Here is a 128,601-nt window from a genome sequence, read left to right on the forward strand (position 1 = left end):
TTTCCTCGTGGCGTGGACTGCCGATTAGTCCTGCCACGTATCAATCATAAAACGCACCTACCGCTCACCTGCAGCCACGTGCGGCTCGTCCCACATTTCCGCGTCTCTAAGCGCATTGATCTATCATAATATAGTTCCCTCAGTGTACGGGACAAAATGAAGACGGAGAAAGACAGTTCGAGCTGACTCAGAAGAAGACGTAAATCTACGGAGATGCGATCCGTCGCGCTAATAAACAAACGCACCTGTGTGTTGTATCAGTCCGCACGGGGGAGTGCGCATGCGCACTTCCACCTGCGTTCTCAAATCGCCCAAAAATCGTCCATTGCGCCTTTAATATAGTGATTCTTGGAATATTATATACGTAATAAAATTCACTTCATTCACATTGTGGTTATATTGTTTAAAACTTGTTTAGCTAATTTAAAACAGATGTTAATTAATAAGTAACATTGAATTTGAACAGGGATGCCTTGTTGGTGATCCAGTGGAACATCCGTGCCTTCATGGGAGTCAAGAATTGGCCCTGGATGAAGCTCTACTTTAAGATCAAACCTCTTCTGAGATCGGCAGAAGCTGAAAAAGAGATGGCAAATATGAAAGAAGAATTTTTGAAGCTCAAAGAGGCTTATGCAAAGTCAGAAGCTCGCAGAAAGGAACTAGAGGAGAAAATGGTTTCATTTCTCCAAGAGAAGAACGATCTGCAACTTCAAGTACAAGCGGTATGTAAAGTAACAGAAAAAACTAAATTTAAAAAATAAACACATCAACAACAACAACAACAACAACAACAACACACTGTAACTGTAAACTAATTTAGGAGCAAGACAATCTTGCTGATGCAGAAGAGAGGTGTGAGGGACTGATAAAACACAAAATCCAAATGGAGGCAAAAGCCAAAGAACTGTCTGAGAGGTTGGAAGATGAAGAGGAGATGAATGCAGAGCTCACAGCAAAGAAAAGGAAGCTGGAGGATGAGTGCTCTGAGCTGAAGAAAGACATCGATGACCTAGAGCTAACTCTGGCTAAAGTGGAGAAAGAAAAACACGCCACTGAGAACAAGGTGCTTTTTTAATTTATTCGCTTGGATTCATTCTACATTAATAACATTCATTATTTTGTACATTGTATAATGTGTAGGTCAAAAACCTGGTTGAAGAAATGGCTGCACTGGATGAAATCATAGCCAAACTGACTAAAGAGAAGAAAGCCTTACAGGAAGCTCATCAGCAAACACTGGATGACCTGCAGAGTGAGGAAGACAAAGTCAACACTCTGACCAAAGCTAAGGCAAAGCTGGAGCAACAAGTGGATGATGTAAGTGGTGACACATGCAGAGGTGGGCAAAATGTAAAGTAAAGAAAACCAATGTGATCAAAATAATCTCAAGAAGCTATTGTCATCATTAGACCGTTATTCATAGAGGTTAGAGCAGCTAAAAACATGACTGGTAATCATATCATATTTTTAGCAAATAATAATACTTTAATGTGATTAATAACCATTAAAAAATATAATGGAACGTACATTTATCAATAGTACCCACCTCTGCACATATCAACAGTTAATTTACTCTTTAAATGTCTGCGGAAAATAAATGCGCCCATCTGTTCTGTACATTCTAGCTTGAAGGATCACTGGAACAAGAGAAAAAAATTCGTATGGATCTAGAAAGAGCCAAGAGAAAGCTGGAAGGAGACTTAAAAATGACTCAGGAAAGTCTAATGGACTTAGAAAATGACAAACAACAACTGGAAGAACATCTGAAAAAGTAAGCGACAAAATTATATAGAAGCACACTGGTTTTGAGTAAAGATTGTATGTTTTAATTTGTGTCTTTTCAGGAAAGACTTTGAAGTTAGTCAGCTCAACAGTAAAATTGAAGATGAGCAGGCAATTGGTATTCAACTTCAAAAGAAACTAAAAGAGCTACAGGTATAGAATGAATAATGGCCAATATTTACTGATCTTGATATGGAAACAAAGACATCAAAATATTAACATGTCTGTCACTTTAGGCCCGCATTGAAGAGCTGGAAGAGGAGCTTGAAGCAGAGCGAGCTGCTCGAGCCAAAGTGGAGAAGCAGAGAGCGGATCTAGCCAGAGAACTGGAGGAGATCAGTGAGAGACTGGAGGAGGCTGGTGGAGCAACATCTGTCCAAATTGAGATGAACAAGAAAAGGGAGGCTGAGTTTCAGAAACTGCGGAGGGACCTGGAAGAGGCCACTCTGCAGCATGAAGCCACTGCTGCCACTCTCAGGAAGAAACAAGCTGACAGTGTGTCTGACCTGGGAGAGCAGATCGATAACCTCCAGAGAGTCAAGCAGAAACTAGAGAAGGAGAAGAGTGAACTTCGACTGGAACTTGATGATGTGGTCTCCAATATGGAACATTTTGCAAAGACAAAAGTGGGTAACTTAAACAAAACGTCAATAAAAATATGTTCACATTTTAGCCGGATACAGTTTAATTTATGCAAATATAACTTTTCAGACCAATCTGGAAAAAACTTGCCGGTCTCTGGAAGACCAAATGAATGAGTACAAGGCAAAATATGAAGAATCTCAACGCTACATCAATGACTTTAACATGCAAAAGGCAAAGCTTCAAACTGAGAATGGTAATGGACTTTTGTCAAGCTGTGTGTGAAATGTACACTAGTTTATAAACAAACATTATACATTCTATACATTCTTTTCTAAAAGGTGAGTTTTCAAGGCAACTAGAGGAAAAGGAATCCCTTGTGTCTCAACTGACCAGAGGAAAAATATCATACACACAGCAGGTTGAGGATCTAAAACGTCAGCTGGAAGAGGAGAGCAAAGTGAGAACTAGAGGATAGTAGCAGTGATGAGTAAGTGTTGAAAGGTGGTATTGACATTTATGTAATGTTTAGGCAAAGAATGCATTAGCTCATGCAGTGCAGTCTTCTCGCCATGACTGTGACCTGCTCAGAGAGCAGTATGAAGAGGAGCAGGAGGCCAAGGCTGAGCTGCAGCGAAGTATGTCCAAAGCAAACTCAGAAGTGGCACAGTGGAGAACAAAGTACGAAACTGATGCCATCCAGAGGACTGAGGAACTGGAGGAGGCTAAGTAAGTCAGCATTGAAAATGCTGTGTGTTCATAATAGTATTTTCTATGAATATTGAGCATCTGTCAGATCAGCTTTTTGTTTGTGTTATGTTCCTTTTAAAATTTAAGACGAACACAAAGTTTGTCTGTTTGATGACTGGGCAGCTAGTGATCTTATGAATACTATTATAATTGAAATCAGAACACCAATAGGACATGAAATATTGTCCATTGTTTACAAAGGAAGAAGTTGGCTCAGCGTCTCCAAGATGCCGAGGAGGCTGTGGAAGCAGTTAATGCCAAGTGCTCCTCTCTGGAGAAGACCAAACACAGACTCCAGAATGAGATTGAAGATCTCATGGTGGACGTGGAGAGGTCTAATGCGGCTGCAGCAGCTCTGGACAAGAAACAAAGAAACTTTGATAAAGTAAGCATTGTTTAGTTGGTTACCATAATCAAATTCATTAAAAATAAATATCCTTATTTACCTGAATATTGTTGTACTTTGTATTATTAGATCTTGTCAGAGTGGAAACAAAAGTATGAGGAGTCTCAGGCAGAGCTGGAGAGCTCTCAGAAAGAGGCAAGAGCTTTGAGCACTGAGCTTTTCAAACTAAAGAACTCCTATGAAGAAGCTTTGGATCATCTCGAGACCATGAAGAGAGAGAACAAGAACTTGCAAGGTAACTCAATAGCCATTTGGACATTGCTTTGGACTAGTTTTGCAGGAATATATTGCTATGCTTCTCTTTCACAGAGGAGATTTCTGACCTGACGGAACAGCTTGGTGAGTCAGGAAAGAGCATTCATGAACTGGAGAAATTGCGAAAACAACTAGATCAAGAAAAGGGTGAGATCCAGTCAGCTTTAGAAGAAGCTGAGGTAAGATTTAACTTTCACAAGTAATCTCTATTGTCTCCAAGCTTTACACATCTATCAACTGTTATCTCTCAGGCATCTCTGGAGCACGAGGAGGGAAAGATTCTAAGGGCCCAGCTTGAGTTCAATCAGATAAAAGCTGAAATTGAGCGTAAACTGGCTGAGAAGGATGAAGAAATGGAGCAAACCAAGAGAAACCTCCAAAGGATGATTGATACACTTCAGAGTTCTCTTGAAGCTGAGTCTCGTAGCAGAAATGAAGCTCTTCGTCTGAAGAAGAAAATGGAGGGAGACCTCAATGAGATGGAGATCCAGCTCAGCCAAGCCAACAGACAGGCAGCTGAAGCCCAGAAACAACTCAAATCAGTTCATGCTCACCTTAAGGTATATAATAGCTTTTTATGTGTTTAAATTAATAAGTAAATGTTATGTTATTTTGATTTATTTTTTTCTTCACATGCAGGATTGCCAAATCCAGCTGGATGACTCAGTTCGTGCTAATGATGATCTTAAGGAAAACTATGCCATTGTGGAAAGACGCAACAATTTGCTACTGGCCGAACTTGAGGAACTAAGAGCTGCTCTGGATCAAACTGAGCGCAGTCGGAAACTTGCTGAACAAGAACTGCTGGATGTCAGTGAGAGGGTCCAACTACTCCACTCACAGGTAAAATGAAATGAGAAAGTGGGATGAATGCCTATATTTAACTGATGAAGCTGCATAATGAACTGCATCATTCATGTGAAGTCAGAGAACTTAAGTAGTTTGGCTTTACTTATTCTCTTACTATCTCCTATCTCATAGGCAGACAACAAATAGATACAATACAAAATGTTTAAGACAATTTAATTTGTGCTTGATTCATAGAATACAGGCCTGATTAACCAAAAGAAGAAGCTGGAGGCTGATACATCCCAGCTTCAGACTGAAGTGGAGGAGGCAGTGCAGGAGTGCAGAAACGCGGAGGAGAAGGCCAAGAAAGCGATCACGGATGCAGCCATGATGGCAGAGGAGCTGAAGAAAGAGCAGGACACCAGTGCTCACCTGGAGCGCATGAAGAAGAACATGGAGCAGACCATCAAAGACCTGCAGCACCGTCTGGATGAGGCAGAGCAGATCGCACTGAAGGGAGGCAAGAAGCAAGTGCAGAAACTGGAAGCCAGAGTATGTAGTACATCATATACATTTTTAATAACTTGTAGTCATTTAAAAGTCACTATGGCAACAGAAGAAATGTATTAATTGTTTGTGATAAAATGTTACTAAGATTACAATTCCTTGTCACTTTTAAGGTGAGGGAGCTTGAAAATGAGATTGAGTCAGAGCAGAAGAAAAGTGTTGAAACTGTGAAGGGCATTCGTAAATATGAACGCCGCATCAAAGAACTTACCTATCAGGTAATTTTAACAAATCTATTTACTTAACTCTTATTAACTAATTTACCAATAAACAATTTCACTGTTGTACCAGACTGAAGAAGACCGCAAGAACGTTGCACGTCTGCAAGACTTGGTTGACAAACTGCAGCTGAAAGTTAAAGCCTACAAGAGAGCTGCTGAGGAGGCTGTACGTAAAATATAATACAACAAATACAAACAAAACCCCCAAAAGACATTTTTTAATGATACATGTTCATGAGATACAGCTGTGCAGTGAGTTGTTCCTGCTTGTTTCATTTCTAGGAAGAGCAGGCTAACACACATCTGAGCAAGTTCCGTAAGATCCAACATGAGCTGGACGAGGCAGAGGAGCGAGCTGACATCGCAGAGTCTCAGGTCAACAAGCTGCGCGCCAAGAGCCGTGACGTTGGATCAAAGGTACTCACACAGCTTTCACTTCGACATAACTCAAGATAACTCTTTCAAAACGTTGTTTAAAGAAATCAAACCAGAGTTTTGTGTAGGATTATTTTATTCTGATATAGGGGGTTATTTTGTTTTTTTGTTATTTTTGCTGGTTAAATAAAATGATGCAAAGTGTTAATTCAATAATTTAAAAAGTAAAACAAATGTGTTAGTATCTGATATTAATCTTGAATAAAAATATGTAAATCTATATTTACATATTTAGATGAAAACATAGATTGTATTTAAGATAAGATAAGATATTCCTTTATTGTCCCACATGGGGAAATTTCATTGGTGCAACGCAGATAGCTACAGAGGTAGATACAGAAGAACAGATCACTTATAGGAAGTCTGAAAAACACTTTCAGTAGAAGATCTCCTATAAATAAATAAATAAAAACTCCCATAGACAAATAAATAAATAAATACCATTGCATGTGATCCCGACAGTAATTGCACATGAATATGTGTCACGACAGCACATAGATTGCACATGAATTTCACAGTAATTGCACATGAATTGCACATGAATTCCAACAGCAATTGCACATATGACAGAATTGCACATCAGTATTAGGTTAGGTCAGAATTGCGACGGGATAACGTGACGATCTCCGGGTAAGACGACTGTTCTCTGCAGTTTCATGAGTTCCTCCTTTGTGGAAACGCGGTACGGCGCAGGCCGGGGGGCGGGGCCGGAGCCGGGGGGCGGGGCCGGAGCCAAGACACATCGCAACGACACGACGAAAACACTCAATCCAGCCGAATAAAGTCAAAACAAGTTAATTTAAAGCGATTCCAGTGCGTGTCCCGATCATTCGTGAAGTTCCTCTTTCATATAAACGTGTATATAAACGTGTACCGACGACACGCCGTACTTTAGCGCGGCCGGAGGGCGCGGGGGGGGGGGCTGGTGGGCTCGCTCGGAGCTAGCTCACGTCACAACAACACAACGAACGCAACGAAAAACGCTCAAATCCAGCCGAAAAAAGTCCAAAACAGTTGAATTAAAAAACTATTCCAGCGCGTGTCCCTATCGTACAGTAAAATAGAAAAAATATACTAACTATATTTACAAAATATAGTAGATAAAGCACAATAAGTGTGAGAAAGAAGAGAGAGCGTTTACACCGAGCTGCCAGCTGTACCAGCGCCTTATGACGTCCATTACAAACATTTGTTCATTGATCAGAAGAGTTCCTGCAAATGAAAATAAATCAACACCACCACACTGAGTTAGTACCGCCCGCTTCGGTCGATGTCCCATCCAGTACTGACCAAACCCAATCACTTCCAAGATCTGATGTTAGGCTCAAGACAAACTGATTATATTATAAAGTTTGATCAAATTGTTACTATGATTCAATGTTATCACAATAATTGGACATTCTTAATGAATGAGAACAGATTACTCTTATTACTTATACAGGCAATAATAATTGTTGTTTTATATTCAATGCACAAAACATTTTCTTTAAGTATAGTTAACATTAAAGCACACCTCAGCATCCACTGTATCTGGAGTCTCTCTGGAGTCATGTCTCTTTTTCCATTTTCTGTGTTACAGAAAGGACTGGATGAGGAGTGAAACTCTGCCATGCATCTTCAAGTTATGTGTGACTTGGTCATGGACTTGGTTACATCTCCAATGTAGTTCTGTAGAATAAAGCAAATCATTTTAAAATGTGCAACCTTGTTTTTCATTTATTGAAAAGGATGTACCGCATTCTCTATTTATCATTTTACCTATGTTTATTTTTCCTCATGAAAAAAAATAAAGTAAAACTGTTCTATTAACTATATCATAAGTACAGTAAAACACACTTGGGTAAAATCTCATTTGTAGAACCTGTGATTAGGACATGAAAATGATCTGTTAAATCTTCAGTCTGTGGCAAGGAAGTCTCTACTGCCCCCTAGTGTCAACACTGGACCTGTAAACACCACATTATGCAGTGACTGGAGCAAACCAATAAGTCGTATATTTCCTGAAAACTGCTGCATGTCATGTCAGTGAGGGTTCAAAACATTGTAGTTAACAACATTATGATGAACTAATAAAGCAATAAAAGGCAACATAAAACATTACATTTATGTGTAAAAACACAGAATGTAAAGACCACAAGTTGACAAGGTTTTCAATGTTTCTCTGAAATAGACAATTAATTCACACATATGTGTTTTAATGTCTGCAGTCCAACCTAATAAAAACAAGTTTTGCCAGCCCTCAAAACTAGTATTTGTGTGAACTAATGTAGTTTATTATACTGTATATTTATATTTGTGAAGCGATATTGGTTGCTTGTGAATAAATTGTGCTTTATTTCTAAATTTGCCTCGCCTCTAGTGTTGGCTAATATATAGAATTTGAAATAATGTTGTGAATATTGTTTAAGATATGCAACTTTTTAAAGGAGAACATGCTACAAGAAAAAGAGCTGTTTAAAAATAAAATGTTTCAACTTTCAAATAAGGGTATAAGGAGATATTTCTGAAATTTCCCATTTGACTGAGAATTAACGTTCAACTATTTTGCTTTAAGATATGTTTTAACACATTTCTGTGATAGCAAAAAAATACATTGAGACATCTTTGTCAATTACCCACCCCTACTAGTATGTGAAATTCTTCTCACTAATACACAATAAATAGTGTGAAGTGGAAACTAGCTGGTGGAAAGCATAAACAAACACATTAATGTTCACAGACACCACACTGGCTCTCACACAGACAATAGAAAGCTGAAGAACACCTTTGCACAAACAAGCTATGTTTACATGCACAAAACAATTTGATCATTATCTGATTCCTGCAGTTATCAGATTGTTATCCGAATTGTTGTGTTGTGTTATGTGAGTAAGCAGATTTTTTCACATCTGTGCAGGTTTTGACATGGATAATTGTGCAAAAAGGACCAACTAATATCGCAAATGAAAGAATGATTAAAAGAGTTATTTCAAAATTCATTGTACTTTGTCTTCAATGTTACTCTAAAAGCCACTAATTAATTGACGTTTTTGATGATCCTTTTCTTTTGTGCATGCAAACACATCAATAATCAGGTATTATTATTGGGTTATTTGCTTATTCTAGTCATCTGATTTGCTCTGACCATGTACATATACCTGTCTTCTTATTATGTCTTATTGTTATTCTGCTAAACAGCCTAGTGTAGTCTACAGTGCAGTGTTACAAAACAAGTGACAAATTATCACACCATAAGGACAATGTTTTTTGTGTTTTCTATTAACATGAATAGAACTAAAAGAACACTAGAATGTATTTGGAACTAATTCATCAAATTCATCTATGGAAACAGTACTTTCAATATTTTGCACCTGTTATGCTACATCATGATGTCCCAGCCAAGGAGAAAAAACCCAGACAAGAATTTCACAGGGCTATCTTTGTCCCCAAGGCCAAAGGAAAGGAAACAATGCCATGACAGCCGAGTGGGACAAAAGCGGTAGACCTCAGTGGGCTGAGCGGTGCTGAGTGATAATTCAAAGTCCCTGACCTTAATACTCCATCGACAGCTGCATCATTTTACCGACTCTTTGGAAAAGACAACTGCCGCTGTTTGAACTTGTGAACTTGAAAATTGTAACTGCTTTAAAGGAATCTCTATCCAGACTTAGTGTAGGAATGACTAGAATATCCATGTAATGTAGATCTGTAGAGACAAAAAATAGTATTAAATGTCTACAAAGCGTGTTTCCTGTTACAACTTCATGATAACTAACACAAAAAAGAGTGAAATAAATTAAATGTTAAATAGTGTAGCACTAATACAGCCAGGACATAGTGACTGCAAATAAGTGTCACTTGATATCGGGCTTGTCCCTGATACACGTGTTGCCCTCCCCTTTCTTTGAATCATGTGAAGTCCTCGCCTTGTTTGTCACAAGATGAAAGCAACAAACAGAAGCTTAAGGAGACTACAAACTCTACTAAATTTTGTCTCGGCAAAACCTGAACTTCTCGGAAAGGTAAATAAATGCATATTAGAAACTGTAATAAAAATCTTTAAACTACACACCGGTAATATAACTATTAAAAAAATATCTTTTTATAAATGTTGCTGATCACCAATAATCACTCTGACTATACTCTATACTATACCGGTAACTGTAGCTTCCATTAATGACTTTGAAGAGCTAATGGCAACTGATTAGCTTTTACTGTGCATAGTCCGTGTCCTAATTAGGAAGCGTTTGATGTACTTGGCTTCATAAAAGCATACTCAAACTGACAAGGATCATTATGCAACATGGCAACATGAAATTAAGTCACTGGATGCTGTAGGACTGTCTTAGCTGACACGTCTCTGCAACATCGCATAGTGTTAGGGGATAGAGCCTCTGGACTGGCAGACCGGGGTGGTGGTCCCTCTGTTCAAGAAGGAGGACTGGAGGGTGTGTTCCTTCTACAGAGGGATCACACACCTCAGCCTCCCGGGTAAGGTTAATTCAAGGGAACTGAGGGGAGAATCCGACCGATTGTCGAACCTCGTATTCAGGAGGAACAGAGTGGTTTTCGTCCCGGTCGTGGAACACTGGACCAGCTCTATACCCTCCATCGGGTGCTCGAGGGCTCATGGGAGTTTGCCCAACCAGTCCACATGTGCTTTGTGGATCTGGAGAAGGCTTTCGACCGTGTCCCTCGGGGTGTCCTTTGGGGGGTGCTCCGGGAGTACGGGGTCCGGGGCCCTTTGCTCAGGGCTGTCCGGTCCCTGTATGACCGGAGCAGGAGCTGTGTTCGCATTGCCGGCAGTAAGTCAGACCTGTTCCCAGTGCATGTTGGACTTTGTCACCGGTTCTGTTCATTATTTTTATGGACAGAATTTCTAGGCGCAGTCAAGGGTCGGAGGGTGTCCGGTTTGGGGACCACAGGATCTCATCTCTGCTGTTTGCAGACGATGTTGTCCTGATGGCTCCATCAAACCCGGACATGCAACATGCACTGGGACGGTTTGCAGCCGAGTGTGAAGCGGCTGGGATGAGAATCAGCACCTCCAAATCCGAGGCCATGGTTCTCGACCGGAAAAATGTGGCTTGCCCTCTTCAGGTGGGTGGGGTGTCCTTGCCCCAAGTGGAGGAGTTCAAGTATCTCGGGGTCTTGTTCACGAGTGAGGGAAGGATGGAGCGTGAGATCGACAGGTGGATCGGTGCAGCGGCTGCAGTGATGCAGTCGCTGCATCGGACTGTTTTGGTGAGGAAGGAGCTGAGTCGAAAGGCAAAGCTCTTGATTTATCGGTCAATCTACGTTCCTACCCTCACCCATGGTCATGAGCTTTGGGTAATGACCAAAAAGACAAGATTGCAGAGACAAGCGGTCGAAATGAGTTTCCCCCACAGGGTGGCTGGGCACTCCCTTAGAGATAGGGTGAGGAGCTCGGAGTAGAGCCGCTGCTCCTCCGCGTTGAGAGGAGCCAGCTGAGGTGGCTCGGGGCATGTCCTACCGGGAAGACCCAGAACACGCTGGAGGGACTATGAGTCTTAGACTGCTTAGACTGCTGCCCCCCGCGATCCAGCCCCGCATAAGTGGAAGAGATGGATGGATGGCAACATGAAATTTAAGCAGAAGCAACAAGAAGAACAAGCTGAAGCTGATGAAGACATAATGTTCACTGGCTTATGGGCTTCCATAAGAGCATGTAGTAAGGAACAAAAAGAAAAATGAGGACACTTCTCCAAGAGGCAACTCTGCAGCATGAGACCACCGCTGCCCCTCTCAGGAAGAAACAAGGTGTCTGACCTGGGAGAGCAGATCGATAACCTCCAGAGAGCAGTAGCGTGACTTTTATGGATGAGCAAGCAGACCTGGGGTTTTAATTAATATTTAGAGGATAAATGAAAAGTGAAAAAAAAAATCAAGATAAAAATGGGATGGAGTGCTTTAAACCCGGATCTCCCACATAAAGGGCTAACGTCCATCCTACTGAGCCAAACTCTCATAACTTTGATAAAGTGCTAAATAGAGTGTGCTGTGACTCAAAGGGTTAGGGTTAGGTAAGGTTGACAGAAACGGATTCAGGTTAACAGAGACAATAAAGTCTATATTCCATGGGCTTATAGTCTTCAGTTTATTGTAGTGGTTTAGTGGGCTAGACACCTAACTATTCTCTCAATCCACTCTCATTCTAAATTTACTCTCATTCAGAAGTAAACTCATTTTATATCTAAAAAGATGCTAGATAATTTGCTTGACTCTTATAGATCATATTGGTGAGGCAGAGAGCTGAAAGCCACTGTAATATCCTACGGCTTTGTATTTCAGCGGTCCTAAAACAACAACAAATCACAACTTTTACAGCTCAATCTACATTAAGGCTCCACCAAGACACATTTTGTGACTCTAATTAAGTGAGAAAGAGGAGTTAAATCAGCGCAAGGCTTTAGTTGGTCCTTTCTTTAAAAATTCTTGCGAGAAAGAGTTGCCCTTAAACAGATTGTTAAGAACAAAGTAAAACTAAAATTGAATAATCAAATAATTAAAATATTATTTGGACATTTATCAATTTAAAATTGGAGATTTAATTTAGTCTATTTTCAGGATGATGTGGAGAAAACCGCCTTACACTGAACAGATTGAAGACCTCAAATGACAACTGGAAGAAGAAATCACGGTAGAGTAAAAAAAAGTCAGAATTATACATTTTTTTTAGGCAAAGAATGCATTAGCTCATGCAGTGCAGTCTTCTCGCCATGACCTGCTCAGAGAGCAGTATGAAGAGGAGCAGGAGGCCAAGGCTGAGCTGCAGCGAAGTATGTCCAAAGCAAACTCAGAAGTGGCACAGTGGAGAACAAAGTACGAAACTGAGGAGGCTAAGTAAGTGTCCAGAACATACTAAACACAGCAACTTTGATCAAACCTAAAGAACGCTGAGGAAGCTGTGGAAGCAGTTAATTCCAAGTGCTTTTCTCTGCAGAAATCCAAACGACAGTAACTTTTTAAAAACTTACTGCTAATGCGAGTTTTGTATTTACCAGGGAGAGAGAGCAGGCTAATTAGGCAAACTTTAACATGAACTTAAATGATAAGAAAGCGGACATTAGCAAGTCCCACGATAAGTCCAAATTAAATGTCATAATACGGGAACAACGTCGTTTTTCCAATAAATAAAAACAAGTTAGAAGTTGATTTTTTGTGTGTTTTGAGACACATCAAAATATGCTGGTGTCTCCCTCAGCATGCGCAAGTAGAGTAGCTAAAATGCAGTGCAATGTTATCGTAGGTAACATTTTATGCATGTTACACTTATATTATCATTGGGGATTAGCAGCAACAACAAAATACCATAGCAATTCTGCTGTGATATTTATTTATTTGACAGGGAAATTATGCAATAAAGATATTGCACAGAGATAGCTACAAGCTAATTTTCATTAGTAGGGATGTAGTGATCTCTGAGTACTTCCAATCTACAGAGTATTCTTATCAATTTATAATTTTTAATATTTCAAAATGTTTGAATCTTCATTCATAGAGCAACTACCTTGAATCAGCAGAGGGAGTTTTTGCAGTAGTAGCTGTTCCAGTGCCGTATTCTACAGCTGCAATTATGGTTTATTTATTTTTGTTTGCAATATTAGTCTTTTTCATCTGTGCTTTGCTATTCACCTGGGCAGAGGCACCACCAGCCAACATAATCCTCCTTCCGCTTGTATTAGCTGCAGACTAAAAAGTCGTTTTCAGGCAGCCCAGAGAATTGGCGCATTGTTGACTTATTAGTGCACATCACCATAGGATATTTTACACAAATGAATCTACTTTATTGCATATTTGAGCGGCAAAACGTTTCCCTTAAACTGAAAAAACAAAAGAACAAAAACAAGAGTAACAGGTGTTAACTTAAGTTTACTTAGATGGTCTAAAATTAAATGGTAAGAATCATAAACACTGAAATTAAATTAAAAAAAAAAACAGTATTTTGCTGGTACAGACCTGTTTACATACTTTGGTGAAGTTGCGTTGATATCCCATGATGAATACTAGAACACACACCAAACAGATACAAAGACCAAAGTAAAAACTGTGAACAATCAACTGGACTAACAAGCAGTTTGCAAAAATGACATGTACCTGTTTATGTTCTGTCCAACTCTAACCTCCTTAGTCCCCATTCACAAAGTGTAATGACATTCTACTGTCAACAGAGGGAGCCAAGACTCAGCTGGAGTACATGTTTCAATCAAAACACCATTGACTTTTGCTGATTAATTTGTTATTGTAAGGCAGCAGTAGTATTATGTATTTATTGTATTTTTAGGTAATTGCCATACAAACAATCTTCAAACGATTTTTTTTCTTTCTTATTATCATTTAAGCAGTAAGCCTTACATTAAATAACCACTGTGGGCTTGTTGAACAAATAGGTTAAACAGTGTTATTATATAATGTCCTATAAGCTTCTGATTCAAACCTGGATATAGATGGTGAAGTTAAGCTTTCTGCTGTCACAAGTTGCTTATTTTCAGAGCCATAAAACGATGGTGTATGAGCAGGATTACTATTGCAACACATCATCAGTAGGGTAAAACTAACCTGTATCACTCAGAAGATGATGCCACAGATACTGAAGCCTACACAAAAAATAATAAAGAACTGACTGAAAAAAAATAAGCACACATTTTAAAACAAGTAGAATTCTGAATCTATAGATAATATAAATAAAGAAGGAACAAAAAAAATGACCTGAATACCGGTACTTTCCACGTAATTGGTTTAAACAAACACATTCAATGTCCATTCTCTGCCCATAGACAGAGTATGAATAAGAGTAAGACGAGGCAAGAGAGAGTTCTAAAAGAACTCACCCCCCCAGAGTCCCTTAAAAGTGACCTTATACAACAAAAAATAACCATCACTAACAATAGAAACACAGGATCTTGTTTCAGACTTAAGTGAGGCAAAGTATCCAACACTTTCCCTTGTGAGCTAATGAGATCATACGAGTCAAAGACAAGGTCTGTGGACAGCTGAGAATGAAAGCAGGGCCAAGAATAGACATAACAAAAGAAAAAGAAATCTAGACAAGGACATGTATCGAAACAATATAATAACACAGCAGTTAATTTAAATGCACAAATGTGACTTCAATGTTCTCAAAAGTGTGAAGGTTTTGCCATGAAATTGCCTTTTATAGCTAACCACACACTTTTATAGCTAACAGGTCTTATGACCTGTTGTTCCTGAAGTTGTCATCACTACCTGCGTCACAAGCTGTCCTCAAGCAATCCCAGAGATCCCAGAGATCCCAAAGGCCACCAGCCGGGTATTTCACAAGTTATCTTTGTCCTCAAGGCTAAATGGAAGAAGATACTTTACCTTTTGATCCTTTTGGACAGACAACAAAAAGGAAAGGTCAGGATTATAATGAAATGTAAAAGGAAATTTAAAATATGTTAAGATTTTATTCTTCAAAGTAAAACTAAAATATCAATCAAAGTAAAACTAAAATATCAATACATACAATACACAAAATATTATCAATACACTATCAAAATAGCCAATTTGTAAGTGAAAGTATCAGCTTAGTAATCAATCACACATTTTTAAATCAATTCCTGCACAAAATTGCACAATTTGTTGTCTTGACATTTTGTATAAAAATAATTTAATTAAAGCAAAAGTAGAAAAGAAAAGGAAAAGTAGATTCTTAAAGGCAGTGCACCGACCTAAACTGAGGTTAAACATAGGTATAGCACCCACCGTAAAACAGTGCTGAGTGATAACAAAGGATTTCACAGCTGTGACCTTGGTCTTGCCTTGTCTCATTGTAGACGACAGCTGTTCTTTATTCTATCTCTTAAAGGTGATCTGAAGGAGTGCCTTTTAGTCACTGGAACTAAAAGATATTCAACAAATCATTAAACAGCTGCTACATTTATCAAAGGTGAAGATTTGTATGGCAGAGGAATAATTGGCATTAATGTGACTGGAGTGGCAATGTGTAAGCGTGTAAGCACCAACAACAGTATCAGATGAGATTCAAATATATTATCCTCTCTTCAGAAGGCTCAACTGATTATTAACCACTGTTTTATATGTTGTTTAAAACACACAACTGTATAAATAACAAAATAAATATATTGTATATGTATATTTTTGTTAGATTTATAAATTCAATTGTTGCCTTGGATAGTAAAATCCTATCCTCACACTACCTAATTTATCTTGCACCATTGTATCACCAGTGACCCTGCCTCCTTTTGTCAGAGTCTATTGTATTAGATGTTGTCCAAAAGGTGGGAGCAACAACAGTAGCAAGGCTCTACCAAATTTGGAAGATGTGATATGCCAACCTGGATGCCATTTCTCCATATTTGGTTGACTAACACCCTTTATTAATACAAAGGAAGCCTGGTGCCAGTCACTGGATCCGTCTACACTTGACAAAGGTTGACGTCAAAGGTAAGACCAACACAAACTCAAAACTCAAAGTCATCTTCTATGAACAGCTACATTAATGTGTTTTATGTAAGCAAATTAATCTGTCTTATAGCAAATATTATTTTAAAAGACATCTGTTTCTGTTACATTTTAGAGACAAATTCTGCACCGATTTGAGTTTACTTTGGTGTGCACCACAGGTAATTTTATCTAACAATATGTTTTCTTTCTTATATACCAAGGTATGGTAAACTTTTTGTATTTATTTTAAAAACACGTTAATCTTGATGCTATATTTTTAGTTTAAAACATGGGGGATGCAGCCATGAGAGAGTTTGGGGCTGCAGCTTCTTTTCTGAGAAAATCCGATAAGGAGCGTCTTGAAGCTCAAACTCGACTGTTTGACATGAAAAAGGAATGTTTTGTTCCGGATCCTGAGGTTGAGTTTGTGAAGGCTTCTGTAACTTCAAGAGAGGGTGACAAAGTCACAGTTAAAACTGAAACGGGGAAGGTGCGTAGCCTGTAGCAACTGTACACATTTCATTCTAGCTTTTAACCATATTTTGGGATATTTTTGCAGACCGTAACAGTGAAGGACTGTGACGTACACCCCCAGAACCCGCCAAAGTTTGATAAAATTGAAGACATGGCAATGTTCACCTTCCTCCATGAACCTGCTGTGCTGTTTAACCTCAAAGAGCGTTATGCTGCATGGATGATCTATGTGAGAATATTTCCAGTGTGCTGAGATGCTAGTAAGAGTACAGTCTTCACTACAGTATTTCTCTAAATTTGACAGACCTATTCTGGATTGTTCTGTGTGACTATCAACCCCTACAAGTGGCTGCCAGTTTACAACCAAGAAGTGGTTGGTGCCTACAGAGGAAAGAAGAGGAGTGAAGCTCCTCCTCATATCTTCTCCATCTCTGACAACGCATACCAGTACATGCTGTCAGGTACAGCCATTTCCTTTAAGACATACAAATGTAATCCTTTAAATGTGATAATTTGTATACTATTTCTAACAGACAGAGAAAATCAGTCCATCTTAATCACGTAAGTGCTATTTATAAAAATAAACTATAATAACAAAAGCTAACTTAAAGCTAACTTGTGTTTCCATAGTGGAGAATCTGGTGCTGGAAAGACTGTCAATACAAAACGTGTCATTCAGTATTTTGCCAGCATCGCTGCAGTGCCAAGTGGAAAGAAAGATGCTGCAGCTGAGAAGAAAGTATGTATCGGTAGATTAGATTATTGTGTATTGATTAAGAGTGTAAAATCAACAGAATGTCATGTAGGGAACCCTGGAAGATCAAATCATCCAGGCTAACCCTGCTCTGGAAGCCTTTGGAAATGCCAAGACCATCAGAAACGACAATTCCTCCAGATTTGTGAGTGATGTTCAAAAGGAAGAAACAAAAACTAACTAACTACAAACATATATTTCCAATAGGGCAAATTTATCAGAATTCACTTTGATAATCGCGGGAAGCTGGCTTCTGCCGACATTGAGACTTGTAAGTACAAGCTCTAAAGATAACACACACATAAATTATGAATTCACTTTTTAATGTACAGATCTAATATTACTGTGCTTCACCTTTCTTACAGATCTCCTAGAAAAGTCTCGTGTAACTTATCAACTTAAAGCTGAGAGAGACTACCATATTTTCTACCAGATCCTCTCTCAAGCTAAACCTGAGCTGTTAGGTGTGAACAAATAATATACTTTTGTGAAAGTCCATGTAACATACATACTGTTGTATTTACTTATTTGTTAATAAATACACTGTCGTTATATTTTATTTTTTAGAAATGCTGCTGATCACCAATAATCCCTATGACTACGCCTTCATCTCGCAAGGAGAGACGACTGTAACCTCCATCAATGATGCTGAGGAGCTAATGGCAACTGATGTAAGCAGCACATATACCTTTACATTAATACATTAGCGTATGAGCTAAATTGATTCAACACAGTGATATTTGTTTCTCATTGATTTTGCTCAGGACGCTTTTGACGTGTTAGGCTTCAATCAAGAGGAGAAGAACAGTATCTACAAGTTGACAGGGGCCATTATGCACCATGGAAACATGAAGTTCAAACAGAAGCAACGCGAGGAGCAAGCAGAGGCAGATGGAACTGAAGGTTTTTGTTAATATTTGCAAGAATAGTCTAGGCCTAAGATGCACACTGTAAAAACAAGTTGTGATTTCTTAGTTGCTGACAAAGTTGCATATTTGATGGGCCTAAACTCTGCTGACCTGATCAAAGGGCTGTGTCACCCAAGAGTTAAAGTTGGGAATGAGTGGGTCACCAAAGGACAGAATGTCGCTCAGGTTTGTGGAAATCTCCACCAAATAGAATATTGTAATATAGAGGATGATGTAATAATAGTATATGTTGTGTGTCTAGGTGTCCTATTCTGTTGGAGCACTATCAAAGTCAGTGTACGAAAAGATGTTTTTGTGGATGGTGGTGAGGATTAATCAATCCTTGGACACCAAGCAGCCTCGTCAGTACTTTATTGGTGTACTGGACATTGCTGGGTTTGAAATTTTTGATGTATGTAGAAAACATTTCTATTTTGTAACAGTGAATTAAAGAGGAACAGTTCAAAAAAAGTCCCTATTATTTTATAGTTCAACACCTTTGAGCAGATGTGCATCAACTTCACAAATGAAAAACTGCAACAGTTTTTCAACCACCACATGTTTGTACTGGAGCAGGAAGAGTACAAGAAAGAGGGCATAGAATGGACCTTCATAGACTTTGGCATGGATTTACAGGCCTGTATTGACCTGATTGAAAAGGTAAGTTAGCTAGATTTCTTGTTTACTTTTCAATTTAACTTAAACATATCTATTCTCCCCAGCCCATGGGTATCATGTCCATCCTTGAAGAGGAGTGCATGTTTCCAAAAGCCAGTGATGCCACATTTAAAGCAAAGCTTTATGACAATCACCTGGGAAAATCTGCCAATTTTCAGAAGCCCAGGATCATCAAAGGGAGACCAGAGGCACATTTCTCACTGGTTCATTATGCTGGGACAGTGGATTATAATATCAACAACTGGCTGGTGAAGAACAAGGACCCTCTGAATGAGACTGTTGTGGGACTTTACCAAAAGTCAAACCTTAAGTTGTTGTCAATACTTTTCGTGGGGTATGCGGGAGCTGATTCAGGTACTTCAGTAATATTACTTGCAATTGTATATTCAGGAAAAGGTAATAATCATAAGGCATTAATTGACTGTTCATTTCACCTCAAGAGGTTGGAAAGAAGAAGAAAGGGTCTTCCTTTCAAACTGTTTCTGCCCTGCACAGGGTAGGGCAATGTTAATGTAATTTTACACTTTATTTAACATTTTATGTAAATTCACAGATACGTTTTATAGTTGAACGTTAATCTTATTGGTCTTGTCAAAATACTTAGACAAAGAATTACCAAAACCTTTATTAATTTTCTTAAATGAGTATTTGGGGATTTTTTATTTTTTTTTAAATCAACAGGAGAATCTGAACAAGTTGATGACCAACCTGAGGTCCACTCACCCTCACTTTGTGCGCTGCATCATCCCCAATGAGACCAAGACTCCTGGGGCCATGGAGAACCCTCTGGTGATGCACCAGCTGCGCTGTAATGGTGTGCTGGAGGGCATCAGGATCTGCAGGAAAGGATTCCCCAACAGGGTTCTCTATGGAGACTTTAAGCAAAGGTAGAATTAGAAAAATGTGTAAAATACTATTATTTACAAAAAGGAAAATCATATTTCTGTTGTATTCAGATACCGTATACTGAACCCAAATGCCATTCCTGAGGGTCAATTTATTGATAACAAGAAGGCAGCAGAGAAACTTCTAGGCTCATTGGAAATTGATCACACCCAGTACAAACTGGGTCACACTAAGGTCAGTCTTCTGGGATAACAAGAATTTTGATTGGTATCTTTTGAGTAGAGTCTGATTAAATCCTTTTATGCAGGTGTTTTTCAAAGCTGGACTCCTTGGACAGCTTGAGGAGATGCGCGATGATCGCTTAGCACTTATCATCACAGGGATTCAATCACGATCCAGAGGCCTTCTGGCAAGGATTGAATACCAGAAAATTGTTGAAAGAAGGTATAGGTTGTGGCAAAAGTGGAAAAAAACAAATCCTAATGTTTAATGACTTCTGGACAGGAGTCAAAATGTCTTGACTGTCAAGATGGCTACTGTTAAAGTCACTGTAACTGTACTTTTTACCCACAGAGATGCCCTCCTTGTGATCCAGTGGAACATCCGCGCTTTCATGGGGGTCAAAAATTGGCCTTGGATGAAATTGTACTTTAAAATTAAGCCATTGTTAAAATCTGCAGAAACAGAGAAAGAAATGGCTACTATGAAGGAAGAGTTTATAAAATTAAAGGAGGCTTATCAAAAGTCTGAAACACGCAGGAAGGAACTAGAAGAAAAAATGGTGACCCTTCTCCAAGAGAAGAATGATCTGCGACTTCAAGTTCAATCAGTATGTAAATCATTCTTAAACACAATTTAGGACTTATTTTGACAACACATTGTACCTGTTCTGTAACAGGAGCTAGATAATCTAGGTGATGCTGAGGAAAGATGTGAAGGTCTAATCAAGAGTAAAATCCAACTTGAATCTAAAATAAAAGAACTGTCTGAGAGGTTGGAAGATGAAGAGGAGATGAATGCAGAGCTCACAGCAAAGAAAAGGAAGCTGGAGGATGAGTGCTCTGAGCTGAAGAAAGACATCGATGACCTAGAGCTAACTCTGGCTAAAGTGGAGAAAGAGAAACACGCCACTGAGAACAAGGTGCTTTTTGAATTTATTCGCTTGGATTCATTCTAGTTATTATGAATAATAATAATAATAATAATAATACATTAATACAATTAATTATTCTCTATATTACAAAATATGTAGGTCAAAAACCTGGTTGAAGAAATGGCTGCACTGGATGAAATCATAGCCAAACTGACTAAAGAGAAGAAAGCCTTACAGGAAGCTCATCAGCAAACACTGGATGACCTGCAGAGTGAGGAAGACAAAGTCAACATTCTGACCAAAGCTAAGGCAAAGCTGGAGCAACAAGTGGATGATGTAAGCATTTAAATAGATTTTTTTTTGCTGGACTCAAATAAAAAGCATAGAACTAACAGACAGAATTACAATGTTTTGCAGCTTGAAGGATCCCTTGAACAAGAGAAAAAGGTTCGCATGGATCTTGAAAGAGCAAAACGGAAGCTTGAGGGAGACCTGAAGTTGGCACAAGAAAGTGTCATGGATCTGGAAAATGACAAGCAGCAACTTGAAGAACGTCTGAAAAAGTAACACTTACTAGACTGTATTCAAAGCATAAAGCATATTTCAGACATGGCACTGCAATCACCAAAACATTTTCTTGATTGTAGAAAAGACTTTGAATTGAGCCAGCTTAATGGTAAGATAGAAGATGAACAGGCAATTAATGCCCAACTCCAGAAAAAATTAAAGGAGTTGCAGGTAAAAGCGTGTCCATGTGTTTAAAATATAAGCGTAAATGTCATTCATGTAAGAATGTCTGTCACTTTAGGCCCGCATTGAAGAGCTGGAAGAGGAGCTTGAAGCAGAGCGAGCTGCTCGAGCCAAAGTGGAGAAGCAGAGAGCGGATCTAGCCAGAGAACTGGAGGAGATCAGTGAGAGACTGGAGGAGGCTGGTGGAGCAACATCTGTCCAAATTGAGATGAACAAGAGGAGGGAGGCTGAGTTTCAGAAACTGCGGAGGGACCTGGAAGAGGCCACTCTGCAGCATGAAGCCACTGCTGCCACTCTCAGGAAGAAACAAGCTGACAGTGTGTCTGACCTGGGAGAGCAGATCGATAACCTCCAGAGAGTCAAGCAGAAACTAGAGAAGGAGAAGAGTGAACTTCGACTGGAACTTGATGATGTGGTCTCCAATATGGAACAGATTGTTAAGAACAAAGTAAAAATAAATGGAACAAATTACTAAAATACCTTCATCATTTGAACATTAATTAATTGGAAATTTAATTTACTCTGTTTTCAGAATAATTTTGAGAAAATGTGCAGGTCGCTGGAGGATCAGATGAATGAATATAAATCTAAGGCTGAAGAGGGACAGAGAGTCATCATTGACTTCACCATGCAGAAAGCAAAGCTTCAAACTGAGAACGGTATGGACTAATGTCTGACAAGACTTCAATTACTCACCAGTGATGACCTTTTTTTTTAAAAGGTGAACTCACCAGGCAGCTTGAAGAAAAGGAATCGCTGGTTTCTCAACTCACCAGAGGAAAACAGTCTTACACTCAACAGATTGAAGACCTCAAACGACAATTGGAAGAAGAAATCAAGGTAGATTATGAAAAAGTCTGATTTAGTAAAAAAAATCTGAATCTGAAAAAGTTTATTGCCATTGTCAATGAACAGAATTCATAAACATAGGAACTTGCTTTGCTGATTAGGTGCAACATACAATTATGAACATTGATAAAAACAAGATGCAAAAACTGCAATGAATTCATTGAAAATAAAAAACAAGGTGAGAAGGGTCGGCTGAGATCCGACCTGCTCGTCCAGAATCCTGGAGACGTACAGGTCCTGTAGAGACAGAAGTCCACAGCCGATCACCTTCTCAGTAGAGCGCACAATGTGCTGTAGTCTCTGTTTGTCCCTGGCTGTGGCTCCAGCGTACCACACGGTGATGGAGGAGGTGAGGATGGACTCAATGATGGCCGTGTAGAACTGCACCATCATCTGCGCTGGCAGATTGGCTTTCCTCAGCTGCCGCAGGAAGTACATCCTCTGCTAATGTAGAAGCGTTTTTAGCATTAGCATTAGCTTTGTTAATGTAGAAACTCCTCCGCCTCATGTTTTTCCCTCGGAGAAATCCCTTGTCTGTCGGTGCGTAGCAGCTGGAAGGCCTCCAGCTGTACAGCGCAGTCCGGGACCAACTCGCTGAGCCACGTCTCCGTGATGCCAGTTCATCCAGTTTGTTCAATATTCAGTTCATGTTGGAAAGGAAAATCCCAGGTGAGGGTGTGTACGTTTACACTAGATTCACGCATAAAAAAGACAAAACATAGTCCACCGAAACACCAGGGTATCCGTCTGCGGCGCCATCTTGGTCGGAAGGAAGCTACATAGATGAAAAAGCTACATAGATGACAACAAACAATATTTAGACACATGCTTTATTTATTTTTTTTAGGCAAAGAATGCATTAGCTCATGCAGTGCAGTCTTCTCGCCATGACTGTGACCTGCTCAGAGAGCAGTATGAAGAGGAGCAGGAGGCCAAGGCTGAGCTGCAGCGAAGTATGTCCAAAGCAAACTCAGAAGTGGCACAGTGGAGAACAAAGTACGAAACTGATGCCATCCAGAGGACTGAGGAACTGGAGGAGGCTAAGTAAGTGTCCAGTGCATTCAGCTAAACACATAGCAAAAGTCACCAAAACAAAAGAACTCTGAATATTTTTACTAGAAAGAAGTTGGCTCAGCGTCTCCAAGATGCCGAGGAGGCTGTGGAAGCAGTTAATGCCAAGTGCTCCTCTCTGGAGAAGACCAAACACAGACTCCAGAATGAGATTGAAGATCTCATGGTGGACGTGGAGAGGTCTAATGCGGCTGCAGCAGCTCTGGACAAGAAACAAAGAAACTTTGATAAAGTAAGCATTGTTATGTTAATGGTTTAATGGTAAAACTGTTTTAAATGGATTCACATTGATTTGTGTTGTACCTGGTACAGCTCTTGTCAGAGTGGAAACAAAAGTATGAGGAGTCGCAAGCCGAGCTGGAGAGCTCTCAGAAAGAAGCCAGGTCTCTCAGTACTGAGCTTTTCAAACTGAAGAACTCCTATGAAGAAGCTGTGGAGCATCTGGATACCATGAAGAGGGAAAACAAGAATCTACAAGGTAAGATAAAGGGAACTTCACCGCATGATTTGATGGGTAAATCATTCGAACTTTGATTTGCAGAGGAAATATCTGACCTAATTGAGCAAATCGGTGAGAATGGAAAAAGTATTCATGAGCTTGAAAAGATACGAAAGCAGCTAGAACAAGAAAAGTCAGAGATACAAACGGCACTGGAGGAGGCAGAGGTATGTATTCTGGGAGAAAACACACAGTAGACGAATAGTGCTCAAATGTACTAATATTAGTTCATTATCTTCTCTAGGCCTCTCTCGAGCATGAGGAGGGAAAGATTCTAAGAATACAGCTTGAGTTCAATCAAGTGAAGGCTGAAATTGAACGCAAGTTGACTGAGAAAGATGAAGAGTTGGAGCAGGCCAAGAGAAACCAACAACGAATTGTAGATAGTCTTCAGAGTTCTCTTGAAGCTGAGACTCGCAGCAGAAACGAAGCTCTTCGTCTGAAGAAGAAAATGGAGGGAGACCTCAATGAGATGGAGATCCAGCTCAGCCAAGCCAACAGACAGGCAGCTGAAGCCCAGAAACAACTCAAATCTACTCATGCCCATCTGAAGGTACCAACACAACCTGACCTTTTTGGTCATGTGCTTATTTATTGTCGAAACACACAAATTCAGAAGCAGTTTGAAGCAGATTGTGTGGCAAATATATACCTAATGTATACTCAAAAAATAAAATGCATACATTCTCGCCTAATCAGCAAAAAAAAAAGTTATGCTAGTGTACTACACTGTATGAATGAATTCCATCTGATTTTACTCTGAAGGATGCTCAGCTGCAGCTGGATGACTCGCTTCGTGCTAATGATGATCTTAAGGAGAACATTGCCATTGTTGAGAGACGCAATATTTTGCTTCAAGCAGAAGTTGAAGAACTAAGAGCTGCTCTGGAGCAAACTGAGAGAAGCCGTAAACTTGCTGAACAAGAGTTGCTGGATGTAACTGAGAGAGTGCAGTTACTGCACTCACAGGTGAGCATTGTTTTACATTTGAACAAGCTTTTAATAAAACCCCAATACTCATAGTAACTTTTTTATCAATTCAGAACACCAGTCTGCTTAATCAAAAGAAGAAGCTGGAGGCTGATACATCCCAGCTTCAGACTGAAGTGGAGGAGGCAGTGCAGGAGTGCAGAAACGCGGAGGAGAAGGCCAAGAAAGCGATCACGGATGCAGCCATGATGGCAGAGGAGCTGAAGAAAGAGCAGGACACCAGTGCTCACCTGGAGCGCATGAAGAAGAACATGGAGCAGACCATCAAAGACCTGCAGCACCGTCTGGATGAGGCAGAGCAGATCGCACTGAAGGGAGGCAAGAAGCAGCTACAGAAGCTAGAGGCCAGGGTATGTGAAAGAAAACCTCCTCAACTTTAAAAAAAGATACATATAGGTGTTGAAAATATTTCTGAATTATACATTATAGATTAAAGAATTGGAGACCGAATTAGAGGCTGAACAGAGGAAGTCCAGTGATTTAGTGAAGGGAATAAGAAAATATGAGAGACGAATCAAAGAGTTGACCTATCAGGTAAAATACAATTGCTTAAGAAGAAAGATATACACAATTAATTACATTTTTATTATAGATAAACATTTTTATTATAGACTGAGGAGGACCGCAAGAACATAGCTCGTCTTCAAGACCTGGTTGACAAGTTGCAGCTTAAAGTTAAGGTCTACAAGAGAACTACCGAGGATGTAGTAAGTGCACCATTGTTTTAAAGGGGCAATGGACGATTTTTCGGCGATTTGAGAACGCAGGCGGAAGTGCGCATGCGCACTCTCCCGTGCGGACTGATACAACACACACGTGCGTTTGTTTATTAGCGCAACGGAGCACATCACATCTCTCGTCTCCCGTAGATTTCTGTCCACTTCTGCGTCAGCTCGAACTGTCTTTCTCCGTCTTCATTTTGCCCCGTACACTGAGGGAACTATATTATGATAGATCCATGCGCTTAGGCACGCGGAAACGTGGGCACGAGCCCGACGCGGCTGCAGGTGAGCGATAGGTGCGTTTTATGATTGATACGTGGCAGGACAAATGATTTATCCACGCCACGAGGAAATATGATAAAAAAAAAATTGCTGAAAAAAATCGTCCATTCCACCTTTAAGCATGTAAGTCATATTGAGACATTGAGTCATCATCAAATTATTTCACTTTCCAAGGAGGAACAATCCAACAGTAATCTGACAAAGTTCCGCAAGCTTCAACATGAGCTTGATGAAGCTGAAGAAAGAGCTGACATTGCAGAGTCTCAGGTCAATAAGTTGCGTGCTAAAAGCCGCGATGTGGGTTCAAAGGTTGGTTTTTTTCAACATTGATATGAATCATTAATTAAACGTGTATTAATGTTTTATATTTCTGTTCTTATTTACAGAAAGGCCATGATGAGTAATGAAGTTTAAGTTCAACCTTTTTTTTTTGAGACACTATAGAATATGGTGTCTCCTTAAGCATGCCAGTTGTAGAATAAAGAATAAATACTATCAGCATCCCAAGAGGAGTCTGCAATGTTTATTATAATATACAAAACATATTTTTTGCACACAAATGTATTGCATACAGAACTATTATTTTGTGGATTATTGGCAAATTGTGTCAAACATCCATAGAGATGCGTTATCAATAACAACCCGATAGTGCTAGGTCACTACTGGTAAATACTTTTATCGCATTATAGTGTCAGAATACTTTTGAAGGTCATTCTATATGGGCACATTTCATGTCCGCTGGCTGTATTTATCATTTGTATTAATAAAATGTCTTTAAGTAATCTAATCTTTAAATAATGTCAGTTTTGCATAAATTAGGTGACCTGATGGCGCAATCTTTTGCAAAAACAATCCATTTATATGATGCGGGTAGCATTTTTGTGTGTCAAATTTACAAATGTTCAGATTTGACTTACTTTACAAGCCACATATTTTTAGTAGAACAAAATGGCACAAAAAACAACCTAAATGTGATTAAAGAGTTTAATTTAGTTTAAAAGAAAATAGTTTATTACTGTATTTGTTGTAAGCCACCTCGTCCATAATAGAAGTATTAAACTGTAAGATTCCTTTACTCCAAATAACATTTCAAGTAATTGATATTTTTGTAATGCCCAAAATCACAACAGGTTGGTGGACATTAGTTAGTAATTAGTAATTAAAGTTAAAAATGAACAAAGAAAATCATACCTTACCTCTCTTCTCCTCCTTTGGAACATGCAGATTGACACACAAATGCAACAGACTCTCACTCAGGTCACTAGATGAAGGCAAGTTGTGGGAGCAAGGCCTAAGAAGGAGTCAGAGGCAGGGTCCAATACCCAGCACCTTCTCAAACAAGAGCTAACAATAGCAGCCTGATTCTAAACCAGTGTTGGCTCGGATGTCGGTCTTAGGAAAAGGTGCCTCACAACTTCTTTTGCTGGGGCTATATGTGATTGTAAAGTCAGAGACACAAGGACTCTGGACAGCTGGGAATGAGGCCTTTAAAAGTGGCTGTACTAGACTTGGGTTTCACAGAGGCTGTACAATATTTACTTAAGTATATGTAGGGGAATGAGAAACAAATTAAGAATTAAAAACAAATTAAACATAAAATACATGATGTGAAGATGTTTGTTTCAACAGATTTCTTTACAATCCCTTCAAGTGAATAAAAATGAAATGTTCACAGTCCATGGTGCTGACGTTTTTATCCGCTGCCTCCTTTTCAGTAGTTCTCCTTACCAAATATTTTTAGTTTAAACCCGTACATTTACTTACCGGTAAGTCAAGAAATCTCATCTTGAAAGACATACTTGGAGCCACTCACCAAAATATGAAATGCACCAAACATTGTGTGAGCAATGAAAAACACCATATTGTAATAATGCTAAAGAAGTTTAAAGTCCATATGACTGTGTTTTTCTAATTATGATGTAAATTGGTGAGTCCCTGTGGTAAACAATTACCGGTATCATAGTTTTACATCAGACAAGTTGCAGTTTGCAAAGAAAATTTGACAAATAATTACAGGAAGTAGTGCAGAGTTCTACAACTGAATACTTCCACCTCTGTGATGTCATTCCATCAAAAATGCTGAGATACTTTGCACGCGACTTACATCTTTTTATGAAAGTTTAAACAATCCTTTAACAAAATAAAGAAGTTGTCAGGTGTAATTATTTGTCAAATCATAACTATTGTATGATTTAAATGGATTTTGACCTTCTGGTTGCTAAGTAACAGTTGTGGAATTACCTCCGTCATATCTGTCATATTCAGAAATGTAGAAAAACAGGTAAAATGTTTGGTAAAATCGTAAAATAATCCCTTTATTTACTGAAAATGTGTCATTTGGACGTTAAATCACCTAAAACCGATTTAATGTTGATAAATTGGGTAGTTTAAATTTACATACAACTAACTTCAAACCAAGATGGCTGCAGGTGGCAAAAACAATTCAGGAGTAAAACAATCGAACATGCATGAATCAATTTAAATGTCTGAGGGCTAAAGATGAGGGAACACGTTATACTATGTTTAAAAGCTCATAAAAGTTGATTTTACATAGTAGGCTGCTGCTGCCGTTTAAAGTTACTCGTTCTGATAAATGAAATTAGAACTAATAAAGAGTGTTATGCCCTAATCCTAACCCTTTACCTTGGTTTTCAGTGCAAGCAGTCTCAGCAGGAAGGCTCATCTTCTGCTGATCTTCTGCTGGAGGCAGGCAACTGGGAGGCAAAAGTGGGGGCAGAGGGACTGAGGGACCGGTGGTGGAATGTCCGGAGCTGGCAGACAATGAGCCCTCTGGGGACACTCTTCTGTGGCTGTGGTGAGAGCCACAAGGCAGGGTGAAAGACCTCTTGTAACACCTGAGAAATCCGCCTTCCTTATTGTAGGTGTCCCTGGATATCCCCTTTTGTAGATGATAAATGGAGGGATAGGGATTGGAATGTAGATCCAAATGCTTCTCAATTGCCCAGAGGAACGGCCTCTACTCCAGATGAACGGCTCCTCATCTGCCTGGATGAGTAGTCTTGCTAGATGAACCACACACTCTCTCCCTGACATGATTCCCTGACTGTCGCCTTTCGAGGCAACTGCGGTTATGATTTTGGGCGTTACAAAAATGAATTATGAATATCCTCTCCAGCCGCATTAAAGCAGGCCAAGGCGGAGATGTGGTGCGACCAAAGTGTGCTTTGTCCTCCGGGGCACGATAACTTTCCTGCAAAGGCTGTCCAGCTGAGACCCTGTCTCATCAGTTGTATGTGTTATGGGGTTTTTCCCTCAGCCCATACTTCTCCATGGTGCTTTTTAGAAGTTTGAAGTAGTCTTCAATTGGCCTTCTCTTTGCAAATCACGCCTCCCACAGTCAATAAGGTCCATGGTCTGAGTTGCGAGGCGTCGGAATTTTATCCACCATGTCTGACCAAGCGCCAACCTTGGAGCCTATAGGTGGTGCTTGTTGTGGATGGCCAGAACATGGGCCAGGACGTGAGACTTCGTCAGTAAAAACCCATAACTGGCAGTACTCCACCATTGTATGCGCATCCTAGCTTGAGAGTAGGATCTTTGGCCCCGTGATGCAAGTTGGGGCCACCTTTCCACTGACTTGGTCACTCAGGCTGGACTTTGGGACACTGAGCAGCTGGGTGCCTGATGCTGAGCCTGCCTGTCTGGGCTCCTGCCATGGTCTCTGGAGGTCTTCCTCTCCTTCCTTTGGAGCCTTCTTATAATTGGCATCTCCAAAAATCCAACAAAACAAGAACAAAAAGATGGTTACATATGATTAGAAAGTAGGACAAATGAAAACAGGCATTTTTTTCCACATGAGAAATAGATAAATAAAAAATAGTACTAGTTGGTAAAGGTCCGCACTCATTTTCTGTACTTCTTAGGACACCTGCAGGAGAAAAAACACAATGTCTGACTCCTGACTGACTCCCGTTTGGCTTTCTATTCTCACTCTCTTACAAACATAAGAACATGAAATTGCTTTTTTAAATTATTCACACATAGGTTAAATATAAGGCAAAAGTACTGTAATTTTACAACATGCTATTTTTTTACAAAACTATATGTAGCTTTGCACATTCATGTGTTAAATTTGATTAAATAAAATATTTTAATGAATATTGAATATTTTACCAATTTACAAAGCTCATTTCTGTAAATGTTTAGAAAGTTTATTTATTCCTATTGTAACAATGTGATGTATTGAACATCAGGGGGCAAGCACAAGCCTCCCCCCGACATTATTCACTTAAAATCCTGAAAAAAAATATCTTCATTACAATGTCTCACAGAGGTTGATAACATGACATGAAGTGAACCAAAAATAAATATGTTATAATATGAAAAATTGTGATAAAATGTGAATATATGAGTATATTTCTGTGATGTATTTTATCTGCATAATAGTGATATTTTTTCTGCATCATTAGTCTAAGAGAAGAACGGGTGTGTGACGAACTGCATTTGTGAAGGGGTCGTAAAGATGGGCCAAAGGATGTTTACCCGAGGGGGGGTGACAGCGGAGAGGAGTTTGGGCCCAGAGGAGTTTGGGTAATGTTTACCCAAGGCTTGATCTCTACAGAAAAATACCAAGTGCCTTGATGTGAGCCTGACCAATGAGAAATGTGACCCGCCTATTCCAGAATATCTAATAAAACCAACCAGCATGGTAAAAAATGAGGTGAGACGCAGGAGGGTCAGCCAGGCTGCTTACAACGGCCTGGCTGACACAGCCCAGCGTTTTCTCCCATGCATGCCACACAAATGTCTGATATTTCTGTGTCGTTTCACATTCTAAGTTGAATTGTGTTCTCAATGTGTTACGGAATAGCATCGGTGTATGTCTAATTCCATGACAAAAAAATAAACAATTGTATTGTAAGGCATACATAAATACTAATAGTTAGGTCAGTTGAATTAAAACAGAAGGTGGGGCATTGAATGTGAAATTTGTTTTGCATAGTAAGATCTTGTCTTGAGAGGAGTAGTAACTTTTGAATTAATTTACAAAATGTCACAAACAGGGTCTCTCCATTATGGTACTTCCTTCAAGGAAAACAATACTCACAATGGCAGATATTGTATTGTATTTTGTGTATGATCAACATCATACACAAAATAAAATATATGATTACCATTTTCATCAGTAGTATTCAGAGACAAGCACTCTCTAATATCACTCTAGAATTTTTGGGACACAGGACATTAAAAAAAAAAAGGTGCTTCATCAGTGAAATCACAAAAGGCTCATCTTGTCTTATCCAAGCTCCGGGGAGGTCAGACCATGTGTCAGACCATGTGTCAGACCCATGGGTCAAACCATGTGTCAGACCATGTGTCAGACCATGTGTCAGACCCATGGGTCGGACCATGGCATGGGTCAGACCATGTGTCAGACCATGCGTCAGACCAAGGGTCAGACCATGGCATGGGTCAGACCCATGGGTCAGACCATGTGTCAGACCCATGGGTCGGACCATGGCATGGGTCAGACCATGTGTCAGACCATGTGTCAGACCAAGGGTCTGACCATGGCATGTGTCAGACCCATGGGTCAGACCATGTGTCAGACCATGTGTCAGACCAAGGGTCAGACCATGGCATGGGTCAGACCCATGGGTCAGACCATGTGTCAGACCATGTGTCAGACCAAGGGTCAGACCATGGCATGGGTCAGACCATGTGTCAGACCATGTGTCAGACCATGGCATGGGTCAGACCATACCGGAGCCATCTAACTCGGAGTCATCAGGTCAATTCAGAAAGTGAATCTAGAGGAAAATAAAGGAAAAAAGGAAGTGACTCACAAATCAAAGCAGAGGAGATGTTTTTAGTTGGCATGGCTGCAGTGACTATGCAAGATGGCAGGGGCAAAACAACTTTAGCACACATCCATGGTTACTTCTGAAGTGTTAGCTACTTGGCCAAAGTTACACATTGTCTTCGTACTTCAAATTATAGTTATATGATATGATACTTGAGTCAGTTGAGGGACCAATTCTTCAGATTGTGTATGTGTCAAGGCTATTATTTGGCTTTCAATTCGCATACAACAGATCTGATAATAAATCAACAAGCTGTATGAGCCAAAACTGGCCCAAATGCATTAGACCAAACTATGTGTAGGATAATGTTATATTTTGAGGACTTCAAAAGATATATTTGTTAATTTGCTATGACAATGGTGCTAACTGTCCATCACTCTGAAATCCATCAATTATGGTGGACAGTTTTTTTTTTATTAGATAACAAAAAAGAGAATAAAACATGCCACTGATAATTTCCATCAATGACATGGCCCATCTCAACACAATTTCCACAATGATAAAATATTTTTTATCCGTCCCTCCTGTCCACTAAATATTATTTAGGCCTATGTGTCGATATGTCATCTGAAATACAGCGACTGAAAAATAAGGCAACCCAACACAGGCAATGACACACAAAGAAACCAGCTATTTATTTTCACTTAAAATAGAAAAAATAAATCACAAACCAAATTTTGTTCTTGTTTTATTTCATGATTAATATTCACATCACTGGTTAACAATCACAATGAAGATCTCTTTCATACCAAATAGTCGCATTTGAGAGGGGAGAGAAGTTCTACCTAAAAGGACAATAAACGCCTAGAACAACCAGCCGTTTGTTGTCTTCAGCATGCTCTTGCTATCATGTTGTCATACAGAATTGTAGCACAGAGTAGATCCACTACACAGAACTGAAAGGCACCTTCACTTGTACTCCAGGTAACAAATAGTAGGTCACGCACACCGAATGCCAAAAAAGCTACGTATTTATTGTTCATGAATACCAAACAGATGTTCTGATACATTGTTATATTGGTTATAACAGAAAGCTACATTTCAGTTCCATGTTGCTGACAAGACTCTGTAGGTGAGACAAAGCGAGGGCTCCAGTGCATGTCTACCAACACTGTCAATTGATTAAATATGAAATTATAGTTAGTTTTGATGTTTTTACATATCACTTCTTCCATTTTCAGTCCGTGCTGGTAGGCATGGTTAAGGTGTCAATGAAAAGGAGCTGTCTAATACATAACATTGCTGTCTACCACATGCTTCAAGGCAAAACTTTGGTAACTGTGTAATACAAGGTTGAAGAAAGGGCTAGCCAGTGTAAGTGTAATGTTATTGTTTTAAGACAGTGATTTGTCAATTTCATTTTTCATTCCTCCAAGTCCTAACAGACATTGCCACCCTTCCTTTACATTTCCAACCTAGTTAATTCAAACATATTCTTGGAAAACATTCTTCATTTTTTAACAGCCCTTTTTGAATATACAGACCCCCAAAATGTTTTATTATACCAAATTCAAATAATAGTATATTGTAATTTACCTTATGTCCTCATCCACAACAACTTGTTAAGAATCAATTTTGTGTTTTTATTTTTTAAATTTTTTTATATATTTGGAGTGATATAAAAACATGATATCTATATACATAGGACAGTGAGATACTAGTGGAAAGTGGCATTTAAGCGCTATTTAAGGGAGTATACAGCAGTCAATGGACTGAATATGGTGATTACATTTTGACCAAGCCACAAGATCACAGAGTAACAGACTTTGAAACATAAGAACAATAAATAAAAGAAAAATGAACACATTGTAAATTGACAGCTTGTGTCTATGTGCAAGTTAATCTAGAAAAGAACAGTAAGGTATGACACGGTACTAACAAAACAAATTATCAAGTAAACATTTGTCCATAGTTGTGAAATTATTTAAATAACACACAAAGACATTCGAAAACATTCAAATCCACCATTAATCACCCTGTGTTTATTAAGTTAGTTGCCTGGCTAACCTAACTCACATTCTGACTAATACGGTTGTCTAGCTTGCCAAACAAAATGTCAAATGTAAGGATCAAAATACGTTTTAATTTAAGCAAGAGAATGCAGGTTGGCCAAAATGTGAAAAACAGCACATGAAACAAGATGAGGGCAGACTGGAGAGTTGAGTTTTAAACCATCATAGCACAACACTAATGACCAAAGATCCACTAAAATCCACTAATAAAGCAGTACCAAGGTGTGTCATCCTAAGACCACAGTCCTCCTTAAAAATACTAACATAAACATTAAGACTGCTACTCGTTCCTACTTAAGTCTATATACACTAGCCAATGCCTACCTTTCAAAGTGCTTTCACCCTTTGTTCTTTCATTGCCAAAGAGCAGTTCACATTATACTCTGACATTATGGTTTTGTGGAGTTTTCCTTGCGGGTGGCAAGGGCTCTAAAAACGAATCGTACTTATTGTTGGTGTTGATGGATTGCTTGTTTGATTATCATTACTAGTCTATACCTAACATCTGCTTTACTTCATAGAGTATACATATACAATACATAGCTGACAATGTATTAGAGTAAAGCAACTTCACTTTAGTGCATCAACTTTCAAAGTGCACACGACTTGTAGCAGGGGTAAGTTATTACTTCATATGATTTTATCCAGACTAACTAACTATCTTTAAAGTAATGTAGCAGTAATACAGATTACGGTGTAGGTTTAACACTGTATCAAAGCCAGACTATCAGTGTTTCACAGGCTTAGGGGCGCCCTCTACAGGATGGATGCAGTAGTAAACACTTCACACATCTGACAAGTGTGGCCACGCGCCACAAACACTAATCCTTCACTGTTTCACCAGGGACCACTCCAGTCACAAATGCAAAATGCATAGAGATGCAGTGATTACACAGGGCCATCCTAATGGTACATTAAAGACCAGATCTTACACAACATGCTTGGTGTGTAAATTAAAATCACATCACAGTGCTTTTTTCTTCTGACGTCTATTCATAAAATGCCTTTTATTTTGGTGACATACCTGACCCTTTGAAAAAAGACAATAATATTCTAAAAGTGGTTTATGTTTTTTATCTTTCTGTAAATAATTTGTAATATTTATCACCTGTAATATAGAAATTGTACACCTTTCAACAAAAAAATGACAAATACTACAGCTTTGCAAAAAATCAGATGCCATCACAATTCTGCCTAATATACTGAAATATTGCTGCATTCATGGCATCTCGGAGTTGGCCAGTTCCTGCTGTCCAGTGTAACAAAAACTGTTGCATGTTCATAGTGCTGACATTAGTCATTTTCTCTTTCATGTAAAAAACAATATGAAAAGAATTAACAAAATTGTTACAAGCATATTCAAAGACTATATATACCTTCTATTTACACCAAAACTCAAAAGTCTATTAATAGTAGTAAAGACTGTTTTTTTATGTATCTGCAGAGAATTCCAACTTCCGACCTGCCATGAATGTAACACCATCCACAAATACTGATTCTTTTAGGCCACTCCTTTAACTACCTTCCCCCTGTGCTCTGCCAGTCTGTGAAGTTTGAGTAAAGGGAGGACTTTTCTCTATTGCTGCTTAGAAAGGTGAATGAGCAGGAAATTAAAACGTCTTGCATATGCTATGGCCTAAAATGTGTTTATCAACTTAACGCAGGAGTGCATAAGCATTTTTCTCTGTGCTTCCACCTATTTATATGGATTCTTAAGCTGGAGATATGTAGCCCCACCGTGTCACGAGCACTCTCCTGTTTTGGTGCCTGTCAGTTTACCTCCGCTATTATTCGTGGTTAAAATACATGGAAAGAACTGCAGTGGTATTTGTCACCTTAGTTAGTGAGTTAGTGTTGTGCTCAGACCATGTGATCAGGGCTTCTTAGAGCCCTAGTGGATAATGTGGACCATGGACAATCATAATCTGGAGCATATTAACATTTAGCCATATAAATATAACTGATAGGATTGGATCTATCTTTTTATACTCAAGCTTTTTATATTAACCAAGTTATTGCTCATTTCTACACACAAAAAAATAACATGCAATGAAAAATCCGAATTACTCCTTGTGTGGACATGTGACAATGTGTTTTAGTTTCAAAACATAACAAGTATTAAACGCCATAAAGCAAGATTAGGACATTATGGTCATTTTGAGACCGGCTCATCTAAAAGGTCAAGGTTTAACAAGCTTGTTGATGTCACACTGTCCATACGTTTTGGTGTCATTAATACACTTAATATATAGCTCACATGCTCCATCTGTGATGAATGTGCATTTCTATCTTAATAGATGCAATGGGATTAGTGTTACATTACAAGTGCATTATACAGAGTCTGTAATTAATGCAACAAATGTTATAGTTTGAGGTAATTCATTCTATTCAAGAATACAATAGGCCGAATATGGTTCAAACACAGTCCTAAAACTGCTTGTATTTTTTTTTTTTTTGGGGTTAAACACATTTTCACAACACTTTTACTGCTAACACTGCTTTAAAATGTTTCAGTGAGGTGCGGAAGTGTAAGTAACTACAGTAGATAGAGAAAACTGGAGGTATGGTTAGTATGGAGCAGGGCAGGATGCATGTATGCAAAGCTGAGACATATTTACCCTGTATTAGTGGAGTCTGTAAAGGATTTTTAGAATCAGATTTGGGGATGGTCCCATAATAATGACAACAGGGTTAAAACGTGAGTGCATTGAGGGGTTCTAGTCGGTGGTGTTTGTAGCAGGAGGCTGGCAGGCGGACCCCGGAGAAACACGAAGAGACGACCGGGTGGAACAGTGGGGCGGGATCAGGATGACTGCGCAGTAGTGAGTCGGCTGATTGGTCGTCGGTCGGCAGGTGGGCAAGCGCCATGCGTGGCTCACCGAATGACGTGAGACACCGGGGTTCAGTCTGTGGAGCGGAACAAGACGGTAGTGCAATTATAACATTTGGCCTCATGCTTTGTTTGAATTGGACCTAGAGAATCACATGCATTTCATCTATAAAAACCCTATGTTTATAAATGTGTTACACCTGAATAGGGATGTCACGATATAACATTTTAGTGTTACAATTATTGTGAGAAAAAACATCATCATTTAACATTATTAAACAGGCTTCTACTCTAACAATGTTCAAATCTAAGCTAAAACAGTTTTGTTTAGCTGTGCATATGACTGAAAGGATTTTTCTTTGCACTCTTCTCTTTTATGACTTCAATTGTTTTGTGATTTCATTAGTTTAGACAATCAGTTGGACTGATTTAAAAGGGAGTTGGACTCCGAAAACACGTTATCCTTTGTGGCTAGGTGTTTTTTATTTTTTTATTTTCTTCATTAGTTAATTTTATTGTATTTCTGCTGTGTGAAGCACTTTGAATTGCCTTGTGTATGAAATGTGCTCTACAAATAAACTTGCCTTGCCTTATTTATGTTGAGACTGTGACTACACAACTCTTTAATTTTCTTTCTTTCTCATGGTCTATCATGTTACTATTCTTCCAGTTTGTGATTGGTTTTACGAAATTGAACTTTCTGAAAGACAAAATACAGTTAAATGTGTGTTAAAAACTATTTTGCTTTCAAATTGCCACTATTATAATTTTTTTGTTATAATCATTATTTTGTGACCTGAATAATCACGATTATCGACTAATAATCGAGACATACCTACACCTGAGTTGACATAATAACGCAGGATAACAGAGGACCTACAGTTAGACTGTGAGGCCCGTTTCATTTCATGTCGGATTCATAAAGTCGATCGCTAAAAGGCCATTAGCGTCTGGTGCACGGCCTTATGAGTTATGAGCCAAATTACAAAGCCGCGCTGTGTTTTTATTGTATTAACCCAGAGGCCATTTGTCACTTAGGCTAAATCTGCAAACGGCTTCGAGTGGCCGAGGTCTGGAGTCCCTGTGAACATGAGCCTGCTTCTTGGAAAGAGACGAATACAAAACCAAGACATCTTAAGACAAAAGATCTGCTTATAATTTCATTTAGTGGAAAAATGGCTGCTATTTTCATCCACACTCTAAACCAGAGACAGAGCGAAAGTTAAGCACAACTCTCAGTCTCTCACGTTCACTATTCACCGACCAGATGTAAAACGAGGAGTGAGTGCTGCTCGGTGGTGGAGTGGTTAAGGCGCAGCACACACGCCGGGTTCCAAGTGCAGCCGGCCGCAGTGTCACGAGTTTGAATCCCAAACTCAAACTATTTACTGCATGTCCTCCCTTCTCTCTCATCCTCATTTCACTCTCATCTGTCCTGTCCAATAAAGCCTAAGGGCCAAAAAGTAAAAAGAGGATTGAAAATTGCCCCAAAATGATTATTCATTTCTGTCTCTCTCTGAGTCATGTAGATAATGTTTTACCCACAAGAAATAAAAAGCCAAATTACCCAATGGCTGGTGTGTTTGACAGTCGGGATGGTGGATCGGTTGTCGAATATCGGCGAGGTTTCCCCTGTATTGGTACGATATTGAACATTTTGCCCATATTTGGCATTCATATTATGTCTGCACCGCATCGCGTGTCATCCCCAACTTGTCCCCAGCGTATCAGATTTTACTTAACTTTATTGTAACATAACATTTGTGATCTTATTATCGGTATCGGCTAATATCGGTTGTCAGCCACAACAGTAAGACATATATCGGATTTTTACAGCTCACTGGCTCCAAGCGCTGAAGTAATATCTAATTTGGGTTTAATGTTTGTATTGAGACCAACATATCTAAAATGACAGGTGTTTTCCCGCTACAAAACACAACTTAATATAGTTACATTGGTTTAAATAACAATCAACTCGACACTCATGGTCTAAATCCTGAACTGTGTGCACTTACTTGTCTGAGTAATGTGCTTGTCTAGACTAATAGGGTCTCGCAGTCCGTCTCCCCCAAAAGGAGTTGGTGAGGCTTCCTTCATCCCATTCTCCTTGGTGCCGCTTGGAGGTGAAGACATTTTCTCCTCCACCTTCTCCTCCTGCGCACAAATACAGAGACAGGAAGACACGGTGAAGTCTGTCATCTAGTGGTAAACACAAACATTCAAGGACAAATGAGAATAAGTGATAAATATGATACTAAATAACAAAATACTGTCTGGGAATGTAAGAATACAAATGCGTTTTTTCCAGTATTGGCAATTCTGCTTGTCATTTACACTTTAAACATTTTAGTTGAACAAGAAAATGCAAAACAAATCATTGATCAATCAACATCCGATCAACTTTGCACGTACTGATAACAAACATTGTGAATTAACTATGTTTTGTCATTACTTATGCGATAGTTCACTGATAGAAGTTCATAAGGACCTTTCAAAGTTATAATCTTTATGTTGTCAAGTCAGATATTTCATTTGTTTGTTGTGTGTCGTCTGACCTTGTGTCCATTGGTTTGTCCATTGCCTGGTCCCACATTATCCAGGGATCCAATTTTGGATTTGGCCTTAACATTGATCTTGTGGGACTCGATTTTCACATCACCGCCACCTGAGTTTAAAAATAAACAACAGGATGGTTATACAGTGGATAAAGAGGAGAGGAGTTGTTTAAATTATTTGTAAATGTTGTTGAAGACCTGGTTTGTATTTGATGTTGTCCTTGGAGCCACACTTAGAAGTCACCTTGCTCAGGTCAACCTTCTTATTCAAGATCTGCACCTGGGGATGAGAAAATGTCATAATGTAACCCTCTTCAATCATAAAACATTCCGTTCCGACCTTTTTTCTGAAGAGTCTGACAATCGAGACCAGAATGTGATGGCAGCTGGCATGAGCGTCACTGACAGTATGAAATGAGATCAATCAGATTTGCATTTTTAATGACACACACAGCTGTGAGCATGGCAGCGGGTAATAGTGCACGTACTACTGTTAACACAAGCGGTGACCTTTGGTATATCTTTTCCTTTTAAACATTGCACTAGGACCAGTGGTGGAAAGTACAAAGTACAAAAGTAAAAAAGTAAAAGTACTGTACTTAAGTAAAATTTGTAGGTATCTGTACTTTACTTAAGACTTTTTACTTTTACTTCACTATATTTTGGAGCAGGTAAGTTGACTCCACTACACTGAAAAGTACTTTTCATATGTTTTGTGGGGTTATATTTAGCGCATTCATAGTGACATTCTGCCTAAAGGTTTTGAGTTCATCCAGTTTTGAGAAAACAAAATAAAATTCACAAGAAATATTAGGAAAATTATTGGAATTTGATTGGACCAAAACAATTCAAAATTACTAAATTTAACGCTTTAACAGTTCTTTAAGTACATTTTTTAGAAGTTTACTTCAATACTTAGTAGCACAAACAGTACTACTTTTAATTTTACTTCAGTATTGTTTTGCTTCTGTATCTGTAATTTTACTTACGTAACAAAATTGAGTAAATGCTAAACCTATAAACTGTAATCCTCAGCGGGCATCAATACGTCCAATAAAACAAGACTATTGCTAATCACAAGGTTATTCCTGCAAAAGGAAACGGTTTAATGTCTAATTTCTTGATTTGAAACACACTGATACCACCACCCTCCTCTTGACATATATAAATACCTGCACTTACTGACACATCAAACACATCACAAGACGCCAATGAAAGTGATGGAACCAGACAAGGTGAGAACAAACGAGTGGCTAAGTGGAAAAACACCAGAGAGTTTGCAGCGCGAGCACTGGGAGTCCACTCTTCCCACAGTGTGACTTCAGCATGACCATTTACTTACATTGCCACCTCCAGGGACATGTTTGATATTGTCCTTGGAGCCACAGCGAGACGTGACATGGCTGAAGTCCAGCTTTTTGTGCACTATCTGAACCTACGAACAGACGGGCAGACACACAAAAGGCGCACACAAAGCAAAAGAAAGGGGGAGGGGAAGGAGTGGAGGAAAAATAAAACGGGAGACAGACACAGAAAAAGCAGGCAGTAGAGAAATGTAGATCAGCTAACGGCTTTGGTTAACAAGATACAAAATAGCTCCGCACTGTCAATATGGAAGCTTTTCTGTCATTCAAATCAAATATTTTTACAGCTTGAGGTTCACGAAACGTAAGCAAAATGTCTTCTAAAGTGCACAAATTGTATTTAGTATTGGAAATGTGAATATGTTTGACACCAACAGAGCGCTTCCATACACAGCTTGAAGAGAAATGTCAGAACACAAGTGCCCATGCAACACATATTTTAACACCAAATGTTAAAAGCCAGTTAAAAAAAAAGAGTAGCATGTGTATGTCTTAAAAAATGAAATCTGATTTGTACTTTGCAAATGAAGTGTACAGGCGGACTCGATTTTTAAACAATTTGTAGAAAGTCTGATCGATCCTAAAAAACAGAGGCAAAGGTCAAAGTTCATTTATGCTTCATGAGGGAGAAATGCAAACAAGACACGTGTTACTACTTTAAAAATGGTAGCAGAGTGACAATATCCAAGAGGTTTAATAATGATTATGTGTTCTGAATAATTAAGAGTACATTTAATTATACTAGTGAAAGTTACAGTATATGCAACATGTTAGCAATATAATATAATTAAGTGTGGTATTTATTAACTGTAAGCCTCAATAGAGATCACAATAAATACAAATATAAATTACAAATGAATCTATGCATTAACAATTGTTATCCAACCTCATTTACAATGTTATAATACCACTTAAAGGTGCACTATGTAACTTTTCTGGTGGAGGGTCTGCCCCATGCTTATCTCCATGGAGATGTCATTGCTTTGTTTGACATGTTCCACAGCGTCCCCGGGCCAAATCACAGGTCAGCTCTGCATGTTTATTTTTCTCAGAAATAAAACTCCGGCTGCGTTTAATGCCATACTATGAAACATTCCAGGCAAAGCAATTCCAAGCAGGTATTGTACAAGAAAAGGTACATAGTGGCGGGTACAACACCTCCTTTGAGTGCCTCGAAGGTGAAAAATACACTGTAATAATAATAATAGTAGTGCACTTTTTAATGTCATATCATCTCAAACAAGGTACTCTGACTGATTAAACAGACAACAGGTAAGCATCGGCAATACCCAAATTTAAAGCGTATAGTGCTCGTTAAAAAACATTTCAATAAGGCTCTAAAACATGGCTGCGCCCCCATTCATTTGTGATGTCGGCGCTCAAATGGCCCGCGGAGCCCTTCCCCTTCCACTGCCTCGGCCTCGTTCTCGTTCTCAGGGATGAAAATGGTGCGATGACGCAGGTGGCAGCGAGCAGCACAGGATGACTCACAGAATAGTTAGCACACATACCACTTAATATCTGAACAGCCGCGCACGTGCACAAAACGAGACACACTCTGCGGCTCGTAAACAGTGCCGCAGTCCCATTTTGTTTTTTCCCCGCGTCGTGAGATTGTGAAATCTTCCAGAACGACGGTAGCAGCTGTAAAGCCTATGGTCGATCATATTGTATCATTTAAGTGTGTGCTGCAGTGGAGATATAAGTATGTAGAGTTTATACTATCAGCTGAACTAGATGCAACCCTAGTGCTCTAGTGTCTATTGTTTAATATCTATGAACACATAATATTGAGCAGTATGTGAGCTGGTTATGGCTCTGGTGACTTGTAAAACTAACACAAGACATTTTAACGTGTCTTGAGCAAAACAAGCAAATTCATCTGCTTCTGATTTTTTAAGAGGACTGTTTAGAAGAAGGTTTACAACAAAAAACAGACAGGTTCAGTTTTTTGGATCAGTTTTTTGGCAAACAAGACAAGAAACTGTTCAAAATTGTGCTAAGGAGTTTGAGAATAGTTTATAATACCTGTATAAGGATGATTTTGCTGAAAATGTCATTCTTAGTCTTACTCATTTGGTTTTGTTGTGTTTAATTATTTTCATTTTGGTGAGGTTCTGCATTTACAAAAGTTAATTGTTTTCTCATTGACTGGCTTTTAATTAAAACAAACCAATTATTTTTAACTGTGAAATAAGCTTTGTCCATTTCGTCCCTTGTTTCTGCCTGATCTTGCCTGCGATATTTATTATTAAAACGATTTTAGAACCCACAGCAAGGGCTGCAAATTTTAGTTGAGTTATTAATAAAGATTTAGCTTGTTGCTTTTGTGAAAAATAATAACTACATGTATTACTAATATTGTTGCATGATTGTGCAAACATACAACAGTATTTACTCATGACTTTGATGCACAAAGGACAAACTGGGAAGGACACATGTGCACACAGAGACCGGGGCAGCCTAGAAAAGAATTTGGAGCTTAATATTGGCATGTTTTTGTTTTGTTTTTATCAGGCAAATACAGATACATAATGTTATGCCTAGTAAAAAGCACATTCCTAGTCATAAATGTTCATTGTCTTAAAGTGGGTACAGCGTCCTTCGTCCATTCGTTTACCAAATGATCACACGCATATTGTTGTATCTTAAATGAAGTTTCTTATGTTCACCAAGAGTGTGGAAGTATAAAACTTTAGTGTCCTAGTCTGATTTAAAATGACAGGTGTACAGTATGTATAGAGAGAGCGCACGCGGGAGAGAGAGATGTCGGGCTGGTGTGAGTGCGGCTGATGATAGGACTCACTCTGGGCTTGGCCGCAGGGGTGGAGGGGTCGGAGGTCTTGTTGTTTGGAGAGGAGGAGACCTGGGGAGACAATCAGCCCCTTTGGTCAATAATAACTCCCACCAACCGCACGACAGAGCACAAACAAACCACAGACACTTTATAATGGTGGCTATGCTGGTTAACTTCATGTCTTTATGTTAAGATGATAGATTACCGTATTTTCTGGACTATAAGTCGCACCTTTTTTCATAGTTTTGGCCCGGGGTGCGACTTATACTTATATTTATACTTATATACTAATACTTGTACTCCGGAGCGACTTATATGTGATTTTATTTGTTATTTTCACACTTGCAAATGCAACCGCATTTCATACATAAGTATTATAAGCGAAGGTCATAAAGGACCAAGATAGTTACGTGAATCATATAAACTCTGATTAGTGATATGGAAAACAACAGACGGATTACAGCTCTTTGGACGCCTGTGGTAAAAACAGTCAGTGGTTAATAAGTAAGATCCTCTAAAATGATTACCTCAAAGTCTATAAGATCTGGATGGTATTTGAGGGTTGCACCCCACTTTCTGTATGTCTCTGGATCCTTGATATATTATGCATTTTTTGTCTGATGCGACTTATACTCCAGTGCGACTTATAGTCCGGAAAATACGGTAAATCTGTATTTCAAAATAGTGTGATAAAAAGTCAGTGTTTCCCATTAATATTGGAGATTTTTGTCACCCCCAAATAGTTTAAACTTCTCCGTCGTAAAACAACCTGGACTATACATTGGCATAAGAAAATCACACATTGTTGTTCATTGTATTGGCCGAAACATAAAACGTAGCTAATGTGGAACAAGAAGAACGATTAATATAGGTATTATTAAGTGACATTTATACTCCACAAATTGTAGAGAAAAAAAAACATCAGAAATTTATAGGAAAAACTGGATCATTGTGAGAGAAAAAAAGAAAGAAAGAGAAAGTTCACAATATGATAATCTGAAAATGCTGGAAATGCCTTTAATTCTTTATAATAGCTGTTATTACATATACTTAAGATTGCACTTTATATCAATTAAGTGGCCTTTATTCTCCTCAAATTGTATGAGAAACCTAGAAAAACTGGATTTATCATTGTGAAATAAAGAAAGAGAAAGAAAGAAAGGAAGAAAGGGAAAGCTGAAATACTTGTTGCTTGGGTGAAAACGTCTATTATGCTTTATAGTAAATGTTATTAAATATGCTGAAGATAGCACTTTAAATCCATATTGTTTTATACCCAAAAACATTTGCAAGTTCAAAAATTCCTATGACACCAACCGGGCATTAAGAAATACATTGGATGTTCTTACAATGGGAAAACACATTACACATACAATACACCCATTTGAAAGCAGCGGTTTGTTATTCAGGAATACGGAAGAGAACATGGCATTAACTTAGCTGTAAAACAAATGTTGAGTCAATGAGTCCAATATTAGCACAGAACGAGCATAATCATTAGCCTGAAAAATACCACAGAGGACAGAACAAACTCAAACATGGGCTTTGTAGAGATCAGATCTCACGTCCAGCATTACAATCTGGAGCTCCGGGTGAAAGGAGCCTTTTGTATTAGAATAGATAATGACAGCCATATCGCGGGAAAATGAATGAGTCAGTGGCACTTATTGTGATGCAGAGCAGAACTCCGACACTGACGCTGCAGGAGAGTGACTTTGAAAATGAAAAGGTTGACTAATAACAGGGGCAAACTCGTGCATCAAACGACGGTCCGCAATAACGACGGCAGATTTTCGTGTCACAGCACATGCAACAATATGACAGAGATGTTACAGCCGTGTTGAGACGTGTGAGCGCGTTTCAACGTTAAGGGCTTAAGAAGTGGGACGTTTTATGTTAATGATGAGGTACAATGTAAAAAGGAAGTGCCCAGTACTAGCTTTGAATAGTGAGTGTGAGAGATAGATAGATGCAGATCTTCAGAGCTAAAATGATCGATACAAGTACAGATAATGATGGGGCAAATGAATGAATGGAAAATGGGGGAAATGCAGCAATCTCAACTTGATTTTGATGATAAAGGAAAACGCTCAATTCTTGATATCAATTTTATACACAATGATAATAAAAACAATGGATGCGAGTTCAGTTCTTATATAAATCAGGATCAAACCTAAACTTTTCAGTTCAAATCTTATTTTTTGATACTAGTGTGAGTATCGATTACCATCTGGATATAATTTTGATAATACAGAATTGTGTATATCTACCATAGAATACAAAGGCACACAGGATCATACATGTTAAGACACATATGAAATCAATACTAGATACTTTAAATTATTATTATGCATCTATATTTGGTTTAAAATTGTGGCTGTCACTAATATTGTAAATTTAAACTCATCAGAAGCATTGTTTACATAAGATTAACATTGTAATGATAAAACATTGCAGTTAAGTAATGAAAATGATCTGTTATTGATGTAAATAGTGGCATGAACACGTGGGAGACCGACAGTTTGGAGCTACAGGAAACATCAATCGAGCATTACATTATGACACAGTATAAACAGCCCACTTTGTAAAAAGGTATGGCATCTTTATTATAGAAACATGAACTTATAAACTGGATTCACAGCCTGCACTGTCCTTTGCTGTTTGCTGAGGGAGGCACGCTAATAATATTGATTGTTGTAATCTATTTCCAACAATGTTTGGACTGGGAACAACGGGGTGAAATCTGCTTTTGAGAATCTGTTCATCTGGTTCAACAAATAAACTAAACTAAAATCATTACTACATCATTGGGCTACTTTCTGCTGTAAACTGACTAAGCTTGTGACCCAAGAACATCACTGTGAAGTAAAAGTACAGTACTCGAATACAGTTTTTAGGGATCTATACTTTACTAAGTATAAGTATATTTTACATTGCAAGATTTGAGAGCGATATCTGTACTTTCTACTGCACTACATTTTAAACTGGACAGAAAAGTAAAAAGTACTTTCCGGGTGGTTTGAGTGGTTATATTTTCGCACATTCATGGAGACATCATGCCGTAAGGTTTTGAGTTCAAGTTCCAACTTTGAGCAAACTAAAATAAATAAAAATCTGTATCTTATGATGACTCAAAACCACTAGATTTGACACTTATTACTACATTTTATATATTTTTTTTGTCTAAAAGTATTTTTTTAACTTAAGTAGATGTTTTATGTGATGATTTGAGTAATCTGTAGCTTTACCTTTATTTTTACTTTACAAAATTGAAAAATGCTGCCACTATTGGCCCCAAAATAGTCGCTTTCCCCTCTATAACATGAGGAAAGGAAGACAACATGTCCCCTTGTAACTTAATAGAAGGCGCTGTGTTGACGTGATAATGTGTGTTTTGCACTTCTATCAGGGAACATAATGTCTCGCTTGATCGGCGTATGGACATCAGCAATGAACAGCTATCATCATCAGAAGCCACTCAAGACAGACAGCTGAAGTTGGCTTTCCTTCACATCACAGGGACAGACGTGTGGTTCAAAGTGACACCAACACATTTTTCAAGCTCCTGTTCCCAGAAATGATGAGCGATGATGACGGTGGTCCAGGTGTCGGAGCTGGTCCTGTATATGGACTTTATGAACTTCACGAAATAGCAAGAACATACAGAGACTGTGTAGGGCATGTCATGTGTGATCAAGCGTGAGCCAGTTCTCCAGCAGTAAACGTGCTGTTTTGTTATTGACTGATTGAAAACACAGGGAATTTATTTAAAGGTGCAATATGTAACATTTACGGTGGAGGGTTTATTGCTTGCTTGTCTGTCGGATGTCACAATATAATGGTATAAAGACCTAAAAAAGAATAATCACAAATATCGTAGGCAGCAACGATGAGTCATTTTAGTTCAATCTATTCTCCAAAAAAGTTAAACTACATGTAAAGTGCTTTTTTATCAGGCTGTTTATGTGACAATGTAATTACTTTTTCATTCAGAAAGCGCAAATTAAGGATTTCAGTGTTGTTTGGTCACAGTTTCAATGTGAATTATCGTTAAATTGAGACACTTGAGTCACAGGTGAGCTCTGTGGTGTCACGTGTGATGTGAGTAATCTGATTTCCTACAGTTTGTTCACACGTGTGCAGGTTTATACAAGGACAATTATGCCAAAAAAAGGGCAAACTAATGAGGCAAAAAGAAAACGATTGAGAGAGTAAGTTTGTGCATGTAAACACACACTCAGTGTGTGTTTACATGCACAAACTCAATCAGAACAATTTATTGGGATTTCTTATTATTCAATTTTTTTATTGGCCACATTAAGGTGCGCACTGAGGATGAGTGTCTTTTGAGTTCTTTGTTTTTCTTTGCATATAAAATAACTTGAATTAAACAAATAGAAGCATAGACAAGTTTAATGCCATATTGTTCAACATTCCAAGCAATAACAACTCCATGGAGCAGATGACTAACCCCCACAAAAAGTTACATAAGGCACCTTTTAATGGTAAAACATAAACAAAAACGTGTCCTGAAATATCAAAACTATAAGATGAGAAATGCCGGAAATACATGTAAAAAGTGTTTATTGAGAAAAAGGCACTATAGTAAGTATATTCTAAGTACTATACACTATACAGTAGTTCTCATTAGGGCAAGGTAATATATACTTTATATTTCTTAGAGGGAAACTTCTCTGAGCCCGGATTGGTCAGAACTACCTGTATCTAGAACATGCGCTATATGTTGTTTATGCTCTTATATAATAAAAGAGTATTCTGTATTCATTAAGATATTAAGCATAGATATATTATAATCAATTCCAGAGACGGCAGAAGCAGTAGATGCTCGAAGCACATTCATCAGGGGAAATGATGTCATGTTTTCTGATGTGGACTCATGTGCAGTCGATGTCAGCATATCTAAATATAGAAAGTTCAAAACACTTTATTATCCCTCCTGTCTGTGTGTATGTTATTACCTTCCCTCCGCCGGGCTGGTACTTCATATTGTCAGTGGATCCAATCTTGGAGCGGACATTCTTGAGGTCGGGTGTGGGAGCATTGATGGGGCGGGGCGTCCGGGGGGCGCGGGGAACGGGAGGTTTCTTCTCCAGCGGCGTCTGTTTGGGCACCGGGGGTTTGGTGATGACCCGGCGGCGTTGAGCGGCGTCGCCGTTGGTGGCCGACGCTGGGGCAGGAGCGGTGGTGGAGGCGGGACGTGGGCGAGCTACGAAAGGTTTAGAGGAATTATACTTTGGGTGTTAGTTAAGTCAAAATAGACAATGTTAAAAATGTGGAAAGAGAGAAGGATGGACGATGCAGCATGTGAGAGGGTGAGAAGGTTGTGCCAGAGCAGTTACTGTTTGTGTCTACAACTTTCAAATTTGTGTGTTTTTCATTTTGTAGCTCACTGTTTGGTTTTGGTCTGTTTTTTATAGTAAGAACAAAAACAAAAAAACATAACTAATATTTAATATCTATTATTTATTAATGACTGTATGTATATATAAACAATAGTGGCAATGTCTAAAACAGGGATGTCAACAGCTTTTGTTTAATATATAATTGTTACTATTTAGATCATGCTATAATTGTAAGAAATAAAATAAAAAATATAAATATAAATACATTTATATAATTTTTTTTTTAGATGAATAAAAATATAAATATTTAGATTTTTTTTAAAGCAGTTTCAATTCAATATATAATCAAAAAAATAAACCTAAATGTATATATTTTGTATTCAAACTTCTTTTTTTTTGCTACCCCTTATTTTAGCATAGTCTATGATGTTTTACTACATTTATTATTCATGACAAAGGCTATAAAACATTTACTCTTGGTTGTAAACTATAAAATTCAAATTTAAGACTTTACAATGTGTACCTGCAGTCTTGGGTTTCTTGGCATCGTTTGCCTTGTTCTCAGTTTTCTCATTCTTGTTTCCTGTAAGACAAAAACAAACAGAATAGAATCAGCACAAGATTATAAGTAGCTTTGACCAACGAATCCAATCTGATTTCTCTGAATAAACCCTCGCCAAGTTTCCCTTTCCTTTTCACAGTAGAGCGGTTAAAAATGCATCTTTTTCATTTCACACTTGACATCAAATCCAAAAGGAGGACGAAATTAAATCTGATCTTCGCACATCTTAAGTTATCGCACAGTGAAATTGTGAATGAATCATTTCCTCTCAGGTGTGTTGTGTCTGAGTGACAGAGGCTGAGTGAGTCACTCGGTCACACGTACAAAGAAGACAAAATGTTTGTGTAAATCAAAACGGCAGTCTCCTGCTTTTGAAGAACCAGAAGATAAGCAAAAGAAACATAGCGACATATGGTTTTCTATTTGGGCCTGTTCCCTCGGGCTGCACCAGTTCTGGGGCAGATTTCCTGAAAGTGCCTTGGGTTTATCTTTGAAAGAGGTCATGGAAAGCTGAGTGCATTGTGAACTAAAGCAGCAGTTTTCAACCTCAATATAAAAACGCAACATCTTAGATTGACTGTGCACACTTTCATCTATAGAAAAAATATTTATATATATATGCTATATAACATAAAGTTAAATATATATACGATTTCTCCATTGAGATGTTTTGCCTATTGTTCTTCAGTATGACATCAATCTACGGTACATTTTTCACATGTCATTATGGGGAGATGTTTGCAGAATTTCTTGGCAAATAATGAATGTAATCCATTTTGGAATAAGGCTGTAACAAAACAAAATGCACTGTATCTCCATGGAGACAAGCCGATGGCCCCACCAGGTCAGGTTAAAGGTCAGAGGTGTCGTTTATGAACAGTGCGTACAAATAAAATGGGGTCAAAGTGACTTAATTTAACGTTCCACTTTAAGTTTGGGATTTATAAAAAGACAACTTGACTTGACTCTACACCTTTGGTACAGACTTTGCCATGGCCTGAACTATATGGAGGAAATTACCTGCTGGAGTCAGATAAAACATCGTTTAACGTACGTGAAGTTTGGGTTTTGTGCCTATGACTCTCTTTTACAAATGAAACTCCAGATCTGTGGAGACCTTACCCTGCTCACAGGAAGTTTTACAAGATAAATATATTTTTAAAATTCATCGTACAGTATTATCATTTCATTGCAGATATTTCCATACATATAACCTTTCAATATTATGTAAATTAATGCAAATCAGTTCTCGTGTCCACATACCAGTGTTTGAGGCGTTCTTGTTGGCCGCAGCGCGAGGAGCGGGAGAAGCTTTTGGTGCAGGAGGACGTTTCTCACTCTCTGGAGTCTGTAAAATAATCAAATAAAGATGATGAATGTCTAGACAAACACACAACTATAGACGTTTTTATCAGAAAAGAAAAAAACGAAATTACCCAAAACCTCAACGCTAATTTCTTTTGGAACATTTTTAAGTAAATTAATTATGCATATGAAGAATTCATTTGCAAAAACAGATAAGAAAAGTTGTCAAAATGTTTTTTTTCTTCTTTCTTTTTGATCTTCTGCACAAAATATGAATAGAAGTATAGGAGATTTTCTTAAAACGGGCTGGATTAATATTTTTATGGCACTAAAATAGATTCCGTTGCTAGAGTAAGAGTAACTCATAATCGTTTGACTTTTTTTTTCAAATGGGACTTCTGTTTTTGTTAATGAATATTACAATTCTTAAAATCCAAGTTCAAATGAGTTTTACATGAAAGGTTTTGGACAACGGATCTTCCTTGTCTGCATCGTTCTTGCACTTAGATAATACAACACTCACCTTGGCAGCCTTTGCGGTTGCTGCTGGAGGTCTCTTAGTGGCGGTGGGTGTGGTCGCCTTGGCAACCGGGCTTTTTTTATTGGCCAACGCAGCGGTGGGGGAGGGACGTTTGGCTGCGTTAGCCTCGTTACTGGACGAGAGCGTGGATGGGCGTGGCTTGGCTGAGTTTGGTTTGGTTGAATCCGCATCAGGCTGGTGAAATGCAATTCAAACAAGCCACAGCAACACAAGAAAATAGAAAAAAAAAAGAAGATAAAAGAGCAGTAATGGGGTCAGTGATTGCAATGACAGCATGTTCAATGTGGCAGCGCAGCCTCCCTGAGACGTCTCATTAACTACAACCGAAATAAAATCGGTCAGACGGGCGGGAAACTTATGAAATTCAAAAGCCCGGGATTAAAAGCAGGCAGAGTATGATATGAAAGACAAGCGTCACGAGCAGAATCGCGGACAATTCAGAGAGACATCTGTGCCGAGCAGCTGAAAGAGTGACACAGCAAATAATGAACTTAAAAGTGTGTTTGGCCCAAGGACTGTTCCATTTGTTGTCAGACGCAGCAGCTGTAGAGGTCGAAACCATAACCAGGATATGATAGGACGGGGCTTGAATCCTCTGTGTGTGCAAGGTCACTGGTGAAAGTGAGATGTTTTACATAATATTGCACTTAGATGTGTCCTCATTCCAGGCCAATCACGTCCCATTTAAGAGTCAATATGTAAACGAACCTACAGTGAGTGAACAATTATGTAATTCAAGGTAGAGATGCAGTAAATCTAACTAAAAGGCTTGCACAATATTAGAAATGATTAAGATATATGACTGTTAAGTACTGGGATATTGATATTATTGCAATTTGAATATACTTTTGAATATATTGAAACTAATATTTTCATGTCTTAATGTTTTAGTCAAACTCTTTAACAGAGACAAACCTGACTAAATTAGAGCTAATTTTATTGATTAATACGACACCAATCGGTCTAATTATGACTAATCGACATGTGAAATAATTGTTTGTATAATACTATAATAACTGTTATCTGGGACATAAAAATACAATAACACAGGACCATTATTAAATCATAACTCTCTAGATTTGGTCGGTAGATATGTTTTGCTTTAACTGGTTACATTTTGTTTAAAAATATAAATCATTGTTTGAAAAATTAGTCAAACTAGTCAGTAAGGCAATAATAACAAAAATACTTTTTTGGAGTATCTTTATAATTATATTAACACAATATGAATGTAAAATGTAAAACTACCCACCAAAGTGAAGAAATATCCCTTCCTAAACTTGTTTTCAAAGATGAAAAGGTTTTTGTTTGTTGTTCCTGCCATTTACTCTAAATTATATGCACAATACAAAAGATGTTGCATTACTTCAAAACAACATTCACAATATTATCAATTTTTTTCAATATATTACCCAACTCGACTTGCCTCACTACAGACTTTATGAATGAATAAGTGCCTTTGTGTGTGATTTACCTTGCTCTTGGTGTCAGCTGCAGGTGCAGGTTTGGCCCCAGTGGGAGACTTGGCCGGCCCTTTGCCCTTCTCCTCCTTCTTCTCCACCACAGCTTTCTTCTCCTCCTCTTTCTTCACCTCTTTTTTCTCTTCTTTCTTCTCCTCTTTCTTCTCCTCTTTCTTCTCGTCTTTGTCGGTCTTCTCGGGTTTGTCCACTTTCTCGGCTTTCTCGCTTGACTTGTTGTTTTTGTCTGTGTTCATTTTCTCGTTCTTCTGCTCCTCCTTTAGGATCTTTTGGTTCTTCTCCATGATGTCTTTCTTCTGCTGCTCCTCTTTCTTGTCCACGGCCTCCATCTTGGGCATTAGGTTATCCTGCTTGTCCTTATTGTCACTTTTCACTAAAAAGAAGAAAAATAATAGTTTCAGTTCATAGTTCTATGTCTCTTTTACACCAAACCAAGGACAATATGATGATAAAGAAAAAAATGTTATGTGATTCCTGTGACAGTGAGTGCCAGGCATGATTTGACCAATAACAGAGAGCAGATAACCTGTAATAAGATCGTAATCACCACCACTAACTAATAAAGGTAAATAAAAGCGACTGGCGCGATATATGTAATATGATGCAACAAGTGGACATTTTGTATTTATGTGGAAGAAGCAGAAAAAATGTGTATGGAGTTTAGGACAAAAACACACATGATGTATCAAAACCATAGAACCTTCAGCTGTTACTTATAGCTGATGGTGTGTAAGCATAAGCATAACGAAGCATAACAAATAATCCCTAATGGTTGAGTTTTGAACCAGGACTATCAACTTTAAAGCTAAACAGAGCCTTATTAATAGTGTTGATGCTGGTGCAGGGGAGTTTTTGTAGGGCGCGGCCACAGATGCTGCTGAGTAAACAGGTCATGAGTTACATGGATGGATCACATTGTGCTGTAATAAGAATAATTAAAAAGCAACATCAAATATGCAAAGTTGAGTTTTTAGATTGATTTTCAGGTAACTGTCCTCTAATTAGACTACAGATTACACATAATTATGCATTTATTTTTGTTTATGTACAACAACAGAGCCTGTGTACATCTGTCCTTTGTGTATGTTTTGCTTTTACACTGCATGGCTCAGTGTTTGATGATGTTTTCTATGAGACGACTGCTGTTGGGATAACGGACTATACCAAAATGAACTGTTCCAAACAATCAATATAAAACAAGACATTTCATATATTTAGAACTGAACAAACAAACAAACAAACAAACAAACAAACAAACTGACCACGTAGATGTTTTACAGTGCTGGGAAGTAACTAAATACACGTAAAATTCCGATACAGTTACTCTTTTGTTTCTATGCAGAATACAGGTACGTTTTTAAAATCAGAGGAATACATTGTGGTTTTTGATCATGATATTTAGGCTTCAAATTGGTCTGAATTAGAGCACCACATATGTTCATATGCAACCTTTCCCTCTTTAATTTGTGTTGAAGGTTGTCTTATCTTCTAAATGAATGCAAATAATAATCAGTGAAACAAAAGCTGTTTTAATGCTATGTGGTAGATTTGCCCATAGGCTTTATTGGACAGGACAGCTGAGCGTGAAATGGGGATGAGAGAGAAGGGAGGACATGCAGTAAAATTAGACACTGCAGAATATATATGTATATGCCTGGCATATGTGCTGCCGCCTTACCCACTTGACCACCGGGCCTCTGATAAGGATAATAATGGAATACATTACAAAATAGAGGAATTCAGTATTCTGTAACTAAATGCACTTTCAAAGTCTTCTTCCCGACACTGATGACTTACAATATGTATGAAGAAATGCAAAAGAATAAGAGCCGTCTGGTTACAATGTCAGGGGATCATTGACCTATTATTGACCCATTCTGGAAATTAAATAAAAATCCTGAAATTTGATTATGTCGTTCTAACAAACAGACAAACAGACCTTCTTTGGTGCAGGTCATGATGATCCAACCAATTCTTGTCTTGTTCCTTTTATCATGAGTGACTGTAACCTGGCAACATTATAACTCCATTATTCACCCTCTGAAGCCTTCTCAACACTAAGTCACTGTGGTGAGCATGTGTTTGCCATTGTTGTGACATAATCAAAAGGCCCCAAGAGTATTTTTTGTTTTCTTTTTTCATCATCATTGATTATAGTCACTTTTACTTGATTATAAAAGATCCCAAAAAAAAACCAACAACTACAAAAAATGAAAATGTAAATTAATAAATGTGCACTGGACAGGTCAACCCTATACAAGTGTGTAGATGTTGAATTCACCTACATAAAATAAATAATAGGATATTCAAACTCACCAAACCAAAAACAAAGCTAAAAAAACAGGCATGACATGTGAAAATAGGTGCCTGAACATAAGTTACATAACAGTCATTAGGAAGTAATGCCACTGATGTAACAGAACTACTAGAGCACAATCAAAAAAAGCATTAGTTTTTCATCAGAATCATTACAGAGTCTTACATAATATTATGAAAATGAATAATTGTGATTTATATATTTTTGTTAGTCCTATTTTACTGTAACGTATTCACATAATAGACCTTCATTACAGATTGTAGCATATTGCAGTTTTCAACACATAAACATTGGGATAAATACAGTACAGTATAGACTATATCTCACCCACTAACACGAGACATGATGGAAAGCTAATCTGTTATTCATCTCAATTTGTCTGGTTATACTTCATTCAGAATTTCCCGTAATTTAAAATGGAAAAATAAATCCCTTTCTGCGCCCCAGTGTCATTCACAGGTTTAGAGCTGTAATAAGATAAGACCAGACAGGGCAAAGTGCTTTGTTAGGGAAGAAAGTGCGCTAAGGATAAGTCAATGGCCATTTCACACTGGCACATGAGGTTAAAATGTGCAGATGGCTAAAGGTGGGACAGGAAAATGGGCTCAGGCTGTATCTCGACAAAAAGACGTTACGTAAAAGAGGCGACCCTGCTGTCCATCTGATGTTCCTCACTGCACCATGTAATGCCAAAGTCCCCCAACAACAAAGAGACACGAGGAAAACATGATAAGAAATAACATTGCAGTATTTTGAGTTTGTTTTGACACAGTAAGTTCAATTAAAAATGAAAACAATGTCACAATTAAAATTCAAGAGAAAACCACTGCAATAGGACGACACTAAAGCTGAAATAAAGAAATGTATCCAAATCTAAAGTTAAAATATCACTAATACGTAATATCGGTATCAATAAAATGTTCTTTTATATATATTTATATATTATATATTTGGCTTTAACGCTGCATAACAAACTGTGTTTATTTTATTTATTTTACTCATTTTATCTCATTATATCATTTTATTTTATAGTAAGATTAAATTACATAATAAATAAAGAATGTTCGTTTTAAGTAGGTGTTTTTATAGCTTTTGTCTTTTATTAACCTTGAACTTATGTGAGCATGGCCATTTCTCCACAGATCTGACCCATAACTTGGCCTGATTGCACCATCTGCTTGTCTTCATGGAGCAAGATAAGTTTAATGCCAAAAAAAATCATCTAAATAAAAAATAACAATAATAGTTGCCCCTGTGCTAAATCAACTTCCTTTTCCCCCCAAACAAAGTGTTTATTTTGCTTTTGAACAATGTGAATATACATTTAAAGAAATTAAGACACATACACCATTCAACAGTTCTGGCAGATATCACAATATGCGTATTGTGCTGTTATATTTGTGTTATCCCTTATAACTTGTTGTACATAACATATTATTCTCTCTATATCTGCATGTGTTGCTGCGTAAGCAACAGGAAATAGCCTGTGAAATTTGGTTGGGCAGGACCCCCGCAGCTCAATCCTCCTCTGCTGTAATAAAGCCGGCCTCGTCTTGTTAAGCTGACGTTAATGCAAAGCCATCACTCGCAGCAGCAGCTTCTCAATATCTTTCATAAATTTTAATGCCACATCTCTCAACTCTCTGTGGTTTCAGCCAAGCGACAGAGACATCCAACTAGACTGTCTTTGTAGATTGTGATTGTTCAAACCGCAAGACAATCTCACTTGTCAAAGAGCGAGCCAGTCAATCCGATCAACACTTCAAAATATCATTGTGGAGTGAATAACAAATCAGTGGCAAAATGTCTGATCCAACATCTATATCAAGTTCCTCTCAAATACATTTTACATTAGCGTTGCAATTTTTAAAAGCAGTTTGCAAGGTAAAAGCAGCAAAATTACAGATGAAAAATGTGTATGCATTATTGTTTAAACATTAAAACATACATTGCTCTCAAAACTATCTTTCCAATTGGTCATGCTTTAAAATAAAATTCCTTCGTAAACTATTTGAAAGGCACTAGTTATTTGTTTATAAGACAATAACCAGCATTAGTAGATGGCTTATAATACCTCACAAATTAATAAGCCATTAACAAAAAACAATAAACCAAGTACAAAATGTTGGTAAGAGCATTAATAAGCTATAACCAAAAGATAAATGCTTATGACCAAGAGATAAATGCTTATGACCAAGAGACAAGAGCTTATAAATGCCTTATACATGCTTAGAAATAGCTAGTGCTTATTAATGCATTATTAATAGTTTACTAAGGAACCTTATTAAAGTATTAACCTATACTTTGAATTAAATGTTGGTCCATGTCTCTATTTCCTTCTTAAATATACCTACAGGCTAATATGGTAAAAAAATAATAATCTATGCCTGAATTTGTTCGTTAAATTGCTTATGAACTAGGCTTTAGAGTTTCCAGTCATTATCAAAAACAAAGAATAGCAATTCCCAGAGTGACCATTTGTAAGCATAAACATGTTTTTAATAATGCAGCCATAACACCAGACTTGTTTTTAATGCCGTTTTGTTCCACCCTGCAACACAGATCAATATTACTCACACACATGAAACCGCTGATGTATGTGGATGTATCTAGTGCCACTCTACAGAACTCGCTCCCTGTCAGAGGAAAAACAGACTTGGCTGACACACAAGGACAGAGCTCCAGAGATGAGCGTTCAGACGGAAGGCAGCACATTTCTCATTTCTGTGACATGCGATCACACTCCATCGACCGCTGTATAGGACCAGTGATATCCATCTAACGCCACAATGATCGACGGACCCATGGTGACAGAAAATAATATACTGCCAAGTCCAATGAAATCAGAACGGATAAGACATTTTTTGAGCCCCTTTGCACTTGTTCTATCGTAACTTGGACTCACATTCACGCATAAAACTACAGCGCAACGTTGATAAAGCCTCCAAAATCCCCGGCCAATCCCCTCCCATCCAAACACACTATATGACTGACACATCACGAGCTTTAAGAATCACCTCCGACTCTTCTCAACCTCTACAAAGCCTGTTGATGCCCTCAAGGAGGCGCTGCAGAGCTGTGCCATCCAAGTCTGTTATAAGTTCAAGTTCCATTCCCTCCACAGCTGGCAGCTCGGTGTAAACGCTCTCTCTTCTTTCTCACACTTATTGTGCTTTATCTCCTATATTTTGTAAATATAGTTAGTACATTTTTTCTATTTTACTGTACGATAGGGACACGCGCTGGAATAGTTTTTTAATTCAACTGTTTTGGACTTTTTTCGGCTGGATTTGAGCGTTTTTCGTTGCGTTCGTTGTGTTGTTGTGACGTGAGCTAGCTCCGAGTGAGCCCACCAGCCCCCCTCCCCCCCGCGCCCTCCGGCCGCGCTAAAGTACGGCGTGTCGTCGGTACACGTTTATATACACGTTTATATGAAAGAGGAACTTCACGAACGATCAGGACACGCACTGGAATCGCTTTAAATTAACTTGTTTTGACTTTATTCGGCTGGATTGAGTGTTTTCGTCGTGTCGTTGCGATGTGTCTTGGCTCTGAGTCCCCCGGCTCCGGCCCCGCCCCCCGGGGGGCCCCCCGGCTCCGGCCCCGCCCCCCGGCTCCGGCCCCGCCCCCCGGCCTGCGCCGTACCGCGTTTCCACAAAGGAGGAACTCATGAAACTGCGGAGAACAGTCGTCTTACCCGGAGATCGTCACGTTATCCCGGCGCAATACTGACCTAACCTAATACTGCTGTGCAATTCTGTCATATGTGCAATTGCTGTTGGAATTCATGTGCAATTCATGTGCAATTACTGTGAAATTCATGTGCAATCTATGTGCTGTCGTGACACATATTCATGTGCAATTACTGTCGGGATCACATGCAATGGTATTTATGTATTTATTTGTCTATGGGAGTTTTTATTTATTTATAGGAGATCTTCTAGTGAAAGTGTTTTTCAGACTTCCTATAAGTGATCTGTTCTTCTGTATCTACCTCTGTAGCTACCTGCGTTGCACCAATGAAATTTCCCCATGTGGGACAATAAAGGAATATCTTATCTTATCTTAATATTGTGGTATTATCATTTCAGCTGCACAGAAGTGACCAAATCTAGCTCAAGATCTGGAGATGGATCCTCCGAGGCTGCACTTTGGTTATCCACAGCTCCAGACATTTTGGATGGGTCAAATACAGAGGACTCGTTTTCCTTCACCCTAAATGTACCATGTAAATGTAATTGTGTATTTCACAATAGTTTATATTGCAATAACCTACAGTATATGTATTCTTACTAGAGCACTGAAATATAACTACTTCTACTACTACTACTACTCCTACTACTACGGTTTAATTACTACATCATTAAAAAATGGGTTAATAGTTTATCTATTTCAGAATGTTTTGTAGCGGTCCAAATTAGAGGGTTATTAGGTTGTATACATAGTAAGACCTCATCATGGATGTGAAATATTTAATTCTCTGAACACCTAATAATTGTAGTTACAAAACTTTACAATCTGATAATGACACAGTTCATAATGTGACATCTATGTTATTGCTCTTGCAGCCCTATAATTCACAATTTCAAAACAATCCCTGTTAATAGGTGCGATTTATCACATTGGGAGCTGATTAAAAGTCTAGGTAACAGAACCCATTTTTCACAGGCGTCTATCTTTGCACAATAAACACGGAACATACATTTTACTTGTCATGAACACCCCTTTTTCTGTTGGTACAGTGTGTACTTAGTAAGCTAATAATGACATATGTACACATTCAAATAGATGGACATTAGCTCATACTTTGATTGATTTTCTGCTGCTTAGATCTCTCTTGTACCTGTTCGAGTGTCGTCTCGGCCATCTGCTTTGTCTCCATCTCACAGTTTGAGTTTTTTATCGCATCTTTCACTCGCTTCCTACAGCTGTGAGCTCTGTGTGCATCCGCAGTTCTATTTCTATTCAGTCGGCATGGCATCCCAGCTGTTATCTGTCTGTGCAACATTGTGCAGGGAAAAGAGTGTATGTTTAAAATTAGTCAGATTCCCAACACTGGAGGCTGTGCACAAAGACAGTGGCAAACGCCGTCACAGTCACAGACACAGCGACCGAAATAGCTGCTCTATATTAGAACAAGAACAGCCAAAGTCAATCTCTAATCAATGCCGACTGCAGCAGAAAAACAGCGGACTGATGAATGGGCGGATCATTAAACAGAGAGAAACATAAAGCAACAACAAAACATGCAGAGAAAATAAGAGCTTTCTGCTTTGTACATTGACATTGATTAAACCAGAGGATAAAAACATGAAACTGTGGGCTGTGTCTTCTGGTGCAAGAGTCTTGAAAAGCTATAATGAGAAATAGTTCCAGATATATTCATTTTTTATTTGTCCTGACCAGGCCGGAAAATAAATTTGATAGCATTGCTCAGTCCAGAGGTTATTCTGTCCAAGATTGGCAATGTCCTCATTAGGGATGTCCGCCACCCTCCCTCACTCACAACATTCAAATCCCGCCTAAAAACATACCTCTTCACCCAAGCTTATGACCTCCCCTACCCCTAGCCTCCTCTACCCCATTGCCTACTCTTCTACCCCCTGTTACATCCCCATCTTTTTCTCTCTACTTCTTCTGTCTTGTTCATTTTATCTGTGTATAAATGTGTATTGTACGTGCTGTCCCCCCCTGTCTGTAAATTCCCCCCCCTTTTTTATATATGTTCAGCGTCTTTGGGTCACTGAAAAGCGCTATATAAATAAAAGTTATTATTATTATTATTATTATTCGTGATTATTCAGGTTACAATATAATCATAATTTATCTTGTAGTCCAACTATTATATCTAAATGTAAATAATGTTTTTATTTGACTCTTTGTGTCACATTAATCCAGAAGGAAAAACATGCATTCCTCCTTAAATCCAGGTTTTCGCTCTGACAGACAGGTTGTTTCTTAATTGCTGCTGTTGTTGCTTGTTTCTCAGGGCGCATTCACACTTATTCTTGTTTGGTCCTGTTTTGAGCTCAGTTTACTTCTGTGTTGGTCCTGTTTCAGTCCTGGTTTTGCCTTGGCCTTGTCCATGTTTAGTTCCAGGTTTAGGCCTTGTTTAGTCCCAATTTTACTGTGGCGTTTGTGTGATGCATCCTTTAGTTTGTATCGGAAGAGACTGAACTTGGACCAATTGTGATGAAGTTTTATACATTTCTTTTTTACTATTTAATCCCTGCTAATAATAAATACTAATACATGTGTTTTAAAAAATTGAAATGGCATTGGTTGCATTGGGTCGTCACACTATAATGCTTGAACTAATCAAGTGTTCTTTGTCAATAGATGGGTCAATGGACATTTGATTGTATCATGATGAATGTTATATATATATATTTATATATATATATATATATAAGTGCTTTAACACCTGAGAAAACAATAATCTCCTTTGATTTGCTCCATGCATCCCGTTATAGACTACCATTAGTGGGCATTGTGAAGGCCTCAATTGATATAACGACCCTGAACAGGTCTAAAGTACAGGTTTGTAGTGCAGCACATAAATGCACCGTGCCCCATTAGAACACATTGTCCTCAGAAGAATACGACCTGATGTAACATGTAATTCAATTGTAATTTATGTGATGAGTAGGAGGTTTCTCAATTGTGCAAATTTGGGCTACAATTTGAATTTTAAATGTTATTATATGTTTATGTTTCTTGATTTTTGTATTGTTGTAGGAAGAGAAAATATGACACCTAAAATGTCAAGTTACTAAAATTAATGGTAATGTGGAGAATACGTTCAATAGCAGATGCAAATGTGATGCAAAATGTTGGCAAAAGAATTTGTAATAATATTTGAGTTTATGAACTTCAAATCCTTCTTGTTGAAGAATAGTTCAACATGTGGATGGATTATCAATTTTGATGAGAGGATGAGATTTCCTTCAAAATGTGTATCACCCCCATAAAATAAATCTACATTTTTGCATACAATTCTCACATGGGAACCCACTCACACTTCTAATGCAAAACCTTGTTTTCTTGAATTTCTGATTTCCTATTGTTCTGGAGAAAAGGTGAAAATAAAGTTCTATGTCCACATTGAACCAAACAAGACCAGGTTAACATAATGAGAGGCCGGTCAGACCAATTAACAGCCATCAGCTTCATGAGTCTGACCAATGCCACTGACACAAACACCACAACAGGGTCTCACATGTTTTCAGTCTTTTTGACCAAATTAGGACGGTCTTGTACTAAACCTGGAGGTAAACATGGACAAGGACAAGGCCGGGGCTAAACCAGGACTAAAACAGGACCAAATCAAATCTACATCAGAATTAAATCGGGACCGAACAAGTACATGTGTAAATGCACCTAAACACCAATTTCCTGTAGACTGACCCTAAACCTAACCCTCACCCGTCACCTTAACTGTTTTAATCCATATCTTATCTCAAAATCATGTTTTTGATATAAAAACAAATGATTTATGTCATGGAGACACTTCTATTATACTGTAATCATTTGTAATAGTAATAGTAAAATAGTAATAGTCACAATAAGTACTATGTTGACTATGACTATATTAACATTTTGAGCTGTTACGACTCATTGAAAAGGTTTACTGTCTGTGATTATCAGGCATTTACATGTTTTAATCAGTGGCATTAGGTGGACTTTTTGATGCGATACATCACACTTCGAATTGTGTTATTGTGACTGGCCAACATATATTTGACTGTAAATTAAAAGGTACTTGTTACATGTGATTTGAAGCAAATCAATCTCAGACAGACAACCGCTCAAGAGAGACACGGAAGTGATGGATTGCTGGATTAGGGATTACATAAAAAAAATCCTGAGTCACACATGTGACCGCCATAGTCTAAGCTTTCAGGCATCAAGTTACATAAGTTAATAGAGAGAATGAACTCAATATTTACAGGAAATGCATATCTAGGAAACAGAAAGCTGCTTTGCTCAGTGCTGGTCATTAAAAGGTAGCGAGCTGGAAAAAGATTGCTGTTAGAGGTCACCAGCGCCGCACTGACAGATGGCCATTTGTCTTTATGTCCAAACAGCTCAAAGTGCTCTTCAAACTACCTCTGCATCAAACAGCGCTCTTAAATCACAACTAAAGACATGTTGGTTATTGCTGCTGATTAGAAATGGGATGTGTACTGTATCATAATACACCTACAAACTTCACAATATTAACGCTATTGAACCTAGTGTACTGGCATTTACTCAAAGCAGCACACAAGTTACAAACACACAAGTATAATCCAAATATGTTGTTAAAGTGAGATCGTCTTGGTTAGCTCTTAGCATAAATATAAACATAGCACCTTGTATTGTAATTCTAAACCTACTAATCCTATAATAATTCCTTATAAATGAACAGTGTTTCCTTTTTTTTTTTAATCATTTTAACTGACAACTTTTAGGTCTGAATAATTGGGCTATAATAACATTTGTACCTGATTTGTAAGTGTAAAGTATTTTGTCCAGCATTGAACAGTCGACTAACTACAAAGGCTCTCAAACCTATGAAGTATTTTTATGATTTGACCATGTATCTGTTCCCAAGGTGCCCTGATAAGAAACAAAACTACAGGAGGCGGCATAATTACAAATGTTGAAACAGAAAACCACCAATAAACAGTAGTATATTATTTTCTGTAAAAAGGCAGATCCCAAATATCAAGATAACTCACTACATGCTTTCTCCTTTCAGTTGTTGTGATTATAAATCCTTTAAAATCCCCGGCTAATGAAAACTTTGGTCGACCGAGACACCATCGACTGATTTATCGACTGACAAACTACAGCCCTAATAAACAAGAACTGGACATCCATTACAAATTAGCACTAAATCATGGTGATTTTAAGATTTCTGTTCAGTAGAGACATTTTTACCTGTAGCATTTGGTTTCACATCCTTGCTGCTGCTGAGAGAAGCCGGCACCGGCAGTAACAGGTTTGTCTCCGTGCTCCCATGATGCCGTTTGGGGGGCGGAGACGAAGGCACGACAGGTGTGAGCGGCGCGACCATCAGCATCGCCGCCGCCACCTCCGTGCCGTCCGACACCGTGAACGCGCGTCTCACCGCCACGTGAGGGTACGGCGGCCTGGGCGGGCACGCCGTAGATCCCATCAGGGCGAAGCTCGGGAGATTCGGCGGTACCATCCCCGGAGAACCGCCCATTCCCGTCGGATAAGGCCCGGTCATCACCATGGGAACCGACAGGTGCGAACAGTCGGACATGGCGCGTCTCACCACGGACCGCTGAGGCTGCTGAGTAGTTTTAGTGTCCTTGTTCAGCGAGGAGCGAGGGCCAAGTACTTTGTCATCTGCGTTTGAATCCTTTAGATTTGAACTCTCTGAGGGATTACTGCTGGACGGAGGCTTAGGAAATACATTACACTCTTTATTACAATCATCCTCTTTAGCTGCATTTGAAGATCCTAAACTATTTTTACTTCCTGTTTGCTGCTGCACAGTCGGAAAAACATTCAAAGCGTTATTGTGCTTTTCCGAAGATGGCTTGATTTGACTTCCACTCAGACCTGTAATTGCGGCATTCTGATTGCAAAGTAGGTCTCCAGATGTCTTGTTCTCCACACCTCTGCTGCTGTCAACAGGTCGTGAGTCCTGGTTTCCTTGGCCTTTGGAGTTCATCTGTGCTCCTTCGATGTAAAACGCGTCTTTCCCGTCTTGACTCGAATTCTGAGGCAAGTTATTGTGCCCAAAGTTAGACGGCGATTGCTTGGCTTCCATTGCCGGGGTCCTTACATTTACTGGGTCCTTTTCCAGCGATACAGACGGAGACGAGGGCGACGAATAGGGAGACAGCGGGCTACTTGGGCTCTGACCCGTGCTGCCCAGTGACCCTATACTCAAAGTCCCCTCATTTCGATTGGTTCTCCCAAATGTAGCGTCCTCGCTCATCCAGTCCATCGCGGAGACCTCCTGTTGACCTTGGCTGGGGCAGTGCCAGTCGCTGTGATTGTGGGCAGAGGAAGCGGTGACATTAGGGGCGCTGGCGGCAGGTGAGCTGGTTTGTTTCTGTTGCTGCCCACTGGAGGGTTGCATGTAACTACTGTTGTTGCTGCCTAAGATGCCAGACTGCTGCTGCTGCTGCTGCTGCTGCTGCTGCTGCTGCTGCCATGTGGAGCCAGAGAGGAAAGACATCGTACGATAAAGATGCCAGCCTTTTTATCGTTTCCAATATGTTTTTTGGTGTGATGCAAAAGATATCGTCACAATCCAAACTGTTGCAGAAAGCGGATCTTCTGTTTATATTGCAGTATTGCTGATCATTCTTCTCCCAGATGGCGATTGTCCAAAATGTTATTAGTTCCCCAAATGATTGAACAAAGTTAAAGCGAAATCCAGTTAATATTTGAGTACTTTTTCCTGCTGCTCCACTCACAGAAAAATCTTCACAGTCCCATGAACGTACCACTTTTCCAGATCCAAGTATGTTTAAATCTTCATTTTCCTCTCCTTTATTCCAAGAAAGTGTATTGCAGAGAAAATTAAAATCAAAATCGTCCAAATTGTTGCACAAAGTAGATGTAAATCTTTCAAAGTCGCACAAGCGCATAGAAAGTGGATATGCAAATTGGCTGTATAGATACCCAGCAGTGGGAGAGCCAGTGCGCGCGTGTTCGCTCCAGCCTTTCTCTGAGCGCGGATCAGCTGTGCCTCTAAATTGCACCTTGCTCTCCCTTTGCTTTCTGTCTGTCTGTTTCTCTTTATCCTCATCCCTCTCCCCCCCTCTGACATCACGCAGTCACGTGACACCCCCGAATATTCCCTCATTCGCTGGTGAAAAACACACACGCACACGTCGATGCGGTGCCCAGCCTCCCAGCGACAAAGCAACACGCCTGCATATGGAGACACATGGAGACGGTAGATACATAATGTCACATGTAACGGCGCAGACCAGTCAAAACCGGCAACTGGCCAGGATTGATCATTTAGACTGCATTTGAATGATGTTTAATAAACCCATTACAAAAAGCACTGTATTAGAAAAAAGTATGCAAACATGTCTACATATTCAAAATGTACGAATAATCTTCAGTAAAAGCAGCTTATTTACAAGATATTTGAATGTATTAAAGAATTCAAAGCAAAATAAAACAGGTCTTTAATGGCATTAAAGGGGACATAATATGTAAAATCAGCTTTTGAGCTTTTAAGCATGATATAATTGTGTTTCCTCAATAGTTTACACAGAGTTGTAGTGCGATTGTTTAAAGCTTGTTTGAGTGCTCAGAAAATGTCTATTTTCACCTACCTCCTATCTCCGCTCACTGCTCTGCACTTACTTGCAATCATTAAACAAAAAGATATAGACTCAATTCTGTTATTAAACCATGTAAAATTATAGTCTACACATCCATGAGTTTCAGAATGATTAGAATGATTAGGACTGTTGCCATATCGATTAACAATTTAAAACTTAAGATTGGGAAAACGTCCTCGAAATGTTGCATAAACTAGGAAACTGAATGCTTAGTCATTTAAAAAGTCACTTGAGTTAGTTAAATAAATGTTATACATGTTGATATACAGTATAAACAACACAAAGCATAATCAAGATTGGTTGTGTTTTTTGTACCTTGCAATCACAAACAAAAATGCTGTGTAAAAAGATGAACCGTTAAACCCAGAGACTACTAAAGTCGCGCCTAACATTATTATAACCCAATCATATTTAATACATGCCATATTCATTTGCATGTTCTTGCCATAACGTGCATTTAATAGGCTTACTTGTTAAAGATAGGACAAGAGCCATTTCTATATTTGAAACATCTTATTCCAAAGCTTTTAATCTTGTGGATAAAAGGGGGATTGTATTTACATTTGAATATGCGAGAGTCTCATATGGCACATGAAAATGGGTTTTAATAGACAGATACATGCTGTGGCAGGGATTCGCTGCTTCTTTTAGGTAGAAAATGAGTCATGCTGCTCTAAAATTGGAACAACTGGGGAAAAAAATAAAAATACATATACAACAAGTCTGCAAGCCTGTTTTAGCAAGATATATGTCTATGATGTCACACTCACTTGCAAATGGGGATAAGAGGCAGTGTTCTATTATATAATATTGCAATATTTTCAGGATAAAGTTTAAATTCCACAAATAATGGATTATTAGCATATCAGTGATTGGGGGCATAATATCCCACGTACAACAACAATCTGCACCAAAACAGAATTCATTTTGCTTGTCATCAACTCAATTAACCATACTAGGCCTATAATACTGTGATGTCATCTGAAGTAGAGTTGTGGGTCAGGTATTTTGAAAAATACGAGCTACTTCCCTTTCAAAAGTACACACATATCCTAGAATTAAATTGGCATGTGACCTCTTTGTTGCCAATTTATTAAACTAAAGGTGCACTTTCTTTTGAGAGTATGTCTGCTTGTTTCCATGGAGATGTTAATACTTTGCTAAGAATGGTCCACAGTATGGCATAAAATATCTTCATCTCCATGGAGACAGGCAGGTGACACAAGAAGGCAATGTTATCGGTCACATTTGTGGAGGGGCGAGCCCGCTCACAGTAGGTAAATGGATGTTTCCCTTTAGCAATAAAAACACCAACATTTGAATAAAGTGCACATGACAGGTTTTCATGTTTTTCTAGTTATACCTTTGTTTGGCAAGCTAGCATCTGTGGTACATATCTCGAAACATTGAAAAATAAAAGGAGCTGAGTTCTAACACAGAACCCCTCTGATGTAAGCGACAGTTTAAACAATCATTTCACAAAATCAAGTCATTCTCAGGTACTATTATCCCTCAAATAATAAACTATTGCGTAATGTATGGATATTAAGTCTTGCTTTCAATATGGTTGCTAGGTGACAGTTATGGTATTCCCGCTACATGTCACATCTGCTGCTCATGTCCAACCAGGAAGTCACACTATAAATGTCACCAAAAATGTCAAACTGGGGAGTGAGAGGCAAAATCTTGAGTTAAATCTTGAATATAATCATGAGCACTACAGTTTAGTGAAATGTGTTGTCTAAACTTGTTACACGCACTTAAAATGTAATAGTGTGGCACATTTCGGGTAGGCGGATCCCAACCTTTAAATCTTCAATCAACTCACTTTCCACACTGTCGATGAAACAACACTCATGTAATATCTCTAACCTCTGATTGGCTAACAGTGCAGACATTTACTTCAGAGTTATCATGCTTTCACCTCATTATTCGGCACGCCCTCATTGGCAAAGAGGTTTTAGCCATTAATGAGCCGTGTTCGAGACCTAAAGCATAACGACCTCCCTGTAACATACTCATTAAACCAACTCTGTGCGCTCTTGGTCTTTTCTGAACGTCACAGCGGGGCGTTGGGGGCTGCTACTGCGCCTGACATATAAACTGACTTTCATGCCACTTTTCCTCATATAGGGGACATACACAGCGCTCTATTACACTTATGTCCAACCCATGTTCTAGGGTGCTACAACTGCCCGAGACGCGGTGAGTTTGCAAACTGACCATTGGACCTGTTTCTTGACACAGTTTGAGGCCCCCGGTTAATGCAGCCGAGAGTGTTTGATTACTTCAAGGAGCGCAGCCATCTGGACACGAGTATTCTCTCGACAGATTCTCCGCTGGAAATAAAAATGAATGGTTGTCTGAAGAGCAGCGATTCCCTCAAGGTTAAAGAGGAAAACATGAATCAAAACAGACACGATATAATTAGACTTCACTTGCTTAACACTGAAGGCAAATGTACCCTAAATAACTGAACTCGCTCTAAATAATTTCAAACGGAAGAAATCATATTGTTACTTGTATCTATTAAGGCGAAAACGCAAATTATATTCATTTATTATTAGAAAAGCAAATGAACACAGGGTATTAAGTACATTTTGTCTATGTTGTCACTAAATTTGCACATCATTCTAAATCTCAATGAGAAATTCTATAACTTTTTTATGATAACAATAAATCAGAGTGAACTTTTGCACCAGTTTATTTTTATAATGTTCAGGACTTCATTGGGTCATTGGTTATTCTTTGTATAGATCTTGTAAGTATTACTTTCAACTTCATCATGTTAAACAATCGGACTGCTGTTGTGTAAAAATAAAAATAAAACTCATGGCAGTTATCTTGCTGTCTCAATGGCATTTCTATAAGATTTTTTTTGTACAATCATTGGCTAAATTAATGCTTTAACCCTAAGTCAAATCATAATTTAACAGTCATATTCTTTTATGATGCAGATTTCAGCGATTTCCCATTAACTTAATTGTACAGTATTTATTGTTTGTTTGCAATGACAGAATATGTTAATACAATTCCAATACATCAGAAACAAACACATGTAACTTATGCTCTTGGAACTGTCCCTTGTAAGTGAACTCCCTTCACCTCCGGACTCAGCCCGAGGCACAGAAGCCACTTGTCAGGCATGAATGAAAACAAATGGGGTGTTATTGCATAATCCTCCATAAACAATTTGTCTACTGTACGGCAGAGGCGGCGGGGCAGACGGAGAACACTGGAGGGTTGTTCATGTTTCAGATGTTACGCAATATTCAGGACTTCAGGTCAAATGTGAAAGGTGATAGGTGATCTTCATACTTATTTGTGAATTAACAACGCACGGGTCATTTTAGTGCAGTATTCAACAATGTCAGTGCGCCATGTCTCTTTTATCCTTTTGCATAAAAAGTTAAATCATTATTATTTAAAAATCATTGACACAAAACTATCAGAGGCCAGTGTACAGCTCGGGTACTTTTCTTTTAATGAGCATGAAAAAATGGGACTGCTGCGCGCTGTCTGCATCTAATAATACAGTATTTTATGTCTCATCGACCTGGTGGTCCACCGTCTGAAAATAGCTATTTTAAAGCAAAGTAAGTTAAGTTTTGTGGTGTGAAAAAAGAGTACCCCAGATTTAATTAATAATCCTAAATAAAGCAGAAATTAAGACTTAATTGATAATCTTTATTAAGTTTATTAAGAATGACTCAGGCTTAATAATTAATTAATCATTATTTTCCAAACCATAATAGTTCCTAAGATTGACCCATGCGGTTTACAGACAAAACCTACAAATATATTGTCTGTAGTGGAATTAAGTCTCTCTACATCTTCGGCTAATGACCTTAAACATGTTATTGCTAATCCAGTTGTAAGTTCTTCTGATGTTGAGTACAAAACAGTAGTATAAGTATTATTCCTACTACACAGACAGGCTTGGAAGTCATTTTTACCCAGAGCTATTAGACTTCAGGATACATCCTTGTAAGGGAGGGTGTCATTGTTATTGATTGTATTGTATTGCATTGTATTTGTATTTAATTTAACATAACACTGCTCTATATTTGGATTTTATTAATAACTCTCTTTACCGTTTGTTGCCTGTTGCTGTGTCTGAAATGCTGTAATAAATGAAGTATATGTCTATTTAGTTCAGGGAAGACAAGTGGATGAAATTAAATCATAGTATTGTTTCTCTGTGCGAGCCAACATTAGAGGTCAACTGGAGCACTGGTTTTGAAGGTCAAGCGGTGCGGGCTGCAGACGAGGCAGAGGAGGCGCAGCTGGTTGTCCGCGGTGACGTGGGGAGAAGGAGGAGGGGGCTGCTGTGGAGGTGTGAGGAGGAAAGAGGATCTTGTCAGAGGGTTTCTATTTTTACCGCTGTCACACCCAGTCCACCATCGCTCACGAGCAGAGTCTACAGTTTCCACAGCAACCGCCTCCTGCGTCTCCCTGACAACCACACCCCCCGTCCCTCCCCGAACCCCCCGTCGATGAGCGGCACGGTGATTATTACAGCGTGGCTGGCGATACAGGGGAATGAGGCGAGACAAAAAGGCCAAAGATCTTCTGTTTCTAATGAAAAACTTCAAAGTCATTACAGAGCTGCCTGTGTGAGGACCTCACATTTACATACACACCAAATACCATCAATTTTACTTTACACTATAATATCCAATTGACTTAACTAAACTTAATTTAAATAGATACAGTCGGCATCCACAACGCCCACTAACACTAACAGCAACTCTGTCACCCAGTAATCAGCAACTACAACGACTAAAGTATTAATGTTGTGCCAAATAGAGACATGAAGACGAGGAGGAGAAAATAAAGAGGTTGAATGGCCCACATGTATAAATATCCAAGAATGCTAACAGCAGATTCAGAGTAAATGCTACCATGATGCTAGCGCCACCTGCTGCATGTTAACATCTACTGAACAATACATTTACTTTTCTGAGGTATGTCAACAAATTCCATTAAACCTAAGTTGTATTTGTTAAAAATACACATAATTCCCCAGAAAAAACCTGCTCGCTCCCTCTTATTCTAATTCATTGCAGTGAATAATTGGGATGCTTCGGACGACGTGACAAAGTGAGGAATGAGTTAGGACCGTTTAAAATGAACTTGTTATTCTCATTTTTAGGACGGAAAAAATTAGGTACAGCACCTTTAACAAACAAACAAGACCAATTGATTTTGTGTGACCTAAATTCCTTTTGAAAGCAAATAACCTGCATACCTACAGCAAGGTTATGTTTGGCTATTGCCTCACAAACTAATTAGGCAATGAATTAAATGCAACATTGCAAACACCAACGACAACGGAGGGTAAGTTTAATTGAGTTGTCATACACTGCATTTCTTATAATAAATATGTAAATATCTTGACAAATCTATTGCTTCTTTTGTGTATGTTACAATCTTTCTTGATATGAACCAGATGATATAATGAGAAGCAGAGTCTGTACGCATTTCCGTTGAGATACAGTAGAATTATGTCACTTTAAGCACACGCCACGTCGGTCACAAACAACAGGAAATATTTTGTGACCATATCAGAATAAAATGGTTAGACAGGGGTGAAAATGGTTCAGTGACGTGAAAGCGGAAGAGAGCCGAGGAACAGCACAAACAGGAACAAGATATAAAGGAGACAAATGAAGGTCAAATGATGAGACGGATGAGGAGTAGGGGATAATGGAGATGAAGAGGCTGGAATGATGTTTGAAAAGGAAATCATCAAGACCGTGGGATAAATTTAGACAGAATAAAGCCGGAATGTGAAAAGAGCAACAGTGCAAGCTACTATTTTTGTGGTAAAGACAAAGTTAATAAGAAAAATAATATCAAAGTTATATAGTGCTTTAAAATCGCCATGGTTTAGAGTGTAAGTTAATATTAAGTAAAGAAACCCACTTTTCTACATTATAGGGAAAACTGTATATAAGGCTTTCGATTTGCAATCAATGAGAAAGAACTAGAAGAGCAAAATGCCAAATTATATCAAGAACATCAATGTCTACAAATCATCATTTCAAAAACTTATCTAAATAGGCATTGTGGGTGAATCAAGCAGAGTTGTTCCTATTGTTTTAAAAGTTACAACTGTAAGATTAATATCTTTCAGAGGTGGTTCAATACATTGAACTTTAGATACTATTGTGAATGTTGCTTTGGAGATATGCAACATTTCAATATTCACTATATTGTTTATAGTAAAGTGCTGAATGAAAAAAAGTTATGCTGTAAACTTTGAAAAGAGTTAATTGTAATTGTCTGCACTTTTGTGATACATTTTACAGACATTTCACAATTAAACTTCAACAAACTTCAAAAAAAAGAAAGACATATTCATTTTTGTCAACACCGCCCACTCCTAATATCCTGCTGTCAACATAAACACAATGCAAGTCTGTTTTGTTCAAACTATTATATATTTTGAATGGGCAAAGTGCTCAAATTCTCACCTATAAACAGAAAGCTGAAGACAATACGTAAATAAAAAAGTTCACACAAAGTTCACATTACAAATTGGTTTTCATTTAAACAATCTATCATGGAATTATCAAAAAATGAAGCTGCCAAGTAACAATAATGAAAATCAACCTGTATAGTTTATCAAGCAATGAATATTAAATGCTCATTTTGATCACTTCAGGGTCGTTGTTCAGCTTTCTCTGTCTCTGCACAAAAGGACGTAATAGACATTCATAAATGGCTAATAATGCGAAAGGATGTGGGGTTATCTCTAGCAGAGGAGACATATGAGCATCCTACGAGACTAATCAGATTGAAGACGGTCCAAGCAGAGAGCGAGCCCGTCTCAACTCACGCTGGGGCAGAAAATGAAAACTTGTGTTGTGCTATTGATATTAAAGGGATATTCTCACTCTCACTATAGTGTCACAATAACAATTTGTAGTGTGAAAAAGAGAATCTCTGGAACAACTCCTCCTGAACACATGCTGCTGCCGAAACATTTGATTGGACTGGATTTGAGGTTCTTTTCCCAACAGTCTGAGTGAACATGCATGGGTGTTGCAGTGCAGATTGTACTGATTTTAATAATTCAAGAACATCTGAGAATAATGTATAGTTGTGTGAATGAAAATGTATAGCAAAAGCAATAGCAAAAGAAAAGGGCTCGTTTTGGTACACTCTTGGCTACCACTGCTTCTTTTTTAATTGCCATTCCATTATGCTAAAGTATATCTCGATGACTTTAGGGTGTATTGCTTATTTTCTTTACTTTTACGTATTATTTTCTTGGTGTGTTATTATGAAACATTTATTATTATTTTATTTAACTATTGCTTAATAGCACAACGAAACATGGAAAGTAACTAATTACAAATAGTTACAGCAAGTGAGTAGATTTTTTGTTTTAAACGTGTACCTGTACCTGTAATTGAGTATGATTCTAACATGTAATTCAGTTTTAAATTGTTTATTTAATCAAGTTTTGTAAAAGACAGATCGGGGGAAAAAATGTACCACGTAGTATTTTCATGGATATTTTATATTTTTACTTAGGTATAGTTTTGGCAGCAGTACTTGTACCTGCAATTTAGTACATTTTTACCACGTAACTGTCCTTTTACTTGACAAGAACATTTTCATTTTCCATTGAGTTACTGTGATCTACACTGTATTGATTTATCATCTGAATCAAATAAGCTGCTTTTTTGCAAGCGTAATATTTACTTCCACTGTAATGCTGCCGCCCCATGTTTAATCAAAGACTTTTCTCCAGAATATAATGATGAAATGTAGAGCTTAACATGACAAGATGCAAAGACAAGGGGTAGATTGTGCTCACCTGATGTTGTTGATCACAATGTTGTTAGCAGCACAGGGAGAAAGCAGGGAAGGGAGAGAAAGAAGGGAAATGTTCAGTCACTTCTGCCTCGCTGAAATAAAGTTACAAACACTTCATTAGAAACCACGTCCTAAAACTAACTGTATCATTACCATCGGCAAATGCTTATTACTTTTTACCATTATAGTATAATTAATGAATAGTTAAGTAGAAAAGTATGCAAGCTTAAAGAAAACAGTTCAAACATAGCTTAAGTGGCAGACTTTAGAGGCATAAAGTCAACAAAGAAAGCTGTAATTTTAGAGAAGCATTTTAGTCAATAAATACTCAAGATAACAAAGAGGCTGAGTTTTCCCCAGTTGATAAAAGGGAACTGAACAAGACGGTGAAGCGCACATGGGAACATAATTATGCGCACTATCAAGACTAAGGCTGCAGTCGTTTAGTTGATTAATCGGTCAACGGTGTCTTAATTGACCACATTCTTTGTAGTTCACCAATTATTTTACAAAGATTATAAGGATTTGTATAGACCACAGCAGAACGGAGAAACCACGGAGCAAGTTAACTGGAGTTTTGGGGGTCTAATGAAGATGCTGTTACTGTTACAAGTATTTCTCTACATTGTTGCTTTTGGGCAAGGTTGTTAACATTCGAGAGCTTTTGCCAGCGCCACGCCCCCTTTTAGTAGATAAATCAATGCACGGGGCATGTCTTTGGTCGACCAAGAATGTCTTCAGCCGACTACAGTCCTAATCAAGGTTGGTTTGCTTCAAAACTGGGGAAGACGCCTAATGCAGAAGAATAAATTTAGAGCGAAGTACAGAAATAATAAAACAATCAAACTTCCAGTGTATACTTTTTGGCATAACAGTGTAATATTTGAGGCCAGTCATGAACCATTTGGCTCAAATGGTAGTTGACATATAAACTGATTGAAAGATAATAATTTGAAGAGAACTAAATAAAGTATTTGATTCAGACAGAGCTGTTCCATGATGATTACAAACACACAATAGATCCAACACCAAGCAAGCCTGGTGCTCGATCAGCAGAAGTAAGCCATGCAAACAGGAATACAGTACAATAGTCACTTCCTGCTATCTAAACTGAAACAATTAGCCTATAATGCCTGATTTTTTATTTATCTGGAATCTTCTTTTGCAGTTCACCAACCTTCCAGTGGGGGGAGCAGTGGCGACGAGGACTCCTGGTGCGCAGAGGGTGCAGGGTGAGAGGAAAGGGCTGCAGGAGTGAAGGAGGGAGGGGCAGTGGTGGTGCCTGGGCTAAAGGATGGGGTGACACTGGTGGCGACAGGTGCAGGGGCAAAAGCAGCAGTGGCAGCAGTCACGGTTGCAGCAGGCGTTACGGTGGCAGGCGTCCCGGCGGGAGCAGGGGTCGTGCTCAGGGCAGTGGCAGAGGACAGGAGCGCAGCTGAAGGGACAAAGGGTTTAGCATCAACATTGAGGCCTGATCCGATTGTCGTGGCGCTAGGAGTGGTGAAAACGGCCGGCTGCGGAGCGGTAGCGAGCGCCGGGGTGGTTGTCATTGGGGTGGTAGTTTGTGAGTCAGGGGTTGAACCAGGAGGAGTCTGGAGAACCGAATCCAGGAACGAGAACGTCTGGGAAACTGGGCTCAAGTTCTCGCCTGTCATTAGAGCAAAACTGCTATTAACATCCCCAATCTGACTGGTTTTGTTAGCATTGTTAGCTGCCGTCCCATTGTTAGCTATGGGTTTACTGCCGGGTATGTCTTCTTTGTCTACACACATTGGTTCATAGGAGCGTGGCGAGGCGTCTGTTGCGGCGTGAGAATGGTTGAAACTTGTGGGTATTTGTGAAGGGGCTGTCGGCTGCTCAGGGTTAGGACCGGACTTGGACAGAGGGTCAGCAGCGGTCGACCATGAAGGAGCCACTGTGGCAGGCGTGGGGGAGACTGGCTGCTGAGGTGCGCCCCACTCCTCTGGAAGTCTGGCCCGGGTCTTGGTCTTCTTGCCCCTCACCCGCCCCCCGCCTCCGCTCTCTCTGATCTCCCACTCCCAGTTTTCCTCCTCGTCCTCATCCTCCTCTGCCTCCCCCGTGTCCTGGTTCTCCTGCCTGTCCAGGAAGTTGTACACCTCGTCGCGCCCCTTCCTCTTCTTCTTCCTGCGCCTCTGCTTGCCCAGCTCACCCCCCGGCCCGGACCGCTCGGGGCTCATGGGCTCGGAGTTGGACGACGTGGCGCTGCTGTCGTCCATTGAACCACTGGGAGAGAGGACAGGAGCTGCCGAGGGGAGGGTTTTTATAAGAGGAGGAACCAATCACATACTCACTCAAAATCACCTGCTAAAAGCCATCAGAGTCTGGTTACCAAACTACTATTTATGTCATGTTGATTTCTTCAAGATCATGTTAATGTTATGAATATGGTTTTGAACAATACTGTGGAGTCAAGGAAGTATATAATTGTTGTTGTGTGTTTAGTGAACTTAAAGGTGCATTGTGTACTTTTTCTTGTTGACCCGGGGCAGCCTATCCCTAAGCAACAGAACGTTTATTGTCATCTATTGTGTGACTTCTCATAGCTATCCACAACATTACAATATAACTATTTACATTTGTATTACAACTAAACATGAACTTAACATCAAACTTTATACATTGTGTTGTAGTTTGAATGAAAACATCTAGATTCAACCAACCATATTGTATCTGTTATATTGCATGTGCTGACAAATAACTCGCAGCAGTAGTTTCAATTTAATCTTTTGAGTTGTTTGAAACTGGTTCAAGGGGGGAATCCAAAGACAGCCCTGTCACACCGGCTTGTCTCTAAGATGTTATTCCTATCACTAGAATGTATCCCAGTATGGCATTAAACATATCTATCTGCAAGGACATAAACTAGTCATGCAATCAGGCCAAGTTACAGGTCAGATTTGTGGAGTGGCGTCCCCACTCATAGTAAGAATGTATGTTTTTCAAGGTATTTTATGCAAGAGAGAAAAGCTTAATAAGAATTATGTTCATTGGCAATGGCAATAAACATTTTCTGATTCTGATTCACACTGTAGAACATTCTAAGCAAAGCAACATCTCCATGAAGACAAGCTGATGTAAGAGTCACATAAAGCACTTTTAAATTGTGTTTTATTACTATTAGTGTCCAAGTTAAAGAAAGTCCAAGTAATAGCATATATTTATCTGTGAGATAAAGACATCCGAGTGTTTTGCATCTAATTGTGGACATGTAACTGCAGCTGTAATTACTATAGCAGACAGCTCAGCCTCCTGATGGCTATATGCATAATTAAACCTTAATGAATATTCTTCACCAAACCCGTGTAGGAAACAAATGCAATTACTTAAGAAATTACTTTTTCAAGGACGCCACAAAGTTACCCGTGTTCGTAAACATAGACCGTCTTGTGTAAAAATGTACTTTTATCCAGCTGATTCATAACTGTGCTACTGTGAATCACAACTGTGTCGTTTTACTGTTTTCAGGCTTATGATAGTAACCATGGTCTGATTGCTTGTAGGCCTCTTTTGGGACAAGCAACAAAAGTATGTGATGGTGCCTACTTTTATAAATAAACTAACATACCCAGAATTTAATTTAGACTAATATAATACAATATGCCTGCAATTCTATAAGTGGATCTGGACTCTAAGGAGGAGAATAACAAACTACTTAACACAAGGCCTAGACTCGTCAATTAATCATGGTAATAAATAACCTTTTATAGTATACAGGTGTGTGAGTGGATTTTTAGACATCTTTAATCACATTCAAATATCAGGGGTAGATCTTATTTTTAGAAAGCAGGCATGAACAGCATAACACACAGGATGAAATGTGTGGTTTACACACTTGTGCATGCAGATAGCAGTGCTTCAAGGAACAAAATGCATGCACTATAATTAGCAAAACAAAATACTGCATTTACATTGAGTTGTTCAAATTTGGCACATGCAAAACAGAAAAACTGAAAAAGCAAAGCATGCTCAGACACACCCAATAATTCCCTGCCCTATAATGATCCCTGCAACACCTCCCCATATTTTTGCCAATCCAATGAATTAATTATCTTGCATTTTAATGTAAATCTGCCACAAAAAAGGTCTATATTAATTTAACTTGCTATTTTCTCCAAGGTCTTCTCTGTTATAAAGGTTCCAGGAAGAGACTTAACACAATCTTTATGTATATTTGATGTAATGAGCTATTAATAGAAGTATATCTTAATCTTGGACCGGCGCAGTGCTCAGAGGATCATTTTAAATACATTTTATGCAACAGTATTTTGAGAAAAGATTTCTGCAAATTCAAAAAGTGAGCTCCTTGTTATCTAATTCAAATCAGTTATAAGTTGGAAAAGTAAGGACAAAGGGGTCAAAATTAAAGCAGTGTGGATAACAAACTCATAGAAGTAGAAGTTGTTAAATGTTTCATCATTTGTGCGTACTTTTCTGTGTCAACACAAAAGTAAACAGCTACTGTATATATATGAATGGTAACATAAAAATAGATAAAAAGTAAATCACATATTTTCATTGACCAAGCAAAAACTAGAAACTAGAAAAGAGAAGCACAGCAGAAGCTTTGGTGGCCTCACAGCTAAGGAAAAGGCTGCCCTCTGCTGTTCAAAAGGGTGAGGTAAAAACAACTATATATACTATATTCTGTTATTTACATAGATACAAATGCTTTCTTCAGTCAGAATAATTACTTTAAAATATTTATTTTTACAGCTGATTTATAACATCAACTAGTTGCTTTAAATGCACTGTTTAGGGTCTTATTTTTGTAACTTACAGACCATCGTGTTCTGACTGCCCCTGCCCTGCCCCAAAGAAAACACATGCATGATGATAATAATGCGCTGTTACCTGGGGTGTGGTCCATGGAGTGCAGCCCCGTCCCGCCGGTGGAGAGCGGCTCACTGGGTTTGAACAGGCCTCCTCCCGAGGTGTTGGTGGGGGGTTTGGGGTCCGAGCTGAAAAGTCCGGACGTTTTCTGGGGCTCCAAAACTGAGCCCATAGCAGACTGTCCCATACTGGTCTGGAAAGGGGGCAGACCAGTACCACCCAGGCCAGACTGTGAGAAGCCTAAGGAAGAAAAAATATTAGATTATCTTACTGACGGAACCAACTACTCTATCTATATGTGCTAAAATCACGTCTTTGCATTTATTTTAAACTAGATTTTAATTTTTTTTGTTTTTCTAAATAAATATTTCTTTGCCATATTAAGAACAAATACTTTCTAAAATATTTGCCTGGTGGATTATTTGACTTGTTTCAAAGTATTCAATTATTTTGCGTCTTTTAAGGCTAAATAATCTGTCAGCGGGGTGAAAAAATTGCACGAGAAATATTATGTAGTATTTACACTATATCATCCCAAGCTAAATGTATGAGAAATTGCATGTAAATAGTTTAAGTAGTCAGACTAATCTAGGCTAACTTAAGATTTATTTTATAATATACAACTGCATTTGACTAGACAAAGCTTATTTCTTTAAATGGAATACAAAGAAAGAATAGTGGATTTGAAAAGGACCTAGAAAGGAGTCGGGCATGCTGCTGTCCTTGGGCTTGTTCGGGCTCCACTGACCTCCCATTCCTCCCATCATCGGACCTGAGGCAGACAAGGAAGCAAGAATAGAGACAAGGCTGAATAACGACGAGTACAACTTGTTCATAGTATATTGTGGCAGCAAAAGTTATAAATTAATCACCAGATAAAACATTGTTGCATAGGGGTGTAAGAGAGCTAAAGTGTCTATTGGTCCCAAAATAATTGTACCAATGACCTTTTACAATTATTATTAGAATATCAAACAAAGAAAGAAAGGCACTGGCACCTCTAGTGTGATGCTGCATTTAGGTCTTACACAGTTATTATTGATCGCTGATTGACAGTTGTTTGAAGTGGTTTATGTAATATAAAGGCAGTTTCATTGTAAGACACATTTGTTTACTGACAGTATGGGTTTATCGCTTTTGCAAACTGGTTTAATGTTAGTGTATTCTGCACTTAATACAATACATAAACCGTATAAATGTAGTTGAAATTAACCTTATCAGAAGGACTTCAGTCAATAAAGAAGAGCAATGTCTTGTCAATGTTCTCTTAAAAGTGTATATAATGTGAACTATTCCTCACCAGACAGATAGTCAGAGCTGAAAGCAGACTGTCCTGGAGGGTCTTGGCGCCCCCCTGTGGACATTATTGAGGGCATCATTCCTGGACCTACAAGAGAGCACAATTACATCATAAAACATGATATATACAAAAATATTGCGTCAAAAATAATAACAATACTACAAAATTCTTATAAAAACGCAAAGACAGTACGACAAGCTGACATATTATGGGCCCATATGACGAAAACAGTTTAGCAACGTACTTGAAACATCTGTTCAAAGCTCTATGTGTCTCTCTCCATTGGTCTGTGAATTTGAGTATTTATTGCTTCTCAAACGGGTGCTGTCTCTCCTCTGTGTCTAAATCTTTTTACAGTAAATCGTCCAGACACAACACGCTCTGCCAGGCTGTCTCCATGGTAACGGGGGAAAAAAAGACGAAGACATCATCTTTGTTTCCCGGGGCAACCCAGGGCCAGCTGGTCAGACTTCAGAGATCAATGGACAAGTTTTTGAACACAAACAAATGCACATGACTGACATACTTGACAGATTTGACAAAAATGGCAGATGGAGATTGAGATCAGTGGTTCTCTTTTCACACCATGTACCACCTTTTGAGTACCATCAGATGTAAGAATGTCACTAAATAAGAAGAATCAAGGTGGTTTTGGCAAATAAAAACCCTCAGAAAGGCCTGTCATGATCACAAAATTTGCAGTACGATGTATTACTACTAAAATGATCATGAAAAACAATAATATTAATACTGCCCTAGCAGAATAATGTCAGTAAATAATATTTAAAGGTACACTATCATTAAAAAACATCATCATGTTCTGTCCAGTGTAGGGTCGGATGCCAGAGCTCGCTAGTCGTCTCTGTTCACAGCTTTTCTGATCGCACTGACTGAGAACATTCCTCTCCATTGTCTGATGTTATCTGTTCACATTAATCATGGTGCCCTTCTTTGCCACTATCCTCCCTTCTAGAAGGACTCTCTATGATGGGCAATATGGCCAAAATAACTCAGTTTTTTGTTCAAAAAACATACGCTAATATAAAATATTAACCTTGCCAGCAAAATTAATTCTCGTGATTTTTGTGAGTTCACAAACTCCTGAGAATCGGTTCATGTGAAGATCTCAATTCAGAGTGAGACACACATGGCGTGAGCCAGGTTAATATAATGTAGCACAATACAACACTTAAAAAGTGAGTTAGTATCTATAATATTTATCCAATAAGCAAATAAAATATGGATTTATGAACTTCTATAAATATTCAAGGTTGAGTTTTTTTTAGTTCTTTGAGTACATGAGTGTAATAGTGAATGTAATAAATAATTTAGTCTTATGCATTTACTGCGACTTGGAGCACTGAGACTTCTCAACGTTGTGTTGTGTCAAAGGCAAAGCTGAATGCCTTTCTCATGTCCTTACCATTATAACAGAAACATTTTAAAAATGTATTATGTAGGTGGGACAAAATATTATTGTTTAGAAACTAATAAGTAGTTTATTGAGCAGAGGAGAGGATTAGACTTTAGGTTTTGAAGAAAAACACTTTGCGTTTGCTCCGTATGTTGTGTTATAGAGTTTTTTTCTGATCAACTAAACATTGATATAAACAATGTTGTACGGACATATGCTGCCAGGTTGTCACATTGTGTCACATTGAGTAGGGTTACACTAAAACCTAATAACATTGCAATTTTGCTATTTTACAATGAAGCATGAAAAGGTTTAGCAAGGTTGCAGTTTGTATTGAGCTATTAATAGACAGGTGGCCCATATTTTAGGCTCAAATCCAGTGCCGCCACTCCCATTACGCACATAACGTAGGGCATCAATCGATTCGAACGACACCAACACGACCAGGATGTTTGGACATATACTATTTGTGCTGCAGCTGCACTGTTCTTTTACAATTAAACGGGGGGTCTTCAGTAGGCATAATCTGTCTTTAGTTTGTATCATTTCAAACCAGGACTCAAGTGTCCCCTCTCTCTCCATACACCACACAAGCCACAGTTTAAACAGACACAGACAGATCAGGGGCACAGATGGGTACACATATTCTACAAACCACAAAGAGCAAGTGAACCGCAGAGCTGACACTGCAGCGTGGTTCAACTTCTTACAAATGTCTAAATCATGTTTTCATAAATGCAACAGAAAGTGTCAATAGTTTGCAGCATGTAGTGTTATGTTGAGCAGTAGAAGGGCTTCGGATGACACTGCAGCAGGGGCGGAGCAAGGAAATGTAGGGACTGCGGGGGGCCCTCCTAATAAACTGAGTAATGAGTTTCTAATTATATTACATCTATAATAAAGGAATTGGACTCCGAAAACATGTTACCCTTTGTGGCTAGGTGTTTTTTTAATTTAATTTTGTATATATTTAATTTTATTGTATTTCTGTTTCTGTAATTTCTTTGTGATTTTAATGCATTTTCCCTGCTGTGTGAAGCACTTTGAATTGCCTTGTGTATGAAATGTGTTCTACAAATAAACTTTCCTTACCTATAATGCACCAGAATACAGAACTTTAGAAGTTTTTTTTTTTTTTTTACTTCTTGGTTGAGAGCCCCCATATCCCACTTATGATTGTGATTTAGGCAAAATTTACAAAACAAAACGTCCTTCTTTGTTTTATTAAAAAGCATCAGAAATAGTCACCTTGTATTACATCAACTCCCTACGTATTTTTCAACCGTTCAAAGTGGGTTGGGGCCAATGAGGGCACCACTGAGCATTTCTGCTTAGGGCACCCAAATGGCAAGCAGCGGCCCTGCTCAAGACATTTGTAAAATAGATGACAAACATATGTTATTTTTATCTGCTGGCATGTCTTTGTCACATGTGCCCCCAAATTCTGAGCAATAACTACAAGCGTCAACAACTCTTTTATCGACTTTATCCAAAGGTCAAAGTGCATGTGCTCTGAGACTCTCTTAAGTGCATTTGTTGTGGACACGACAGAGAGAAGAAGAAGAACTACCAACCACTGCCCACACAAAGATGGTCGCCTCCACATGACGCCAGGTAGCTGCTGGATTTATTCGCCTCCTCTATTTATAGATCAATGTGTCACATCAAGGTCAATGTCAATAGCTTCCCCTAGACTCATCCATTCATCCAAGACCATTTCATCTTCAAAGAGCGTAAGTAAACACAAGGTTAATTTAAGTTTCTGTTCATATAATTTGATCTGATTAGGGATGTCAAGATTATTTGGCTTATCAATATTCATGATTATTCAGGTCACAATATAATAGCAAGAACTAAAAAATAATAATCGACCTTTTTACTCAATCTATAGTCCAAAAAATTAAATGTAAATAAAATGTGTATCCATCTGTTTTTGTCACATTAACTTTATTTGTCATTAAGAAAGTCAGATTTTATAAAGATAGAAATAATGCGTGAATAAAAGACAACTCAAGATTTCCCTGTTGTTTGGTCATAATCTAGTATATACAAGTATAATTGTTGAATTGTGATTTTTTTTTCTTCTCACAATCATCAATGATGCGATGCAGTTTTGCTCTTTACAAATGAAAATGAACCCAGCCAACTGAAACGAGCAGTGCTATTATTCAATCAGAGAAGAGAGATGCATTATTGAAGACAATGTTCCCGTAGATAACATGTTCCAGGTGTGTGGGCAGTGGACACGGCACAATAACACTTTAATCCTTTTCTCTTGGAGTCGCTATTGTTACTGTGGTTCTCATGAGAGCGAGGCTTTCTGAAGGATATTGAGGTTTTATAGTGTTAGCGGATCCTGCCATTTGTTGTCAAGGTTACAACCAAAACAATGTCTAATACAGTTATGATGTAACAATGACGCTCGTGAATTAGCTAAAGTGATGGCAAGTAAGATTTAATGGGCTTAGTGATGATTGTATACATTACACTGCAATTTCCTCCAATAAAGAGTGTTATTTCTGATCAACTGTTGTATTCCAGATGACACAGCAATAGTCACTAAGCCTATGGGTGTCGACAAAATGGAGGCTTGTTATTGTAATAGTTTGACATGATTGGATAAATTCAATAGGAGCGTAATGTGCCTTGTCACAAATAAATAATGAGGTTCAACTAGTTCAATTTGTGACTTTTTCTGTGGGCTATTTTATATTTTGACACAAGAATGGCTTGTATCCCCGATCTGACAGTGTATTATTATCATTATATTGTGGAATCAAACAATAAAAGTCATGTGTATTATCATTATATTCTGGAATATGAAATCAAACAATAAAAGTCATCATACCTCTATCCTGTTGAAATAATACAAACGTCTCTATAATTGCTTTATAACTTCCTTTCTTTTTTGCATGGACATGGATGGTGGGCAATATTGACAAAAAAATCCTCAATAAGAATATATACCGTAGATAATATTAATAGCACAGACAAAGACGTGACCGTTAAATTAACCACAAAAGTGCAGCAATACCACTTTGAACAGCAAGTTATATTTTGAAAGTGTTTTATCATTATTAAAGATTACATGTAACAGTTTAGCAGATCCACAAAACAACCTTTGCAATGATCATTTTTGGATGATGATGAAGGATGTAAAGGTTATACATAACTGACATATTTAGAAGCAAAAACAAGTCATTTCAATTCAATATATACTCAGAAAAAAGATAAACCCACATGGAAAGTGCCTTTTATATTTGGCAGTAACTGTTTATGTCACATTCACTTCCCTCAATCATTCAGAACGTTTGATTTGATAAAGTTGGCCAAATACTGGATAATCTCTTCACGACAATCATAACACAACATCTGATATCTCCCTCTGCCTCTGCACGGCCAAATTTCTATAATTTTGGTAATTTCATCTCCGCTTTTCCTCCTTAACTGAGTGACACAGAAGGATATGCAGTATAAAACCCCCGCGTCATCACTTCTGCTTGTCCCGACTCTAAACCCCGACCTGAACCCAGACATTGTCCGGATGCGGCGGCGTCATCACATCAGTCTGAGCGCTTCACTTCAGAACTGCTCCCCTGGCATCACATTCCCCTTTCACACATCTGCCTATCCCAGCACAACACAACACCGGGCGCACATCTGACTTATACACGCCCTGACAGTGTAAGTGTGTGTGAGCACTGCAGTCACATGCCACTGCGGCGTCCCGAAGCCATCGCACTCCCAGAAGCCCCTGCTGCACCGCCAGGCTTAAAACAGCGGCTGGATATGCTACCTGTGTGTGTACTGTGTGTGTGTGTGTGCGTGCGTGCGTGCGTGTGTGTGTGTGTGTGTGTGTGCGTGCGTGTACTGTGTGTGTGTGTGTGTGTGTGCGTATGCGTGTACTGTGTTTGTGTGTGTGTGTGCGTGTGTGTGTGTGTGTGTGCGTGCGTGTACTGTGTGTGTGTGTGTGTGTGTGCGTGCGTGTACTGTGTGTGTGTGTGTGTGTGTGTATGCGTGTACTGTGTTTGTGTGTGTGTGTGTGTGTGTGCGTGCGTGCGCGTGCGTGTGTGTGTCGTTTATCATGAGCGGGGAAACAGAAAGAGAAGCGGCACTGCAGGAAACAGCTCAGCAAATCCAATTGGGTTCTCATATCTATAAATACCAACAGAACAAAAGTGGGAATAGGACGCGTGGATATCAGACTAGGGATGTCACGATATAAATTTTTAGGATTATTGTGGGAAGAAACATCACGTTTTTTTTACAGTCATTCACGATCGTTGGCGCCAAACACTGTGAAGTCCTTAACGCGCTTTCTTTCACGAGTCTAGTGTTATGAAATCAAACTTTCTGAATAAAACAGACATTGTATTGTCACATAAACAGCTTGAGAAAGTAGTAAGAAAGTTCAAAGAAAGAAGTACTTTGAATGTACTGTAGTTTGACACAGCTAGAACTGAAATTACTCCCTGAATAATAATTACGAAGAATTATTATTCTTTATTTCGTTTACGATTATTTTGTGACCTTTTATTGATTAATCGAATAATCTTGACATCCCTATATCAGATTATATAATATGTTGTCAACTTTACTCTTTTAAGTTACTTTACTAAGATTTTTATTTGATCTTTCTTCAGGAAAGTGCCATCGAGAGGACTTATTTATTTTTCAAAGGATTCCTGTCTAGTGCAATTCAGTCATAACATCAACACATTTGCAATTAAATGAATCAAGTCTAAATATCATGCTTGATTATATATAATGCCAATATTATTACTGTTTTATTTCATACAGCTAGTGAGGTTTAAACACAACTTATTGAAGCAAATTAAGGATTTCACTGTTTTTAGTGCCAATAATTGTGAATAATGGTAAATTTGAGATGTTTCTTCTCACAATAATTGTAACATTAAATATTGTTATTGACATAGCGTGCGAGCCTCCAGTGCTGTCAACACGTGTGTCCAGTTCACAGAGGCGTGTCACGGTCAGTATGAATCGTTGAGAGTAAAGTGCAGCAGTTCTCGTACTTGGCTTAAACGGGAAGAACATGTTTTAGTTTGAACGGATGGCTCGGCCCACTTTGTCTTCTAACACTCTTATGTCGTGCTATGACACACCTCCGCATGGTTTTTATCCAACAACGTGCCTGATTGGACGACCTGACAGTTTTCATCCAACAAAATGCCCTCTGAAATGCATAAGTGACATCCTTCAGTTTTTGAGTGTGAAAATGCAACTTATTGAATTTACTGACCTGTACTAATCAAAAAGGACAGCTTAAAGGTGATCCAAGTTCTTCAATATATATCACAAAAATACAAAAAAATGCCACTGTAGTCCCCTCTATTGATGGTACCGTAAGTGATGGTGAACACAGTTGTGTAAAAGAGCATCTAACTTAACTAGAATAAATAAAATTCAGGTATAGGACCTTAGTTTGTTTCTGTTGAACACAAAGGCCATATAAAAAAAAGGATATAAAGGTGGAGGTACACTTTGTCTTCCCGCCTTTGACCTTTCTGTCAATGCTGCTGGGTCAACCTGTCAGAAGCAGGTGACTACAGTGTAACCCCAAGAGACCCATCACCAGGTCTTCATCTTCCATAGGTTCATGGTCAGGGCCTATACCTATAGCTGCAAGGGTACTGTGACCTACTGTGACCTACTGTGACCTACTGTGACCAACTGTGCAAGTTGTGGATGGAGTACCCAGAGAAAACCCACGCAGGCACAGAAAGAACATACTTAGAACATACTCTCTTTATGCTTAATATATGAATAGAATCGCAGAAACAAAACAACGCATCTTTTGCCTACTGTACATGCCTTATAATAAGTTCAGTTAGTCCTTTTGATTCAAATTCAATTCAAATAATATTGCTTTTCAGAACACACCAAATTATTGATCATTAATATTTTTTTGTACCAAAGCTTTCTTTTCTTTTCTTTCCCTTCTAAATAGTATCCTTACAAGACAACAATGGGCTCAGTGCGCAGCAGCACCTGGTTAGCTCAGTGTTAGCGTCAGTACTTCAAGTCTAATTCTATCTCTGAAATGTATCAATTCTTTTTGATAAGGCAGTGAACAGCGGGTTGTGGTGGATGTCTCTGACAAGATATTATTTTTTCCCTGTAGGCTTTGTCAGATAAGACAGATTAGCGTGAAATGGGACATGCAGTAAATCGTGAAACGCATGACACTGCGGCCAGATGCACATAAAGCCTGGCATGTGTGCTGCCACCTTAACCACTCCACCACCGGGCAGAAAACTGACAACATGTTAAAGTCTTTACAAAACAGGTGAATTCATTGGTGTTTTGTAAAGACTTCTGTCTGGGCCCCTCATTACTGTTACGCTCATTGAACTCAGTGTCAATTTCCCACAGTCCATCCATCTTCTGCTTATCCGGGGCCGGGTCGCAGGAGCAGCAGACTAAGCAGGGACTCCCATACTTCCCTCTCCCCAGACACTTCCTTCAACTCCTCCAGGGGGATCCTGAGGCGTTCCCAGGCCAGCCGAGAGACATAGTACCTCCAGCCGAGAGACATAGTACCTCCAGCCGAGAGACATAGTACCTCCAGCCGAGAGACATAGTACCTCCAGCCGAGAGACATAGTACCTCCAGGCGAGAGACATAGTCCCCCAGCCGAGAGACATAGTCCCCCAGCCGAGAGACATAGTACCTCCAGGCGAGAGACATAGTACCTCCAGGCGAGAGACATAGTCCCCCAGCCGAGAGACATAGTCCCCCAGCCGAGAGACATAGTACCTCCAGCCGAGAGACATAGTCCCTCCAGCCGAGAGACATAGTCCCCCAGCCGAGAGACATAGTCCCCCAGCCGAGAGACATAGTACCTCCAGCCGAGAGACATAGTCCCTCCAGCCGGGAGACATAGTCCCTCCAGCCGGGAGACATAGTCCCTCCAGCCGAGAGACATAGTCCCTCCAGCCGAGAGACATAGTCCCTCCAGCCGGGAGACATAGTCCCTCCAGCCGAGAGACATAGTCCCTCCAGCCGAGAGACATAGTTCCTCCAGCCGAGAGACATAGTCCCTCCAGCTGAGAGACATAGTCCTTCCAGTGTGTACTGGGTCTTCGCCGGGGCCTCCCGGTGGGACATGCATGAAACACCTCCCGAGGGAGGCATCCGGAACAGATGCCCGAGCCACCTCAGCTTGCTCCTCTCGACGTGGAGGAGCAGCGGCTCTACGCCTATCTCTTAGCCCTATCTCTAAGGGAGCGCACAGTCACCCTCATTTCGACCAGTATTAGCTGTAGTTTAGCTAGTTTCCAACTATAGTCCCAGGCAAGGTGTAAAATGCTAGCAATATCACCACAACTTTCCAATGCAGCGACCGCCCACATTTATATTCACATGCTGAAGCTTTCTGAAATGTAAATGTGAAAAGCCCCAGGGGGAAACATCTGCTCCTCAGTGACACGCACAGCTCACATATGGCCAATACAAAACACAGCCAACAGCCCTGTATCCACCATCACTGTCTCATCCTCCCGCACAGCCTCAAGTCACAACTCTGCATCTGTGGATCACATTCCATCAGACGTTAGTGAGGAACATGTCAAACCAATCAACACCAGCTTCTAGAATAGTGTCTGTCACTGCTTATGAAACATGATAGTACTGTACATTCTTGAGTTCTGATTTTGTTATGCTTTGTTGTTTTAATGTGAAATGTAGATTGGGATCAACTCCATTATTGTTTTCTCATAAAAACAAACTATTTTTAATTTCATAATCCTATTTTCATGAATATAAATACAGACTTTTAATCAGTGCGATGGAATTAATGGCTGAAAATGAAAAATAAATGATTGGCTCTCATTTCGATTTGTTTTAGCATCTAATCTTTATACATACTGCACATTCTCCAAACCCTTGAGTTTTAAAAAATTGCAAAACAATCATCGTTAAACCAGGACACAGTGGCAAAATGGTGTGATATTGATAATATTTTAGTGGACGATGTGCCGCAGAGTCTTTAAAAAAAGGAAAAAATTATTGAAAAGCACTGCTCTAAGCCTCAAATAATATCACGGCAGCTGACGGACCAGTACATCCTTCTTACGGCTTAAACGCCCCATGGCTCTGGATACTTTGGTGCCTCACAATGGGACAGGTTAACATGCAGCAGTAAAGGCCGGCTCAGCAGAGTCTCCGCTGACGACGCACTACAGAGATGAAGGGCAGCGAAGAGCCACAATATATGACACTGTATTTTCTGTCTAATGCTGTAGTGGCTATTAATACATCTATGAAGTTTGTCAAAGTTTGTCACTGATACACACTTTAGACTAGAGCTTTTTTGAACAGTTGTCACATGAGAGAAAAGCTGAAATTCTGCAAAGGTCTCAGCCAGCTAAATATAATACTCCCGGCACCCTCTATGGAGCGTTATACATTATTATAAATTCAGCTGCAATGTACATACAAATAATATTCATGTTATTTGGTGACTTAATGACCTCAGGCCAAAAGGTTAAGGGGTTAGGGGGTTAAAACTGTGATCTAGAATAATTCACAACATGTAATTTGTCATTGAACTTACGGAAAATGTTCAGTATTGTAAATGACTAAAAACAACTACAAATCTAAAGCAAACTGACAACGGTAACTGTTTGGAAATACAAAAAGTCAGTGTTGGTTATGATTTTTGTTTGTTTTTATGCAGGAAAATGACATGTCATCAGCCACCATGAACTGAACCAGTATGAGGGGAAAAAGTGTGATTCTTTTTTAGTTTCATTGCTATGTTTTAGTGACTGTAACAATAGTAGCAAAAGTAGTAAAAGTAGTAGCTGCATTACGTAGCAGTTGGAGCTGCCGTAACTGAATCATTTCTCTTCAAGATGAACAAAATATTCAGATTCAGAGAAAAGGTCTAGTTTAATATTTAAAGTCAAATATTGGTCATAAAGTCTCAGTCTCATTTTAAATCTCTCATTTTAATTTTAAATTTTTGTTTACAACCATTTGTTTATGTTATGTTTATGTATTACATGCTCATACACTTTATGGCAAATAAATCAAATCAAAAATAAAAATGCTGCAGACCATAAATTTCAAAAACGTTGGCATTTTAAAATGTGGTATACATTGTGAACCAAGTCATGCAAAAACAACAGAAAATTAAAGCCGCAAGCGGCATCCAACGGCCCTCGCGGGCCGCCGGCCTTCCGACTCTGCGCTTTCGACTTGATAAAGATGGCGCCCTTATTGTGTTGAATTAAAAAAGAACTTGACAGACGGCGACACATTGGACATGGACAATCCAGTGCAAATGAACACAAGTGTCAGTCAAATTTGCTGCCCCGCTTGTGTAGATGATATTTCCCAAAGTAAAGCTTGATCGAGCTATTGCCCACGGAGGAGTTTGTTAAAGTTTGAAGCGTAAAAATGTGGTGATTTGAGCAATTCAACGATTTTCCCATAAGGATATCATGGGATGTTTCTGTCATCGCTACGGTTACGCCGTACAAAATATGACTTTGGCTGTCATACTTTTATGATCAGGATGGCAAATTAGAATTTAGTGCAAAATGTCATGTTATTTGGAAAAACTTTATTGTTTATAGGCCACTCTGAAGGCCAAATAGTCCAAATTCTGGGTAAAGTTTGTGGCTCCGTCGCACAGAGACCGTAAAAGTTATCCTTAAAATTTGGATAACTTTAGATGCCCCACTTGTCTTGAGGACGTACACCGATTTTGAGGTCGGTGGGCAAAACGCACTAGGAGGAGTTTGTTAAAGTGTAAAACATAAAAATATGGTAATTTGAGAGATTTTGCTGCTTTCCCATTTGTGACATATATTTGCGGATCAGATACACAGAGACCGTAGCACTTAGAATCAAAATATGGATAACTTTTGATGCCTCGCTTGTGTAGATGATTTTCCCCAAATATGAACTTGATCGGACAATCGCCCTAGGAGGAGTTCGTTAAAGTGTGAAGCGTAAAAATGTGGTCATTTTAGAGATTCCGCTGTTTTCCCATTTGTGACATATATTTGCGGGTCAGCCACACAGAGACCGTAGCACTTAGAATCAAAATATGGATAACTTTTGATGCCCCGCTTGTGTAGATGATTTTCCCTAAATATGAGTTTGATCAGACAATCGCCCTAGGAGGAGTTCGTTAAAGTGTGAAGCGTAAAAATGTGGTGATTTGAGCAATTTCGCGAATTTCCCATAAGGATATCATGGGGTGTTTCTGTCATCGTTACGGTTACGCCGTACAAAATATGACTTTGGCTCTCATACTTTTATGATCAGGATTGCAAATTAGAATTTTGTGCAAAATATAATGTCATTTGGAAAAACTCTATTATTTATAGGCCACTCTGAAGGCCAAATAGTCAGAATTCAGGGAAAAGTTTGCGGCTCCGTCGCACAGAGACCGTAAAAGTTATCCTTAAAATTTGGATAACTTTAGATGCCCCACTTGTCTAGGGGACGTACACCGATTTTGAGGTTGGTGGGCAAAACGCCCTAGGAGGAGTTCGTTAAAGTGTGAAACAGAAAAATGTGGATATTCGAGAGATTTAGCAATTGTCCCATAGGGATAACATGGGAGGTTTCCGTCATGGCTATGACTACGCCGTAAAAATTGAGGCATAAGTTTGATTGGCCTTTTGCTCGGGACCCCAAAATAGAATTTTGGGCAAAGTATAGAACATTTGTGTAAAACCAGTTTTTGTCCATCAATGTTCACTCAAAGGCAACTCTGTAGGGGGCGCTATCGCGCCCATTTCAATTTTGTCGTCATAAACTGGTCCAAACTTGAAAGTTTAACAACTGATTCAAATTTGGTCCTAATCGGACTCGTTTTGATCAAATGGGAGCAATTTTTAGATCTGCAATATTCCAAAATAAGTTGTCCAACTTTGCGGCTGCGCCGCACACAGACCGGTAAAGGTATCTCAAAAAAATGGATAACTTTAGATGCCCCACTTGTCCAGAGGACGTCCGCCGATTTTGAGGTTGGTGGGCAAAACGCCCTAGGAGGAGTTCGTCAAAGTTTGACGTGAACAAAATGGCTAACACCGCGTGTTTTCATTTTCAAAGGAAGATGGCGGCCATAGGGTAAGTCTGGGGGCGTGGCCACAATAATATTTTTTTTTTTGTCTTCACAAGAGGAATGCGTGTCCCGAATTTCGTAGTTTTACGCCAAAGTTGACCTCGGGGCGTCTCCCATAGGCGCAATGTATTTTGACTTTTGTCGGTGGCGCTGTCGCGCCATTTTTTAATGAAAAAAAAAATGGCCCAGAAAAAATCTAATTTTTCGCCGATTCTGAATTTTGGGCAAAGTTTGGTGAGTTTTTGAGCATGTTCAGGGGGTCAAATTAGAGCTCAAAAAGCAGAAGAACAAGAAAAATAATAATAAATTAAAGCCGCAAGCGGCATCCAACGGCCCTCGCGGGCCGCCGGCCTTCCGACTCTGCGCTTTCGACTTGATAAAGATGGCGCCCTTATTGTGTGTTGAATAAAAAAAGAACTTGACAGACGGCGACACATTGGACATGGCCAATCCAGTGCAAATGAACACAAGTGTCAGTCAAATTTGCTGCGCCGCCGCACAGAGACCGTAGCACTTGGAATAAAAATATGGATAACTTTTGATGCCCCGCTTGTGTAGATGATTTTCCCCAAATATGAGCTTGATCGAGCTATTGCCCACGGAGGAGTTTGTTAAAGTGTGAAGTGTAAATGTGAACATTTCAGAGATTTCGCTGTTTTCCCATTTCTGACATATATTTGCGGGTCCGCCACACAGAGACCGTAGCACTTAGAATCAAAATATGGATACGTTTTGATGCCCCGCTTGTGTAGATGATATTCTCCAAATATGAACTTGATCGGACAATCGCCCTAGGAGGAGTTCGTTAAAGTGTGAAGCGTAAAAATGTGGTGATTTGAGAAATTCTATGATTTTCCCATAAGGATAACATGGGATGTTTCTGTCATCGCTACGGTTACGCCGTACAAAATATGACTTTGGCTCTCATACTTTTGTGATCAGGATGGCAAATTAGAATTTTGTTCGAAATATCATGTCATTTGGAAAAACTCTATTGTTTATAGGCCACTCTGAAGGCCAAATAGTCAGAATTCTGGGAAACGTTTGCGGCTCCGTCGCACAGAGACCGTAAAAGCTATCCTTAAAATTTGGATAATTTTAGATGCCCACTTGTCTAGAGGACGTACACCGATTTTGAGGTCGGTGGGCAAAACGCACTAGGAGGACTTCGTTAAAGTGTAATACATAAAAATGTGGATATTCGAGAGATTTAGCGGTTTTCCCATAGGGATAACATGGGAGGTTTATGTCATCGCTACGACTACGCCGTAAAAATTAAGGCATTTGTCTGATTGGCTTTTTTGATCGCGACGCCAAAATAGAATTTTGGGTAAAGTTTAGAAAATTTTGGTAAAACTAATTTTTGACCTTCAATGTTAATTTAAAGGTCACTCTGTAGGGGGCGCTATCGCGCCCATTTCAATTTTGTCATCATAAACTGGTCCAAACTAGAAAGTTGAACAACTGAATCAAATTTGGTCCTAATCGGACTTGTTTTGATCAAATGGGAACAATTTTTAGATCTGCAATATCCCAAAATAAGTTGTCCAACTTTGCGGCTGCGCCGCACACAGACCGTAAAAGGTATCTCAAAAAATTGGATAACTTTAGATGCCCCACTTGTCCAGAGGACGTCCGCCGATTTTGAAGTCGGTGGGCAAAACGCCCTAGGAGGAGTTCGTCAAAGTTTGACGTGAACAAAATGGCTAACACAGCGTGTTTTCATTTTCAAAGGAAGATGGCGGGCATAGGGTAATTCTGGGGGCGTGGCCACAATAATATTTGTTTTTTGTCCTCACAAGAGGAATGCGTGTTCCGAATTTCGTAGCTCTACGACAAATTTGACCTCTGGGCGTCTCCCATAGGCGCAATGTATTTTGACTTTTGTCGGTGGCGCTGTCGCGCCATTTTTTAACGAAAAAAAAAATGGCCCAGAAAAAACAAAATTTTTCGCCAATTTTGAATTTTGGGTAAACTTTGGTGAGTTTTTGAGCATGTTCAGGGGGTCAAATTAGAGCTCAAAAAGCAGAAGAACAAGAAAAATAATAAAAAATATAGCCGCAAGCGGCAATGATCGGCCCTCGCCACGCCGCCGCCACGCCGCCGCCACACCGCCGCCACGCCGCAAGAGGAGGGGGCGCTAACGCGCCCCAATTGTCCTTTTATTACGCCTACTGCTGAATCTGTGACGCTGTCACATCTTCTCCCCTTTGTTTTACCATCAAAAAGCAATTTTATTTTGAATTCTTGGCAAAATGTGCGGCTTTGCCGCACAGACACCGTGACTCTTTGAATGAAAATGTGGATAACTTTTGATGGTCTTGAAGATGAGTCTCACCAAATTTCAGGTTAATAGGGCTGACGCCCTGGGAGGAGTTTGTGAAAGTCTAAAGTGTAAACATGTTCTGGCGATTTCCCCATTGGAATAACATGAAAGGTTTCGGTCATCGTTACGGCAACGCCATAACAATTATGACATGAGTCATTGACTTTTTTGATGGGGATGCTAAAATTGAGTAGTGTGTCAAATTTCATATAATTTCGCAAAACTAAACATTTAACCTCCATATAAAATCTGTAGGGGGCGCTGTGGCGCCAAATGAATTTATTTCACTTCAAGTAGGTTTAGGGCAAAGAGTTTAACAACTGATTCTAATTTGACGCAATTCGGACTTTATCTGCGCAAACGGCAGAAATTTTAAATATGGGAGATTTCTGAAATTCTAGCTACAGTTTGCGGCTTCGCCGCACAGAGACCGTGAGAGGTATCAATGTAATTTGGATAACTTTTGATGTCCCACTCCTCAGTAGCATTTTCACCAAATTTCAGCTTTTTAGGGCCAACGCCCTGGGAGGAGTTCGTAAAAGTACGACGTTTGGAAAAACTCCGAAGTCATGTTTAGCCATTTTTGAAGCAATATGGCCGACATTTGGTTGGGCGGACGGCGTTGCCGTAATAATATTTTTTACTTCTCTTGTCACCATCTACCTCTGCGCCAAATTTCATGATTCTACGATCAGATTTTTTTTGGGTCATTTCCCATCTCTCAATGCATTTTTGGTACATTTGGGGGCGCTGACGCGCCAATTTTTTTAATTTTAGAAAAGGGAAATAGCCAGAATGTAGAGAGGCACGATTTTTAGAGGCGTGCAAATTTTTGTGACTTTTCGTCAATGTTCACTGGGTGAAAAATAGGGGGGTTGGTCCCGAGAAGAAGAAAGAAATATAGCCGCAAGCGGCAATGATCGGCCCTCGCCACGCCGCCGCCACACCGCCGCCACGCCGCAAGAGGAGGGGGCGCTAACGCGCCCCAATTGTCCTTTTATTACGCCTACTGCTGAATCTGTGACGCTGTCACATCTTCTCCCCTTTGTTTTACCATCAAAAAGCTATTTTATTTTGAATTCTTGGCAAAATGTGCGGCTTTGCCGCACAGACACCGTGACTCTTTGAATGAAAATGTGGATAACTTTTGATGGTCCACCCCTGAAGATGAGTCCCACCAAATTTCAGGTTAATAGGGCTGACGCCCTGGGAGGAGTTTGTGAAAGTCTAAAGTGTAAACATGTTCTGGCGATTTCCCCATTGGAATAACATGAAAGGTTTCGGTCATCGTTGGGCAACGCCATAACAATTATGACATGGGTCTCATTGACTTTTTTGATGGGGATGCTAAAATTGAGTTGTGTGTCAAATTTCATATAATTTCGCAAAACTAAACATTTAACCTCCATATAAAATCTGTAGGGGGCGCTGTGGCGCCAAATGAATTTATTTCACTTCAAGTAGGTTTAGGGCAAAGAGTTTAACAACTGATTCTAATTTGACGCAATTCGGACTTTATCTGCGCAAACGGCAGAAATTTTAAATATGGGAGATTTCTGAAATTTTAGTTACAGTTTGCGGCTTCGCCGCACAGAGACCGTGAGAGGTATCAATGTAATTTGGATAACTTTTGATGTCCCACTCCTCAGTAGCATTTTCACCAAATTTCAGCTTTTTAGGGCCAACGCCCTGGGAGGAGTTCGTAAAAGTACGACGTTTGGAAAAACTCCGAAGTCATGTTTAGCCATTTTTGAAGCAATATGGCCGACATTTGGTTCGGGGGACGGCGTTGCCGTAATAATATTTTTTACTTCTCTTGTCACCATCTACCTCTGCGCCAAATTTCATGATTCTACGATCAGATTTTTTTTGGGTCATTTCCCATCTCTCAATGCATTTTTGGTACATTTGGTGGCGCTGACGCGCCAATTTTTTTTTATTTTAGAAAAGGGAAATAGCCAGAATGTAGAGAGGCACGATTTTTAGAGGTGTGAACATTTTTGTGACTTTTCGTCAATGTTCACTGGGTGAAAAATAGGGGGGTTGGTCCCGAGAAGAAGAAAGAAAGAAAGAAAGAAAGAATAATATTCCGATCGAAAACAATGTTTCCCATTTTTCAAATATCATAAACTATACATTTTCGGAAAGCGCTCGCGCTTTCCTACCTCATGGTGTGGGTCCCTGGTCACTGACGGGTACTTTCGATAATTTTGAGTGGGCTCCGCCCACTTTGTGTTTTTGGCCCTCTATACAGTAATAATGTTCAATTTTTGCATTACATGCTTATATGCACGGAACATGCAAGAGATGGGGAACGTATTCGTGAGCTACTTAGCGCAAATGAGTGCTTTACATTGGGATGACGACCGCTTCGCGGTCGTCATCCCAATGTAAAGTGCTCGTTTAGTGCGAACTTTTGCACGGGCTTCGCCCGTTTACAACGGTAATGTTCCATTTTCCTACAACTAATTAGTATGCACGGGGCGTGCATGAGTGGAGGAGTGCGTTAGTGAGTGTTTGGAAGTGGGCGAGCGCTTCGCGCTCGATTTTGTGCGCACTATGTGCGCACTTTCGCAGCCGTGCTTCGCACGGCCTTACGAGATTAATAGGCCTCTCGCCAGCTTGTGGCGCTCGGGCCTAATTAAAGCCGCAAGCGGCATCCAACGGCCCTCGCGGGCCGCCGGCCTTCCAACTCTGCGCTTTCGACTTGATAAAGATGGCGCCCTTATTGTGTTGAATTAAAAAAGAACTTGACAGACGGCGACACATTGGACAAGGCCAATCCAGTGCAAATGAACACCTGTGTCAGTCAAATTTGCTGCGCCGCCGCACAGAGACCGTAGCACTTGGAATATAAATATGGATAACTTTTGATGCCCCGCTTGTGTAGATGATATTTCCCAAAGTAAAGCTAGATCGAGCTATTGCCCACGGAGGAGTTGTTAAAGTGTGAAGCGTAAATGTGAACATTTCAAAGATTTGGCGTTTTCCCATTTGTGACAGTATATTTGCAGCTCCTCGGCACAGAGACCGTACCACTTAATATCAAAATATGGATAATTTTTTATGCCCCGTTTGTGTAGATGATATTCTACGATTTTCCCATAAGGATAACATGGGATGTTTCTGTCATCGCTACGGTTACGCCGTACAAAATATGACTTTTGCTGTCATAATTTTATGATCAGGATGGCAATTTAGAATTTAGTGCAAAATGTCATGTTATTTGGAAAAACTTTATTGTTTATAGGCCACTCTGAAGGCCAAATAGTCCAAATTCTGGGTAAAGTTTGTGGCTCCGTCGCACAGAAACCGTAAAAGTTATCCTTAAAATTTGGATAACTTTAGATGCCCCACATGTCTAGAGGACGTACATCGATTTAGAAGTCGGTGGGCAAAACGCACTAGGAGGAGTTTGTTAAAGTGTAAAACATAAAAATGTGGTAATTTGAGAGATTTAGCTATTTACCCATTTGTGACATATATTTGCGGGTCAGCCACACAGAGACCGTAGCACTTAGAATCAAAATATGGATAACTTTTGATGCCTCGCTTGTGTAGATGATTTTCCCCAAATATGAACTTGATCGGACAATCGCCCTAGGAGGAGTTTGTTAAAGTGTGAAGCGTAAAAATGTGGTCATTTTAGAGATTCCGCTGTTTTCCCATTTGTGACATATATTTGCGGGTCAGCCACACAGAGACCGTAGCACTTAAAATCAAAATATTGATAACTTTTGATGCCCCGCTTGTGTAGATGATTTTCCCCAAATATGAGTTTGATCGGACAATTGCCCTAGGAGGAGTTTGTTAAAGTGTGAAGCGTAAAAATGTGGTGATTTGAGCAATTCTATGATTTTCCCATAAGGATAACATGGAATGTTTCTGTCATCGCTACGGTTACGCCGTACAAAATATGACTTTGGCTCTCATACTTTTGTGATCAGGATGGCAAATTAGAATTTTGTTCAAAATATCATGTCATTTGGAAAAACTCTATTGTTTATAGGCCACTCTGAAGGCCAAATAGTCAGAATTCTGGGAAACGTTTGCGGCTCCGTCGCACAGAGACCGTAAAAGCTATCCTTAAAATTTGGATAATTTTAGATGCCCACTTGTCTAGAGGACGTACACCGATTTTGAGGTCGGTGGGCAAAACGCACTAGGAGGACTTCGTTAAAGTGTAAAACATAAAAATGTGTATATTCGAGAGATTTAGCGGTTTTCCCATAGGGATAACATGGGAGGTTTATGTCATCGCTACGACTACGCCGTAAAAATTAAGGCATTTGTCTGATTGGCTTTTTTGATCGCGACGCCAAAATAGAATTTTGGGTAAAGTTTAGAAAATTTTGGTAAAACAAATTTTTGACCTTCAATGTTAATTTAAAGGTCACACTGTAGGGGGCGCTATCGCGCCCATTTCAATTTTGTCATCATAAACTGGTCCAAACTAGAAAGTTGAACAACTGATTCAAATTTGGTCCTAATCGGACTTGTTTTGATCAAATGGGAACAATTTTTAGATCTGCAATATCCCAAAATAAGTTGTCCAACTTTGCGGCTGCGCCGCACACAGACCGTAAAAGGTATCTCAAAAAATTGGATAACTTTAGATGCCCCACTTGTCCAGAGGACGTCCGCCGATTTTGAAGTCGGTGGGCAAAACGCCCTAGGAGGAGTTCGTCAAAGTTTGACGTGAACAAAATGGCTAACACAGCGTGTTTTCATTTTCAAAGGAAGATGGCGGGCATAGGGTAATTCTGGGGGCGTGGCCACAATAATATTAGTTTTTTGTCCTCACAAGAGGAATGCGTGTTCCGAATTTCGTAGCTCTACGACAAAGTTGACCTCGGGGAGTCTCCCATAGGCGCAATGTATTTTGACTTTTGTCGGTGGCGCTGTCGCGCCATTTTTTAACGAAAAAAAAAATGGCCCAGAAAAAACAAAATTTTTCGCCAATTTTGAATTTTGGGTAAAGTTTGGTGAGTTTTGAGCATGTTCAGGGGGTCAAATTAGAGCTCAAAAAGCAGAAGAACAAGAAAAATAATAAAAAATATAGCCGCAAGCGGCAATGATCGGCCCTCGCCACGCCGCCGCCACGCCGCCGCCACACCGCCGCCACGCCGCAAGAGGAGGGGGCGCTAACGCGCCCCAATTGTCCTTTTATTACGCCTACTGCTGAATCTGTGACGCTGTCACATCTTCTCCCCTTTGTTTTACCATCAAAAAGCAATTTTATTTTGAATTCTTGGCAAAATGTGCGGCTTTGCCGCACAGACACCGTGACTCTTTGAATGAAAATGTGGATAACTTTTGATGGTCTTGAAGATGAGTCTCACCAAATTTCAGGTTAATAGGGCTGACGCCCTGGGAGGAGTTTGTGAAAGTCTAAAGTGTAAACATGTTCTGGCGATTTCCCCATTGGAATAACATGAAAGGTTTCGGTCATCGTTACGGCAACGCCATAACAATTATGACATGAGTCATTGACTTTTTTGATGGGGATGCTAAAATTGAGTTGTGTGTCAAATTTCATATAATTTCGCAAAACTAAACATTTAACCTCCATATAAAATCTGTAGGGGGCGCTGTGGCGCCAAATGAATTTATTTCACTTCAAGTAGGTTTAGGGCAAAGAGTTTAACAACTGATTCTAATTTGACGCAATTCGGACTTTATCTGCGCAAACGGCAGAAATTTTAAATATGGGAGATTTCTGAAATTCTAGCTACAGTTTGCGGCTTCGCCGCACAGAGACCGTGAGAGGTATCAATGTAATTTGGATAACTTTTGATGTCCCACTCCTCAGTAGCATTTTCACCAAATTTCAGCTTTTTAGGGCCAACGCCCTGGGAGGAGTTCGTAAAAGTACGACGTTTGGAAAAACTCCGAAGTCATGTTTAGCCATTTTTGAAGCAATATGGCCGACATTTGGTTGGGCGGACGGCGTTGCCGTAATAATATTTTTTACTTCTCTTGTCACCATCTACCTCTGCGCCAAATTTCATGATTCTACGATCAGATTTTTTTTGGGTCATTTCCCATCTCTCAATGCATTTTTGGTACATTTGGGGGCGCTGACGCGCCAATTTTTTTAATTTTAGAAAAGGGAAATAGCCAGAATGTAGAGAGGCACGATTTTTAGAGGCGTGCAAATTTTTGTGACTTTTCGTCAATGTTCACTGGGTGAAAAATAGGGGGGTTGGTCCCGAGAAGAAGAAAGAATAATATTCCGATGCGAAAACAATGTTTCCCATTTTTCAAATATCATAAACTATACATTTTCGGAAAGCGCTCGCGCTTTCCTACCTCATGGTGTGGGTCCCTGGTCACTGACGGGTACTTTCGATAATTTTGAGTGGGCTCCGCCCACTTTGTGTTTTTGGCCCTCTATACAGTAATAATGTTCAATTTTTGCATTACATTTTTATATGCACGGAACATGCAAGAGATGGGGAACGTATTCGTGAGCTACTTAGCGCAAATGAGTGCTTTATATGGGGATGACGACCGCTTCGCGGTCGTCATCCCAATGTAAAGTGCTCGTTTAGTGCGAACTTTTGCACGGGCTTCGCCCGTTTACAACGGTAATGTTCCATTTTCCTACAACTAATTAGTATGCACGGGGCGTGCATGAGTGGAGGAGTGCGTTAGTGAGTGTTTGGAAGTGGGCGAGCGCTTCGCGCTCGATTTTGTGCGCACTACGTGCGCACTTTCGCAGCCGTGCTTCGCACGGCCTTACGAGATTAATAGGCCTCTCGCCAGCTTGTGGCGCTCGGGCCTAATAATAATATTTTTAGCAAAAACAATATAGCCGTTTCCACTATAACAACAAATTATACATCGTTTGAAAGCTCTAAGCCTTCCCCATGCCGCCATGGGGTGGAATCATCATTACGAGCGCTTACGCGCTCGTCACTCCCCATTCCGTCGGGATGCCCCGCCCACTCCCCATAGACTTCCATTGATTTGAGCAGATACAAGCATGGCCCATGCCTGCGGCATGGATTTTCGCGTACAGGACGATGCCAGGAGGGTTTTTGGAGGAATGCAGCGCTTCGCGCTGCTGTTGTCAACAATTAGTGAATGGGCTACGCCCATTCACTAATTGTTGACTATTTCTGTCATAGCAGGAGTAAGTATGCATGATCCATGCCTTCAGCATGGGCTAGTTCACTGTACTTGCCAGGGGCGACGGGGTACCAAACATGCGGGCTGCGCCCGCATGTTTGGTCAGACAGTTGCAACGCTGCCAGGAGGGTTTTTGGAGGAATGCAGCGCTTCGCGCTGCTGTTGTCAACAATGAGTGAATGGGCTACGCCCATTCACTCATTGTCGACTATTTCTGTCATAGCAGGAGTAAGTATGCATGATCCATGCCTTCGGCATGGGCTAGTTCACTGTACTTGCCAGGGGCGACGGGGCAGCGTTGCGGGAGCAATAGGCCCTCCGCCCTGCTGGGGCTCGGGCCTAACAAACATCATAAAGCTTGTGATTTTGGAAATATTAACTGCAAGAGTAATGTTTTGGTTACAACAGACTTGGCAGTGTTTAGGCTCACCGCACTTTGGGTCCTTCCCGTCCAGCAGGGGTCTGTAGTCGCTTTTGGACACAGTCTCTCCCACCTTGTCGTCGTAGGGCTCGTTCTCCAGAGTGGACATGAAGTCTCTCTTCATGAGGGCCTCAGCAGGAGCACCCGCAGGCACCCCTCCTCCGCCCCCTCCCAGAGCGTCTCTCAAGCTCAGGTCCATAACTCTTCACCTGTAAAAGAGAGACAAACATGTTCAAATAACGTACGGCAGCAGAGGTTATGTGTTGTGATAATGGATATTACAAAAAATACAACTATTTGACCTTTTATTCCACTTCTACACTTTTTATTTTAATCCAACGTCACTTTACACAGTGGAATTTGCAGAAAATTGTAAGTCTATAGGGTTGAATGTTTACCCAGTTACTAATTAAAACTTTTTGGTTGAAGCACCACTTTATACAGAACAGGACCAACAAACTCGACAAAGACAACGTTCATCATTACTGGCATGAACAAAAACAACAGGAAGAAGATACCTCTTATAAGCCCTGCTCCTTACACAGATCATTAGAATAAAATAAAATAGAGTCATCAATCTAAAATTACTATTGCTGCAGAGTAAGTTGAAGTAGGCCGAGAGTTGCAAGAAGTATTGTCCATTTAAGTCTAGGAGCAGAATGGATCTGGGTCTGCTACTTCTTCTATACTTCTAATGCTGTGAGCCTAGATAACAAGGACTAGATATAAAAATCCCATACTTTCCTTAAATATTTGAATATGAAAATGATATAAGACCATATGACAGCTTTAAGAAACTGTCCCTTTTTACAATTTATCACAATCAAACTTTTTTTAGTACCGTGGCGACACTGCAAGTCTGTCAAGTCGGCTCTTTGGTGAAACTTTCGCATGTCAAACAAATCGCAATAACAAGCTCCGTTTCTGTTATTTTAATCCTAAACCATGCAAGAAAGAAGTTGCTGAACTGTACGCTGCATATTTGTGTTCGTGCGCATTCCCTTTTCCTTCACGCACAGCCCGTAGTAACTTAAACCCACTCGACTGTGCTCCAAGCCCGCCCAGAGACAGAACCACCGTCCCGACGTTTTGACAGTGTTGACCCTTCCGCCAACTCTTCTCCTCAGTGCCCTTTCTTTGTGTTTCTGTTTACGCCATCGACCTCGCTCCCAGTGAACAGGCCGCCATTGTCTCCCGACTCTCCCAAGCGCGCGCACACACACACACACACACACACACACACAACTGCAGTGCATGGTTAGTGAAACTGTAGACCATTGTATTCAGAAAGATAGGACTGTGCTCACAAAGATACTCAGCAATTTTTCTAATGCAGCTCCTAAAACGGCGCTTCCTGATCCCCCCCATTTAATTATTAATCAGGCTATGTTTATCACTCCATTAGATATGTTTCGTAAGCCGTTATTATAATCAAATCGGTCCAAACTGTTCCCCCGTTAATAGACAATCACTCGGACAAGTCACTGTTCAATGCAGATGACAAGTTGTGTGTTTAAATGGCTGACACACATTCAGTAGCAGGAAGAAACTGTGGCAAGCGACCGCGGGTACAAGCAGAATGGATCTGGGTCTGCTAAAATATTATGTAATACCTATTTGTGACTCCAAGTACAAAAAGACAATGAGTTCATGTGGCACTGAGGCAACTGAAATGAAGCTAAGTTTGGATAGAGAGTAGTATTTTAAGTGCTTTATCCTCATTTAAAGGTGCACTATGTAACCTGGGCTCTAGTCAACAAAGGTTATTCTTGGACAGGATTTTGTGCAAAAACAACTGAACTATACAGAAGTATTAGAAAACGGTGCATTTACATGTAAAATAAGACAGATTAAACTCAGTCCAGTCGTTCTTTCTGCTGTTGTTCCACATAAATCATTAAACTCTAAATATCTAAATAGAATAATGATTATTTTGGTTGACTAAAACAGCATTGATCAATTAATCTACTTAACGACATGTCATTGCTTTGCCTAGAATACACCACAGTATGGAAATGCATTTATCTCCATGGAGACAAATTACATGTCAGATCTGTGGAGTCACAATGATTACAACATTGACTTTAGAGTTCAGAAGTGGGGAAATTGTTGCTCTCTTTTGTATTATATAAAATAAGTAACTTCTATTACTAAATTTAACAATATTATACAAGGATTATGAGTTTTTGTGTCATTTATTAGAGCTCACAATAGAATGCATGTTTTTCAAAGTATATTTTTTAAATCAATTACAGACTTCTAGATGAATAGGTGTAATACTGTGTAACATTCTTGGCAAAGCAATAATGTCTCATAGTTACATAGTGCACCTTTAAAGATATGAATGCCAGAGATTAAAAAAAAATACACTTGTTTTTTTCCTCATGGTAAATATGTTGATTTGTGAATAATGTATCAGGATTTGTTGTGTGTATTTAATTTTATCGGCTTTATTACAACAAAACAAATGAGTCTAAAACAGATTATGCTGGATTCTCCACCAATACAAGACGTTTCATACGGTACACGTTATCATTTCAGCAGCGATGATGACGCGTTGGCTGCGTGACACAGCTGTTGCTCGCCAAAGGATTAGCAGCCCGTTTACCCACAAGCCTTTGCTCCAGCGTTCACCTCCTCTACCATGAACTTGATGACACCCAGCACATACGCTATAGGGCTAATTAGCCCGGGTTTAGTTTCGAGTTTTTTATTTGATTACATCAACAAAAACACTACTCCGATTGCAGTGAACCAGAAGAACCAACCGTCACATCAGATTAAAGTGAATTTTAACTATTGTACAGCAATTGGAAACAATAATGTTACAGACGTATGTGTGTAAGAAGAAATAATGGGACTAAAGCACTAACTAATACATTATTAAGTCATTCATTTAAGTTAATTTTGTGATAATGAGAGTTGACTATACCTTTTCAGAATGAGTAAATTGATGTTTTAGGGAGTGTTTTTTGTGTGAGAGTGAATGCACCATTAATGACTTCAACAATATTTCATTAAGGTCTGTCCAAGTAATCGATTTTGAATAAAAATCAAGATTATTTTTAATTGTCAATGATATTTGTTTTACTTCAGCTAATCTTCTGTCAGGATAAACGTGTGACTTGGAGCAGACTTCTGACTCAAAAAATTTGAATATTTTTGGTGTTAAATGGCTCTGACAAAAAAAATCTGTATTGTTTATGTTCAGGAAATCAATATTGACAGCCATTTTTATTTGTTTTTATTAAGACAAAATTTAACTTAAAATCATGAATGAACAATAAAAGGAAAATATGATAATTGTATATATTTTTTCTCATTGGCAGTATCAATCTCAAATGTGGTAACAGTGCTTATACTAGCAGTAGATGACAAATTCTTACTTTATTTTTCATTATTAATTGTTTCTAGTGGTAGCTGTCAAACTCACTCTTCTTCTTTGTGTTTTAGATATTTATTGGAGCTGCAACATTTGAATAATTTCTCTTGTGAATTAATTAAACATTCTGATTCTGAAGCACTTAAAAATTAAATAGTTTGAAGTAATAGATGCATAAAATCACAAGATGAACATTAAAAACTTGTAACTGGTCAAAGCAATTGATAAACTGCAATCTGCTAGTTTTAAAGCTTTGAGGTGTCAAAATTGGGCATCGATTTTGAACCAAGTCAAGCATAAACACAGTCCTATATTGTGCCATTTTGGTATGTTTCAGCCGTAAATCAAACCGTGACTCGGCTCGTCGCACCAGACAGCTGTTTGCCCCCGCCGCACTCGCTATAATCAAATAAGTTACTCTTCCGCCCTGGGTCAGTCGGGCCTCTGACTCACCAGACGATCCTGATGATGCAACAGTGATGAATGGAGAGGTCTATGGCCACAGAAGCCACACTTTCACTGCTGTCGGCTCAAAAAGCAGCTTAGATCCGTTCCAGTGGCTCGTGTGGTCGTTCATAACAGTGAATGTGCGGAAATGGGCTATATTTTCAATCATTAATAATGTGGTGAATGTTGCTTTGAAGACAAGCAGACTCTGAATATCGAGTATACAAACACTACTTCTAAATGCTGCAAAAAGCTGATTCAACTAAAATGAAATGGAACAAACTTGTAAATTAAGGGTATAAAGAAGTATTTTTACATGATAAGATACAGTGTTTTCACATTTGTCTACTACTTAAACCTCAACTAATATGTTTAAAAATGTTTCTGTTGGATTGCTAAAATAGCTTCTGAATATTGTTCTCAGGATTCCCCCAAAACGTAATATAAATATTGCCAATGCAGAGCAGATTAAAGGTTACTTGAGATTGGTGATAATGATAATGGAAAACAAAAAAGACGAGTTTATTCACAATAAAATATTCAGGTATTCAGGTATTGCAGCTTTGTGTTTATCTTTGAGTTTCACAATTATGAGACATTAGGACTGTTGCTATAGTGACTAACAATTTAAAACAAAGTATCATATGTTTTGAATGGTACGCCCTCAAACTGTTGCAAACAACAAGAAGCTGAAATACATGAAAAAGTGATTTTTTTTTTGAGGACTTTTGCCCATTCAAAACATGTAATATACTATTTTGAATACTTAATCGCCATGGCAACAGTGCTAAATATACATCATCCATAAATGCTCAAAATGATTGGCTGTTTTAAGACTAAAGATATATGGAGGAAAATAGGCTGTAACAATTTCTGATGTTTCAACAGTATTTCACACACAAATTGTATGTGTATTTGCATTTGTACTATTTCATCAACAACTGTAATATCAACCAAACTATATATTACACCTTTGTAGGTTTTAAGAGTTGGTAACTTTTGTAAATATAGTAGAACTACTAACAATTAGTTCAGGTTTTACAGAAATACATACTAGTATAACAAAATCTGGAATAAAGTCAAAACCAGAGACACGTGCGTGAAAACACATCCGCAGTATTTTTATTTGGAGTATAGGACTAAATTTAGCTTCACCTCCAAATGCAGCTGTGCTCCACTTGATGTGCTGAGCTGTCTGCTTTAAAACTGCTTTACTCGTGAACTAAATCAGGAAGAAAAACGCTTATTTACAAGTGAGACGAGCCTACAAACAAAACAAGATGGAAAAACCATGTGATTAGTTTCTAAACTATGAGGGAAATGGCTTCTTCATATCGGCTGTACAGTAGTTCTCAAACTTTTCACACTTTGTATATTTGGCCTTCCAAGAACCACCAAAACTAAACTAGGTCTATAACCGGACTATGTCAGGCATAAATCGGGTCAAACAAAGTCTAACATGGAGCTGCAAGATTAATTGTAATTAAATCAAAACCAAACTTTAAATTGACGTATTTTCTTCCACAAACTAGTTTTTTTCAACTAGATTTCGATACCAAAGAACATCAATATAAAGAACCGATTCTCAATAAAGATTTCCATACCACAATGATAATTAAAAAAAAATGTAGATCAAAGTTTCAGAAAATACACTTTTGAGACATTTATGACTCAAAATTATAGTATCTTATTTATAAAATATTGTGGTCTTATACTAGTTTTGATTAATCTCAAGATCATCCTAAAACTATTCAGGAAAAAAGCTGAATTTTGTCCAATTCTGTTTCTTTTAGTATTGATACTCAAAATTTGAGTATGTAGTTTTGATAATAGTTTAAGTATCGATTGGTATCTGATTTTTTATACTTTTGACAAACCTACAAACAAACTGCATATAAGCATATTCATATTTCAGTAGTTTTGTCAATTCTGGATGCAAAATTGCAATTCCAATTAATAAGTAATTCGATTTAGTAATATTTTTTGATTTATTTGACATTTTTTGCAAATCGTCCAAAATAGAACAACACTAAGTAGTTCTAAACAAGGACTAACCCAAAAATGCATAATCTACTATTTTGAATATGATAAAACATTTTTTTTAATGAAACAAAAATAAAACATAGTAAAACAAAAACAGTAAAGCAAAAAGTAAATAATATGTACAGAGAGGTGGTGAAAGGATAATCATGAACAATATGAATGGCGGAGCTGCATATTTATCACATAAGTGTTTGTGATCATATCTACACCAGCTCAACCGTCATGGCCGCCCATCTCTATGGTGACGCAGTTCCTGTCTCGCTTACTCACATGAGCCATGCTGCTGTCGCCCTCTGTACGTGCGACTGAGGGGGAGACTTTAGATTACTGCTGACAACACAGTCCACGTCTGAGCTCGGCAGACATTGTTTAGTCCACAATAAAGTCTATATCTTCTTCATATTTACTCCGTATAGTCTTCTCAAACACAGACTAAAACAGCAAAAACCTCCACATTTGACCTTCCCTTAAGCTTCCTGTCTGACAATTTAGATCAGCATCTTTCTAACTCAATACTGACTGTCCTCATCAGCACCACCATCTCAAAGCGACCTCTCTGACGGGATGAATTGAAAATGAGCACTGTTGCCATAGGAAATTAAAGGTGTACAACACAAATTGTCTCCATGATTATTGCTTTGTCTAGAATTTTCCACAGTTTGGCAGTTTTCCTTTATTCAATGACAGATGTTTTATTGCAAAAACTAGAGCTGAACGATTTGGGAAACACATCAAATTTGTCTGACAAGAATCGCAATTCAAATGCGTCCGGGAGAATTGACAAAAAGACTGAAATATGAACCGAAATGAACCGACTAAGTATGTATTTCAGAACATGTTAGTAGAGATCTAAACAACAGGATTAGCAGTTTTTTTATGCAGAATAAGAGGAAATTTTGTCATTTGTGGGGGGAATTGATACTTCGACAATTGCAGCTTGCTAATTGCTAATTGCTAATAGTGATTTCAATGTGATTGAGATTCATCTTGTAGCCCTCCCTTTCTCTCTCTTCTTTTTTTTTTAAATATAGCGTAAAACATACTTTGAAGACATACAACTATAGAAGATGTAAAACAACAACAAAACATGGAGACAAGATGGAGGTTCTGCCCTCTCCTCCATCAGAAAAATTACACAATGCACCTTTAACAGTTCAAAGCTAAATATTCTATGTTTTGAAAGCACTGAAAGGAAAGTGAAACCCATAAATAACCCAACAAAAATACTGAAACCATCGACTATTTTGAGCGATTGGTTTATGCAGAAAATAACCTACCATGTTGTAGCGTTCTGTAGAGAAGCGACAAACCAGTAATAATAATAATTTGCAGGTATAAATGATGTAATCACCAGAGTTATCTGTTTGCGTGGAGAACAATGACACAAAGAAAGAAGAAGAAAAAATAACAGGAGCTTGCAGTAATTACCTCATCAGTACAAAGACCAGCAGAGGCGGTAATATTGTGGGAGGAGGGGAACAAGGGCAAACGCAACAGTCAATAATGACTATATCTGTCCCATGTAAAGGGTGAAGTGATACGTCAAAACATTGAGCTTTTTGTCTTCTTGTTTACTGGACCAAAAATACCCACTGCAAGTTAAAAGTATGCATAAGTTCGAAAACAAAAACTTTATAAAGCTATCCAAATCGTATTGTTTATTCAGGGTCCAGGTATTCACATATTAATTTGACCTTTTGCCCTTTCTGAGGGAACCACATCTCTAGTTGCTCTGTTCTTTTCTGGTGCCTCATGTGTCAATCTAAAACCAAGACTTTTAGAGTCTTGAGTCATTCATTCATTAATTTTCTACCGCTTGTTCCGGTTCGTGGTCGCGGGTGACTGGAGCCTATCCCAGGGACTTTGGGGCTTAGGCGGGGTACATCCTGGAAAGGGGCCAGCTCGTCACAGGCTTACCACAGAGACATAAACACACTGATGGACATTCACTCTCACATTCATTCACTAGGGCCAATTTAGAGTTGCTAATGCCACATGCATGTCTTTGGACGGTGGGAGGAGCCGGAGAACCCGGAGAGAACCCACGGTAACACAGGGAGAACATGCAGACTCCACCCAGAGAGATCATGTGATGTTAGTCTGGCCCGGGACTCGAACCCACGATCTCCTTCTTGGGAGGCGAGAGCACTAACCGCTCTTTGCATCAAATCTTCATATTTTGTATCTTATTGTAGTCGTGTTGATAGAAAGTTACCAAAAACTTCCTTTCAGCTACAATAATATATTTTACAGTTAATTTTCAATCAAGATAATTCAAAAAAGTAATTCAGTGCAAAAAATATATTTATTCTGTATTGTTTGTAATATTAAATGTATTATGTATGTCTGGAAGGGCATCTGATGAAACATGCAAGATAAGAAGGGCCATTTTACAAAACTGTTGAAATAAACTATCCATGGGTTTCAGAGCAATTGACAATTCAAAACTAAATATTTGATCTTTTGAATGGTGAAAAGTCCTCAGAATGTTGCCTATAAACAGGAAGTTAAACCCCATGAAACTGCATGAACAGACCTGTAAATGTCTCTGCAAATGGAGTTTGATTGGCTTTGGCGAACCGCTAACACACATAAACTATCATTTACAGTAATTTACTATTACTCTAATCTGTGATATCAATGGATTTTCTACACAAATTCCCTTGATATTTAGCTCTGACATTTTAATTGGTCCTTGTGTGTGAAATATTGTTTCAAAAAATATCTCGATAAACAAAAACACTTAAAACAATCCTTATGTCAATGACACAAAATCTTAAAGAAGAATAATCCCAGAAAACCCTCATCTAAATGTATAATATTGTTAAAAACATGAGCTGCAAAATGTTATCATACTACAAATAATTCCCCAGTAGAGCAAAGAAGACTTTCACAAGGTAAATATTGAGCTCCTCAAATGATGTATGTTATGAAATTATAAATAACGTATCTATGATATATTGAACGATAAATTGATGTAGTCATTATTGTGACAGTATAAAAACAATATCGACATCAGTTTGGGCTGGGAATCGCAGGGTTCTTCATGATTCGACACGAAACACGACACATGACTCATGATACGATAATATCACGATTTTGCGGTGCTTGCGATTATTGATACATTACACATGATATTCTGCGATATGTCACTATTTTTTTAAGACCAAATTACATTTTGACCATATTTCTTTGTTAAACATCGACCTATACAAACTTAATGATTTATTTGTTATACCGGTATAAAAAATGAATCATCAAAACACTAAATATGTCAAATGTTTAGAAAAAACAAGTTTCTTTCACAAAATAATTTAGTAAAATATACCAAAAACTACTCATGTTGACATATTGATACAGCAACCCACGACATCGATACTGTATCACAAAATCTAGTATCCCGATATATCAATGTTTCGATATTTCAGCACATCAATATTGACAGTTGGCGGTATATATCGGTTATCAGCCACAACGACAAGTCAAATATTGTATTAAATCCACATTGACGCTCCATATCAGTCACTCAACATCATGTCAGGTCTGATCCTCGTCTGGTCTACAGCGACAGAGGGACAGGGACGACCTTTAGATGGCCACACAGTGTTTGGGAGCTGTGAGCTGGAGGTCACCGCTGTCGTCCCGAGTGTCTGGGCGTCCCGTTCGCCCCACGCTGCAGCTCCTCCGCACCATGTCAGGTCGGATCTGACTCCCCCCTCAGCGGGACAGAAAGACCTTTGAGGTATTCGTCTGCACCCGTCGGTTTGGGCCGCTCACAGCGTCTCGTACCAACGCGCCAGGGTGAAAGGTGACAAACGCATTCAGGGGAAAAGGTAATGAATCAATGAAGCAGGAGCAGGGTATTTTGTAACTATTAAGGTTATTTGCTTGAGTACACGTCAAAGGTTGTTCATGAATAACTGGTAAATCAATAATTGATTGACAACCTTTTGCTTTCAGAATTTCCTTTGTAATCTGTGATTGATATGTTTTTTTTTTTTACTCTTTTGTATGTGTGTACTAAGGATATTATTAGGCCCGAGCGCCACAAGCTGGCGAGAGGCCTATTAGTCTTGTAAGGCCGTGCGAAGCACGGCTGCGAAAGTGCGCATGTAGTGCGCACGAAATCGAGCGCGAAGCGCTCGCCCACTTCCAAACACTCACTAACGCACTCCTTCACTCACGCACGCCCCGTGCATACTAATTAGTAGTAGGAAAATGGAACATTACCGTTGTAAACGGGCAAAGGCCGTGCAAAAGTGTGCACTAAACGAGCACTTTAAATTGGGATGACGACCACGAAGCGATCGTCATCCCCATATAAAGCACTCATTTGCCCTAAGTAGCTCACGAATACGTTCCCCATCTCTTGCATGTTCCATGCATATAAGCATGTAATGCAAAAATTGAACATTATTACTGTATAGAGGGCCAAAAACACAAAGTGGGCGGAGCCCAATCAAAATTAACAAAAGTACCCGTCAGTGACCAGGGACCCACACCATGAGGTAGGAAAGCGCGAGCGCTTTCCGAAAATGTATAGTTTATGATATTTGAAAAGTGGGAAACATTGTTTTCGCATCGGAATATTCTTCTTCTTCTTCTTCTTCTTCTTCTTCTTCTTCTTCTTCTTCTTCTTCTTCTTCTTCTTCTTCTCGGGACCAACCTCCCTATTTTTCACCCAGTGAACATTGACGAAAAGTCACAAAAATTTGCACACCTCTAAAAATCGTGCCTCTCTACATTCTGGCTATATCCCTTTTCTAAAATAAAACAAATTGGCGCGTCAGCGCCCCCAAATGTACCAAAAATGCATTGAGAGATAGGAAATGACCCCAAAAAAATCTGATCGTAGAATCATGAAATTTGGCGCAGAGGTAGATGGTGACAAGAGAAGTAAAAAATATTATTACGGCAACGCCGTCCGCCCAACCAAATGTCGGCCATATTGGTTCAAAAATGGCTAAGCATGACTCGGGAGTTTTTCCAAATGTCGTACTTTTACGAACTCCTCCCAGGGCGTTGGCTCTAAAAAGCTGAAATTTGGTGAAAATGCTACTGAGGAGTGGGACATCAAAAGTTATTCAAATTACATTGATACCTGTCACGGTCTCTGAGCGGCGAAGCCGCAAACTGTAGCAAGAATTTCAGAAATCTCCCAAATTTAACATTTCTGCCGTTTGCGCAGATAAAGTCTGAATTGTGTCAAATTAGAATCAGTTGTTAAACTCTTTGCCCTAAACCTACTTTAAGTTAAATAAATTTATTTGGCGCCACAGCGCCCCCTACAGATTTTATATGGAGGTTAAATGTTTAGTTTTGCGAAATTATATGAAATTTGATACACAACTCAATTTTAGCATCCCCATCAAAAAAGTCAATGAGACCCATGTCATAATTGTTACGGCTTTGCCGTAGCGATGACCAAAACCTCCCATGTTATTCCAATGAGGAAATCGCCAGAACATGTTTACACTTAGACTTTCACAAACTCCTCCCAGGGCGTTAGCCCTATTAACCTGAAATTTGGTGAGACTCATCTTCAGGGGTGGACCATCAAAAGGTATCCACATTTTTATTCAAAAAGTCACGGTCTCTGTGCGGCAAAGCCGCACATTTTGCCAAGAATTCAAAATAAAATTGCTTTTTGATGGTAAAACAAAGGGGAGAAGATGTGACAGCGTCACAGATTCAGCAGTAGGCGTAATAAAAGGACCATTGGGGCGCGTTAGCGCCCCCTCCTCTTGCGGCGTGGCGGCGGCGGCGTGGCGAGGCCGCTTGCGGCTTTAATTTATGTTGTTATTAACGTATATGGCACTATTTGTGTGTGTTGTGTTTATATTAATCTGATTTAATTATCTGTTGTAAACATGCAAACATTGCTGAAATGGGTGAGATTGCCTGAAATTACATTTGTGACATGGGTGAATAATAATATAATAAATAAAAATGAATATGTTCTATCGGAAATGTAGATAATATGGTGAATGTTGTTTTGAAAATATGCAAAATGTAAGTATCGAGTACATTGTTTATAGTAAAAAAGCTACAAAGAAGTGATTAAAAATAGAAATTAAAACTTTCAAATGATGAGGAGGGATGAGTTGATATTTCTTCAATTTTGTGGTTCATTTTACAGACATTTCACATTTTGGTTGGATTGACATAATCATCTGAATCTTATCTTTTTTCAATATTGTAGGTACACTGTGTACACGAGACGCTGGGACATTGCCAAGCTGACAAATCTGTTTTTCACTGTCGCCCCCCGAGGCAACTACTGTTGTGATTTTGGGCGTTACAAAATAAATTGAATTGAATTGAACTATTTCACTTTTCTGAATGAGGGTCCAGCACCTGTTATTGCTTTGAACAGACTCTATGGGATTATTATGTGTGACGACACTTCCAGGTCCAAGCAGCGCAACAAGATGGCGGTAAATGCAATAGGCTGCCAGCCGCCACTAAAAGCAACAACAACAACAACAACAACACCAACATGTTTTGTATTTAACACTATGTCACAGTTCTGTGCTTTGTTTAGTTCAAAAAGATCAGCAATTAATATAAATAGGACAGAAAAGCTTTCCTTTCCTCAATTTCCTTGGGATAAAACGAGCTGCCCTTAAATGAGCCTTACCTGATGTTTACCGTCTTAAAAACATGAAAAGAGCTAGTTCATTATAAACAGTTTATAGTTCACTTATCTACTTCATTACAAGGATCCTAATTATTCACCGAGATGAGCTTTTAAGCACTTTTCACAACTTTCAGAGGAGTTTTACCGTGTTAGTAAAACTACCGACAACGTTTCCGGTTTTGCAGGGAGTAAAAGGCTCTTTATTGAGATGCAGAGCGCACACAGCGGCCTCACAGAGCTGCTTTTACAACACATATGCACCGGCACAAAACAGACTTTACTTTAATGCATGAAAAAAAATAGCAAAAACAATCGTCGTCACTTTACAATCCCATAGCATTAAACTCCATAGAGACAAGCACGCGAAGCCCCCGGGCCAGGTTAAAGGTCAGATCTGTGAAGAGGCAAGCCCACTCAAAGTAGGACTACATGTTTTAAGGCAACATATAAACACAGGTAATTGAATGAAGGCAAGATATGTATGTTTAATGATACACTGTGGAGCATTGCAGGCAAGGAAATTACAAGGACAATGGGAGAAAAGGCTTTGGGTAAAAGGTTACATCGCACTTCCTGTCCACGATGATGCACCTCGTCAATCAATTCACATCCCGAAGGTACCGTATTGACTTGACTTTGGTAACCGTGGAAACCCTTGGCCTGTAAACCCAGTGACATATGGTTCAATACAACAACACTCAGAGGAACGTGCAATTTTAGCAACTGGTTCTAAAACTGTGCCAAGGACATCTTTTTCACACCATTACACCGCCGGCCTCCAGCGGCAGATCCTTCAGGCTGAGCTTCTTTATGATCAGTTCAAGTCTGATTTCAGCAGGTAAAATAAGCTCATCGATGTGACTGAATTCAGTAAGTTGTACCACAATGATTATATGATTGACAAGGCAATAAAGCAGGTGGATATCAAACCAATGTTGCCACAATGTAATCAAACTAAGATCAAGTTCAATACTTGATACAGATGTTGATACGCCAATGATGATAAAAAGCACTATATTTAGGAGTTTCTTTAATGTTACCATGTCATCTTATCTTCAAACATTTTGGCAATCGATATTGTGGGCTGCTGCATTGATACATTGCAATGAGTATTTTTGGGTTTGTTTTACTAAATACTGTTTCCTCTTTGTAGAAAGAGAACTTCTGCAATACATTTGACATTGTATTGATGATTAAAATTGGTATATTTCATAATACATTTTGGGCAGGTAGTGGTTAAACATCGAAATGCTGTTAAAATGTATTTGGTTCTTTAAAAATGGCATTGATTATCAGATGTGACACAAAACAGTGATATTATTATGAAAGGTCCAATGTTGTCCTATTTGTGATTTAGTAACCCTATATCGAACACAATCCTGCTAACATTACCAATGTATTTGGTTAGTGATGCCAATTTCTATTTGGAAACATGCTTAAACCACTCCACACACTGTTGCTTACACACAGTTCAAATACCTCTTTCCTTTACACTGCAGCACTGCTATAAAGCATCTTCTAACAAATAGCTTGTTGAGCACAACTCTCTACAGTCATCAATAATGAATAGAAAGCACAGAGAGCCACAGAGGTCTTCCAAACAGGCCTTAAGTGTGAGGGATTTGCCAGTGTGAAGGAGGTTAATCACCATAGTATTAGTATTCAGTATTAGTATTCAGGCTGGGAAAATCATTCTAGTTTTTTGGCATGCCTCGTGTGTGGAGCATGAACTGCTGTCAAATGGGAAGTTTTACTTAAATATTTTACTTCAATATTCCAACATGTGCGACTGGGAGCCTTAATTTGTCTAATTATCACACGAAGTACAGGGATGTGGGCGGGGATATGGGGTAGGTGAAAACAGCACTTGAGCTTCAGTTGCAGGACAATAAAGGATTACACAAATACACAGGAATCAATCAAACTTTGACTAAGATAATGATGAGGAAACTTTTGTTAGAAGGTTAACATGTCATTAAAGTTGATTTAGCATAATATGTCCACTTTAAAGTGTTGAGGGTTTTGGCCTCATTTGAGATGTCATCCAATGACTATCAAATTTAAAGGTGCACAATGTAGCTTTTCAGGTGGATGGTCCGCCACCTGCTTTGTCTCCATGGAGAGGAAATTGCTTTGCTTTGCCTGAAATATTGACAATATACAATATAAACACCTTTAATTGATAAAGGTTTAATTCCATACTGTGGAACATTCCAGGTGAAGCAGACCGGACCTCTAGACTAGAAAAATTCATTGTGCATTCTGTGTTTGACAGCAAAGTTGCACTGAATTAGCATGTAACTCTCTATAACCTCTACTACTACAGCTCTACATAACCTTCAGCCTGGATTTGAATGGTTGTGGCAAAGGCTGAAGGGCAGTGTCTGTCTGAGTGACTGCTGACCCCACGTCCACATGGCGCTCTGCTAATCTGGGTGGGATTGTTACATGTAATCCGACCAATCCCTAAAGCAAATATCATGGCATCATCATCACAGCAGCCATACAAGACTCCCACATAATATCCCACACTTCCTGTTCTTTGTCAACATGGACAGAATGAGTTGCATTTTTTTATTTGACTACAAACATCAATAAATCTGACAATGCAGAGAGAGAGAGAGAGAGAGAGAGAGAGAGAGAGAGAGAGAGCGAGACCGTAGTCATCAGAGCACTCAGGAAAGTGACCCCCAAACTGGAGGAGTGGCTACAACAGATCCATGGATAAACATCAGACATCTCGGTCCAGAAAAGTGCAGTGCAGGTACAGCAAAGATACTGAAGAACCCTCAAGCTCCCAGGGGCCTCTGGTAGAGGACCCGAGCTTAGAAAAAGGGGACGAGACCACCCGCAGAGGGTGAGAAGGGAATGATATATAATCAGTTTAAATCGTATTATTATATTATACATTAATATTCTTAATGTCATATGTTTAATGTATAAGAGCTGCAATTTCCAATCATAAATTGGAAGAGAAATATAAGGGACCTGCTATTTTTAGTTTGAAGGTGTCACTGTGAGATTGAAAATATGATTTTGGTTGTTTGCTCTGTCCACCTGCTACAGCTCTGCTTTCACCAGGCCCTGTAACTCTTCATTTCCTTTTCTCCACCTTTAGCAATTACAGAGTAAATACTAGCTGCCTGTTGTGTAGATCGCACTGTCACCCCCAGGCAGATGGGCTGGTCTGAATTTAATAACCAATTTGTCAAAATGTAAAGGATTAAAAATCAATATCAAGCGGGTTATTGCAAAGTAAGACTTTTGACTCAAATTATCAATCACTGGAATGAAAGTAAAATTGTAATTGAAAGTTAATCCTAACCCAGTTCTCTAACCCTAACCCAGTTCTCAATATATATGCATATATGTTCTATATGCATGTGCATATGTGCATAATATTGTGCATAATATTGTGCATAATATGTTTCATATATATATATATATATATATATATATATATATATACATATATATATATATATATATATATATATATATATATATATGGATACTTGTGTTCTGACATGTTCTAATTTATTGACAAGCAAAAGGATGAATTCCTCTTAATACACTCTGTGCTACATCACAGGCCTAATGTACACCACACATTCTGAGAGGGTCCCATCACTATGTGAACAGGTGAATTCAGACATGAGCTATAGAAGTGTTCACCAAAACTAAGTCGACTTGAATAAGCCATTGGGAACATTATTGACAAGACTTTTGCGGTACAATAGAAGAAAGTACAGCTTTTGATGCATCTTCAGAGTAGGTCAATGGAAAACTGAACATAGTCTTCTGAAAAGCAACAAACTGGCAGAAATGTGCTTAGATGGAACAATGTGTCCTAATCCAAACAAATGGAGAGAAGGGGGGCGTGTATTGTATAACTGCCTCATGGAGCATCACTTTGAAATGGGCCATAAAATAAGGAAGGATGCTTTTGATAACATGCCTGACTGCACTAAAATGGGTGCCAATGGAGTTCGCAGTCTATAACAAACCACGGCGTATCCTTGACGTATCACGTGATTTGAAAGCCGTACAAGTCATGCAGGACCAGGCCACTCCAAATGACAGCGTGTACTAAGAGCCCATTGAGGGGCCAGAACAGAGAGGCCGGCACAGTGTGACCGGGGCCGAGGAGGGTGTACCATCCGGACTGCGACACCACCACAACAAAGAGACACGGAGCCCTGCGTGGGGCGAGGGCACCCCACCAGAAAAAAAAAAAAGCCGCACACGCCCACCACCAGCTCCCCCAGCCCCGTGCCATCGCGCCTGGGAACGACAAAAACCAGCACACCATCGCACAATAGGCTAAATATAGGCCACATGTCTTTTAGCTTGACCGCTGCAGCGAGAAAGCAGATCAGCAGATGAGGAGGGGAAAAAAAGAAGAAAAAAAAAAAGCTAAGACAAATATGACATGGTTGCGCTTTGGGGACGTGGCCGTGGCGCGAAATGGCCCCCGTGGACACGTGAGAATACAGATTGTCATGGTCGCGAAATGGTCACTCACCGTTGTTCTGCGTCCCGTTAGTGGTGTGTTTCAGTGTGGGTCAGACAGTCAGTGGATGTGATGATGGGGGAAAGCTCTCTCCCTCCCTCTCTCTCTACATCTCTCTCTCTCCCTCTCTCCATCTCTCCACCTTGCTCTCCGTGCAGACGAATGCCTGGACTCCAGACGCAAGGCCCGCCCACTTTGTGAACCGGCGCGGCCAATGGGAGCGCGAGGCAGAAGAAAGAGCTTTGTAGTCGGGGCTGCGGCGGCTCGTGGGCCCTTGGATGTGTTTAAGCTGGAGGGCGAGCGAGATGCTGATGATGCCCGGGATGCGTGTGGATGCTGTGCGACACTATGAGACTGGACTGGACGCTTCTGATCTGATCCTGTAGGTTATTATGTTGAAGGGAGACGTCTGTTGTGGATTTGTATTGACTGTCCTTGCACTACTGTGAGAGTGATGCTAATTGCAGTCATTTGTCCAACAATCAATCAATAGAAAGATAAGGGTTGGAAACAAATCATTGGCTGTGGCCGGCCATATAATTTATGACCTATAGTCTGTAGCTGGGTCAACAACTATAAACAGGCTATCCGTGGGTTGCAGAATGATGTGAACTTGGACGCGTTGCCATAGCAATAAACAATTTAAATAAACAAAATATATGTTTAATGGGGGAAATGTTCTTAGAATGTTGAGGGAAGCTGAAACTCATGAACAGGCCCGTCCTACACATCAGTCAGTGCATGTTTCCTTATATACCTAAATACCTAATACATTTTTTTTTTTTTTTAAACGTATTTAGTGAACTTCTTCTGCTGCAATCTGTTTAGTTTGTGCTGCAATTAAGAGCAGATGGTACTGTAGCTGGTAAAAAAGAACTGGCAAAAAATGTTCAGTTGGGCACGGCCATATTCACACGACCACTCACTCGACACTAGTGATCATCTTGTTAAAAAATGTCCTGCCTACTCATGAATGGTGGTCTTATGCATTTATTTATTGATTTAAATGTGACATACTTGCATAGAATAGGTGCATATTTCCCCCCATGCTGTGCCAAATGACTGTGCTGTCTCTGATCACGTGACATGGGGGTGTCAGACAAGGGGCAGACACTCTGAGGATGTGTGCAGCTGATAGTGATACATCAGTCTATAGGATTAGGATTAGAGTACCCATTCTGTTTAGTTGCTTTGTTTGGAAAATCTCCAATATCACATGAAAAAGACACTTGGAACAGACACAAGCATAGTCCACGGTGTTGACATTTGCCACCAATTTTTGCATTAAAAAGGACAAAATGTCAAAATTAAAAATACTCTTTGTGCAGACCCATAGACAAATAATTCAAACATAAAACATGCCTGTTTCACTTTTGTTCAGTCGGAAGTCTTACAGTAGCTCTTAGGGAGTTTATTGTTACACTGACTATAATTTGCAATGTCACTAAACAGGGATTCAAATTTACACTATAACTCATTAAACAAATCCATTTCAGTTTGTCCCGGCTTTTCACAATACTAATATTTTTATTTATTAAGAAACTGACTCAATACTGATTACATACCACAATCATTAGACAGTACTTAAAAGTAATTTTCGACACATAGCTTCCTTTATACCGTTTATGGTCTTAATAGTAGTAGTAGTAATTCTAATAAAGCTCAAGATTCTTCCAAAACTGTTCAGGAAAGGTCTAATTTTTGTCATGGTTATGTGACTTTTTGGTTAAACAATAATGCTCAGTTGAGTATATTTTCAATACTGGTCTTAAGACTGATTAGTATCCGAATTTTTTATAGTTTTGACATCCCTAGTTCCTGGCTACGACCTATAATGCAAGCCATATTTTTTATTTGATCCCTGAATTAATATTAAGTTTATAACCAGAATACCACAACAGATCCTCAGCACATTCACAGCCTATATATGTCTAAGTGCAATCACTGCCTTGAAATCACAGATATAAGTTTTACTGTTATCCCTATTCGCTCAGGTTTCTGTGGGAGGAGTCACACTGCGTCACCGCCTCTCTTTCCCATCAGCCCCTTCTACTTCCTCTTCTTCATGTGTGCGTTATGTAATTTCTGCCTGCATCATCTCCTCCTGGATTCATCCCTGTGGCACCAGCACTGCACCTGTCACACTCTTATCTCCACCACGTACCTCACACTGAAAAACACTACAAATACCACATACCACTACTACATTCTGCTGCTTCGTTCAAACAATCGTAGGCCTATGTATTTCAGACCGGGTTTAATCAGCCGTACAATTTATCTTATTTTATGTGGGATTAAATTGTTACATAAAGAATCAATATCTATAAATAGAAGTTTCAGAGGCTGTTCAGGGAGCCCAGTCTTTTCCCGAGCCCTCACACATGTATAATAGATGAAAATACTCTGCAATGCCCTTGACTTACTCACCAGAGGGGCCAAGACCATCTACCACATCAAGGCTGTCTACTTACAAAACACAAATCCACTGTAAACATTTTATTATTCTGCTTTGGATTGTTCTTGGTCCTGGTTTAGTAATTGTTTCATTATCGTTTAGACCTGGGGTGGTCCTGGTTTTATTCTGATTTAGATCTGTATTGGTCTTGTTTTCGTCCTAGTTTAAAGGGGATGCACTGTATTCTACAACAGTGTATGTGTATTATTCAAAGGGATTCATTTCTGCATGTTTGAGTAATCTTGTACATTGAGAAATCCTAAAACTCAGACTCGAGTGTTCAGAAAATTCCTGTTTTCATCTACTCACTATCCCCGCCCACATCCCTGTACTTAGTTGAGATTATTTGACAAATCAAGACTGAGTAATTTAGAAATAACATGTCTCAGATGTTTTTCAAAAATAAAAATGTGCAAAAGAAAAATCCTCTTACTGAAATGATAGAGGAAGTGAAGAGGCGGGGCTTATCAGTTCTGCAGTTTTGAACAGGAAGTTAAATATCCTGTTTCTATTACTGAGCTGTTGTAGATCAATATTGCAGTTTATAATGAACAAAAATGTAAAATAATGATCTACCTATGTTATAGTTCTGGGCCTGGAAAAAGCTGCATGCTGCATGTCTCCTTCTTAGTCCTGGTTCAGACCCAGTTGGTACTAGTCTAATCCTAGTTTAACTTTTATTTATTATCATTATTGAAGCATATCTAGCATTGAGGACATTCTGTGCGACTCCAACCTTTCAAAAGTGGTGGTGTGTTGTGCAGCTCAGAATAGCCCCGCAACAGATTTAATGTTAAATGAGGCTTTATGTACATGAATTGTATTTATGTTATCGTTGACATGTCCAGAGAGCTGCAAACTGAATGGTCCTTTTGGGATAAACAAAGCTAATAGTGATATATTATTTGAACATTGTGGGCCAAGGCAGGGATTTCATCTGCTTGTGGCCAAGTCTGTTCTGGTTCTTTGAGGATATAAAGATTTATCATCTACAGTATGTTACCAGTGAAAGTTTTGTGGGAACAAGTGAACCTATGGTCCTCAATGTTGTTGCGGTTAAAGTCTGAGTCCTTCCTTGGGGTGTGAAGACTTGAGCATTAACCCTTTCAACATGCAATGACCTAAATCAGCACTGAACCCCTGCAGCGCGTACACGACTTACCAGACGGATTGACATACTAATACACATACTATAACGTCATGTTAACAGTGGACAACATCTGTAAAGTTTAGCATTTTGATTTCTTCATGCAATTCTATTTCAATAGTCAAGATCAGTGCAGAATTTTAGAAACCAGAGCTATTCATGACCTTTTGTGTGTTTTTTTTAAGAGTGTGGGGATTTAGTTCAGAGTTTGGAGGATTTGGGCCGGGGCAGAGCAGGGGGTGTCTGGATTACCACACAAGGGAGAGTGCACTGGGCTTAAACATATGTTGTGGAGCTGGAGAAAAATGATCTGGAAATAAAAGCACAGCGACTTTAGATTTTAAAAGGTGCAAGGTCAATAAATGGTGGTTTTCTAGACTGTTTTATTCCCTCTGAAGGATAAAAAAACAACATTCGGCAGTGAACTGAAATGTTTGATGCAAAGCTGGTGAAATATTTCTACAATGGGATGCAACGTGACTTTCTTATGTTATTGAACAGTGCCATCTGGCGGAAAAAGTTAAGTACTGCATATTTTATACAATTAATATTCATATTCGAGAGGCTTTTAAATACTGACGTGCCATTTTGAGACGAGTCCGTTTTCTACAGGTCTCTTTCTAGACTTACAACCCGCTTGATCATTCTGTTAAATACCCAAATTTCAGTCAATATTGTCCTCAGGGGAGAATTTACTGTTGTTTGTCTAATTATCCCATTAATAACAGCATTTGCTTTTGACAGAAGGAAGTCATCCCATGCCCTGATTCAGATGGCTGTTGGAGCCGCATAACAAGACAATGAATATTTCCTTTAAAATGTTAAATAAAATGCGCTGTCACACGAAATAATCAAATAGATAATTTAAATGAACAATATCTAATGAGTAAAACATATCTACAAATGTAAAAAGTACTTTTACTTTTGTTTTTTGTTTCTTTCCATCACTGAACAAATTAATGTAAAATAAATATATAAAAATACACAAAGACAGCTTGTGTCGGGTTACATTTTATAATTGCTTTTCTGCTGTACATAGTTGCCATGAGTCGTCTTGTTTGTTAGTCTTGCACTCTTTACTGTCCCTCCATCATCAGCCCATTCATTCAGGCTTCCTCTGACTCTTGTTGTTTGTATGAGTAAGACCACTGCTTTGTGAGTGTGCAGCCACAGCGTATTGTTGAGTCATTTATACTTCTCCGCTTGTCACCACTTTCCAACTTTTTTTTACAATATTGCAGCCTAAATAACACCCAAAGGAGCGCTCTCAGGTCACACGTGCAGACGGACAAGCGCCGTGATTCATGTAAAGTTTCCTCTTGAATGAGACCAGGAAATGAATTAATGTGTTTTACCATTGTCACTAAAGACATTAGCAGCCAGTTAAGAGCGTCTTACTGACATATGAGACATTAAAGATAATTGTCAGATCACTGGCTTGAAATGTTTTGGAACACAGTAAAAATGTATAGAGTGTATAGTTTACATTCAGTGCATTAAACTAAACTCATTGTGTGATCCTTTAGCTCAGGGGTGTCCAAACTTTTTTCACCAAGGGCCGCATTTTGAAACTTAAACGGGGCGGAGGGCCACAAACAACTTGACAATGTCGAATTTGTTGAATGACAAAGTGAATCATTTGAAATTTTGCATTTGAGGTAATTGCAATGAGCCTCCACACCTTTAATTAGACCTGGAACATTAATATTAGGTTGGTATAACATCCATATGCCTGAATTTTCCCAATTTCCCAATAAAAAGTACTACTTTTTGTTGTGTGGGCCGACATAGCAGGAAGCTGGAGGGCCAACAAAAATTGGTCTGAGGGCCGCATTTGGCCCCCAGGCCCTAGTTTGGACATGCCTGCTTTAGCTCGACTAATTAAAATGCAATCCAAAGTAATCTCAATTGTAATAAAAGTAGTGCAGTGTCTGAAAATGTAAACACAGCCAATGATTCTTGTATGTGTGTGCAGAAGAGTGGTGAATTTAATGGTTTAATTTGTGCTTTATAAGATAAGATAAGATAATTCTTTATTTTCCACACATGGGGAAATTTCATTGTTGCAACGCAGGTAGATACAGAGGAAAAGAACAGATCACTTATAGGAAGATTGAAAAACACTCTCAATAGAAGATCTCTTATAAACAAAAACTCCTATAGACAAAACCTCCCATTTCCCAACAAGGGATGGAGGGGAAAAATAATAAAGATTAAATAAATAAATACCATTGCATGTGATCACGACAGTAATTGCACATGTGTATGTCTGAATTAACAAGGATTCATGTGGCAAAAATAATGGTAACACAATCCTTTATAGGAACTCTATAAAACAAGAAACTATATAAAAATATTAGTTGAAACCGGAGTTTGCTTAAAGAAACACATAACGTAAAAGTACAGTTATAGTCGTTACTCACGCACACTGAAATCTGATCTGAACCACACACGGCGCACGTTCTCTCTCTCTCGCTTTGTAATGTTTGGTTTAAAATCTCTTACTATTGTGTGGTCTCAGGAACTAACACTATTTCCTGCACGCGTCTGACTGTGTGTTTGACTGTATATACAATGTGAGACATTAGTGAAGATGAAAGGAGCGCCTCATGGATTTGCCACGTTTCCTGTTGGCATGAGGAAGCACTGAAAGAGACAAATGGTCCGCGGAAATGATCCTGTTTTGGAGATAAATGCAAAATGTGAATATCGAGTATATAATTTAAAGTAAAAAAAAAGCTACATAAACTTTGTTCTGTGGGCTCTTTGGTTTATGCCTCTAAACTATTTTCGTCAGACCTAGAGTTTTAGACTTCTCCATGTTTTTTGGTCCAGCTGTGTCTCTTGACTGTGGCTCTACCGTCCTTCTCTGATGAGGCGCAGTTGGTTTTGGGGATCTCATAGAAATTGCTGCTGCTATTGATGGAAGGTTTTGTGAAGAGAAGAGGTCTCCACAGCTCTTTGGTCTTCAGTGAAATCATCCTTTTGCCCTTCTCCTTTTGCCCTTCTCCATCAAGACATGGTATCATTAGAATGACGTTCTTGCAAAGGACCAGCATCATCTGTTGCGTTCTTCTTTTCAGTAAACCTGGGCAGTGGTTTACTCGGCTGCTCGGCCTTTAATGAAGCCTTCTGGTAGTCCTTCTTGGAGGCAAATTTAATTTTGGCGGTATCTTTGCTAAGAAGTTGTAGAAGTTGTGGATCGTGCTGAAATTGTTGGTTTTTACTGAAATCTGGACAGTTTTTTTCTGTTGGGATGAGACATTTTCTTTCATCTAAACCTGGCCGTTTTTGGTCAGGTGAACCACAAGGCTCCTTGGATGTATGTAAAACCTCGACGTAGTGTCGTTTCCTCAGGGTTCTGGTTAAGGTTAGGCACTTTTGAAGCTGTTTAGTCTGGTATTGTCCAGGCTGGAGCTGTCCATAGTAGTTCTGGACTATTCCCTGTTTGCCAGGTTCCTGCTGGACAGGATCTTTCTGGAGCTGGTCCGGTTCCGACCGGACAAGTCCCCTCTGGTGCTGGCCTGGTTCCTGCTGGACTATTTTACGGTGGCGGTACACCTGCGGCCACAGGTCATGGCAGAACTTCCTCAGACGCAGTGTGGGCTTTCTGGGCCAGAGAGCGAGCGTGTGAGTCCTTGGGACAAGAGCACGCAGCTGAGGAGTTCTTTTGGAACTAACCGCTTTCCCCTTCATGTCGAAAGGTGTGGTAGTAATTGTTGTAGTACTTAAAGTGGTAGAGTAGCCGGTATCTTTGCTAAGAAGTTGAGGAACTATTGTGCTGAAATTGTTGGTATTTACTGAAGTCTTCTCTATAATAAACCTGACTTGTTTTTTTTTAGGAGATTCACGGGACTCCATGGTTTTCTGTTGAACCTCAGATTAGCATCTCTTTCTCAATGTTCTGGTTGGGATGAGACATTTTCTTTCCATTGTGACCAGGTATTTTTTTTAAGGAATTTCTTCAATAAACCAGGCCTGATTTTGGTCAGGTGAACCACAAGGATCCCTCTTGTGCCAGTCAGGTTCCTGCCGGACAGGATCCCACTGGCGCCGGTCAGGTTCCTGCAGGGCAGGATCCCACTGGCTGTACGTCCTCAAAGTATGTTTTAGGCCACACCGTAAAAAGAAAAAAGAGAGAAAGGGAGACAAAGAGGGAGAGAAAGAAAGAGAGAGAGCAATATAGAGGACAGAGTGAAAGAGAGAGAGAAAATGTGAGAATGGAATAGAGAGAGAAAGAAAGAGCGAAAGAGCCACTCTCGAAGAGCAAAGTGTGTTATGTTGTTTTTAATGGCGGTTGGCAGCCAACTGAAAAGGTGCATTTACCGCCACATACTGTAGTTGTACGTGTTCAAAGTATGTTTTACGCTATACCATACATTAAAAAAAAGAACGGGAGAAAGATAAAGAGAACGAGATAAAGAGAGTGGCGGCAATGTAACACTTGGATAACAATCGCCATAAATCACCAAAGAAGAAGGAGGTTTCATTCCATGAAAACTGTGATGTCATAGTTGCTTTGTTTGATGTCATGGTCACTGGGTTTGATGTCATGTTTTTTATGGCATGCGACATGACTGATCCATAAAACAACAATAACAACAACAACAACAACAACAACATTGACTGATCACTTAATATATCAATAACTACATTATCAATAAATAATCATATAAATAGATAAAAAATATGACTTATGATAATTTTGTTCTATTAACATTAAATGTATGTAGGTTTTGAAATAATATTTTAAAATGCAATTAAATTGGAAATTCTTGTTGTCGGTAGTATTCAATTTACAATAATGTATGTAATAATTTCTGTATAAAATCAGAACATGTAATACAAAAATTCAGTATCTTATATATATTTATTTTATATCTAAAATCATATTATTTTCCTACCACACCTCATAAAGCGTCTAACATTCAACATCACACCAAATGAACATATTTACCAGGTAAAACAAGGAAAGCGCCTACGGCCAAATTCCTATAATGAGTGAGACAAGTCCTCAGAAGCCAATTGTAAGAACAAGTCCTGGGCAATAAACTAGGCCCTGCCAGTGATCAGACCCTGCAGGAAGAATCAGTTGGAGGAGATACAGAGCACAGATGTTAAGACAGCTCCTGACCATGGAGGGTCCATCCCAAATCCAGCACCCTGAGACTGTACACTAGTCGT

General features: G+C 39.1%; 3 protein-coding genes across 9 annotated transcripts in view; 2 read left to right on the forward strand and 1 right to left on the reverse strand.

Moving 5' to 3' along the window:
• Positions 1 to 7,490, forward strand: part of LOC140356155 (myosin-7-like) — a 12,471-nt gene extending 4,981 nt beyond the window's left edge. For both annotated transcript variants that reach the window (XM_072440931.1, XM_072440932.1), the window contains 19 exons: positions 467 to 722; positions 821 to 1,063; positions 1,141 to 1,317; positions 1,626 to 1,771; positions 1,845 to 1,935; positions 2,019 to 2,408; positions 2,494 to 2,620; positions 2,706 to 2,824; positions 2,897 to 3,093; positions 3,316 to 3,499; positions 3,590 to 3,755; positions 3,830 to 3,954; positions 4,027 to 4,335; positions 4,415 to 4,618; positions 4,820 to 5,116; positions 5,245 to 5,349; positions 5,423 to 5,518; positions 5,635 to 5,769; positions 7,367 to 7,490. In XM_072440931.1, coding sequence (XP_072297032.1) covers positions 467 to 722; positions 821 to 1,063; positions 1,141 to 1,317; positions 1,626 to 1,771; positions 1,845 to 1,935; positions 2,019 to 2,408; positions 2,494 to 2,620; positions 2,706 to 2,824; positions 2,897 to 3,093; positions 3,316 to 3,499; positions 3,590 to 3,755; positions 3,830 to 3,954; positions 4,027 to 4,335; positions 4,415 to 4,618; positions 4,820 to 5,116; positions 5,245 to 5,349; positions 5,423 to 5,518; positions 5,635 to 5,769; positions 7,367 to 7,387 — 3,388 coding nt within the window. In that variant the 3' untranslated portion in view covers positions 7,388 to 7,490. The remainder of the gene's footprint in view (positions 1 to 466; positions 723 to 820; positions 1,064 to 1,140; positions 1,318 to 1,625; positions 1,772 to 1,844; positions 1,936 to 2,018; positions 2,409 to 2,493; positions 2,621 to 2,705; positions 2,825 to 2,896; positions 3,094 to 3,315; positions 3,500 to 3,589; positions 3,756 to 3,829; positions 3,955 to 4,026; positions 4,336 to 4,414; positions 4,619 to 4,819; positions 5,117 to 5,244; positions 5,350 to 5,422; positions 5,519 to 5,634; positions 5,770 to 7,366) is intronic.
• An 8,693-nt stretch (positions 7,491 to 16,183) lies between these two features.
• LOC140356156 (myosin-7-like) lies at positions 16,184 to 26,634 on the forward strand. Its single transcript, XM_072440933.1, has 39 exons — positions 16,184 to 16,215; positions 16,349 to 16,394; positions 16,497 to 16,705; positions 16,775 to 16,918; positions 16,994 to 17,150; positions 17,223 to 17,250; positions 17,320 to 17,428; positions 17,496 to 17,588; positions 17,651 to 17,714; positions 17,809 to 17,907; positions 18,011 to 18,114; positions 18,208 to 18,346; positions 18,419 to 18,537; positions 18,614 to 18,763; positions 18,841 to 19,011; positions 19,074 to 19,383; positions 19,470 to 19,525; positions 19,711 to 19,916; positions 19,986 to 20,109; positions 20,183 to 20,319; positions 20,449 to 20,704; positions 20,774 to 21,016; positions 21,128 to 21,304; positions 21,386 to 21,531; positions 21,616 to 21,706; positions 21,777 to 22,166; positions 22,251 to 22,377; positions 22,440 to 22,558; positions 23,415 to 23,611; positions 23,687 to 23,870; positions 23,951 to 24,116; positions 24,180 to 24,304; positions 24,382 to 24,690; positions 24,903 to 25,106; positions 25,181 to 25,477; positions 25,557 to 25,661; positions 25,739 to 25,834; positions 26,306 to 26,440; positions 26,518 to 26,634. Exons 3-39 carry the CDS (start codon positions 16,505 to 16,507, stop codon positions 26,533 to 26,535), a joined length of 5,796 nt encoding a protein of 1,931 aa, XP_072297034.1. The 5' UTR covers positions 16,184 to 16,215; positions 16,349 to 16,394; positions 16,497 to 16,504; the 3' UTR covers positions 26,536 to 26,634.
• A 5,997-nt stretch (positions 26,635 to 32,631) lies between these two features.
• LOC140356157 (uncharacterized) lies at positions 32,632 to 119,936 on the reverse strand. 6 transcript variants are annotated; one of them, XM_072440939.1, is made up of 17 exons: positions 119,828 to 119,936; positions 102,800 to 102,999; positions 80,389 to 80,475; positions 79,783 to 79,860; positions 79,110 to 79,328; positions 75,415 to 75,672; positions 52,760 to 53,136; positions 51,268 to 51,459; positions 50,703 to 50,787; positions 49,401 to 49,460; positions 48,494 to 48,741; positions 43,524 to 43,583; positions 40,696 to 40,788; positions 39,552 to 39,633; positions 39,354 to 39,463; positions 38,814 to 38,952; positions 32,632 to 36,875 (listed from the first exon to the last, which is right to left on the reverse strand). In XM_072440939.1, exons 2-17 carry the CDS (start codon positions 102,987 to 102,989, stop codon positions 36,871 to 36,873), a joined length of 2,283 nt encoding a protein of 760 aa, XP_072297040.1. In that variant the 5' UTR covers positions 102,990 to 102,999; positions 119,828 to 119,936; the 3' UTR covers positions 32,632 to 36,870. The 6 variants fall into 6 exon arrangements, with proteins under 6 accessions (XP_072297040.1, XP_072297035.1, XP_072297041.1 ...); XM_072440934.1 differs by having other exon boundaries at positions 75,415 to 76,500; XM_072440940.1 differs by lacking the exon at positions 75,415 to 75,672.
• Positions 119,937 to 128,601: the final 8,665 nt, after the last annotated feature.

The sequence above is a fragment of the Eucyclogobius newberryi genome, unplaced genomic scaffold, assembly GCF_026437365.1.
Source record: "Eucyclogobius newberryi isolate DKJ021-1_F unplaced genomic scaffold, fEucNew1.0.hap1 SCAF_12, whole genome shotgun sequence".
NCBI classification, from domain to species: domain Eukaryota; kingdom Metazoa; phylum Chordata; class Actinopteri; order Gobiiformes; family Gobiidae; genus Eucyclogobius; species Eucyclogobius newberryi.

Excerpts from the sequence above, each read along its gene's own strand:
- LOC140356156 (XM_072440933.1), top strand. The coding sequence starts at position 16,505 with ATGGGGGATGCAGCCATGAGAGAGTTTGGGGCTGCAGCTTCTTTTCTG. Across the intron at positions 17,715-17,808 it reads TTCTGCCGACATTGAGACTT|ATCTCCTAGAAAAGTCTCGT; the intron begins GTAAGTACAAGC and ends CCTTTCTTACAG. Across the intron at positions 18,115-18,207 it reads AGGAGCTAATGGCAACTGAT|GACGCTTTTGACGTGTTAGG; the intron begins GTAAGCAGCACA and ends GATTTTGCTCAG.
- LOC140356157 (XM_072440934.1), bottom strand. The coding sequence starts at position 102,989 with ATGGACCTGAGCTTGAGAGACGCTCTGGGAGGGGGCGGAGGAGGGGTG. Across the intron at positions 48,742-49,400 it reads CAAGAAACCCAAGACTGCAG|CTCGCCCACGTCCCGCCTCC; the intron begins GTACACATTGTA and ends AACCTTTCGTAG. Across the intron at positions 38,953-39,353 it reads GACAAACCAATGGACACAAG|GAGGAGAAGGTGGAGGAGAA; the intron begins GTCAGACGACAC and ends ATTTGTGCGCAG.